We start from the raw sequence: 144,179 nt of genomic DNA, 5'->3' as shown, positions 1-144,179 counted from the left end.
ATACCTATTAACTAGACTATTTTGTCGTCTACCTTCGTTGTATAACCGGTTGATATAATAGAAACGATTTTTTATTTGCGAGAAAAATCAATTATTGTTCATTTTGTGCATACAAAATAACCTTTTTTTTAATATAAAAAATCCAATAAAATCAAATAGTCATATTACCGAAATGGACCAATAAAATATTAACAAAAGACACCATTATCGTAAATGGTCCATATGGACATCACTCACCATTGTCGTAACCGGCCCATACGAACATTATTCATGGACAGCCAAACACAATGGTTTTGAGTAATCGAAACTTTATAGAACGGGATTCTATAAATTAAGTTAGTATCCTTATTCTGGATGACTCGGGATAGTATGGGATTTCATTTCAGCATAGATTTATTTTATTTATCTTTCAAATTAATATAACGTTAATTTTTTTAAGTTTAATACTGGTATAATAGTGTTCGTTCTCAAACAAAACAAAAAAGAATTTGAGTACAATTTACATATGGCAGAAGTAAAACTGATGAAAAGTACCCCACGAGAGACTTTTTTCACCGAGAATACAAAAAAACTGTGAGTCAGCTCCGACGCGCGACCAGAGTTTACTCCTTCAGATGAATACCACATCAAACGGTAAATAATGGAATCAATGAAAATATCTCAATAATGTATATATTTTTATTTATATTTACATTATTATGATAATTACAAAAATATAAGACAAGCTGATGCTTTCGATTAAAATAAGAATCATCAAAATGATTTATAAGCAATAAACTACCAGTGCTCTTTAGTGGATAAGCCCACTGCGTTATAGTAGATCCGGCCGTGTACCATCAATTGATCGATAGTTAGAACCGAAGGAGTTTCTAATAACGCTATCTATCGGAACCCAATAGGGTTTCAATAGATGGCGGTACAACAACGACCAGCGGAAGTTGTTAGATATGGTGTACGTTCGCGCTTGGGGTCTATGCGACACCGCGCGACTACTATTGTGGTTCAAATTTAATTCGGTATATTTTTGTATTTTTTGGTTTTTGACATTTTTGGAACGAAGTTACTATTGCGGGGCTTAAAAAAAACGTAAGATTTTTGTTTAAAGTCTATATATGATGGCTACACAGTGTCTAATGTATAGTCTCCACTCTGCATGATGACTGTTATTATTATTGCAGTTTGCTATTATTTTTTATATCATTCGATAATTATTATATATTTTTATAAATCTAATATATAAAATTCTCGTGTCGCGGTGTTTGTAGTTAAACTCCTCTGAAACGGCTTGACCGATTCTCATGAAATTTTGTGTGCATATTGGGTAGGTCTGAGAATCGAACAACATTTATTTTTCATCCCCCCAAATGTTAAGGGTAGTCCACTCCTAAATTTTATTTTATTTTAATTTTTAGATAAATTATTTCTTTTTTATTTTATTATGCTTTGGCGTTAAAAATACATACAACCCTAAATTTTCACCCTTCTACCACCAACATCTATTTAAAAATAGCGTTTAGCGGTAAAAACTTAATAAACCGCGATAAAATTCGAAAAATATGTTTCACTATAATAGATACAAAAATAATTTATACGTAACAAAAATATAAAATTATAAATATTAGGGCTCAGTTCACAGAATAAGGCCGGGGCGCGGATCGAGAACACATTTCTCAAAAATTCCGTAGGTCATGATAAATAGATAAATCTCAGTAATCGTATACATTATAATAAAATACGACGTTAATCGTTGTTTTTTATACTCTTACACTCGGTTGGAGTTCCTTGAGATTTTATATTATACTTGATGTATTTTGTAATTACTTTTATGTTTGTTCTAACTTATTTGACTATCCTTAAATCATCTTTTTAGAGAGAATTCTAATTAATGTAATATTTGTTTATTTGAACTAAAATTAATCAGGCTGTAAGTGTCCCACTGCTGAGCGAAGACGTTGCCTTCTTATTAATAATAATTTTAATTATACAATAATAATTAATAAACGATTTCACACTCAACGGCCCCCAGTGGGATTTTCTCCTGTGTTGGGGGTCCGGAAACACACACAATATACCAGCACAACGCCTAGACCACGACAAACATCTATATGGCCGCGACCGCCAGCGCAACAGCCAGTGCTATGACCGCTGCGCCAAAGCGTATATCGAGTTAATTTTCAGTCTTATTTTTAATCACGAAGATCACAGCTAAATAATACTGCTTTTAAACAGTGTTCCTGTGGTGAGTAAGGTGACCAGAGCTCTTGGGGAGACTAAGGATGGTAGAAGTAGGATCGATAATGCACTTCGATGCTTCTAGTGTTGGAGGCGTCTATAGCTACGGCAATCGCTTACCATCAGGTGTCTAGTTGAACTGTACGATTTTTTGCCGGCCTAATTGTATAAAAAAAGTTATCTTCAGTCAACTTAAAATATGACATTACTAAAATAATTATTTCTCACATAATATGGAAACAGTTATTTCATAAAAATAAATATAAAAATATCTTGTAGAACAAACGCAATTATACCTTCAATTCCGCTAAGCACACATTTGAGATCGGAGTACTGATCTAATTCTGGTCAAATATTAAGATACGGGTGTACCGTAACGAATTGTTTCTTTACGTATATTTTTCTAGTAAATTGATTCTAGATTAAAGACCCGAAACTTGGGGTGAGTATCATCGTATCGAACATTAAAATAAATTGAGGATGGAGTCGTGTATGACCATGAATGACCTTGTTACGTTTCTTGAAACGCCATCTGTCGCGTAAAGTCTAAAGGCAATATACGGCATATCGTCGTTAGGTATCCTCGATAGATGGCGCTATTTGATTCGTTTATTTACCATTTATATCAAATGGTATATGGTATTTTTTTTAGACTATAATCATTTTTTGTGCATATTTAGACAGTCTATCTGAAGGAGTAAAAAACTCCAATTGTGCGTCGGAGCTGACGAACACACTTTTTTTCGATTAGAGTGACTAACACGCGTACGGTCTGCCTGCTTATTATATGTATATAGACACTTACAGCTACAGACGGATTACATGCGAAATACTAACATTACCTAAGTTATAAAAACAACGCATCCCAAGGTGCTCTGATTACTTTACTCACCACAGAAACACTTCTCAGAAGTAGTATTATTAGCTCTGCTATCTTCTTCTTCTTCTTAAAGTGCCATCTTCTCACGAAGTTCGGCGATCATTTTGGCAACTTGTATTCTTGATACCGCAGCCCTGAATAACGAACGGGTGCTTTTCCCAAACCACTGGCGTAGATTTTTTTGCCAAGATGTTCTTCTACGACCCACACTGCACTTGCCCTGGATCTTGCCCTAGATAATAAGTTGAAGCAGCTGGTACTTAGAGCTTCTCATGATGTGGCCGAAGTATTCAAGATTTCTCTTCTTAACCGCGTACACAACTTCCTCTTTCTTCTTCATACGACTTAGCACAGTTACGTTCTTTATTTTATCTCTCCAGGATATCCTTAACATTCTCCTGTATACCCACTAATCGTACTCGTAGCTCGATGTTCAGCTTCTTATTGCATAGAAGTGGTTTAAGTCGAAAGAAAGCATTACGGGCTTGTTCTATACGGCACCTTATTTCCAGACCGTGGCTCCCCGTATAGTCGACCCAGCATCCTGAATATTTGTATTTGCTGAATTTTTCTAGTGACTCTCCATTACAAAACAGAGTGGGGTTAGCAGGTGGTATTTTATAAACTGAGCTCTGCTATATTTTGTTATATAAAATTTTCTGCTTTTAACCGACTTCAAAATAAGGAGAAGGTTCTAAATTCAACCAAATATTTATGTATATTATTCCTTCTATAATTATATTCGCTATTGACAATTTTACATGTTCTCCGAGACAAAGAGGGGAGACCCACAAGTACATGCAACTCAACCAAAACAGATATTAGACCTATAACAAAAATAAAACAAGTGATCATCGGCTTTAAAAATATTGTATGACAAGTCTCCAGTTTGAATAAAAGCATTTTTTTCTTAATCTCAAACCATATAAACCTGCCTAATGTTCTTAGAAAGGGATCCTTTAAAAATAATTTATATATATTTATATATTTTTCACATAACAATGAAAGAAGACTTCAAATAAAGTCTTGGTTCAATTAATTCTATCTAAACACGAAGATACGGGCAGGATCTTGACATAAAGGATGTTCGAATAAGTTTGTTTTTTTGTAGAAAATTGCTTTCCCTAATAAAGTCCACTTGGATTAAATCTTTGATGTACCCGTTTACTAAGAGATTCTTGACGTAACTATATTATTTATGATTTATTTTTGTTCAGCTTTTGATGGTATCATTGTTAACTAAAACTGGAATGTAATGGCTATTTTATATAGATTTATTTTTTTCTAGATTTACTTTATTTAATTCAGTATATATTATTATGTTATTGGCGTTTTATGCTTTGTTTTCCTACATCTTCTTCTTATTCGTTCACTCTTGACAGAGTAGTTGATGACGATTCATTGGCTAAAGCAACCCCGAGAACTCTGGACTATGGAGGTCTGTGTCGCACCGTGTGATCAACCGCGTGACCGCTTGCCTTCTACCTGCCCTTGGACAACGAGTCGCTCCATGGATTGTTCGTTTCGAACAACGTGTCCGAAATATTTAACTACATAAACATGAAAAATAATTGGAAAACTATTGCATTTTTAATAAGCCAGCTTCGATTGGACAAAATAATTGTAATTACAGATTTTAATCGAATATAAATAATATAAATTTTAAACTTACTAATTTTTATGTATGTACCAGATCTAAATAAATTACCCATTAAATTATATCTTTTAATAACAAGACTAATTGTTATTCGCAACTTTCTGACTTGTAATCGTTTTTTGTCTTTCACAAAATCTTTGCGAATCAGTCACATCATTAAAATATTGTGTTGAAAACAGAGAAAATGTCATAACAACGTGCGTAACAGGTCGCCTCTATACGAACTACCCCGTTATTAAGTTATTAGTTTTGCCTTTTCATTGACAGAATTATTATGTTACTGCTGTAATATATTACACTAGCAGAGCTGTGCCCCGCGAAATGAAACCGCGGTTTTACCCGTGCTAATTTGAATAATGTACTAAAATATCTTTAAACTATTGTGCAACTCGGGTGACGTACAAAGGTACATGATTTTACATTATCTCCTAAATTATACGTCCAAATTACACGCTAAAAAATACAAAGTTTATCTTTATACCCTTATTGATGAAGTATTTTTCATTCGTAAGAATTCATATGTCTGGCTAATAACAATACAATAAAATAGCTTTTTCATTTTTGTGACTATTAGTTCGTTACAGAGTTATTTTAAAACTATGATATCTTCTAAGATATTCATTATCATCAAATGGTCTTATGGAAAATTTTGTTTTAAAATAATTCTTTGTGATAAGTAACGTATTTATTTGGATAAGGTTTTAAATAATGTCTATAAAGTACCTTCGCAAATAGTCCATCATTTTAGAACAAACTTGATTACCACAAAAAAGGTTATAATGAGTTAACCTTTAAAGATATATGCTGTCGCGGACTATTTTTGGAACTTTTGATGGCGATCAATTCCGTCGTATATAGCTCTTGGGTAGATTTAACCGTTTACGTAGCGTACGGAACGGGAATTCTCAAAAAAAAAATCCCGTTTATGTAACGTTCTTATAAATCCTCATAGTCCTTTAACTGAGGTAGGGCACAGCAGGAATTTCCTGCTCAAAATCTAGAGCAGCCCGACTAGGGTAGTACCTCGACCTTACAGAAGATCACAGCAAAATAATACTGTTTTCAAGCAGTATTGTGTTCCTGTTTGTGAGTAAGGTGACCAGAGCTCCTGGGGGGGGATTGGGGATTGGGTCGGTAACGCGCTTGCGATGCTTCTGGTGTTGCAGCCGTCTATCAGCTACGGTAATCTCTTACCATCAGGTGAGCCGTACGATTGTTTGACGAAAAAAATAAAAAATAAATAAATGCTCAGCTCCTATTGGTTGTACCGTGATGTTATATAGCTGATAGCTTTGCTAATAAATGGACTATCTAACACAAAAGCAATTTAAACCAGCAGCTCCCGAGATAAGCGAGTTTAAACAAATAAACAAACAAACTCTTCAACTATATAATATTAGTATAGATGTAAACTGAGTCTTAGAATTGAATATGAATATGTATGACACGTGCTTAAGGACACATAAATAACAATTATTTTCTAGCTTTGCCGTCTGAGCTTTTCTGAGTATCTTATTATCATAATTATATATTACATAGATTTTTTTTTCAATGTTCAAGGATATTTTAATTTTTTTTTCTACGTGATTATTTTCATTGCATTGATTTGTTTATATAACATTAAAAATTAAATAATAAGCTATATTTAACAGATAAATTACATTAAAATAAAAAAAAAACATAGTATATATATACATAATATAATAACTAAAAAATATTATTAAAAGGAGTCCCTTTAGGCAAGGTTCCGAAGATACTGGCAGAGTTCCCCCTTTGAATAGCTAGACTAATTCTTTGTCCGAAGTAGCTGCCAGCTCTTCGGTCTCCTGTGACGTCGACTAACCTTTTTGCTATTTCCACATACATATTTACATAGATTGGTAAATTTTGTAGTAATTTTGACTTTTTTTGAATTTTTTTTGGAGTAATTTTGACAAATTCTATAATAAAAAGGTTTTTACAGTATATTGTAACCTTTTTACAAATGTAATTTTTGGGTGTGTGATTAAAATGTGAGGAAGGTGAAGAATTTTAATAAGACAATCTCGTGGCGTACCTTTGTTCTTCGGGGAAGATGATTTTACCAAGGGTATTTCACGGGTTTTCCAAGGGTTTTCCACTCGCGATTTTTCTTGGTTTTTCACTGTTATAAGGATTTATTACACAATCAAGAGGAGCCAAGACAAGTTACTCTGAGCGTACTTAAGCGATAAAAACGCGTGGGCTTAGTGTAACAGTATTTTGTGCAGGATATTTTGTATATTATACTCACCACATCTTTAAGTGTGAGTGTCGTTTTGTGACGATTCTTCTCAGCATAATCTACATTCCTAGTCATTTGTAGCTTCACGTTAGTTAATTAATGCACTCATTAGTCAAAGTTACTTAAAGAAACACTATTTAAACTTATGAGTCACATTATTAGTTTATAAATTAATTTACTACAAATATATATTACTGAAAATGACTTTAGCCGGTTCTTCCACTCTTCTGTCGTATATATATTCGTATTTTTATATTTTTTATATATTCTGTTTATATATATTTGATATATATATTTAATATGTATATGTATGTATATTTACGTGTTATATGTATATATTATGTATGTACACCTCGATGCCGTCTAATTCTTTTGTCATGTCCTTTTCATGCTAGAGGTTGTCTGGAAGAGATCGCTCTTTTAGCGATAAGACCGCCTTTTGTACATGTCTATATTTTCTTTTTCGGTTTAAATTTTTTTCTCTGATAGTGTGCAATAAAGAGTGTTTGTATTGTATTGTATTGTATTAATAAACTGACGATAATATTTTCTATTCTTTCAAAAATGACGGTTTGTAAATGTTTAGATGCCTATAAAGAAAATAAATATTCTTGCTCTGGATGGATATTTATATTGTTACAAATATTTCTTTCTAGTTTGGATGTCTGTCCTTGTAGGTTCCCCACCGTGCCTTGGAGAACACGTTAAGCCGTCGGTCCCGGTTGTTATCATTTGTACCTGATAGCAATCTTAACTCATAGTAGGGATCATATCTGCCAACCGACAGTGCAGCAGAGTGGGCGATAAAGCTCCATCCTTCTCTTACACGGGAAATGAGGCATATGCCCAGCAGTGGCATGTTACAGGCTCAATGCGATATATTCTTGCTGATAATTGAAATTCGATAAGCTACATAGAAAGCTTATCTATTGTTTTTGAATAATATAATAATAATACATAGACATTCTTATAACTTTGAGTAAAAAATATGAAATACACTAAGTGGGTGCTTCTCGCTAAGTTTAAAAGAAAACTTTTTATAAATCATAATAAAACATTAAATGAAGAAATGAATATTAAATGAAGAAATTTTTATTTTAATAACAGATCAAATATAGAAGCTAAGAAATGCTAAAATGAACGGTTTGCTGATAGAATTGTTGTGTGGTCTAATGTATAAAAAGTGGCGGGCATGAAAAGCTCATTAACAAAATAGCTCTTCAGCCCTTTTCTCCAGATAGGTTGGCGGATATATTGCCTACGATGTATCGGTCGATCCCGGGACCGACAGTTTAAATTACTCTCCAAGGCATGATGGGGAGACCGACAAGGACTAACAACCGAACCGGAACTACAAATATCCACTCCGAGCGGGAATGGAACCCACGACCGTCGGTGTTTAGGCGCCGCTGACACGGCACACGCACACCAGAGCAGTCGTAATAAAATAGCATTTTACATTATTTTCAAAACTTTTTTACACTAAGATGGGACTGAACTGGGAATAGCAAAACGGACACGTCACTTATATAATAAAATGTTTTTGGTTTGGGCGCAGACTTTTCAAAATCACAAAACATTTAAATTTTGCACAGAAAAAAAATATATCAAATTTAACTGGTACTGGTAGAGTTGACCACACGCTTTCCGCTTCAGGATTGTAGCTTTGACATCCATTCCAAGTCTAGGTGTAATATTTATACATAATAATAATAATATAATAAATATCTACACATTACACACAGGTGTACCTAAAGTAACTTAATGTTTATATTATAGGTAACAGCCAACTAGTATCGCTACATATATTTTTTTTTCGATAAAAATACAAAAGATACATATATAAATATGTAAATAAACATTTATATTACACCCAGACTCAATACATGTGTTAAGTATTAACTGACTTAAAAATAGCCATATTCAATAATTTACCTACCTTAGAAACAGGCCATGTAAAAAAATATTATTGTTTAGACAATTAAAATTTAGTTTCCGCTACCGGTTATCAGAAAACCACAACAAATAACAGAACTAGACCATCTGTTCAACGCCTTCGATTCTCGAGATATTTTTTAAGCATTTTCCGTCGATATGAGAGCACATCGACAGCTCAATCGATTGTTGGTACAAAGAATATTGTTGCAGAATTACTTACTCCCGTATCAAAGACGTTTTATCTTCAAGCATTCAGCCTTGGCATATATTACTTTTAAGAGGGCTTTTAATTGCAGTTAAATTTTTTAACTCTATAGAAGATTTATAAAAGGAAAATATCATTTTTTTTTCTATATGAACTTCTACGTTGAAGACTTCAATTTATTTTTCTTAATTTCAGAAAGTTCAACCAACTGCAATACAATTTGTTCATTAAAAAAAAAATTCAAACATATTATCTGCTTACTGAATAAGAGCTCTCGGCTTCTATTAAAGTGTGTACAGGTATTAGATTTTCCACAAAGTTTAGATTTCCAATATACTGCTGTGGCTTTCCTTAGCATCTGATATCAAATGTATACCTATTAACTCCTTTCAAAGCTTAGAGTTTATATTTTTATAAAAACCGATTTATTATTTAAAAAATCAATTGTTTATTTATTGAAATATACTAAATTAAAAAATATATATACTCGTATATATATTATCCACATATCATCAGTATTATGTTATGATATGTAATGTTATATTATTTTATTTGTTTTTTTTTTTCTTTTTTATTGTACACCTACACACTATACTTTCTTGCAGATGGTACCAAGGTTAGCCAGTAGAAAATGCTTAAGCGTTAAGCCGGCCTTTTGTACAAACTTGTATTAGTGTATTTATTGTACAATAAAGAATTCAGATAAAAAAATAAAAATTAGTAAGCATATTTAGTATTTACTTAGTTAGCTATTCATGTTTTTTCATACTCTGTATACTGCAGAAGATAATTAATTATAGTCTGTACAACCTCTGCGTTTTTTTTGAGATTATCACACTAATTACCTATGGTTTAAATTACCCTTTTTTTACAAGGCCTATGTCCAACAGTGGACTGCGCTAACTGACTGACTGAAAAAACTGTATAGCATGTTCATTTATTCGTGTGTACAATAAAAAAAATATCCCATAACTTCGTATTTATAAAATCAGTAGTATCTCAGCAAATTACTTTGCGAAATCGTATATTTCGTTCATATTCTTTGTCCATTGAAGACGAAGTAAAAGTAGAGTCGTGGGAAGCAAGTGTCCGTGATATAAACTTTTGGTTTTACTGTTATATTTTTCTGTCTTGCTTGCGAGGCGGAAGTGTATATTTTCCGTAAATAAAAGGATATAGGTTTTCATTTTAAAATAAAAGACTGTATATTTCCAATGTATGAAGTACTTAGTTTTTATAAATTATTATTTAAAAAGTAACATCCACGGGCTCAAAATGCTCATGCTTTTTGTTAAGCATGCACGCATTACATACCACAGGAGATTTTTCATTAGAACTACAGATCGACAGTCCTGTGACTGCCTAGTAAAACTAGGACGTGGTCCGACGCTGACGGTTTTTTTTCCCTTGCTATTACTCTGTGATGGAAAAGTATACACATCATTCATTCATTCGTAATTACTGAACATATTATTATTTTAATTATATATGTCTATATTTACACTTATTTGCTAGTTATCATATATGTACACTTATGTTCTACTTACAATATACACTTAACCTAATGTATGTAAGTAAGCATATGTGTGTATGTATATATGTATGTATAATTTTATAATCTATTGTGATGTATTCTAATTTCTATAACAATTATTTGTACACTTCCTAACCGCTTTTCTATGCGCTGTCCTATACCCAAAGGTTGTCTGGAAGAAATCGCTCTTTTAGCGATAAGACCGCCTTTGTACATCTTCCTCTAATTATACTACTTTTGTTTGTATCTTTTAATGGTGTGCAATAAACAATATTATTATTATTAACGTATGTTACTGTTAGTTTTTTAAATGTATATTTATTTATATATAGTTATTATGAATATTTATTTATTAATAATTATTTATTTCCATTTCACAACATAGCACACTTACATAAATACTATATATACTACATAATACTATATAATTATATATCTATATCTACTTTTTTTGTATATCAAACGCCGCACTGTGTCACTAATTCATAGACCCGAACCCCACGCCTGCCCCCAGCATCTTGAGCCCCTGCCAGCGACATATCATGCTTGTAGAGATAAAGTAGTTTAGATAAGTAACTTGAACTAATTTGACGTAACTTTTTTATTGTTTAAGAAATAGTTCGTGAGTGTAATTAGTGAGAAGGTAATTTTGGAAGTGTCCATAGCGTATTATTTTAATGTTCTAAGTTTCCAATTTTTAATATTTAATATGCATGATAAATCGTAATCATCGACTTCTGAAATTTTGTCTTCTTGACCGCTTTTGAAAATTTTATGTTAAGGCCTTCTATTGCGCAGTCATATATTTTCCGCAATTCTATTTACTATATTTAATTAACAGCTAACTAAAATATGCTGTGTGGGTACGGCATCAAGGAATATAGCCACCCCCTCTCTTCCTGTGGGTGTCTTAAGAGGCGACTAAGGGATAATACAGTTCCACTACTATCTTTGGATAACCATCCAACTACTGGCTTTGAAATACACAGACCGAAGACGGGCAGCAGCGTCATTGGTGCGACAAAGCCAGCCCTGCGGTCACCAACCCGCCTGCCCAGCGTGGTGACTATGGGCAAAACACATGAGTTGAGGCGTGAGCTTGTGGAGGCCTATGTCCAGTAGTGGACTGGGAAAGGCTGCTGTTATGATGAAAATATATATTAATCAAGAAGTCTTATATTGGTTTTTATTCAGTAAGCGTCTTTCCACTAATTGACAAGTTCCTCTTCCTTCAGGAAACCTATATAGGAAAATATAATCATAACTCTATTATGAAATACTTTTTGATTCTGCCGTACTTGACTTTGGGGCGTTACACCTGTAAAGCTATATGTCATCCGACTATCAAACATTTTCACTTTATTACTTACCCCGACTTTGACGGCGAGGTATTTTAAAAATAGTTATTGTTCTATTCGCAGATATATATATAAACTAAAGTAAAAGTTGTCTAAGTTACTCCTCATTACATCAGCTATCTGCCTAAATCAAGCCGGAACAAACAGACAGACAGACAGACAGACAAAAATTGTAAAAAATGTTATTTTGGTATATGTACCGTGTTATAAATCCATATGCATTAAGTAAAAAACGGTTATTTTAATATTACAAACAGACGCTCCAATTTCATTTATTTGTATAGATAATCATGGCGTCTGCAACGTCGCCGAAATATCTTGTGTATCAAAATAATCACGATAAGTACCATAAAATCAGAAGTGTTCATAGCGACCGCAAAAATTTAAAACCGTACAGCTATTATTCTATTATTTTATCACATATACGCAAATTACTTTAACTACCATTAAGGGCATAAAAAAGTAAAAAGAAGAAAACAATAACGTTGTTTTTTATTTGTTCCAATCCCAAAAACAATTTGCACAAGCCAATACCGTATATTTAATTGAAATTTGTTTATTTTATTCCAGAGTAAGAAACGAGGAATAAGTGTTCCTCTTCACGCTCCCCTTTATGGAGGTTCTTTTGTAATCATATTATCTGTTTTTGTTCACAGAGTATTTCCAAACTTGTGAAAGGTCAATGAACTTAAAATATTTCAGCCATCTTGATTTTTTTCTTTTATATTTTTACTGTACTATGTTGAACTGTAACTTTTTGTATACATTTCAGTGATAGGCATAGATCTTTTTCCCTATAACGAAAACTACGACTTAGTTGACTGATAAGTCACTAGCAATTATTGTACGATTCTTGCTATCGCCCCGCTATTGTAAATTTCGGAATATTTTCGTAATAGAATTAATTTTACAGCAATTTGAAAGTTTGTTAGTTAGTCTATATCGTTTGTTTCGGATAATAAACAGCAGATAATTTGTATTGTAGACATTTTGTTTATAATTAAAATGTTTTCTTTTTTTTATAAACATATGTCAGAAAACTGCAAAATTTATTTTCGATAACTGTTTCAATGTATACGTTGTTATTCGGGCCGTTCTTTGAAGGCGCATTTGTTACGTAGGGTTGGTATTTTACAATTTTTTTGTATAATATTTTCGAAGTAAAACTTCTTTACGAACGCTTGACTTGGGAAATATGTTGGTTAATGCATGACGAGAGCGTTACGAAAAGTGTAATGGGCGAGGCAAACGGAAGTTGAGAGAGAGATATAAGTTCTAATTCAGTCGTGTGGCCTAAAACACACAGTTTTTATTTTTTATTAATATTGTATTTTCTTAAGCTATCTCATGCGATTATCATTTTAAAACTTCCAAAATTCCGATGAAGTGGTGAAAATTAAAATAGTAATAACTATAGATTAAGTAAATTTGTTGAATTAGTAATTGGATAATATAACTTAAACCTTAATATTCCAGCATTTATTATTGCAGCTGTTATTTATTTATTTTTTCATACCATAATATAATATATATATAAATATACGCCTACACCGCCATAGAATCGCAAGCTAGTTGCTAACCCTACCCCCGATCAAGGATGTCTAGCCACCTTACTCACTCTCACCACAGGAACACTCTACAGCTTGAGAACAGTAGTATTTAGCTGTGATCATCTGTAAGGTTGAACTTTTTATCCAGTATATCTCAATAAAATCATACAATAACCACGATACACAGTCAAACCACGTGCGTTACCTTTTTTATTTAAAACTTAAGGTGCCAGCCCTAAGGGAACGGTGATCGGTATTTAATATGTTATATTTAAAATGAAAATGTTTATTTTACGAAGCGGTACCTGTAAACATATCTTGTTTATACCGGCTACTGTTTTACTACCAATTAAAAACAACCATACACCATCCACATAAGGTCGAAATTCCAGCGTTGAGTATCTTAATATCTGTAAATTTTAAATTAATTTAGAGAATAACGGATTAACATAATAAGGTCTCGTTAACAGCGAGATAAACCTACGTTTAACGGTGATTTATTTTTTATCGTAAACACACATTATTGTTTGAATTTAAACATTCGATTAATAATTGTGTCGTGTAAGCAGTTTGCTCGTAAACGAAAAAATCGAGACTATCACTCTGATTTCTACTTACATTGACAACTAATACAGAGTAAGTAGTCGATAAAATAATCAATTGAATACGATTAGTTACGAAGAACTTACTCGATACAATTTCAGTCTCTATTTTTACAATAAAAAAAAAAATTTAAAAAAATGCCTCATACTCCACGGCCCTACTAAAATTTACTTCGGTGTTGGGTCTCCGATAACACACAAGTATAAACGCCTAGACCACGGCAAATAAAATACGGCTAATACAAATGTATGCCATATGCGAGCATCGAACCCGCAACCGTCACTGCAGCAGCCATAAGCCAGTGTTGCGACCGCTGCGCTAATGGTCATAAGTCTGTTATGAGATAACTAGATGAATTTTACTCGATCTACCGAGATGTGACAAAAGATACTTTATGAAAGAGGTGAATACAATGTTACTGAAAAAAAAAGTTAAATTATCTCAATGAATTCATCATTATACTCTTATTTTACTTCATTTTTTAACATAATAACATGCCTTTTTCATTAGTAACCTTTTTAAATTTTCCGCAATTCTTCATGATCAACTATTGACTACACAAAAGAAAATCCGAAAATACTCTGCTTTTTTCAAAATTATTTTCTACCTTTCTGATTGTGACCCGTATTTAAAAACGTCATCATTAAAATTTATTATGAAATATACGCAATCAAAATTGATATCAAAAACAATATTAGGAATTTTCCAACTATCGTATAAAATTAAATCTGTGTACAATATGTTATTAATATTGTCATTAATAACAGCATAAATTTGTTATCGGAAATCGCTACACAACGTTTCACACTAAACTAAAGTGAACTAAATTCACATCTATTAGTCCCCATTCAGCGATAAATTAGAGTGTCACTCAATTATCGAGCCATTGAACTCGCGACTTTAGGATAAATAAAATCAATGAAATTAATTTTATGACACATTTGAAAAAAAATCTTAAAATCTTGAGAAAATTAACACCCGGATGGACATGGAATACTTTATCCAATACGGAAATAAAAGAGTACATGAGGGCATTGCCAGTTGTCTGTGATCGTCTTTATGGGTGAGGTACTCCCCCAGTCGGGTGATCAGGTTTTGAGCAAGATGTTTCTTGATGTGCCATGTGTGTAACACGTATTATTTTCAGTATATTTGTGAGCGGTTCTATATAACGATATAATGCTTACGCTTCACCCTGTAATATCCCACTGCTGGGCATAGGCCTCTTTCCCCATGTAGGAGAAGGATCAGAGCTTAATCAACCACGCTCCACTGCGAGTTGGCGGATAAACAAAGGATGTAAATAAATTTGGTAATTTCAATGTCATCTTTTATTAAATTTTAATAGTGACTTCTTTGGTTTTTAACCGACTTCAAAAAAAGGAGGAGGTTACTCAATTCGACCGTATATATATATTTTTTTTTTTTATGTATGTTCGGGGATAACTTCTTCGTTTTTTTCCGATGTTTTCGAACCGATTTTGATAATTCTTTTTTTGTTGGAAAGGAGATATCCATAGTTTGGTACCATGATAAGGAAACCAGGATCTGATGATGGGATCCCAGAGAAATCGAGGGAAACTTTCAAAAATCGTAAGGGTGACTAGTAAATTTAATCATGTTTTCATTAAGTACTATAAAGCACTACTATTTAATAAAGGTCTGGAGTCGATCTGATGATGGAGAAGAAAGATAGTAGAGAGAACTCCTCAACATTTTATAGCAATTACCTGGTTTTTGAACTTAATTCGTTTCTATTAATGAGAACTTTGCACCTGTATGAGTTATAAGTGCCATTACAGTCTGATGATGGAGACAAAAGATAGTCGAGGGAACTCTTTAACGATTTATAGCAATTACCTTCTGTTTGAACTTAATTCGTTTCTATTGATGAGAACTTTGTATATGTATGAGTTATAAGTGCCATTTTAGTCTGATGATGGAGACGAAAGATAGTCGAGGGAACTCTTCAACGACTTATAGCAATTATCTGCTGTTTGAACTTAATTCGTTTCTATTGATGAGAACTTTGCACCTATATGAGTTACAAGTGCCATTACAGTCTGATGATGGAGACGAAAGATAGTCGAGGGAACTTTTCAACGATTTATAGCAATTACCTGCTGTGTGATCATCTGTGTCGCAGGACCAGGTTTGATGATGGAGCCCATAAACACTCGAGGGAATTTCTCAACAATTTACAGCAGTTATCTTTTGCTGTTTGACGACCGCTTTGATATAATGGTGCATGTGCCGTGTCGGCGGCGCCTAAACACCGACGGTCGCGGGTTCTATTCCCGCTCGGAGTGGATATTTATGTTTATACAAATATTTATTTTCGGTCTAGTTGTTAATCCTTGTGGTTCTCCCAACCTAGCCTCGGAGAACACGCTAGGCTGTCAGTCCCGGTTGTTATTACGTACACCTGATAGCGAACTTTACTCATAGTATGTCGACGCGTTAGCGCAGCGGTCACAGCACCGGCTGTTGCGCTGGCGTTAGTAGGTTCAATCCCCGCGCACGACAGATATTTGTATTGGCCATATAGATGTTTGTCATTGTCTGGGTTTGTGTGCTTGTGTATTGTGTATGTTTCCGGTCCCCCGACACAAGAGAAAAAGCATCCTTGTTAGGTCTACCCATCACTAAAAATTGTAAAATAAAATAATTTTTAACAAAAAAAAACCGACTTCAAACAGGAAACTAAAAAGTGAAAAATAAATTTTCTTAGTACAAAGTAATTCGTATTATGATTTAGTTAATCAGAAATGATTAAATAAATATTTTATAATTTTGAAGTTGGTGCCAAGTAAATACAATACAAATACAACCTGGCTACAATAACAAATACAAACAACACACACACAACAAACAAGTACAAAAAATATTATTATATATTTCAAAACAATAACAGAATAATAACAGTATTCAACCTAATAGTCAATGAAACAAATTATGAAAGAAAACTGAGTAAAACTTACGAGTAGCTACTAGAGTAGTTATTGTTTTACTTGGCACCGACTTCAAAATTATAAAATATTTATTTAATCATTTCTGATTAACTAAATCAAAATACGAATTACTTTGTACTAAGTAAATTTATTTTTCACTTTTTAGTTTCCTGTTTGAAGTCGGTTTTTTTTTTGTTAATTGCTGTACACGGTAACAACCAGGACCGACTCCTTGACGTGCTATCCGAGGCACGATGAGGAGACCCACAAGGACTGCACAAACACCCAGATCCAAGCAAACATCTGTATGGCCAATACAAATGATTGTCATGTGCGGGGATCGAACCCGCAATCGCCAGCACACCGCCACAAACCTGTGCTGTGACCGTTGCGCCAACGCGTCGTTCTATATAAATAGTTTCAAAATTTGACCTGATAACTTATTAAAAAAAAATTATTAAAATTTTTAACACTATTTCTTGAGAGAGATTCTAAAATTGCTTTGATATTTCCTCTGGAGTTACAGTGTATTATTTCTTATTACGTTAATGTATTTAGTGGCCACACTGTTGTAACAGTTTTTCATTCGTCTCAAAATATATTATTACGTTACTAGAAATCGAATATGGTTGTCAATTTTTGCAGTCACTGACTTTGTTGCTGAAAAAGGTTGACTCTTTCTGATATCATATTTTATGCCTAAGTTTTTAGCGACTTCAAAGAAGGAGGAGGTTACTTAATTCGACGGTATGTATATATATTTTTATGTATGTTCGTGAATATCTTTATCGCATATCAACAGATTTTGATAATTCTTTTTTGTTGGAAAGGAGATATCCCTGGTGTAGTACTGTGATAATGAAACCAGGATCTGATGATTGTATCCCAGAGAAATCGAGGGAAACCCTCGAAAACCGTAATAACAACTAGTGCGTTTGTTAATTTTTTTCGTCTACTTACGTTGTATTATTTGTCGATGTAATTGAAATCGGTTTTTTTCGTTTGCGAGCAAACAATTGTGGGTAGTACAAAAAGATTGACAGAGCTCTCTGGATCTGGTACGCTTGTTTATCCACTTAGTTGTATAAAAAAATAAAAAAGCTAATGTGAATGCTTACCATCAGGTGAAGAAAGCCATGGTTTTAACCGACTTCCAAAAAAGGTGGAGGTTCTCAATTCATCATCATCAAGCATCAGCTTTCAATTAAAATAAGAATCATCAAAATCTGTACACCCAAAGTTATGAAGTAGATATAATACAACGTAGGTCGACGAAAAAATAGTCGAGTGAATACACATTATTAGATATAACTAGAAAAGTACTTGTTAGGTAATAAAAATATGACCAAAGTTATGAAGTAGATATAATACAACGTAGATCGACGAAAAAATAGTCAAGTGAATACACATTATAAGATATAACTCGAAAAATACTTGTTAGGTCTCAATTAAATTAAAATGTGACTAAATGACACTCAACTTTCGATTAAAAAATCTTCGAAATCGATCAACATATATATTAAATTGAGAACCTCCTACTTTGTTGGAAGTCAATTAAAAAGAACGCTGTTAGGACTATTATACTATTAAATAATTTATATTTCAATGTATATTTCTCTTTTAAGCTATCAAACTTTAAAAATCAGATTGTAACATACTATAAATTGCTTTAGATAAAAGATCTCTCTCATTGCGTCTTAATTTTGTTAACGTAATGGACTTCAACTTGACATTTATAAATACGTAATTAAATCTAGTATCTGACATCGCGTGATCAAAATTAATTAAATTAATCTTAATAGATAAAACTGTAAATTGTGTTTTTTAACCGACTTCAAAAAAGGAGGATGTTACTCAATTCGACCGTATACACATATATATTATAGAGCCTTATCCACCACGCTGCTCCAATGCGGGTTGGCGGATATATTCCCTATGAGTAACGATCGCTATCAGGTGTACATGATAACAACAGGGACCGACGGCTTAACGTGCTCTCCGAGGCTCGGTGGGGAGACCCACAAGGACTGCACAAACACCCAGACCACGGCAAATACCTGTATGGCCAATACAAATGTTTGTCATGTGCGGGGATCGAACCCGCAACCGCCAGCGCAACAGGTACAATCCATGGCTGTGACCGTTGCGCCAACGCGGCGTCTAAGCAAATACTAACAAAGCAAATAAATACTGCAATGACGATAAACGCGAGGCAATTCACACGGGTGGTCTATCCAATAATATTTTCGTTATAAACAAAAGTCTTTTTCAAACGCTAGCCCATAAATTCGTTCCCTAATTAAGTCCGCAGGATACCCATCGCGATATATCGCTTCCGTTATGATAAAATGTTAATTTGTTATACACTTGTTCGGCTTACGCTGAAATCGATATACTTATTTCTTAGTTCCTGGAATGTTTTTTGTAATTTGATTAAACGTAATTAATACGCGTTTGTGAATTAGTGTTTCTTACTAACTTGATCATTTTATTTTTTTAATTTATTTATTTTATTTATTTTATTTTTATTTTATTTTTATTTTATTTTATTTTGGAAACAAACGGTATTACATCAATATACAGAAATACAAAACACAATAGTATCACTTAATCAAAAATAGTTTCCGATATTAAAAAATAACATATAACAAAGTTCAGAAGAGATGTTTTTTTTTGAACAGTTATTTTATGCAGCCAGTTTTAATTATGTTCAACACGTGTTTATTTCGCAGATAACGAGCTAGTTTTTATTCGAAAACATTGCATAATAATTAAAAATCTTAAGACAGTTCTAAAAATAACAACGTAGGTAACGTTTTTGGATAAATAGTACGCGGAAATTACAGTGTATTTAGTAATATACGTATAGTTAATACATATTAGTGTATTTTTTTTTTGTAATTAGGTTAGGATACGAGTATATACATCTCAACTATAAGCGGAAGCAACGTTAATAGAACTTTATTTTCCATAGTACGTTCCTATTAGATTGCGTTATTGGGTTACCGTGTTACTTATCATTTTGGGATTGTTTGTCAAACATCAATCCAATTTATTAAGCTAGCTTAATCACTAAATAATTTTATTGGGTATGCTGGAAGAAATTTCTTATAGGGATAAGCACACCCATTATACGTGTTTCCATGACAAATATATTATGTATATAGTGTTGTACGTATGATAAATTGTTAAATAAATAAATAAATTGTGAAACAGGCATTGCTAAAGGCGAATTGTAGATATTTGAACAGTGATGAAATTATGCGAAAGTAGCTTGGTACATAGAAAGTTCATAACCTTGTTCTCTCATTTAATTATGAATTATTAAACCGCAGACTACTCTACTCACTAGATTTCTAAGCTGAATTATAGTTTTCATATTCGCGTTTATATGTATTTGTTTAATATCGTCACGATATACACGGCACGTTGGCACAACGGTCACAGCCATGGATCGTGCATGTTGCACTGGCGGTTTCGGGTTCAATCCCCGCACATGACATTTGTATTGGCCATACAGGTGTTTCCCGTGGTCTGGGTGTTTGTGCAGTCCTGTGGGTCTCCCCACTGTGCCTCGGAGAGCAACTGATAGCTGTCGTTACTCATAGTAAGGAGTATATCCGCCAACCCGCATTGGAGCAGCGTTGTGGATTAAGCTCTGATCCTTCTCATACATGGGGAAAAAGGCCTATGCCCAGTAGTGGGATGTTACAGGCTGAAGCGTATTGTAGGCAATGTTTTATAGGTACTCCTTGGTGGTTTAGGGTTTTTCTATCAATATGGCGGAACCATTTTTGTCCGGTCAGATAGCAACAATATAATATAATTAACATTACAACATAACTAGATAGTTTGAGTGTATAACAAACACATTCATGAACAGATAAGCTATACATACAAAGTATCTACACACGTTGCTCTCGTAGGAGTTATTTGAACTTAACGATCTACTTGTAACACGTAACTCGACTTTGTTATCTCACATTCACGGTAACGACTGCGGTAATAAATTACCCAGTGACCGACACGAACTGATCTAATATTGTAAAAACATTAATAGTTGATTCTGGCCGCGGTTTCGCGGTGGTTGCGGGTCCCGGAGTGTATCCATCATGTATCAAACCGCAGGCCATATTTGACAAATAGGTCATGTGTCAGTGTCTGGGTTGCGGTAAATATGCCGAAAATGCTTGATTAGTTTGTAATTTTGTAAAGAAAAATCTTTTACGTTAACGAGTTATTCACAAAATTACATAACAAATAATTTTGTGTAATTGACAATACGACTTAATCTTTCACGCTGCTCTATTACAGATTAGCGGAAATTCCAGATAATGTCAAGGCCAAGCTGCTGAAGTTTAGGATGTTCCTGAAAAATATACCTTCATACCACAGAAATTGATTTTAAATTTCACCATTTAAAAATTTATTAAGTTACGTTTATTAAGTAAGATACTTAGAAGTCATAGATCTACTCGTTTCTAAGTATTTTATTGCTGTCCAAATTAATCAAAATAAACAACAAAATGGCGCGGTTGATATTCGAAAACGACATTTTTACGATAACGTAACACTAAAACGTAGACTTAAGAGCGATACAACATAATTCCACGATCTTAATTAATGATTGTAATTTGAAAAAGCATCCAACAATGTTTATAGTAACAATAAAAAATTCAGTCGACGATATTTATAACTTATAACTGACATTAAAAATTATTCGTAACGATTTCATTCTTGAATCTCTCTTGAATTTAAAACAATCATCAAATTTTAATGTTCTCATTAGAAATTTTAGTGTGAGGCATCAATATATTTCGAATTATGGTTGTAAGTGTCTCTTTCATTTGTAGCTACAATTTCGTTTCCTAATATTCGTATATTTATTATCTGTTTCATGTGTTGTGGACGCTATATGACGGACGACGGTATCGTACATGATACCAACAGATAAAAAATTATAATATATTATATAATATTGATACTTCTACTCACAAATGTGAATCTAACACTTTTATAGTGAAACAACTTTTTCGGATTTTATCGCTATTTATTAAGTTTTTTAAATGCCCGACCATGTCACCATAGTGGTTGTAAATTATTCGAAACGTCGGGCATCTAAAAATTAGAAGAAAAAAATTCATTATAATGAGTGAAATTCGCGTAAACATAAAAAAAACTTATACTTGTAGTTAATTAGTTGATAAGAAAAAGGCCCTTGCCTATTATAACCTCCTGTTGTTAAAGTCTATTCGAAACTTATCTGTAGGTAATCTTTATCTGCAACCGGTAATAATCAGTCTTTACACTAGTAACCCGCCAAACTGTTTGATAATCCGTCGGCGTATTTTATTGTAACGTTTTATTTAAGATTTCTCTAAATGCTGGGTTTGAAACACACAGGCCGAAGACGGGCAGCAGCGTCTTCGGTGCGACAAAGCCAGCACTGCGGTCACCAACCCGCCTGCCCAGCGTTGTGACTATGGGCAAAACACATGAGTTCACTCCACTTTCTCGCGAACTTGTGAAGGCATATGTCCAGCAGTGGACTATATTAGGCTGAAGTGATTTAAGATTTTGTCGAAGTTTTCATTAAATCTGTTACTTAATGACAAATAATTTTCATAACAACCGTAGTATAAATACGTTTTACAATATTCTTCTTGTGTGGTAGATAATAATATTACAATAAAACAAAAGTGTTTTTTTATTTTATGCTTGGTAAAAATCTTCACTGTCATTGTTTTTATATTTATATCTTTAGTAGAATTGTTTGAGGCTTTCGATACTTACAACACTAGTGATTTCGTCATAAATTCTTTGTTTTATATATCTGAAAGTCAAATACTTTATTGAGTTATACCATTAGCAAGTAAATTGCATGCTTATCATTACGTTATTACATCGTATCAGCAATAACACAAAAAAGATAGGTAAAGTTGTGTGGAAACGTAAATGTATGTATTTGTTTATGTTATTTTATTGTTCTTTCTAAATTTTGTAGTTAATCAATACAACTATCTATAGTTTTAAAAATTGAATTTTTATGTGTAAGTATTTTTGTAAGCCTACTTGAATATGGCGTAGATTGATTTTGAATAAAAATATTCCAACATTTGTTACAGGATATTTCGTATTTATATAATAACGATAGAGTTTTTATATATTCAAAAGAAGAGTCCTCAAAATATTTTAATTATATTCTATTGTTGACATTCGTACAAGCATTTGTTTGTTACGGATAAATTTATCAATTTAACGAGATCGTAAAGTTTTGTAAATAAATTCTATAGCGTCTCGTGCGTCATAAAATCAAGCCGCGAGATATCTACGGGGGGTATTATAAAATTCAATGTCAGTATTGTACGCAGAGCCATTATCAAACGAAACTCGCCTTCAAGTAGTGCATCATAGAGATTAAAGTTGCGTGTATATAAACTATATTTTCTATGATCAACACTGATCCATGACACAAAGAAAGCGACGTCGTATTTCAGTTCTTATTGCTATTGAAATACGGATTTAAAATTTTTAATTTTCGTTATGTTACATTTCACATGGATTTTGTAACGATAATTCATATTTAAATTGAAATGTTATCGTAAACATGTTTCCGTTTTGTGTTCACTTTTGTTTATTGTACTTTTTATGTTAGTATGTAGATTAGATGATCGATACAATAAAAAAAGCATAATTCTAAGCAAATATTACATAAAAAGAAATTTAAATCCGTTCCTTATAATTTTAACAAAGAAAATTTAAATTAATAAACAAATAATCTAAATTGAATCAATTAAAACTAAAAAAAAAACTTCATTAAAACTGGTTTAAATTTTAAAGCTATATGCAGGTAGTTGTGAATTATTAGTAACTATTGAATGATACCCGTTTTTAATTAAATAGTATTTTACATCTAGGAATAAATTGTGTAAAAGTTACAGACTTTAAAAATTACACTGTACTTTATTTTCAAGTATTTTACCCATGTATAGGAGAATAAGGTATTCATGTATAAAGTTTTCTAGTGATAAATATTAAACAAGGTGTTGCGCAGGGGTTCGTGCTTGGTCCGAACTCATTTCTTATTTATGATAACGGCAGCTGTAACTTATCTGTATGTTGGAATAAATTTTTCTTCACCAAGTGACACTTGCGTTATACTTGAGTTATATGACGATATTGCTTGCCATGTTTTGTATTGTGGTTGTCACTATTAAGTACTATTAAAGATATGTGTGTATTTCTATCAAGTATTTTCTATGCATCATTTTATATTAGCTAGTTCATATTTTTTTACATATTTCTACTCTAAAGAAACATTTAATAGAATTTGACAATGAAAAACACTGCTTTATTTTAGTTTTGTCTTCATTTTAGTTTTGAAAAGGAATGTACCAAAATTGATTCTTGAAATTTATTAGTTGCAGATCAAATTAAATGATTTACTTGTTTTTTCAAAAGCAATTTATAAATAATATTCATGTTTGAATTATTATTATTCTTGGGATTAATGGCTTTTAGTTGTGTCAGAGGGCACTGTCAATTTCGCCAGTGTCATGTGGGAAACATGAAAAGGGTCAATGAATTAAAAAACAAACAAACCACAAATGCTCGACATTGTATTTGGAAACATTTACAAGAAACAATTGTAATCGAATCTCTTTAACAAGTCTCCCGCACCTCGTGCAGGCTGCCGGGCAATTGGCATTATCCTATTGACCTGCCATCCATTGAGACGTAATAAAATTACCAAGAGTTTCCACTCCTTTCTATTTCTCTAACAGATTTTAACAAAGCCTTTGAGGACATTGATGACGAAGACGATCACAATGTTATTTTGTAATATCGATGAAACATTTCATTTTTCTAAACTTCTTTTTATTTACATTATATACAATAAAAATAATGTCTGGTTAATGTTGAGGAAATTAAAATGGAATATATCCATTTTTATCATAATTTGTTTAAATAAAACGAGTATAACTTTCATTTTTACTTTGAATTCGGTCAGAGTGACGCTTCATTGGATGGTAGGGGTTTGTGTTATTAATAATATACATTTCTTAGCACCGTTAGAACTAAATTAGACTAGATTTTATAATTTCAATATAGGGTTTTCTATATACAAATTTACAATTATTTACAATTTAAATGCTAATTTTGAAATAAATATATTTAATATTAGCTAAAATAAATATAAATATAAGATCAATAATTAATAATTGAAACGATTACAATTTTAATATCACTAAGAAAATTGCGAATTTAAAAAGTATTACATTTTTTTTTTACATAAGTTCTGTTTCAAATAATACAAAGGTTATTTTATTGAAATCTTTGAAGCGTATTCATACCAGTTGATCTAAATATTTTAAACAACCTTTCAAACTTTGAGCGAAATGTTTATTAAGATAGCTATTTTTATAACCAAAATTTTAGGCCACCTCCGTTATTCGAATATATTAAATTTACAATACAACTTGACCGTTAGGCCTTTGATTTAATTAAATTGTTAAATGGCTTTTAGTTGCTTTAGCGAAAATTTGATTCAAACAATTAAAAAGCTAAAAGTTAATTGACGAAGAGCACAGAACAATAAAAGTAATGTTTATTCGAATAATTAAAAGTATTGGCTTTCTTTTTAATATAATAAATTGTGTATGTCATCATTATCATCATCATTACAGCCTATACAGTCCACTGCTGGACATAGGCCTCCACAAGTTGACGCCAAAAATAACGTGAACTCATGTGTTTTGCCCATAGTCACCACGCTGGGCAGGCGGGTTGGTGACCGCAGTACTGGCTTTGTCGCACCGAAGACGCTGCTGCCCGTCTTCGGCCTGTGTATTTCAAAGCCAGCAGTTGGATGGTTATCCCGCCATCGGTCGGCTTCTTAAGTTCCAAGGTGGTTGTGGAACATTGTTATCCCTTAGTCGCCTCTTACGACACCCACGGGAAGAGAGGGGGTGGCTAAATTCTTTAGTGCCGTAGCCACACAGCACATGTGTATGTATTTATAATAAAATATAATTATTAAATGTTTTAATATATAAATTTAATTAAAACATACATATATAAAATCTCGATGCAATTCATATGTCTTAAATTTAGGAAAATTTTATATAAATGTTCATGTATTTTTATATATATTATTTGTCGTAAATATTTACTTTATCGTAATCAAATGGTACACAAAGTAAAATAATTAATTAAGTATCAATATACGTCTGATTACATTAAACATTAAAAATTTTCATTAAAATATTAATTAACGTAATAAATTTAAGCAAAATGTTATTTTAACATAACAATAACAATGAACAAAGAACAATGGCAATAACATTTCTGACGGCTTTCAAAATATTCAAAAGATGTAATTACATACTTTTATGGAACAATTTCTTATTTTATTTTTTTGCCAATTATGCTTAATAAACTAAGCTCGGAACAATAAACGTTTTTAATTAAAAATTTAATTGAAATATTGTAATCAAGTTACCGTGTAAAAATAATGTTTAAAGTCCGGTACAGCAGGAAATATCTTGCTAATAATCTGAAACAGCCCGACTGTGGAAGTACCTCGACCTTACAGAAGATCACAGCTAAATAATACTACTTTGAAGCAGTGTTAAGTTTCTGTGGTGAGTAAGGTGACCAGATCTCCTTTTTGCGAGCAGTATACGCTAGTATTGTTTGCTGACCTAGTTTATAAAAAAATGTAAATATGAAATGAGCAATTGTAGAAAAAAGTATATAGTTGATTAGATACCGTACAAGAAACACAACAAGTACAAAAAAGTTAGGTAAATATTTATTTCTTTAAGCAATAGTCCAATTTAAAACTACCTTCAAGAATTATTACATGGCGTTTATTGGATATACGTTGTCGCTTTCTTTAACGACATTTTGTAATCGGGCCATGAACTTTGCTGATTGAATATCATTTTTGTTTAATTTTCATAATTTCTGTGGGTTATATTTATAATGGTTTCGCTTGAAACGCCGTTCAGCCCGTGATATTCGCCTCTTTCTCCAAGTAGGAGCGGGCACTGCGGGTTTCGTATTTTCTACTATGAGTAACGATCACTACCTAGGTGTCTATGATAATAACCGGGACCGTCAGCTTAACGTGCTGTCTGTGGTACGGTAGAGATAATATCTATATACGCTCCACTACATCAGAGCGGTTGTTAATGGATTCAAATTATTTTAATTTATACATTGCGTACATACAGAAGCCTTAACAATAAGTCTCAATAGTAAATAGTACAATATATTTATAAATATGAACATATTATTTTCTAAGAACATCGCGCGCAATAAAGACACACAACGTTATCAAACAATGAATAGATATTGAATCACGTCATGTTGCCGAATTCAATTGAACAAATATTAATATAACACAGGCTTCTTCTGGGCGAACTCGCTCCATCTTCGACCTCGTCTGTGCTCTAGAGCTAGACTGAGGTCAAGCGTAAGCCCATAACATAATTAAAAAAAAAGATCCATCTATAGTATAAGAATAAACATATTATATTTGGCATTTTTTAAACAAATAATGTAATTATGCGTGCCGTAGGCCTAAGCTTGATATCTAGAAGGTCATGGACATGTCTCTGAGACATGTTAAGTATTTTTTACCAAGATTATGCAGTTTCGTCGATAATTGTAATTCATCGTCAATAGGGCTAAATAAATAAAAGTGTTTAATACGAAAACATATTTCAATGATACAGCAATAGTAATTATAATTAAAAAAAATGTTATACAATTTATATTAAACAATTAAATGAATTGTATAAGCGATTTGAATATTAAAATAAAAGATCATATCATATTGCTTTTGAAATCCGCTGATTTAAAAGCCATACCGTTACAAGTTCACGCGACAAATCTTCCGCCTCGTTCCCGGTATTCGTCATAAGTTCTAATGTTTGTCGAACGATATTTTACACGGGTGTGATAATTCTTCACAATGTGCTAAGCTTCTTAGAACACTTTTGTGGTCGAATGTGTCATAATCGTCGTTATACTATCTGTTAGCACCGAAGTGCGATCTGCGTTTTCCCACGGTGTTGATGTCATTTGAGATTTTTTTATGACAAATGTGGCAAAAAGTGTACGATCTACTTGATAAATGTATACCGTTGATTATGGGCGCCAGCTCCAACAGGAAAATTGCCAGCACATTGTCAATGCTATTTCCAACCCGCTACTGGAGGTCTGTCTAGCTTCCTCACCACAGGAACACAGCACTGCTTGAGAACTGTATTATTTAGCCGTTATCTTTCGTAAGGCGCTTCCCTAGATGGACTGGTCTAAATTTTAAGCAAAATTTGTATTGTTCATGATTATTGTGTTTGCTCGCAAACGGAAATAAAAAACGACTTCAATTACATCGACAAGTAATACAACGTAAGTAGACGAAAAAATAATCAAGTTAATACGCGTTATCAAAGATTACTCAAAAAGTAGTCATCAGATCTCTATGAAATTTGATTGGGACCACAATATTTTGATTAAAATAAGAATCATTAAAATCGTTACATCCAGTAAATATTTATGCATACAGCGTAGGTCAGCGACAAGTTAGATAAGTAACGCATTATTACATATAACTTGAAAAGTAATCTCGATTAAATTTATACGGAAGTAGATGACAAGCACCACCTTTCAATCAAAAAAATAATCATTGGAATCGGTAAAAAGTTCTGACAAATAAATAAAAGTACAATCGAACTGAGAAAATCCTGCTTTTTGAAGTCGGTTATAAAGAAATGTATTATTCAGTAATGACGTTGTAAGCGTTCAACGCTTAACTATATTATATTATATTAATTTTTTTTTATATATATTATATTCTAGCCAAATATCAAGATTATCAAGTTGTATTGTAAATTTATTTTTAATGTCCGAGGCTGTTTGTTATAATAATGGAAATTAAAAAGCGTTATGAGTCAAGATATTTTACACGTTTTTTTTTTTTATATTTTAGTGACAAAAAAAAAATAAACTTTTTAATGGTTTCACCATTTTACATTAAATAGTTATAGTAATTGAACTTTGGACGTATAAATTTGTAGTCGTCAATATTTATAATACTTTATTTTTTCATTTATTGTTTGCAAGATTTTATTTCAAAATGGAAGCGAGAAGTATATTTGTGGATAATTTGAAATATGAACTCAACTCAATTGTAGAGTTTTTTTTTTTTTTTTTAAATAAGTAAAATACAATAAAGAAGCATCTTAATAACATTTTAAATTTTCGTTACATCTTAATATCTGTAGACCCACACGCTCAACGCTTATACTCCAATCGAATTGACCATTAACAAGTGGACACTTATAATTATACATACACATTTGTATTAAAAACGTTATTATATAAAAGTTTAAAGTATTAAAGGAACACAGTCAGTACTAAACTTATATTAGTTTATTTACATCAAGGGTTCTAGATACAGAGATAACTATAATGTCAATAAAAAATACATGAAATAGCTAAAGTTCCAAATTGATAAAAAGATTTTAGTTTCGAAAGTAAATTTTCAATTTTTTTTTTCTTCACTCAAGAAATATCTGTAAATAAAAATTTCGATCAATTTTCTAAAGTCTAGACCCTTACGTTTCCTAAACTAGTTTATATACAACTCTCTTGTACTCGATGCGATGTGGTGACCACTTCCGGTCGTAGTCGGTGCGCTGTCAGTGATGACGTCACGCCCGTCGAGCCCGGGCTGCAGGCGTTTACGCCCTTGTTGACGCGATTTAAGCTATGATATGACTGCAAAAGAAAAGTTCATTAAGTTCTGTTTATAATTTATTTTTATTATTTTTATTATTGGAAACTTCTTTTTAGTTGAGTAATATTTTTTTTGTCATTTTATTAACTACTAGCTTTTACCCGCGGCTTTGCTCGCATTTTTTTAAATAAAAAGCATCCTCTATTATTTTTAATACCCCCAAAAATATGTGTACAAAGTATCATGATGATCGGTTTAGTAGTTTTCGAGTGAAAGCGTAGCAAACAAACTTACTTATTTATTTATTTATAATATTATAGGGATAGGGATTAGGGATTGTTATACCGTTTGTTTCCAAAATAAAATATAATAATAGGAGGCAGGTTACCCAAATTAAATTCATAAATATCTGCTGGATTATTATCTAATGTTTAAAAATGTATATGATTTTATGGAGAAAACTCGTTGAATGGGACAATTTTAAGTTTACGATATAAACTGTTTTGGCAGAAGACAATAAAGGTACACATTTATAGGTTTATCTTCATATTAAGAAAGCATAATTTATCGTTAAGACCATTGTATACTACAACGACGAAATGACACGGCCATTATCTACATACAATTTATTTATGACTAGCGACCCGTCCCGGCATCGCACGATGGCAAAAGCTATCAGTGTTCCTCTACTATATTATGCTTGTATGATACATATAAACCTACTACTGGAATCAGTCTATTTACTAAAGAAAGCCGCATCAAAATCTGTTGTCTAGTTTTAAAGATCTAAGCAAACAGCCAGCGGAAAGCGGCATTGTTTTATACTATGTAATGATAATAAATAATGTATTTATATGAAAACTAGCTGTGCCCTGCAGCTTCGCACGCGTTAATTTAAATGAAAATAGCCTATCACCTCCCTCGGTAAATGAGCTATCCAACACAATAAAAATCCTGGGTGGGGATTGGGGATTGGGTCGGCAACGCGCTTGCGATGCTTCTGGTGTTGCAGGCGTCTATAAGCTACGGTAATCTCATACCATCAGGTGAGGCGTACGATTGTTTGTCGACCTAGAGGTATAAAAAAAAAAAAAAAAAAAAATTCAATTCGTCCCAATAGTACCAAAGATTAGCGAGTTTAAACATACAAACTTTTCAGCTCCGTAATATTAATATAGATAGGTTATATAATATTTTTACCGTCACTATCAACACTTACTTATATTTAAGTTATGTTCATTTAATACTTGACGGCGAAAAAATTCGCGAGAAAACTTGCATATTATGAATAAATTCTGATACACGTTGTTACATTCGCTTGGAGTGGAGCGTTGTGGATTATGTGCAAATCCTCCCCTTAACAAAAGAAAAGGCCTTTGCTCAGCAATGAATAATTTACAGACTTTTACAGTACAGTTCAAAACAGTAAAAAAGACAAAAAAAAAAATCAAATAGAAATTTGAAGACAAAGTTTTCAGTATTTAAAGTGTTATAATACCGTTTTATTTTCTAGGAAAAATGATATTCTTTATAATATTTAGTATGAAATAGTATATAATATGGGAATAGAGTTCAATAGATTAATTTTACAAGTATTTAATTATTTATCATTAAATTAAATATTTACATTATAAGAGAAGAGAATTTCTGCTCTTAAATTATAAACTCGCAAATGTAGAGTTATTGGTTGATTTAGCCAGTAACATTCCACGGCTGGGTTGAACTCCGTGTAAGAAAAGGATTTCAACTATGCTGGTCTACTGCGGTTTGGCGACTATATTCCCTACTGCGAGTAAAAATCGCTATAAAGTATTTATAATAGTAACTGTGGGTATAGTGCATTTATAATAATCATCTACACCACCTATCCAATTTTTATAATAAGTTTCCTTTTATTTCTGGGTTTTCTGGAACAAATGGCTTATTAGCCATAAGTCCGCCCATTGCACTTCACTGTCTGTAATTATCTTTATGCTTTGTTTGTAATATATTTGTGGTGTACAATAAAGTAGAAAATAAAATAAATAATAGTAAGTGCTTTCAAAGACATGGTGTGGAGGGGCTCCCCACTCCACCGATCTACTAGAACAGATTAAATAAATATAAGCGCATTGCCTACCCAAGACCCATCCTAGTAGCTCTGGCGACCCTACTCAGTACAGAAGTACGTTACATGAGAATAGCACTACAGCACTATCTAGCTGTGACCTTGTACAAAGTTACTTCATATTTGGGCTGCACAACATTTCAAGCAAGATATTTCCTGCTGTACCCTATTTTACCTATTTTTTATCCTACTGCTAGACATTGGACACTTTCTCCATATAGAAGAAGGATTGAAGCTTAATCCACGAAGCTGCTCCACTGCAGGTTGGGGAATAAGTTCTCTACTGTAAGTAACGATGGGTATTTATGATAACAATCGGGACCGACGGCTTAACGTGCTCTCCGAGGCATGGTGGGGAGATCCACAAGGATAGACATCCAAATCGGAAAGAAATATCCATCCCGAGCGGGAATCGAACTCGCAAACCGTAGGTGCTTTAGGTGACTACTTGCACCACTATACCAGAGTTGTGGTAGATATACTGTACCGTGTTATATTAGGCTGTCAACGTCCTACTGTTGGGCACAGAAAATTTTTCTCAAACCAAGAAAACGACTGGAAAATTATTATTTTCTTTTACTATGTCCACGAGCTTTGTTTCTTTTAGAGAATTTCTTCTAGAAAATTCTACGGTATTAGATCGGATTTATACTACTAGGTCGATAAACAAGCGTGCGTCTCACGCAGCACGCAAGCACGTTTGTGAGAAATATTCAGAATTCATTTTGAAAATTATGTCATTATTACTATGCTAATTAAAAATAAAATAGGCTATAAAAATCCAGGTACAAAACGAAGTCCCAAAATAGTAGCCATAAACGTAAACAGGTAAAATCGCAAAGTTCAGTAATCGCCTAAATTTAGGAAAACATTCTCAACTATTTCCGTTTTAATTTCACGAAAATTTAAAAAGAAAACATTGCAACGTGTTTTTGGATGTAAAAGTATAAACCTTAAACCGACATCATTATTAGACGGTAGTGTCGCATCATTAAGCAAAGTTCTTTCAAAAAGTGCAGCAGAAAAAATATATATAAAAGTCATTTAAATGCTTGGCCCACATAACACTAATTGTGGCTGCTTCGGAATATAGAGTGCTGACCTACTCTCATTCTGAATAAGTGAGCATACAGAATATATATTGTATTTACGTTTCCATTGTGTTCAACACAAAGATCACTTCATTTCAGATGAAAACATGCTTCATAGCTTGCATAATTTCATTTTTTCGAATGAAAACTACTATCAGTAGCACGTTGTTTGAGGAATGAGCTGTGTTATCTTCAACGTAATTCGAGTTGGTGGGAGCGATGATGTGAATTTAATTAAACGTTTTGTTCGCGTACTTTAGCGAAACTGTAATATCATACTGTGAGCATTTTGTACTGTATCATTGTAGCAAAAACTTCTAAGAATGAGACGCTGGCTCAGTAAAATTATTATTGTAGTATATGAGAAGAAGTTTTTACCACAAGACTCTTATAGATATATTAATGTGCAACGATCGCTGCGTTAGTTACGAGTATTTGTCTAAGCTGTGTATGTTTCTAACAAATGTGCGTTTCATTTTATTTCAATGCTTTCTAAAATTGTTAGAGATAACTCATGTTTTCAGGTTAATCAAATTTCTTCATCTTTTCAGTAAATTTAAATAAGTGGAATAATGTTTTGAAGAATCAGACGTATATTTTGCAGTAATATATTATTAACGAGTTTTATTCAGATATATTTCTTTTCTAAAAGTATATTCGAAATTTAATAACAATAGCATATTAAAACATTTATAAAACGTGAGGCGAAATATATAGTGAAAGCTTTAATATGATTAGTAAATTGTTCAAATTTGTAAATAATGTCAGCGTTAAGCTTTTGCAGTTGTACACACACAGACTGCCCTCTGTACATATAGTTAGCAAATTAATGCTTGTGTTATAATAGGTAACAGCCGATTGTTATTGCTAAATAGATTTCTCTTTACAAATTTACATAGAAATACTACATGTATAAATTTATAAATACAAATATTACACCCAGATTCAGGCGGAAATCGTATCCACAACCCGCGGAAGAGAAAGCAAAGCCAACAAACTGCGCCAACGGACTAGTCAAAATATATTCTATATATGTACATATAATTTAATTAGATGCAGAAGTGAATACCTAAGTAATTTTTCTGTTAGTTAGCCAGGGTGATCTGGCTCCTCATTACCCACTTTTAACATAATCAATAAATTCGTAGAAACATTTAGTTTCACCAATTGATTTTACTGCCTACAGTTGGTCTACTGTTGACAAAAAATTAGGCTATAACTCTTCTACTCCACGGAAGAAGCAGCTTTAGCCAAATAATGGACAACTTAGAAATATAGTAACTTACACTAGTCAAAGGTATCTTATAATCCTTTTTTCTAAAATCAGCGTAGTACCCGCCTCCATCAGGTTCGGAACGGGCGTCCTCGCTTACTTCACGCATCTTGCTGTTAGACGGCGGACGCTGCAGGCTCATATACCCATTGGATACTGGCCTTCGTTCTATATAATAAAATTGTTTTAGAAAACATCCTCATCATTACACCTTATCAGCTTAATTAACTGGACAGAGTTATGGAAAAAAAAAACATGGCTACAATTATCTCACTTTTTTTTATTAATTGCTGAGAACAGAGGACAAAAATTAATTAGTGTTAGGACTTGTTACATTATTTGCTTGTTAATCAGAAACAGAAATAAAATTTAGGTTGTGTAAATATGTTCTGAAGATTGACTAGAATATTTAGAATTTTTTTGAAGGATGGTTGTCTACTGCGTTAGCATGACATCATATTATAGATGTTAATTGTATCTACCGTGTAAAATATTTAAAAATATAACATATTTTACCATATAAATTAGGTATTATATCCGGATCAGCGTCATCAGCGGGGTCAGGATCGGGAGCTGTTCGTACTTCTGCCTTGACTGGAGTGCTGCATTGTCCACTGCGCTCCGCATACATCGCTTCACTAGACAATGTACAAAAAAAAACAATTTTATTCGACATAATAGATATTTCGTATCTAAATTGTAACTTAGTACAATGTTCAAAAAGAGAAAATACAAATGTATAAAATAAAGAAGGGTAGATATGTAACAGCCTTAGAAGAAAAATATACCTACATATAGACATTATAAGCCAAATATGTGTATGTGTTGATTACAGAATTAATCATTAGTGAAACCGTGTTATAACGAGGAGATTGAAAAAAATAATGCTCAATTTTATGTTTAAATTTTAAACATCTTCATTATATTGACAATAATTATATATCGCAATATTAAAATTTCAATTCAAATTTAATTGAGAATAATAGTTATTTAAACGTTTATCCTGCAAAGGAAAATAAAAATGTTTTCGGAATTTCACGGAGGTACGGCACAGCAGAAAATATCCGGTCCAAAATTTGGAGCACCCGATTGGAAAATTATTTCGACCTTACAGAAGATCACAGCTAAATAATACTGTTTTCGAGCAGTGTTGTGTTCTCGCGGTAAGGTGATCAGAGCTCCTGGAGGAACTGGCGGTTGGTACGGCGACGGGCTTGCAATGCTTCTAGTTTTGCAAGCGTCTATAAGCTACGGTAATTGCTTACAATCAAGTGAGCCGTACGCTGGTTTGTCGTTCTAGTTGTATAAAAAAAAATATCATACCCATTTATAATTTTGGCGAATACAGATCTCTTACAAAGTCCCAAAATTAATCACAAATAATCAAATATTTTAAATAAAAACGAGTTTAATTGTGGCAAATATCCATCTTATCCATTATCTTCACTTTTATAATAATATAATACAAATAACTTGAATATTTAAGATATATAAAATATGCGTTTGATGCAGAAATAATCCATTTCGAACTAAGAGAACCGGTGAACAAATCTTTTAATCGGCTCAAGCCTATTTCGTGCAAGTTCCAATCTGTTCTGATTTCAATTTGGGCAGTGCCCATTTTAATTGAATATTCAGTTCTGAAGATGACTTTGTTTCAACATGAAACATTAATGGAATTCGTATAGCATAATAGAATACAAGATTATAAAAGGCAACGCAGAAATATTTTAAATAGTAAATACAAACTTAATACATTTAACATTTTTGACTCTGTCAATGTAAATAAAATTAGTTGATTGTCATGACAATAATTGATTTATATTTGTTTTGTTTATACAACTAGGTTTGCAATGACTCACCTGATGGTAAGCGATTACCTTAGTTAATAGACGTCTGCAACACCAGAAGCATTTCAAGCGCATTGCCGTCCTTGCAACTAGTATTTTTTGCATTATTTTATTTCATTACAAAGACGCGCTGAAACCACAGCGCTTGCGTACTCAGGTTCGATCCCCGCTCGTGACAAAGATTTGAAAAGCCCACACAAATTTTTATCATAGTCTGTACGTTTCTGCTTGTGTATTGAATGTGTTTCTGGACTGTCGAAAAAAATGCTACCGAAGGCGGTTGAGTATGGAGACATTATTTACTCTTTATTAGTTACGATAGATACAACTTTACTCACCTCAAAGGGGTGTGTTTGGCCGGCAGATTTCTATGGCGGTTAGCGTGACGTCTATATAAAACAGCAAGTACACCACAAACCGCTGTTGCCAGTAGTGCTGACATCGCTGCTATTGACGCTACCACTGGTGACATTCCCAGTGAGCCGCTTACATCTGAATAAGATGAATGTATATAAGCAATTTTAAAAAGAGGGAAATTCGTCAATTAAACCGATATCATGATTGGCAAGGTTTCTTTTGTAATTCAAGGTTAAATCATATATATACGCAAATGTTAAGAAATTTGCCTCCCATTTTAGAAAAAAAATTTAACATTTACTCAACATAAATAATATATATCATTTTATAGATAATTGCTTGCTTTAACGGCATTCTGAACTAAAAAAAATTATCATCGCTTTTATCTTTTGAGAATAAGTAATCACTGAAATTATATATATGACGGCTTTAATTTTGAAACAACGTCAACATGATCGACGATCGGAAAATTGTTTACTTATTAGGTGCGAATTATTCGCACAGGTATTGCTAGTTTTGATGAATTATTGATTACCTAAAATAGTTTGAGGCTGTGTGCTTACGGCAGCAAAGAATATAGCCACCCCCTCTCTTCCCGTTGATGCCGTAAGAGGCGACTAAGGGATAAAACAGTTCCACTACCATCCTGGAGTTTAAAAAGCCGACCGATGGCGGGATAGCCATCCAACTGCTGGCTTTGAAATACACAGGCCGAAAGACGGGCAGCAGCGTCTTCGGTGCGACAAAGTCAGTCCTGCGATCACCAAACCGCCTGCCCAGCGTGGTGACTATAGGCAAAACACATGAGTTCACGCCATTTTTGGCGCGAACCAGTGGAGGCCTATGTCCAGCAGTGGACTGCGATAGGCTGATGTGAACGTGTATGTAAAATAGTTTGTAGGTACGGGTCTATTTCAATGATATATAGCAGGGCATTTAATACTTGCTCATATTAATAGGCTATCAAAAAATCATGTAGTGGCTTACTACCTATCAATAAGACTTAAAATTATAAAGACCATGTAAGCAAATATAATTGTAAGATCTTTACATATTCTTCATGGTTAGTTTATATTGTGAGTAGCTGTGGCCTGTGATTTCACCTGCATTAATTTAAGAAAAAGAGATATTAAAATATTAAATAGCCTATTAGCCTTTCTCTGGTCATGGACTATCCAACACTAAAATATTTTTTTAATTATAAACAGAAAATTGTGAGATTAGCGCGTTTAAATAACAAACAAACAACAAAGGTACAAACTTTTCGGCTTTATAATATTAGTCTAATTTTGAGTAAAATATATTTGTCAAAATTTTTATAAAAACTGTGTTAAAAGAACAGCCCGTTACAAAATATAAAAAATGTTCAAATGAAATAAAAATCAAAATCATTCTCGAACTTTATACACGAAACAAAACTTTTTCTCTTAGCGTACGTGTAAAGGTACAAGCGTCGAACGCGGCACGCAAAAGTGGCTTTACGAAAAATAACCTCAGCTATAAATAGTGACGATGTTAAAACACAACTTCTCATTTACCGACTTCAATTCGTCAGTAACTAGTTGGGAAACACGCGAACTAAATTAACTAGTCTTGTTCTTTTTTTACCTTTTTTTTTATGAAAATATTCCGATGAACGTAGAAGCAAATGAAGTTGGATGGATTGCAGTTAAATCTAGTGTAGCGTGAAACTCTGACGGTGTTTATACTGATTTTTTTTACGCTTTAAACGTAAATTTTGTCAAAATTAATAAAAAAACCCTTTTTCCCTTTTCAAAAAAATTTAATTATTATTTAAATATAGAATTTATTAATAACTAACTATTAAAATTATTATCTATCTATTAATTGAGTGAAGTTGCCGTCATTACCATATACGCCCATTTGAGTTACCAAGACTCGGAAACTTTGGAAACTAAGAATAATGGTGTCGACGATTGACCACTTTTTTACCACTGTGACACGTTTAATAACGAATTCTAGCCTACAATCTCAGCCTGAGTATTTGAGATGACATTCAAATGACATTTTTGACAGTTTGATAGCAATATTATTTAGCTAGAATCTTCTGTAAGGTCGAGGTACTTCCCCGGTCAGGCTACACCATTTTAAGTACGATATATACTGCTGTGTTCTCAGTTAAAACCTTTGTAGAACACGACTGAAAACACTTATTTCTCACTCAAATCTATAGTTATTCATTCACAATACACACTTTTAACTACATTGAAGAATTTATCACACTAATCACTTATAGGCCACGTATCGAGTAGCAACTTGCCGCACAATAATTAATCAATAACTGTTTCTTCACTAACAAATTATCATATTTATAGGACTATAATTCCGCCAATACATGACAAAGATGGCGACTGACCAATCAGAAAATTAGTATTAACTATTCGGAAGATGGTGTCTCCATCTTTATGTTCTTCCGGTACTTCAATAAATAATAATAACAACAAGAAAACTACAATCTAGTTATGTTGGACCAAAGCATGAGAACAATAGAAGTAAATGCTTAATCAGCGGAATAGGAATAACAAATGATTTCTCACGTTGTCTCATGCTTTGGGATCATATGTCTTGAGAAAGTTTTATTAGAATTAAATCGGGGATTAATCCAGAGCATGTAATTCTGTTCGGACGTGTCCATTGTAATTTTAAATAGTTTTTAATTAAATAGTTTTAGTGTAATTATTGTAATATTTTTTAAAAAGCCTTTTAGCGCTCCCTCAAACTTGTCTAACTTATAAAATTAGTGGAGGCATAAATTTATATGATAACAGTGAGATAACAGTATTGTGTAACTACCCTGCAAATCAGATAACAGAGATAGCGACTGACTAATCGTATATAAATATTAATCTTTCAGAAGGTCATGTCGACATTTTTGTACTGCTCCGGTATCAAACAATAAACAATAAGATTAATATCGATACAAAATCCAATATTTTAATAATTTTTAGAATAACATAATTTAAACGCTAACCTAACCTAATTTTATAATAATAAATAATACCAAAATATTTTTTTTTCCAGATTAATACAAGCCTTTCACTGTTTCCCTAATAGCACGATTGATTAGCACGTGAGAATTCCACAAAATTTATGTAACGCCTACTTGTTATTAGAAGCGAGAAAATGGCAATTCCAAGCAATTTATTTTTCTTATATCTACAAAAAAATACTGAATTAAGTCATTTCATATTCCGCAATATGGCGTGACTGCTACAAGGGTTATAAGTTATATTTTAAGCTTAGGATTGACGATGAAAATAACAGGATTAAAAGTTGCTAAGTCAAAAACAAGACCTAATTTATGGCGTATTTGAGAAACTAACTATAACAGTTATTTTTATTTGGCAATCAAATCAAGCTTGTTTGTGTAATCTACTTCAAGTAGATTCACTCTAAGGTAAAAATACAAATCTTAGCCTAAGTGAAACAGTTGTTATTTATTTTATTTGGTGATCAAGTGAAGCTTGTTTGGGCAATCTCCTTACCTACTCAGTCTAATGTAATGACATAAAATTCAGCCCAAACAAAACAGTTGTAACGAAATTTTATTTGGCAATATTCAGGTCAGGTTTGTCTCGGTAATATTAATCTATTTTGTCTATGACAAAGACAAAATATATACCTAAATTTTGTTTTAGTTTATTATTAACTCAAACGTGCCTCACTTACTATCTTATCATCAAATTATTGTTATCCTAATTTGGAATATATGATGTAAATTATAAATCGGTAGTACCATCTATGAAAGATGCCATAATTACAGATAAGGCAGCTTTCAAAGGCGCAACGAATTATTTTTTAAATAATGAATTAAATAATTTCTAAATTTTTTTTGTAGCCTATTTTATCATATCTATACTAATATATTGTTTGTTTGAACTTGGCAATCCCAAACAATAATATTAGTGTATCGGATAGCAAATTTAATTAATTAATTCTTTTATCATACTTTAATAGGTTTTTTCTTCAAATTAAAGCAGGTGAAACCGAGTTTCACAGCTAGTGTTTTACATATTTAACATAAGCAGACGTGATAACAATTGGCTGATACAGATATCTATTTCTTGTAATAAATGTCCATAAAAATAATACAGGTATTTTACACCTAGACTTGGGGCATGAACTGAACTTACAACTCTAGTAACAGAGAGGTCGCTGCCAATGGTCTGCGCCAATTTATTGTCATGCCATTTTTTTTCTTCGGATTGTCTATTTCTAATGTTGTTGGCCATTGTTGTTTTCGTAACTGTAATCGCTGAGTATAAAGAATACCATTGGACTTTTTATTACACGTGTTTACCTTATTAGTAGAAATATTTTTTTTAAAATAAACATTCCAAATTTGAAATTTCCCTAACGTATAAATGTTGCCCTCAATTGGTTAGCCCCAGCATATAACTTAAAGCGAAATTGATAACGGAGAATTTTATTGACAAACATCAATTAGAGTGACAAAACATCAACGACATACAAAGATTCCTGACTTATGTTTTCACGGAAAACGTCAATGGCATAAGAAAATTGGAACTGACCAGTGTATTTCGCCTGTCCCTTCAACGTGACGGTTTCTATCGTGGACACGTCGCTTCGTCCTTTAGCGTTGACTGCGTACAAGTCGATCCTGTAAGTGACGCCCGGCGGGAGGCCCCGGATTTCGAAATAGGGTGGCGTCCTATTTGTCGAGACGTTGTAGCGAACCTGCGTTGAAACGATGGAAAATTTTTCTTGTTTGAGTTCTCGTTTAATATACTTTTTTCTTTGTAAATATTTATCATCTGATTTTAATGAGATGTAAAGATGAATTTAATGCTTGTTTTGTTGACTAATTTTAATATGAGAAAATTAATAAGGTTTTTAATATTGGACGATAAACTTTATTTAAATGGGAGATCATTAAATTAAATTATTTTGTAAAGCATTTATATTATTATATTATTTTGCTTATAATAATATTGTTAAAGTTGAATATAATTACATGTAATGAAAATTACTGAATGCAACTTATTCAAGACTAGCTGTGCCCGCGACTTCGTCCGCGTGGAATTTAACAAAAACGTTATTGTTCAATACGCAGAGTACGCAGTAAAATAAATACATTTCTAAAATGAAATTAGCCTTAGTTAATGCTTATTACACCAGCTATTTGCCAGTGAAAGTCCCGTGAAAATCGGTCCAGCCGTTTCAAAGACTAGCCGGAACAAACAAACAGACAGACAGACAGACAAAAATTGTAAAAAAAATTATTTCGGTATATGTACCGTGTATAAATCCATATGAAATAATTAAAAAGCGGTTATATTAAAATTACAAACGGACATTCCAATTTTATTTATTTCTATAAATTAAATCTTAAAACTACATGTATTTGTAATACATACATAATCGTATTCTCTCTCTCTCTCTGTTTCTCTATCATATTTTTAAACTAAAGAAAGAAAATTAATAATTAAATATAGTATTACCGTTAATGAGGGTAGTTCCAAAAGTTCCATTAAGAAGGTCTGGGGGAGACCGCCATCGAAGTTCTCGACGCATTCCACGTACAACGAATCCAGACTTTGATTCGCCACCGTACAGTTTTGTAGATGAAAAGGACGACCTGATCAAAAATAAATAACTTGTGTAGAAGAAATAGCTCCTCATATTTAATTTAAGTGTATAATTGAGATTGTACACCAAACTGAATAATTTGTAAGCGATTTAGTAAGCTGATGATTTTTTTATTTAATACATTTTATGTTGGGTATGTTAGAGTAGATGTAGTTGGTATGCCCGTTGGACCGACGATCGTCGATCGACGATCGATACGTAAGATTGCCGCAGTAGGCTGGATGAGGATTGCGGAAAACCGGGATATCTGGCGCGAACTTGGTATGTCCAGCAATGGACTGCAATAGGCTGAAGATCTTAGAGCAGAGGGGCTAGTAATTGCCGGCACTAATAATATAATACAAGTTATAAGCTATTAAAATGTTTTGTTCGATATCACCAAAAATAAAATCCAGTCGGACTAAACAACCCAAAATACACCGTAGAAATCAAAAAGAGCACGTCCTCTCTTTTGAAAAATCACTAAAAATGTGCTATAAATTTCCGTATATGTTACTTTAACTACTTACTATTTTTATTTTCCTAATTTCATTTTTGTCACGCTTCAGCCTGTAATACCCCACTACTGGGCATAGGCCTCTTTCTATTTTGGCGAACATTAAGAATAAATAAATAAATAAATACATCTTTTTAAGACGTACATATCACGCGCTGTTTGATATGTATATTGTTAGTCATAACAAACATTTAAACCAACTTCCAATAAGCCACCCAACACTCACTCACATATTTTCAGGCAAAGGAATGCGTGATAAACAACACTTTCATATGAACTAATTGTTTTGGGTTAATGAGTAGGAATGTCGAGAATTTTAATCCTCAAAGTATTTCAAGCAAGTTACACATTACAGTCATGTGCAATGTACTTTATGTTTTATGCTTCTATAATCACTCACAGTAAGATTCGTATGTGGTATGTGGCTTAACGTGCTCTCCGAGACATGGTGGGGAGAGGGGAGACCCACAAGAACTGCACAAAAACCCAGACCCCGGCAAACATCTGTATATAAATTTTTTTCATTTGCGGGGATCGAACCTGTAACCACCAGCGCAATAGCCACAAACCAGTGCTGTGACCGTTACACATAATAACTAACAATTAATCACGCTGAAATTGAAGTGGACATACCCTAACGAGCAATTTTTCACATCTTCTCAAAATAATTTTATTTCTTTCATAATTTTGAAGGATTTAGAAGTTATTAAATTACAATATTTTGAAAAATGCGTAAGTTAAACAAGCACGTGATCTAAACGTCATTATTTAACTGCATGTAATGAAATAATTTGCTTCATATCCCTCTAAATCCAAATATTACATTGTATCAAACACTGTATGCTATATCACAAAACCTTGCAGGTTTTAACAACATTTTAATAATACGAGACATAAATGTTCAATAGAATTTTAGTCTGATGTATTTCCAAATTCTCTTCCTAAATCGACTTTGTACAAAAGTGGATTATATGGGCAACATGCCTAAGACCTAAACCAAACAAGGGATTAGTCTTACCTGCAGCTACGAGTTGGAAGAGGCAAGGCACTTTCTGCTGACCAACTGAGTTTTCTCCATAACAGGCGAGTGTACCGTACTCCATGTCTGTCGTTGGGGTGTAATTAAGGGTTGATGTGTGACCATGACTAGTGTATAGTCTGAAAAAGAATTAAATATTAGTTCTGATAGTCAAAGCGACGTGTCTAGTCAGATTTTTCAAATGCCAACAATTTAATTTTACTTTTATAAATTTAACTAAGTCGATTAGCATCAAAAGTTTTTCAAATAATTTGACGATTTCTGTTACCTGGGTGGTATTTCTGTTTGTTCGCCAGAGTTATTGAACGTCCAATGAAAGGACACCAGCGCTGGATTAGCGTCGACGGAGCAGTGTAAAGATACGGTTTCATGTTTCAAAGCTCCGAAAAGCTCGTTATCCCTCCGTTCGGCGCAGACGGGCGCGTCTGTATGAGGTGAAACAGATTTATTATTATTATATATTCTTTTTTCACATTATAGATATTTAAAAAAAATACATAATTAGTTATAAAAAAAAAAACTTAACGATGGATGCACTATTGTGCATTGTGCAGGCTGTATTATCGCTTAGTATCGTTATTAGACAACCTTATAAGTTCAGAAAAAAGTCAACGTACAATATTAATGATTTATTTTATTATTAATAAATATGTCCTGATTAACGCCAAGTTCAAGCCATTTTTGGCGTGAGCTTGGGGAGGCCTATGTCCAACAGTGTACTGTATTAGGCTGAAGTGAGTGAAGTGTATTAATTCAGTGTATTTGTTAGTGTGATTTTGAATTTTTCATTCTATCATTTATTTATATAAAACAATAGTATTTTCCATACTAATATTGTAAAGCTGAGAAGTTTGTTTGTTTGTTCCTTTGTTTGATAGACCATTTATTCAGGAAGGCTATCGGCTATTTTTACTCAAATTAACTCGCGTGAAACCATTGTGCACAGCATACATGACTCGATCGATTTATAGAAGTAACAATAGTGTAATCAAATTAAATAAAGATGTACCAGAAATTTAAAATTTTCAAATAGAAAAATCGCTAATGTAGTTATTTAAATAGATAAAAGTGTAATAAGTGAAATGACCAACAGATATTCGATGAGGATTCGAGTGACACAGGGTCCATCCAGTACTAATTTAAAAAAGTACCAACAATGACTTATTACTAAACTATTAATAAAAGTATATATAATCTATAATATAAAAATGAGTCGCTGAATGTGTTGCTAAGCGCAAAACTCGAGAACGGTTGGACCGATTTCGCTAATTCTTTTTTTTAAATATTCCTTGAAGTACGAGGATGGTTCTTACGGAGAGAAAAATTCTAAAAAAAAAAAATTAAATTTCCTGAAAAAGTCTAAAAAAAACACTTTTCTATACTCCCATACAAAAGATTTGCGATAATACTTAAAAGTCAATTTGAACTTTAATACCATACGATAAAGTTTTTGTTAGGCGATACGAAGTTCGCCGGGTCAGCTAGTCTATAATATAAAAATGATTCGCTGAATGTTTTGCTAAGCGCAAAACTCGAGAACGGTTGGACCGATTTCGCTAATTCTTTTTTTTTAATATTCCTTGAAGTACGAGGATGGTTCTTACGGAGAGAAAAATTCTAAAAAAAAAATTAATAAAATTAAAGAATCGACTGTTAGGCGATACGAAGTTCGCCGGGTCAGCTAGTTAAACAATATTTATTACGTTATTCAATTAAATAAATAAATAACTCAACTTTTCACACTTAACGGTCGCCAGAATGATTTTTTCCTGTTACAATATACAAGCACAAACGCCCGAACCACGACATACATGTATGACTAACAGAAATTGATATAATTTATTGTTAATAAAGAATTAAATTATTAAATTATCAAACGATCACAAGTAATGTTCTTATTGTATCATTAATATTAAGGAAATAAGAAAAGTGAAATCTTTCAGTTTTGATAATTTGTAAACAAAATATCTTTTCCAACGCAAAATTGTAAAAAGGAAACTGGTTTAAATACGATATCAAAATGTAGTCAAACATTCTTACCGAGTATTTTTTAACAAAAACGCTATCTTTTTGTTAAGAGAACATCTGTCATACACACTCCTGGCTTTACGTTAAGGCTTTTAAGGAGACAGATGTAGGATAAAACTTTCGGTTGTAAAGTGCTTGGTAAGTTATTTTCAATGGTGATTTTATTAATAATATATTAACTAGTCTTAGCAATTATGTTTTTATTGACTTTTGATAGAGAGCCATAACAATAAATCTCGTTAAAGTGATCCATTTTTATTATAAGAATGAAAAAAAAATATACTAGCTACAAATTAATGTTATTTATGGAACAATTACCAACCGTTCTGTATTTGAAGTTTAAATAGTTTTGTTAGGAGAGGAATAAAAAGAATCTTTTTTTAAAAGAATGTATATTGCTGTAATCCATTGTGACATTTTATCGGAATGCTTTAAAAGGTCGATCTGCCAAAACAGAAACAGTAAATTAAATACGTAAAAACGCATACGTAATTTAGAAATTAATGATCATAATTTAAATAAATCAAAAAAGGTGCGGAACGAGATTTTAATTAAAAAAATATATATTTTTAACAAAGCAACACACACTTCCGCTCAAGTTAATGGAACGGCCGAATGGAAGAAATAAAGTGACTTAATCCAATTAGAGTCTCGAATCGGAGTTCGAACAACAGCTGAAGAGAATGAAAACAAAAATTCAATTACAATTCATATAATCCAATCACTGTTCAGTAGTACTAATAAAACTGTTATTTTGTCCTTTATATTTGCTTCGGCTGTAATAACGCCAAATGTGAAGGACCAGACTGAAAGGTCGGGGTTTTATGATATGGATTTCGCCGATTTTGAATTTAATACTTATTGACTTATGGTACGCTGGGTTATGGAATTGAAAAATTATTTGACTTTATATGGTTTTATGAGCGAAAAATTGCTTATTGTGCTCATGATGGGGGTTGTCAAAATGATTAAATATATATTTGGCGACGCGTTAGCGCAACGGTCATAGCACTGATTTATGGCTGTTGTGCTGATGGTTGCAATTTCGATCTCTGCTCATACCATACATTTGTATTGGCTATATAGATGTTTGTTGTGGTCTGGGCGTTTGTGCTTGTGTATTGCATTACCGGATTCAAAATGGCGTGTATTTATTTATTTATTATTTATACAAGAAGTACCTATAAATTACACTAACATGCAACAATGTTTATCAATATATAAATTCAATTCATTTAGAGCTACAAGGGTCTTAATTTAATGTCTAACGAGTGTTACATTGTAAGAAGCTGTAACGTGTTTCATATAAATTGGATGTGAACTACTATTAATAAAACTTTATACAATTGAAGTTAATTTATTAATAAATTAAACGTCGCTATTATTGTCGCTAAAATGTTTTATTAATTATAAAATTGTAAAAATTATCAAGATTAGTTGGTAGCTACACGATTTTACTTAGTACAAAGGTTGTACGTAAGAAGACCAAAGGAATTAATTAAAAGTATCAAAATATTTACGACATTTTAAGACTCACTCACTTACTCAGTGCAGCCTATCGCAGTCCACTGCTGGACATAGGCGTCCACAAGTTTGCGCCAAAAGGGCGTAAACTAATGTTTGTTGCCCATAGTCACCACGCTGGGCAGGCGCGTTGGTGACCGTGACATTTTGAGACAGTTAATGTTTATTTATTTTGGTATTTTTTCTCTTTCATTTATTTAGTCTGTTAGTAGTTACAATTTACTGAAATCGTTGGAAAATTACCTTTTGAAGGTGTTACTTGAAAAGTATAATGCTGTGTATGTTCATACATTCAGAACACAGGATTCAAGACTTAGGAACGTTAAGTGTGAGGTATACTGTTAAAGTTAAGTAGTTAAGTTATAATAGCAAATACGCAGACCATACTATTATGCCCAAAGTATAGACCTTATCTCGTCTTTACAAAGAACGATATATTTTAACATAAAAAAAGTTTAATAACTCACTTGACTCAATTTTTTCACGACCGTCAAATTTTAATCCATTATTATACTGTCAACTACGCGTAAATTTTCAATGCTGCAGTCTAGGTAGTACAAATATTCTATTTTCAAAATTAAACATTTTATACATTTTGTAATAACCGTTTGAACGTTTCATCTGGCGTTATAAAATTTTACAATGCATTCGTTTATCTGGACTGAAAGCTGATAACGTAGCGTCCAGTCGCGTTCAGGGTAGACGTCGTTTCTGAGTCTTTATCATCTGGTCTAACAGTGTCGTTAGGAATTATATCAACCGCAGTGTAGTTTCGAAGATGTTTTTGAATTATCGATTTTCTTAGCTCTGACTAAATACTTATCAATATTAGTATCGGTTTTCAAATTATATTTTTGTTATCTGTATTTTTCAAATTTTAGTTATTTCAAACATAATTTAACTAAGCGGAATAGGTATCTAAATGTCCCACTGCTAAGCAAAGGCTTATCTGTCAAAATCCACCACATTTATCCAATGGAAAGTACTTAATAATTTTCCTATGAAGAGTATAAATAATTATTTGGGTATTGTTTTTTAATGTTTACGCGAATTTAACTCATTCATAATGAAACAACTTTTTCGGATTCCGGGGGTCCACCCGTGACCATGGTTGCTGTAAAGTATTCGAAACGTCAGGCATCTAAAAAACTTAAGAAACCGAGGTAAAATCGAAAAAAAAAACCAAAATCTGAAAAACTTATTAAACCGCGATAGAATTCGAAAACGATGTTTGATTATTATTTGTGTGTTTTTGAAAATAGCCGAGACTGAAAGCTTATGTGGCTTTGGTGATATGATGGGATGACTAGCGAAATTCAACACCCAGCTTAAAAACAGATTAGACAGAGATTTCGAGCAAGAAATGAACCCAATACCATCTACAGTTATGGTACTTCATCAGTTATTTTATAGAATGGTTTTATTAACTAAATTTTGAAAAGATAATATCGAATCCCTGTATTTAAGTGATTATTAAAACTACACGCCTTTTATTGACACGCCTTTATGAAAATTATTCGCTAAACTCACCGGAGTTTCGTTCTACGTTTCTTAACTTCGAAAGATTCTCAACTTTTTAAAATGCTTTTCGCTTAGTAAGAGAGTGCTATTTTAAAGTTTTCTCGTTTGGAATTTTTGTTCGGGCTATCGACAAGATCTTTATTTCAAAATTAAAATAATGATTTCGTTTATAAAATCAGACCAATGTATTCTTAACAGACTTCAAAAAAGGAGGAGGTTTTGGGAATAACTTCGTCGTTTATGAACCGATTTTGATGTTTTTTTTTTTGTTGGAAAGGAGATATTCCAAGAGTGGTACCATGATAAGGAAACTAGGATCCGATGATGCAATGCCAGAGAAATAGAGGGGGACCCTTGAACATCGTAGTGACGACTAGTAATACGTTTGTTAATTTTGTTCGTCTACTCACGTTGTATTACTTGTCGATTTAACTGAAGTCGATTTTTTTTCGTTTGCGAGCAAAAAAAATACTTTTTAACACATACTACTCGTTTGAAAATTTGTTATTCATTTATGCAACGATATACATAAGTGACAACTACAACAAAGCCCTGACAGAATCCCTATTTTCGACCTCGGGACAGATTGATGTAAGACAATTAAGTTTCTTACAAATATTTACTATTTTTTGTAAATTGTCTCATTATATTTTTGTGTATTCAAATAAATATTCGAAAAAATAGCAAAGTTATTCAGATATTTAAGTTTCTTAATTACTCACAATCAAAAAAATTCCATACAATTCAGAGCAAAACTATAGGTTGTGACATACAACTCTAATACAATTTGTGCCCGTAAAGGCAAGTATAAAATACTAGCTCAAACTGGATGTAAGGAATTACTTATAGTATCCATGATCAAAATTATCTAGGCTTTACAGGCATACAGTATATGGTTATATAAACTTAGGATATATGGCCAAAAGACTAAACTAAAACTATATACTCTGAGTTATTTTCGAAAAGTTGTCTAAAAATGAAATATCACGGAAAATTTTAAATATATGAACGCCTCGCTTTCAATTCCAATAACATCCACAACATATTGGGGGTCAAAACATATTGGGGGTTTGGGAACTCACATAAGAGTTCGAGTCGGGGACACACACTCAGAAAAAAAAATCCCAGACTACTACAAAGATCAAAATGCCAATACACGCACTTGTCTTGCTTGAACAACGCAACTACGATCTCCACAATTGCCATAATAAGTACGTGTAGTTATCATTAAATGTATGAGTGAATCTATGCTCAAAAAATCTCTTTTATAATACTATACAAAAATACAACTTTCAATTAATATAAAGTCATACCATTAAGGGTTACTTCAATTTTAAAAAAAATCTTTAGAACGTGTAAGTTAAAATTGGAAACCCCTTTCAGATTATAATGGAATCAACAAGTTTGTTGTCTAGGGTTTCCCTTTAGAAACTTGAAAGGTTCGGCTCGATATTCTATACTCTTTTGAAAATATTTAGAATCGCCTCTTTTTTTTTTAATATTATTTATTTTTCTTTATCTCGCAAACCTTTTAAAGTAATCTGTAGATAGTAGAGGTTGTGGATTATTTGTATAACATGGCGCACTTATCTCATCAGGATAAAAAGGTTGTACATAATATATTATTGTAATAAAATCAAAGACTGTATTGACTTATTTAAAAGTAGTAATATTAGGATTTATTATAGCGTACATGGGTTGGTAATTGAGGATAAGTAGGATTTTTTTTTATGTCACTAGGTCGGCAAACAAGCGTACGGCTCACCTGATGGTAAGCGATTATCGTAGCTTATAGACGCCGGCAACACCAGAAGCATCGCAAGCGCGTTGCGAACCCAATCCCCAATCCATCCCTGCTCTGGTCTCTGGTCACCTTACTCACCAACAGGAACACAATACTCCTTGAAAACAGTATTATTTTGCTGTGATCTTCTGGTAAGGTCGAGGTACTACCCCAGTCGGGCTGCTCCATATTTTGAGCAGGAAATTCCTGCTGTGCCCTACCTCAGTTAAAGTTAGGATGGTAGATTTAACTACTAACCTATCAACTTCTTAGATAAGAGTAGTTACCTATGTCCTGCTGTGAACGCTAATGATGAACGTTATAGCATGGCCTATTAAGCCATAACATGACACCTATATTAATAACAAAGATTCCTTCATGAGAATGATGCTTATCACTGAGTTATATTGACTACATTTAAATGTGAGAAAATGGAACGGCCAAAACAGAGCAAACAGAAATGGAACGCTAGTAAATCATAAAATCGGAACAGTAAACATAAAGTTACGAATTTTGTGAGGTGAACTAGCGAGGGCCGTTTTATTGTTTATCTTTATATACAAAGGGTACAACTAAAGTAATTAACTAAAAAAATATAATTGATACAATATATATGTGACGTCATGTAGTTAGTTAATAATAATATAATTAATTTTCTTTCAGGATAACGAAGTGAACTATAAATAATAAATATTGAAATAAATATACGAATATGTATATATACAAAAACATAAAATTTATTTCTGGTATATAATTATATAAATCTTTTTTGTGACGTATATTTTAAAAATTAATCAATTATACAATTATTTTTTTTACATATGATATGAATTGATTCCTATCAAATTTTATATTTTAAATAACGTGTTTATGTATGCATTTATTCTGTAAAGTTTATAATTGGAGTTTATTATTTCAGTATAAATAATCGGAAACAGTACTTTCATATACATGATATAAGTCACATTTGTTTAGTTATGGAATATTTAGCAGAAGTGGGACTTTACCATGTTCTGCTAAAGTTTTGGGCAGCTAAGTAGCTTATGTACCAAGAGTAACGATCATATACATCCACGGACTTTTGAAACCCATGTCCTTTTTATTTCCAAAATATAAAGTTATTTAGCAACATCATTGTTTAAGTTGGACTAACTTAATGTCTCCAACGAGACGAGAGTCCACCGACCGGTTCATATTCTAACGTATGATACAATTTTTTTTTGTAACTGTTATATTATTTATTCTAGATGTTTAAATTTATCAGTGATTTTTTATCATTATTATTTTTTTTACAATTTTTTGCAGTATCAGGGCTTATTATTAATTGGGTGATACAGATACTGAATAATACCAAGTCTAGAATTAATATTTTTAACAATTGGTACATTAGCTCAGGATTAGGGTATGGTAATGAAAGTTTTATGACTACTACACCAAAATGGAAAATAAACTTACGCATTTTTTCCGTTTATTTCAATAAAAACGGATAATTTAAATATTTGATGTCTAGCATTGAAAATTAAAACATTTTACGACTAGAACTAAAAATTCAAAAACACATATTACACTCTTTTTGAAATTGTTTAGTAGTACTGTAATTATTTACGACGAGCTTCTACCCGCAACTTCGTCCGCGTGGAATGGTTACTTTGAGCTAAGGCTAACTTTAACCCGCGACTTCGTTTACGTAGATCTTGCGAAACTTTTATGCAGCGCACGCAGAAGAAGCTCACAAAAAGAAGAAAAAAACCCCCGATTTTGTAATCATTATTATTTATGTTGTAATCATTATTACTTATTATTATTAGTGTTCCGCTCCTATTGGTCTTAGCGTGATGATATATAGCCTATAGCCTTCCTTGATAAATGGGCTATATAAAACTGATTTTTTTTTTTAAATCGGACCAGTAGTTCCTGAGATTAGCGCGTTTAAGCAAACAAACTCTTCGGCTTTATAATATTAGTATAGATACATACATACACACAATTAGACCATTATGTTGATTAGTCCTTCTTTGCTACGACGTATTCGGGTAAAAAAGAATTCTCTTAATAATTTACAATGTTCATCGTATTTTTTTATTCTTATTAAGGGATTTTAGTAATGCAATGTGATTTTTATTTTATTTTCTCCATCATTCATTAGTTGTCTCGCAGAATTGCCCTCATTAGGGATTCCTCCTACTTCAAGAGCTAGCGTTAAGCTATTTTAAGCACTAATTTAAAAGATATAAGGATCAGTTTAGCTCATACTCACATCTGACTAATAATGACACCGGATTGCTTATTCCTTTGCCCTCGCTGTTCGCAGCCATGCAGGTGTAGTCGCCGGCGGCGGCTCTTGTGACACTTTGTAAAACCAAGCTTTGGGCACTCAGGATAACGCCCAACGCTTCGTTGTGAAAGATCTCCGTGTTCTAAATGAAATATTTTACAAAATTAATTTTTATTTCACAAATCATCTAATTATATATTTAAGAAGATCTAATATATAAAATTCTCGTGTCGCGGTGTTTGTAGTTAAACTCCTCCGAAACGGCTTGATGATTCTTGTGAAATTTTGTCGTGTGTTTGGTCTGAGAATTGGCCAACATCTATTTTTCACTTCCCCAAGTTATAAGGGGGGGGGATTGAGAATGTTAATAAAATGTATGGCAAAACAACGTTTGCGGGGTCAGCTAGTATTTTTATATAAATATTAAATCTGTAATGATTAATGTATTTTGCCTTTGAAAACTAAAGGTCCACGATTCATGATTCAGACTGTAATATTCCATAGGCATTGGCTTCTTTCTTCATATAGGAGAAGGGACGAAGTATAAACCATCACGCCGCTCCACTACGAGTTGGCGAATAAACAAAAGTTGATGGAAATAAATAAATTTTGTAGTTTTAATGTCATATTTTAATAAAATTTTATTATTGATTTCGTTGGTTTTACAAATGAATGAAAAAAAATCTTTTTTGTGAAGTATACAATATAATAAAGATTATTAAAGACAAGGCATTTTAATTAAGTGTTAAACTTGAAATGGATTATGTGAGATGATATTTGATGAATTTAATGATATTTCAAAAGTGTTTTCAAAGTACCACTTATGTAAAATTTTGATTTCGCTAGAATTATTTACAGGTATTTTTTTTATATATTTATTTATACTTTTCTTTTAAACGTTTAATATAATTATAAGCTAACTCACCGAGCTAATAGAGTAAGCAAAGCTAGATTATAACCGACATCAGAAATAAAAAGAATATAAACACACACTTGATAAACATATTGACCAAATCATGAACCTTTTTGTACATTTACTTTGAGATATATTTCAAAATATTTCTCATTTCAAATGACATTCAATATATTTTATATAATTCAAATCTTTTATCTTATTTACTCGCAGTATTACATCCTGTACCACTTTCATGATAAGGCCTAAATTCGCATAAATATGGTTGTGTACTCACGTCGTGAAACCAAACGAGCCTGTGTGTCCTCGGATTAGCTTTGACCGTACACTCGAAGTAAACATCATCCCCTTCCTTTATTTCATCAGGATTCAGATTGGATCCCATCTTGAGGTCAACTATTGGTACATCTGTAACAAAAATTGGATTTGATTTAAATATAGGTATATCTTGAAATATATATGACTAGCTACGTCTTGCGGGTTCACTTGGGTAAATTACGATCATCTAAACATTTCCGGATAGAAATTGACCTGTATTTCTATTTGGTGTATTATATGTATATATACCGAGTTTGTCGACAGTCGGTCATTCTGAAATGTCTTAATTAGTTAACACTCTCTCCGAATTTATAATTCATTCATTGGCCTTAATCCGTCTATTGCAGATTATTTAAATAGTGTCAGAAAGACATTGTATGGCCTAGGACACTCTTCAGGAAAACGCAGAGTTGCCTAAGCTCTGCGCCACCTTCTCGACCTCACTGGCTAGGCCCACAGGAATCGAGTCGATACATGTGGAGCCAGTTCGGCTGCAGGACTCTTTCGCATTTTAGAGCTATGCCGCGAATGCTTGACGGATACCCCATTCCGGGTTTCAAATGAAGATTTTAAGCTAGGTTTATCCCTCGGTCGCCTTGTACGACCCCCACGGGAAGAAAGGGGTGGCTATATTCTTTGGTGCCGTAGCCACACAGTAATTCTAAATTGCAACTATTGTTTTTTGATATAGTTGTATATTACAATTTCCACATTTGTATATGACTTGTGTTTGTGTGTTGTGTCTGTGTGTGGAGTAAAGCTCTGTTAACTTGTGAATGTATGAATAAATAAATATTACCTAATAAATTTTATATTATGCATAGCAGTGCTATTGTAATATAAGTAGGCGCAAATTACTTTAATTTCTTTTTCAAGGTTGAGACTAACTTTAATAAAACGAAAAATTCAGATTACACTTTTTATAATAAAATATATTAAATAAAGAATGTCTATTAAGACGGCGATTAAATAAATATGGAATTAATTATAAAGTTTTTCTTATAAATGGTTCAAGTACCGTTCACAAAGTTCTATGAAATATCTCATTAAAATGTATGGAAACGAAATATTGGATTTAAAACTATTTTAATAATTATTTTTTTTTATAAAGTAATAAGGATCCAATTATTTCTTTCTGGAAGGACATGTATTATATATCATTATTATAAGATAATATAATTAGTTAGGAGTCTGACTATTGGATGAAGTTTAAAGAATTTTCAATTATTTGAAATTCCAGACATAAACATTTCTATTAATGTCGAGATTTCAAGTTTAGCTTAAAAACGTCTTTGTCCTGCGTCTCGTTCTTGAATATTTATTAAAATCTTCTTTTTCAAATCAAAGACTTGACGGGATTTAAAGATTTTTTGGTAGATAATAAAATGTTTTATTATGTCTTGCTATTTCATTGTCACAATCAATTTTTATTTTTATAATTTTTTTATTATTATTTTAACGTTACTTAATGCAAATTTTATTTAATAATATTAAATGTCAAAGTGTATATGAACACACGTGTATGTACAAATAACCCTTAAAGGAGTGTAATTAAAACTTATTTACTAATTTAAAATTAATAAAATTAAAAAGAAGCAGAACAGTATTGACTATTTAAAAATTATTATTTCATTTAATTTTAATCTGACTATTCCAGATAAATGAAATGACGACTTAGTTTGTTATTTCATTTAGAACTATAGCAGTATGAATGATTTGTTTTATCTGATACTAGCTATGCCTGCGACTTCGTCCGCGTGGAATTTAACAAAATAGTTATTGTTCAGTTCGCAGACTTATAAAATTCAAAAAAAAAAAATCTAAAATAAAAGTAGCTTTAATTACTCCTTATTACATCAGCTATCTGTCAGTGAAAGTCCCGTCAAAATCGGTTCAGCCGTTTCAGAGATTAGCCGGAACAAACAGACAGACAGACAGACAGACAAAAATTCTAAAAAATGATTTTTTTTTCGTATATGTACCGTGTTTAAATACATATGAATTTAGTAAAATGCGGTTATTTTAATATTATAAACAGATACTCCAATTTTATTTATTTGTTATAGATACTTGTAAAGTTGTCAGATAACAGACCCTTTATTAATCCAACGTTATTAACACAACAATGGGAACTGTAATCGTTAAAATGATTTAAAAGTGTTATTATTTCAATTTATTTTCATTTTAAACTTTATTGATACAAAACATCGGTTCCATGTTTCTATATATCTCTAATTTTATAACTAACGTCAACCTGTATATAACGTCATTAAAAAATTAAAATCATAACTATCTTCAACGATATAATTAAAAAGTAATATACTCACAGTGAACGTTGAGTCGCCACTTGTCTTCTATGGCTGAATCTGGTATGTGCTTGTTCTCAGCGCGGCACGTCAAATATTTGCCGTCGTCATCAACGCCGGGCACGAGACTCAGGACGCTGAGTGTCTCGTTATTCTCAGAGAACTAGCGCACAAAACAATTTTCTTTAAAGACACTGTTACAAAAAAAATATATATATTCAAGGGCTCGTAAGAATTTGTTTAGAATAATAATAATAATAATACACTTTATCGTACATCAAAAACAGAAACAATACATAGTAAAGAAAGAAAAATCCATTAGGTACAAAAGGCGACCTTATCGCTAAAAAGCGATCTCTTCCAGGCAACCTTAGGGCAAAGGAAATGGTCTAGGGTCAGCATAGGTGTACACGTTCCAACTAATTTATAATTAATATTCAAATAATTAAACAAATACAAACATATATACATAAATACGTAAACACGTACATAAATACAGAAAGACAACTATAACTAAAAAAATAACAACAAAAAAAAAACAACATCGATAAACACTTTTCATTATACATAATTATATTACACTATACAAATAAATCAAAAAAATAGTACCGTAATTTACTATATGTTTTACTTTGTTACAACAGTCTACCTCTTTTTATATTCTAAACCTAAGGTCTAAGAAAGCGATATCGAGCGATAAGGCCGCCTTATTGTAGTTTTTATTTTCGCTTTACAATTTCCAACTAAGTTACTTTGTGTGTGGTGTACAACAAAAATCTTATAAATAAATAAAAAAGTAAAATAGTTGCCGGTGAGAATTAATTAATATTTAATTTGTATCGAAGCGGATTTTTTATATTAACGAATGAAATAACTTACTTCTTTGGTAAGGTTTTTTTTGGGAAGTACTTAAAATATTCTTAATAAAGATGAAATTGAAACGCAAATATGTTTGATAAAACTATAATATTTTTTTTCTTTCGAAATATTTTTTGAAGAGGATTATTTAATATTAAAATTTAATTACTATTGTGAGCAGAAATTTAATCTTTTTTAAATACAATTAGGTCACAATTCGGGTAGGTTAGGTTAGGTTAGGTAGGCGTCTTTGCCGTTTTCGGCTAGGGCGGCTTTTTGACCTGATGGTAAGCGATTACGTAGCCTATAGACGTCTGCAATATCAGAAGCATCACAAGCGCGTTGCCGACTCCACCCGCAATCACACCCAGGAGCTATACCTTACTCACCATAGAAACAGTATAGCCATGATCTAAGGTCGAGGTACTTCCCCAGTCGGGTTGCTCCAGATTTTGAGATGTTTCCTACTATATATATAAACTATATTTTAATAAGAAAAAAAAGGAACAGCTAAAACCGTGCTAATCACGCTGACAAAGTCACGAACGGAAAGCTAGCTACTATATATATTCGCTACATACATATTTACTAGCGTTATCTGTCTGTGTGTAAAAAACGTGAGTGGTCCGTGGACCCCCAGGCGGAACGAAGTTCTTTTCGCTTTTTGGTAGACGTTTTCTGTACAGTCAATATCATTTATATTGTAAAAAATCAAGTTAACAGAGTTGAGTGATAAAATATATTATATACTTCTATAAAATTACTTAATGTAAAAAGTAAAGGGTATATTTGTATATGTAAAAAGCACAAGGCTGCAAATGGAATAATTAAAAAAAATAAATAAAATGATTAATTAAACACTGAATGATGGAGGATAATAATTTAATAACAAATAAAAAAGTAGGAACTATAAATTTTATTTTCTTAATTATAATTTCTTAATTTTCAGAATCATACATTAATACTTATTTATTATAAAAATAAACAAAATTTTATACTACAGCAAGAAGTGTCGAGAAAAAGCGCGATAACGAATTTCGTTCCAAAAACAAAGCCATAAATTTTACGAGCAACGAAAATAATATTTGCATTTCCAAAAATTAAATCTAACAAAAAGGTGACAAAGTATCGTAATTATATCGTGATCTCGAAATTTTTACCCAAAAAAAGCATAACAGAGACAAGAATGGCATTAGCGGACCAGAAAAATTGAAAAGAATCTATTAATTAAGAGACAAAAGGACCTTCGTAATGGACAAAGGACTCACGTTTTTCGCCATCCGCTTGAGTTGTCTATTGTTCTTCCACCAAGTGACAGTCGCCTCGGGTCGTGAGCCCGTAGTCTTACATTCTACTTCGTACCTTTTATCCGCTGATACTTGCTTCTCCTTGGTCAATATGTTCACAGTTATCGGTTTCACTGTTAGATAAATGAGATTTATTTGTTCAGTTACAGTGTTTTGCTACGCTCATTGTGTGAAAGGAATATTTACCCGGCAATGTTTTCGTATAGGATTTATAGCAAGTTGGATTCGCTGTGTATTGTGGATATCTTTAATTCTACTTTATCTCTGTGACTGTATAACTGTTTGGGTTTCTTTAAATAATAGATAATTAAACAGAAAATTTCTATGCTATTGTTTGTTGGTTTATTAACCGAAAAAAAGGAGGAGGTTACTCAATTCGACCGTAATTTTTGTATGTTCGGGGATAACTTCGTCGTTTATGAACCGTTTCTGATATTTTTTTTTTGTTGAAAATGAGATATCTTTAGTGTGGTACCATGATAAGGAAACCTGGATCTGATGATAGGATCCCAGAGAAATTGAGGGAAACTCTTGAAAATCCGCATAACATTTTACTGGGTATACCGATTTTGGTGATTTTTAATTTAATCGAAAGCCGATATTTATCATGTGGTCACATTTAAATTTCATCGAGGTCTAATAACTACTTATTTGCAGTAATCTTTGACAATGCGTATTTACTTGACTATTTTTTTCGTCTACCTACGTGTACTTGTCGATGTAATTGAAGTTGGTTTTTTTTCGTTTTCTTGCAAAATCAATTATTCCTTAACAATAATTCGACAATATAAAATGATGGTTAAATTTAGTAATGTATAGTAAATATATCATGTATGTAAACTTCTTAAGCAGAAAAACATTTTACATAATGAAATACAATTGAACGATCCACCTACTCATTATTAATGGGTCGGTGGATCACCATCATTTTATATTGTCGAATTATTTTTAAGGAATAAACCAGCAAACAATAGCATGGAAATTTTCCGTTGATATAAATTAACTAAATCACTGAGTGCGCATTACTAAAAAGGATCGTTTAAAAATGTATTTGAAATGCTGTAGTAAATTGCTGTAGCAGTATCAGATATCTATTCATCAACTTTTTCTATTTACCGTTAATAATATACTTTGATAAATATTTGATTTGAAATATAAGATTTTAAATGAAAATGGTTACTTTTATTATTAAAACTATCCATAAACGGTATATTTACCATGTTTTTTATGTTCATTTTGCGGAGCTCGATATTTCGACATTAACTGCGAATGTCTTGTTCACGAGTCTCGTGAACCAAAACATAGTAAATGTCCCGTTTATCATCATCATCATCATCATCATTACAGCCTATACAGTCCACTGCTGGACATAGGCCTCCGCAAGTTTACGCCAAAAATAACGTCCCACTTCTACTAACAGTGGACACAGTGCATGATGGAACCCTTGAGGACCATTTTATAGCTAACTAAACTTAAATGAAAGCAATTACATATTTACTTACAATTAATGTCCAATATCAGTACTTTGGTTTCCGGTGGCGCCAGATTTGTGTTCGATGCTTGACACACAAGTCTTGCGTTTAGATGTTGCCTTCCAACATTAGGGAATGTTAGTGTATTTTTTGTGATCCCTTCTTGTCTTTCTTCATAAGAATCGTCTATAACAACGTTTTCTAAGTACCACGTAACTTTCGGCCTTGGAATGCCTGTTGGTGAAAGATATTCTTTTGATAATTATATGGCATTATTAATTGAATGACATATTGCTAAAGCGGTCACAACTATCAAGTTTTTGTATGAGTCATACAGGTGCTCGTATTGGTCTGAGCGTTTGTGTTATGTGTGTATCCGTAAACAATTATCATTTCCTATAAAATCATTTGTTGTAACAAAGGATTTTATCCAATTGAAGCCTTTAAATTTGATATGTTTATTTCATATAAATTAAAAAATAACAAAAAAAAATGGTTTTAATAAATTGAAGTAAATAACAAGTATATGCCAGTTGATAGTAAAATAATTATGTTACAGATTAATCCCAGATTAACAACAAAATTCTCCGTGTAAATAAAATTGTAATTTGTTGTGTAAATAAAAGTAATTTATTTAATCAGTGATGGGTCAGTTCAGTTGGTCTTAATTAAACTTTGTAGGCTCAAATCTGAACAAACCTACTGTGTTTTTACCCGACTATGGTAAAGCCAAAATAAAGTTTATAATTTTAGCAGTCTATTTATGTGTGTCTTCATGTTTATATGTTCCCTCATATCTCATAAACTACTTGCCACATTTAGACAAATGCGGTAGTTTTACGTTTCAATCTGTAATGTCCCACTGCTGACTGACTGCTAATTGCATCAGCCATATTATTAAGGTATCAATCAACCATCTAAGCAATGTTATCACAAAATTCTTATTTTCGGAATATTTCAGACATTTCCCGAAATCCGAATTACTTTCATCATATTTGTATTATTAGTTATATCGAACGATTGTCATTTGACCTTTGCGGGTTTGCGGTGGAACGCCTTGGATTATAAACATTTTCTATAATAATAATGTACTTTATACAGAAATAGTTTTGTCTAGGATAACTTAAGTTATTTATAGAGTTATCTTTAATAATTGTAAAATGAATGAATACTAACTATTCATGGCGATGATGGTTGCGATAAATAATGTGCTTCATAATAAACTACATTCATAATAAAACTGTACCAGGTTCAATTACGTGCACTGAAGGTATTTGTATTTTTTTCAGTAGATTTGTCTTATTTCTATATGTATATAAATCTACTTATAATTTAATTTAAACGAATTCGGGATGATTTGAACTTATACTGTTAACTAGGATAATAAGTAATTTTTATCCCGAAATTGCCTTGGGAAAATTCATTAACGTGTATAGTCTGATTTTACTTCTCTATTAGTTAGAAAGTTTTTTTTTTATGAGTTGGACTATTTATATTGCGAGGTATTTACTTTGTTATTTCAGAAATTACAAATATTTGATCCGTAGGTATTGGGTCCCACTAAACTGAACCGTGGAATGGACAGAAACCTCTAAATGTACGGTTCATCAGATCATGTTCATGTCCAATGGTAAACTTATATTGAGAATAGGCATAGTTACGACTAGACCTACAAGTTACCCATAATGATATTGATCGCAAACGTAATTTATAGAATACTATAAGCCTCAAATAAATTGCAGATATACATGCAAAAAAAAATTGGCTTTAGTATCTTTTTTATCATATCTATAGTATAATTTAGAGTATTGTTCTTAGAATACCATTAATTAAAAAATAAATATACAGTTTTACTTAAAGTATAGACGAATGAGTGAAATCAGAATAGCGAATAAGTAAATAGTTCATTTTGAGACCAAGTGCCATTATTGTCGAGAATAAGTAGTAAAAAAGTTTCATGCTCCATTTTTATTTAACAAATATTTGGGCGTAAAGTTGTAGTAGCTCTCAAGCGCTTGACGGCGCTCGAAAGTTTTTATAAGAGAGCTATTTGAATGAAAATATTTCGTTACAAAATATTATTTCTCCTCCGAAATGGATGGCATTTGGTCAAGGTTTTTGTTTCACTAAGATACCTAATGAAATGAACTGAGATGAGCACAAATTGTGTAGACATATCGGGTCAATTTGCTGCGTGATACATCTTTGGTTTTTTTTTATATTTCGAACACTATTTTATTAAACGTAGATATATAATGATCGACATATATAATTTGGTCTTTTTACATTCAAAATAAACAAAAAAAATAGAACTTGAAATTCCAATTTCGAAAACAAAACCATAACAATAAATAACCGACCAGTAATATTATTCAAATAACGTCACCAATTAATTTCAAACAATGCACCGTCACACAGTCGAGGTGACAAATATAGGTATCACTAATGGTGGTAAACATGGGTGGTCTTTGAGCACTCGACGATAACGATCATAATTTCCGCCCGTCAGTATCTTTACATCATATTCAGCTTTTTTTTGTTATATTACGATTTTTGGTTTGGTTATTATAAGTCCAGATTGATGTCTTATAATTCAATTTAAAAAATGTAAGCATATAATAGGAAAAAAATGGTTAGCTTCAAATCACGTCCAAGCTTTTCTAGGCAATCTTGGGACTGTTGATCTAAAGTATATTATAAAATGAACCGCATAAGGATTAATTTGACTACAACCCTTATCTCTGGGAGCAGTCAACTAACATTTCAGAACCTTTTTCATACTTTTATCGTCTCTCTTTGTCTCACTCTCTTAGAGAATAAGACCTATTTAAATCTTATCTAAACATTGTCCAATGTAATACTCATATACCAAAAGTATGTTTTACTAGTCTATGTTTCCAGCTATCCGAAAGAGGATACTTATCCTACTCGGGAACACTTGTTGATGACACATTTGTAATTTTTGGAGAAATTGATAATTGAAATAAATCTTTATTTTTTATTTAAAAATCTTCAATAGCCTAATAAATTTTCACAACAAATCAACGCCGGATAAAATAAAACAATTCTGTCTCGTTTTATCTATTTACAAATTTGTATATAGACCCACACGTAATTATCTAAATAACATATTTAATACGGTAGTAATTTCAATGCGTTAAAACACAGCGTACAACAAAATGACAACTTGTCATTAAGATTGATGATAATGTTAACACAAATGACATTAATTATGTTCCCGTAAAACCCGCCATTATTGATTCCGTTGAAATTCGAATTGACAATTTACAATTTGAAATATTGTCCAGATAATGACGGTTGTAATTTTGTTTGCTTGAGTTTTCCTTTCACGGTAATGACGTTTTGAGTTGATCAAAGCTTTGTCTTTCGTGTTGATCCATTGTAATATTTTAAGTGATGTATTATTCGATTGTATTTAACTTTGATAAATAAGTTTAATTTTTCTTTTTATGAGAGAGATTCATAATAAATGATCGGTAATCCTATTCAAAATACCCATAATGATAAAAAAATCCTTTCTGTTTGCGTTGATTTTTGAAAAACGGAAATAAAAATGTATTTTCGCATGCGACACACATTGTGATCTGTGTACAACTCTTCAATATGACAATGTCCTTACGACTTAATATTCTCGTTATGCTGAAGTGATTACTATAGCCAATAGATTAGAGAAGTGCGAATGCGTGAAATCTTCATGTGTATGTAAGCATAAAAAGTATACATACCGCCTTCTACTTCACATATGAGGTGCACGTTTGAACCCTCATTATAAGGTTCGATTAGCTTCGTTCTGTCTCTTCTATTTGCGTCATATATAATCGGTCGACTGGGAGGAACTAAAACAAAATCAATATTATAGTAATATTTCTATGCACTATTCTTTACGATTATTCATCAACCTTAAGAAGTCTCAGTCTTGATCTTTGTTATAATATGCTGTGAAATAATTAGGCAAATGGGGAGGGATGATTGATTGCTTTCTACGGATACTGGATGAGTCGATATCATCTAAAGAAATTGTTAATTAGGTGTAATAGTACTCCAGTGAAATTAATTAGAAATTAAAATTTTTTAATCTTTATGATTTGTCCAGATAATCGGAATTGCTATTCGATGGAACAATGTATTAAATATTGTAGCTACCATTTGACTCGGCCATAACTTCTAATCACCTGAATTAACTTATTTTTTGCTTTACAATTATGCAAAAAACCTTATAATTTCTAGATTTTTTTATTCTTCAAAGTTGCGGATTTTCTCCCATACTTCATTATTTTTTTATCTTGATTACAATATTTACGCTGAATCTTCAAAATATGTTACCAATAATGCATGCTATAGGCAAATATACATTTATGTTTTTCAAAAACTTACTGATGACAGTGAAATTGACTTTCAGGTTCCTCGTCGGAGAGTTCTTGAAGTCCACTCTACATCTGTACACACCAGCGTCTGCAGCTATCACGTTGTCAACCATGAGGACAGCTGGAGTTGCACCACCTCTGAAGTAAGCTCGGTTGCCGAAGACCTCCGAGGACGACCATAACTTGGGCTGGTTGGCGTTCCGACCACGGATATCGTAGCTGAAATAAAGATCCTATTGATGAACGAGACTAAAAATGACATGAAATCATTAACTTTTTCGCAACGTTTTCTTCTTATTCTGTACTAGATGTGCCCCGCGATTTAACCCGCGTTAATTTAAGAAAAAATATTACCTTTATACTACTACTTCGAACGATTACTTTCTGACATTTATTATAAATTAACAAATAAACTTCCCAGATTTATAATATTAATACAGATGTATAGATTTATGGATCAAAAATTGTCATTTTTTAATAGAAAACGTTTGGTTTTTCATATCTATATGGGAGGTACTCGCACGCGGCCAATCGTTTCCCGCCCGATCAAACAGACAGACAAAAATTTTTAAATCGTTTTTTTTTTTGTGTTAAAGTATCACTTAAATAACTGTACGTACTTGAAAGAATCCAGTTACTTTGAAATAAATCCAAATTCTCTTTAATTATAATTATAAGTTTTGCATTTTTTGTAATGACATAGCTATATATTTGAACGTAAACATAAATTCTCTCTCTCTCTCTCTCTCTCTCTCTATATATATATATATATATATATATATATATATATATATATATATCTGTAATCGAAAGTTAGCCAACCTGTACAAAGGTTCTCCATCCAACTCCTTGAACCACAACACCATGACCACCGCGTCATCTGAGTGAAGGGGCTGGATGTCGCAGGGCAGTGATGCTTTCTTCCCCAGTACACCTTGCACATCAGATGTGGGTACTGAAAAACAAGAAATATAGAATTAAGACATGCCATATTAGGGATTTTTACGCTAAATTGTTACGCTGTTAACTTAGAAAGGTATACCAAGAAATACGTTTTTAAATACATTAATAAGATTAATATACAGTATCGGTAATATTATAGTTAAAATACAAGTAGCCTATTTAAGTAAACATATATACAATTAAGCAGTTTAAACAAAATACAAATAAAACACTAATACAATTATTGTTTTTTAAATGATACAGAATTACATATCACAGCATATAGTATATAATTATTTATTGCAAACGAAAAAGAGATAAGATGTGTTATAAGATTCGTTAATAAGCAACAAAATCAACGATTCGAATAGATTCAGCCAGTAATATCCCACTGCTCGGTATAGGCTTCTTTCTCGATGTAGGACAGGGGTTCCCAAACTTATTTTGTCTACTGCCCACTAAGAGAATAAATTATTTTATAGTGCCCCCTTTAAGCAATCTTTTAATGAACATTAATTGATGTTCTCAAGTTGTAGACGAGAGTCCTTATAGATTAAATGACAAAACAGAGGGGGTGTTATCGCCCACTTTGATAAACACTGATGTAAGAGAAGAATTGGAGTTGAGTTAATCTCGTTGCTCCACTTTGTGTTAGCGGATATGTTTACCTACTGTAAGTAGCGATTGATATTAGGAATATATGATAACAATCGGGACCGATGGCTTAACGTGGTCTCCCAACACGGTGGGGAGACCCACAAGGACAAAAATCCTAACCGAAAAGAAATATTTGTATAAAAACAAATCAAACCCGAGAATCAAACCCGCAAACCGCCGTTGTTCAGGCGACTACACGTAAGTTATTGCAAAAATATACATAATGTGGTTAGAAAAACACAGAGGGCTTTATATTCAAAATAAATACTTTACATAACCACAAAACATTTGTGCCCAACTTAGTTTTATAAAATTGTGGTAGTGTCCCAATTCTCTACCAGCTTAAACCTTAAATCCGCCTTTTGACAAATATAGAAGCTGTAACAAGAATCGCAGACGCTTTAATGCGACAAGGAAGAGACACGGCGATGCAACGAATTGCAGTGCCCTTTAAATATTTGCGTTAAATCTGGTGACTTATCTAAGAAAATACTTGTCAAGATAAACAAATTACAATTTGACGCTGACTGTTCTTTTGTTTTGTGCATCACGAACGATACTTATGCCTAAAAAATTACTGCGTAGAAATTCTAAATTTAAAAGTATAAAAAAAATATGCAATTATTTTTAATTTGAAACTTCTTTTAGAACCACTGTGATTTCAAATTTGTTGTGAAAGATCTCCGTGTTCTAAATGAAATATTTCACACAATTAATTTGTATTTCACAAATCATCTAATTATATATTTAAGAAGATCTAATATATAAAATTCTCGGGTCGCGGTGTTTGTAGTTAAACTTCTTCGAAACGGCTTGACTGATTCTCGTGAAATTTTGTGTGCATATCGGGTAGGTCTGAGAATCAAACAACATCTAATTTTCATACCCCTAAGTTGTAGGGGGGGGGATTTAGGGGGTTAATAAGACAACATATACAACGTTTGCAAGGTCAGCTAGTATATATACATATATACATATATATATATATATATATATATATATATATATATATATATAGGAGGAATATATAGGAGCGACGCGTTTTGCATGGTGCTTACGACCTTTCGTGTTGTAAGCAGTAGTGGTTAACCACCAAATCGTAACGGCCTCTCTTCCTATAAATTTAAGAAGTTTTACTTACGCCGTGTGTGATTTGTACACACATACTTGTTTTTTTACAGCATAGCTAACTATGATCAGATCAGAAAAATAGAGCAGGTAACGTTCAGTATTCAATGACTCGTCTAAACATTGTTAATCTAGATGGAGACCAGAGCCGCTAAATACCTATTGGCTCAAAAGAGATAAAATGGGATGAATAAGGTGGCAAGATTGATAGATAGGTGAGTGGCTTTTAGCTATATAATTCAATAACTCAGGAGCTAGATAAAAACCGATTTGGTGGTTAACCACTACTGCTTACAACAACCTATTTTAATCAGTCAATAGGCACTATAATGTTTTTTTATAACATAATATTTCTCTGGCTCAATTATTTTAGTTTGGAGTAAATTCTATTACTAAAAGCTTTAAGTCCTATTCTAGTTTAATATTCCATTCCAGTCAGAAGACGTTTGCATTTAATCTGTCTAAATATGCAAATGAAAAAAAAATAGTTTTATTTTTCAAGAATATAATTAACTAGCTTCTGCCCGCGACTTCGTCTGCGTGGAACAGTTTCTTTGGGCTAGCTTGGGAATCTCTCAAAGGGAAAAAAACCGATTTCGAAACATTCTTCATCGGTGCTCCGCTCATATTGGTCTTAGCGTAATGATATATAGCCAAAGTATAGTAAGAATTTTTCAAATCGAACCAGTAGTTCCTGAGATTAGCGCGTTCAAACAAACAAACAAACAAACTCTTCAGCTTTATAATATTAGTAAAGATGAATAATAAATTTTCAGAAAACTATAATAAATATATCACAATTATCGGACTAAAATATGGAAAAAGCTACGGGAAGGAGTCTATTATGTGACTTTTTCGTGCGCAGTTGAAGGAATTCCAATTTAAGGTCATTATCGGAGTCCTAAGCATCAAATGTAAAGATAGAGCCATGTAATATAATGATGGTGGCAAAAATATTGTAATCGATCAGAAAATTAAGAAAAAAAAGCGGAAGTGTTAAGCAGTAGTTGTTAGAGTAGTAGTTATAAAGTGTTGTAGCATTTTTTTGTTCAGTTTTTGGCTTTGAATCTTACTGCAATGAAAACCTTCAAATACTTGTTTTCAAAAATCTTAAAGAAAATTTTCCCCGAAACTCCCACAACGACATTTAAAATTTTGCTGTTTACCTTTACTAAGCGATCCGTAATAAATATTAAATAGGGCGAGTTTACACAGGAGCTGTCAAGGCGTGTCTTTTCAACGTGAAGGAATTACTGCCGTTTTAACGGCAATCAAACGTGTTGGAACACGAAATATCTTGTTACTTTACTTTAACGAACTCAGTCACGGATAATTTTATTGGTATTCGTGTTTCAGCCGAAATGATTGTATTCTTGCACGCTATATTGTATCGATGTTAAATTGGTAGCTTGTAATCTTACTTGGCTTTAACGACCAAGTTGACACTGAAGCGAACACGTGAATCGTAACCACCAGTTAAGGGTTAGTCCAAAGTTATTTTAACTTGATTTTATACTGTAGGATGGAAAGAAAATGTTCGTATCTCAAGTAAAAAACGAGCGTTTTTTAGACCACACGACTAAAGTAAAGCTTCTTTAGCAATAGGCGTCCATTGTGATATACGAAACGTAACTGGCTTTGAAAAAAAGAGAGAAAAATAATATGTGCTCCTACCTCTCTTACTCCGTTTGCCTCGCCCGATCACACTTTTCATAATACTCTCGTCACGCATTCACTAGCTTTTTCCCTAAGTCAAGCGTGCATAAAGAAGCTTTACTTCGAAAAGGTTTTGACATGGAGGTAATATTTAGTGTGCATGATTTGTGATTGAATATTTTGTGCTTTTCCGCGAATGGCCTTCATTGGCGGGACGAATTTTTTCATATGTTCGTAATTCAACTGTATTATTTGTGTGTGGATTGATGATTAATAGATATCTTATTTGAAATTTGATACTTGTCAATTTGATTTATTTAAATGTAAGCAAGGTAACGAGTACTTTATGAGTTATAACAAATAATGCGTATATTTTTTTTATGTAAATTAAGGTCGGTTTTTTCTTGTTTTAGAAAAATTGCTTGTCTGTAAAGTTGGTTTACGGACGATAGTTTAACACGACGATGTCATAAAAAAACATCTCGGACGCATAGGCCAATCGAGTGGAGGAGAGATGGATGCGGCGCAAGCGTACAATAGGCGTAAAGGGACAATGAGTCATCCTTTTTCGTCCATGCAGCCGGCCTTCATCGAATTATTAGATGTTGTCACGTCAATAAACATATTTATAAAGTCTTTAAGATAAACAATGTAGATAACATTGTTTATCTTAAAGACGTCTTCGTTGGCGTGGTTGGGAAAAATCCTGTTTTCAACTCCGGGATCGTGGTTTTCGTTTCCAACACTCAGTTTAGTACAAATTATTAATTAATGAACTCGTTTTAGAACGTATCCTGTTACGATTAACCATTTTTTTTAATATCGCACTAAATATAAGTAAGATTCTAGGATTTTCGCATTACTCCTCACCTAACGACAATCGTGTGCAAGCCTGTTCTCCCCTACGTAACTGATCAAAGTTTTAATACAAAATCTGAACATTATGTACACAGGAAATTGGATAACACTACGTGACGTACCGTATAAAATGAAACCGCGATCAGTTTTGATCGTGGAAAGGCTCACGTCGCTCGAATGTTTGATGATGTAATTTCGATCTGCGAATATTTCTTACATGTTATTTTTTAAGTTAGACACTTGGTATTCGTGGGAACGCGTTACAGCGAATAGTGGTGGTAAAATAATATAAAAATAGTTTAGTTGGTTACATCTTGAAGAAATTTTCAAAAATCCATATATACAGCATGTCCTGTAGGTAGTGGATCAAGGATTACCATACATTTTTTTTACACCAGCTTTGTTCAAACTTCAGTTCGTAAACTTTTAAACGTGAAATTTGTACCTATTTTTTGGTCTAATTTTCTTGTTGTTGTTAATAATGCTTTAGTATCATTTTCATTAGGAAGACATGTATTTTTAGCTACCTTGAACAAAAAATAACAATATAATAAAAAACAGATATGGTCAAATTTAATATTCAGCTTACATGGATGATATTTTCACCACATGTTGAAAACAAAGCATAACTCAAGAACTACAAGGACTAGGACTATAAGTTTTAGTATTTTTGTTAGATAATAAGTTTCACTACCCCCGATAACCCGTTGTTCCACTACTTACGGGGCATCCTGTATATATAAGTGAATGTTTGTATATCCTTTATAGAATTGTAAACTATACATTTGATCATGTCATGATCTTCAAAGTGTTTTGCATGAGCCTACAAATATTTCTGAGTTTGTACGACAAAACAACAAAAAAAAAAGAGTAGCAACGCGTGTACAGCTAGAATGCACATATAAACAATTTATATATTACACTTCATTTGATGATCTACTTTACAACCCATACCAAGATAAATTTTAACATACATAAATCAACATCGAGAGTTCGATATAAACTAATTAAAATTATATAAATGTTACTGAACCCTGAACTTGGTCTGTCAAACAGTGACTGAACTGACTAATCGACCGACTGACTGGTTAATTAGTTCTTTAGAAAGTTATCGCATTCAACTTGTAATATCCCACTGTTGGACATAGACCTCTTTCTCCACGTTTTGTCCTCTGCTCCACTGTGGATTGGCGGATATGTTTCCCCACTGTGAGTAACGATCGCTATCAGGTATTTATGATATGAACCAGGCAGCGGCTTAAAATACTCTCCGAAGCACGGTAGGGAGACCCACAAGGACAGACGTCCAAATTGGAAAGAAATATTTTTACAAATACATATCCATCCCGAGTGGGAATCAAAACCGCAAACCATCCATGTTTTAGGCGATTACTCGCACCAATACACCAGAACGGTTGTTCTGGTGTTGCAGGCGTCTATAGGCTACGGTAATCGCTTACCATCACGTGAGCCGTACGTATGTTTACCGACCTAGTTATATAATAAAAAATTACATATGTCGTAATCATTGATGTAAATCAGTGTTAATGAACAGATCACTTCATTTTAAACACAGTTTAGAGTTTTTGATAAGTGAATAAAAAAAAAACGTACACACATTTCTCTGTTCGAAACTACTGTATAAAAAAAACAACATACTGTATAAAAAAAACAACATACTGTACATGTTGAAAGTTCGAAATAGTTTAAATTTTATATTTCATTTTCGTTTTTGATCAGAAATTTATCGTGAATTAAGCCTCTCCGGGCTCATTAAACCGTTTCGCCGAACGGACGTTAAAATATTCGTGTATATTTGTAACATTTTATTGGGAATCGAAATTATTTGTGGAATTAACGGTATCTATAGCGTCAGTAGTGGCGAATTTTTTTTAATGATTTTTTTTTTTTTTTTTTTTTTAAATATATAGACTAGCGCTTGACTGCGATCTCACCTGAAGTCAAGTGAAGATGCAGCCTAAGGTGCTGCACGCTTGCCTAGAAGATGCCTATTCACTCTTGATTTAAAGATACCCAAGTTATAGTTCGTTGGAAAAACGGAAGCCGGAAGGGCATTCCAAATTTTTGCGGTGCGTATTAGGAACGAGGAAGCAAATCGTTTAGTGCGAGATCGTGGGATTTCAACCACATAGCGGTGCAGATTCATGCGATGCCTTGCGGTTCGGTGGTAGAAAGGTGATGGTGGAACCAAATTGTATAGTTCTAGAGCACACTCTCCGAAATATAACCTGTAAATGAATAAATTATTTGAGTTATCATTATACATTGATAGGGCGTAATTTGTATTACTCAGATGGTGGTCAGCCAGCAGTGCTTTATAGTTTCAAGTTCTTCTCAACCTGTTTCACTACATATGTTATTTATTTTTTTCTTTGTTGTAGTCGTTCTAAAGTTAATAAATACATTTTTGCAATACACACAATTATAATTATAATCATTTTTATCACGTTTCAGCCTGTAATATTCCACGGCTGGGCATAGGCCTCTTTCCATGTAGGAGAAGGATCAAATCTTAATCCACCACGCTGCTACAATGCGGGTTGGCGGATGTATTCCGTACTATGAGTGACGATCGCTATTAGGTGTACATGATAATAACCGGGACCGACGGCTTAACGTGCTCTCCGAGGCACGGTGGGGAGACCAACAAAGACTACACAAAAACCAAGACCACGGCAAACATCTGTATGGCCACGCCAACGCGTTGTCTTTATTATTTATTAACGAATCAAAATTATTTTTCGTAACAAACTCGTAGCAATACATTATCTTCATAATATTACATATATTATATATTACGTGCTAGTATATTATAACAGATACTAGCTGACTCGCAAATGTTGTCTTGCCGCTTAACGCTATTTAAAAATAGGGGTTGGTGGTTGAAGGGTGAAAATTTAGGGTTGTGTGTATTTTTCAACGCTAAATCATAATAAAATAAAAAATAAATAATTTATCTAAAAATTAAAAAAAAATTGGGTTGGACTACCCTTAACATTTAGGGGATGAAAAATAGATGTTGTTCGATTTTCAGACCTACCTCTATGCACACAAAATTTCATGTGAATCGTTCCAGCCGTTTCGGAGGAGTTTAACTACAAACACCGCGACACGAGAATTTTATATATTAGATTATAATAGATATAGTAATAACAACAGTTATACTATGTTATGCAATATATCTAGGCTCATTATTTAAGCAGCATAAAATACATTAATTGTTAAATTAAAATACATATTAATATATAAAAAAGATAGAAAAATTATTTGAAAATTTAACGTCATCCATTGATTAAGAATTAAGTTCATGTTAAATTTATCTTGAAGATTACATACAGCTATGTCAAAAAAGCTAGATTGTAGCAATCTTGCCGAATGACGTTTTCCACGAATGTCTATTAAAAGATCGTTATTATGGTGACATTATATCTCGATCAAATATGGAAACTTCTGTTCACTATGATATATGAATAAATATTACTATTTAATTGTCACAAATAATATATATTATATACATTGGATATGAAAACTGTCTTTATATAGTGTGTATTCATTAATACATTTATTTAAATTCACGTAGCTCGCAACTTACGTTTCTAAATCGTAAATGTAATATACATAATAATATATAATATATAATAATAATATATAATTGTTAAAATATCAGCCTATATTAAAATTATGTAGGCTAAGAATTAATCGTTGTTTCATTGCAGAAGTAAAGCAAGCATATACACATATATAATTGATTTTTGTAGATATAAAAGTGACTTGAAACAGAAAAAACGATATATGAGACGGCAGATTAATTTGTATTGAAGGTCCGAACTCGCGCAAAAATACAGTTATGTAGACCACGAATATAACTTTGTTTTTAACCCTTAATTACTCGCATGGCGTCAAAGCATTTTCGGATTAAAAAATGAAGCACTTGGCTCGGCCCGATTTCCCCCGCGCCCTCGCTAGCTTCATAACGTGCGTCTAAGTTTGTATTTTACTAGCGACCAAGTCATAGGAGTGTAAGAATGCGTCGCTGCACTCTTCAGCGCTGACCCCGTGCGAGTAATTACGTTACTTTTTTGGAAGAGGTAAGTTTTTTATTTTATGTATTTTTTTTGTGTATTATGAATAATATTTGTGTTATTGTATGTTCAGTGAATAAATGTTTGTTCACTGTACTAAAATACGTTTTTTACATTTTTATAGAATGAAATTATCAAAAAATTCCGTTTTACTACGAGTTTTGTCTTTTTGTCAGAGTTAGTCATGGATAGGAGAGAACAGCGAATTGCGCAATGGTTGGTAAAGGATGAAGGAGGTTCTGATGAAGAAGAAGTTGGAGGGTCAGTTTTCTTATGTTCAAAAACCAAATAAAGCTGTTGTGTTGTTATCTTCCATGCATCATGTAGCTCATATCGACCCAGCCTCAACTGAGCACTAATGGAGGAGTGGACACCAATGATCACTTGTGTGGTAGATTCAACGTAGGGAGGTGAACCAAACGGCGACCGTTAGCCATTTCCTTCCACCTGATAAATGTTTCAGGCATAAATGCACTCATTGTACATCGAGTAAATACCGAAAAATCACGTACTCACATGAGGCGTAATTTCTTGCGGCAATTGTCTTTTGAACTTATTCATAATAACCAAAACGACGACTTGAAGTCAAAGCAACTCCTAAAAAGGTAAAAAAACGTCTGATGGAAGTGCATGAGTTGGAAAATCGCGTCCCGCTAACCACTGCAAAACGTGGACGATGCAAAAGCTGCCCGAGGAAATGCGATCGCAAAGTACCAACAAAATGCAAGAAATGTACAAGATTTGTGTGCTATCATCATTCTGACATATAATGTCAACAGTGTAACGAGAGTGATTTGGAGAGTTCCTAAAAAATACGAGTATATACTATGATTTCAGTATACCTAAGTACAAATTGTTAATTATGATAATAATTTTAGTTGAACTTGTTTTTGTATAATTAATTAGTAATTCATGTTATTACTTATAGATATTATAAAAAAAACAAAGCACTTTAATAATAAAATAGTTTCATTTACTTATATATTTCAAAATATATTAAAAACTACTCATACTATTTGGGGTCACCTGTGACCCCATGCGAGCAATAATGTAATATTCTTTGTGCGAGTAATTAAGGGTTAAAACTGACTAGTTAAGTGTCAGAAATAAGGTTATTTTGTATCCGGAAGCACAAAGAAAGTACGATAATACAGGTTTAGTAATCTGTGACCTCAAAAAATGCTGATGAACGGATATTGTTCGACTGTTAGTGCAACAACCACATGTAGTGACCCATACGCCAACGCTCTAGTAATATACAGCGTGTGTCTATAAAATCAACATTGAAGGGAATGTGCAGACCGGGAGATTTGAAAATGGAATATAAAAGGTCAAATAAATAATTGTGTTTGCTAGCAAACGAAAAAAAACGTCTTCAATTACATAGTCAAATAATACAACGTAAGTAGACGAACAAAATTAAACAAATCCGGTGTCCTTATCATGATACCATACTTGGGATATCTTATTTCCAAATAATTATCAAAATGGGTTCACAAACGACGAAGTTATCCGCAGACACATATAAAAAAACTATTTATACGGTCGAATTGAGAAACCTCCTTTTTTGAAGGGGGTTAAAAAGGTAAAAAATTTTTAAAATATAATTTTGTAAATCTTGTCATTCAAAATCCTGTAATTCCTATTAAAATGTTACTTATCGAAGATACATATTACAATTTAATTTAGAGAAAATTACAACATACCTACATACTTTACGTACTAATTTATTTTTTTGTTATCAAAAAGCGTCAAGATCTTATCAACCAACTCATTTTCTGTTATACGGCTTTTATTTGTGATAAGTCCACACAAATTATTTTTCCAATCTCAGTTAAAATTTTTAAGACATATTATTCTTGCCTACGGTTGACTTTGCTGTTTGATAGTTTGTGAAAATGATTATTTCACAAAAAACAAAGTAACATCTTTTTTTGTATGAAGTTAACTTTTATTTTATACAATCTTTGATAGTCAAAGATACATTTTCAATTTCCGTTTCACCGATGTTCTATTTTTAAATATTGACCGTTAACATAGAGACAACCTGTATGTTTATTTAGTTATGATATTTTATATATTTTAGTTACTTATAGATATAAATCAACGACTTGAGCTGTCATAATGATTTACTCATTCCATTGAATAGAAAAAAAAAATGTATAATTGAGTCATAAAACTCGTTCTATTAGCAAAAAAAAGTAACAATTGTTTGTGGTCTAAGTGATAAGAGAATATTTTAATACATGTCATTATATATAACGCAAGACCCAATTAAAATTAAGATTTATCTTGATTTTGGTGTTATAAGAAAACAAACTACAGGAAATAGATATATATTTAGTATAAACAGTATAGTAGGTTGCTTGTTTTAGGCTTACTTTCAAATATGAAAATACAGAAAACGTATACTTTTTCTAACCAGTAATATAATAAAGTAGAATAATTCACACTAGCTATAGCAATTGCTAGCGACGCACTAAGTAAATATTTTTATTAACCCACACTGATCCTTTTTTCATACAACTAGGTCGGCAAAAAAGTGTACGGCTCACCTGATGGTCAGCGATTAATGTAGCTTATAGATGCTGCAACACACATCACAAGTGCGCTAATCTACCCCCAACCTCCCCAGGAGCTCTGGTCATCTTACTCACCACAGGAACCAACAATGCTTGAAAGTAGTATTATTTATCTGTAATCTTCTGTAAGTTTGAGAACTTTACCAGTCGGACTGCTCCAGATTTTGAGCAAAATATGTATGAATGAAGGGACATTTACACTTGTATTTTATGTATTACCGGTCTCTTGTCACAGAACTTTCATCTTACCAGCAGTAGTTAGGTGTAGCATTAAGTTGAATTAAGTATGGAATATATTCTATACAAGAAATAAAATAAAAAACTATCAGTGATAAACACGTTTAGTAAAATCGCTTGTAACTTAATCCGCCATGTAAAAGTTGCGTAGGAGAGTTCTGACAATCGCCAGGTGGGTAGATTATGATTAATATACGTACATTTATTACACCACGAATTATAAAATCAATTTCGGTAGTTGTTGCCCGTGAACCTTGAAACTTGAACCTTGCGATAACCTTTTGACATTTAAATTCATATATTTGTGAACTTTATGGTATGAAATTTTTATTGAATTTAGACTCATACGGTTTTATACACATATACGGCTCCACTGTAATGTAATGTTTTAAGGCCTATATCGTATCGTATTTCTTTAATAATAGGATATCTGAAAATAAAGTATCGAAAATTCTAGTGAAATGAGCTTACAAACAAGTAAATTCTTATTTTTGAAGTGAAAGTTCTTTAGAACCGTGATTTGAAACTCAATGAAACGAAAGTGCATCACGATAAAAAAGAAACACATAAATATATAGGAGAGAATGAGATAGAAAGTATAACTGCTCAAAACGCGTAAGTGACGCGTTTCGGATGGCGCTTACGATCTTTTTCACGACACCGTGATCAACGTAACGAACAAATTGCAGCGGCCTACCTTCCCGCAGGAAGAACTTTCCAGAAGTTTCAGTTCTCCGTGTATGAATTGCGCACATTTTTTTCTGAGCCTATTTTATTAGATATAGCACATTATAACTACCTTGGAACTTAAGAAGCCGACCGATGGCGGGATAACCATCTAACCGCTGGCTTTGAAACACAGGCCGAAGACGGGCAGCAGCGTCTTAGCTGCGACAAAGCCAGCCCTGCGGTCACCAACCCGCCTGCCCAGCGTGGTGACTATAGGCAACACACATGAGTTCACGCATTTTTTACGCGAACTTGTGGAAGCCTATGTCCAGCAGTGGACTGCAATAGGCTGGAATTATGACATTATATACATTGCAATATCAGTTTTATATCGTAAACAATTTATCAGATCAGACTACCAACTCATATTAGAAACTTCTCGAACAAATACCACTTTATTGAATTTGTTCTACAAGAAACGTTTAAAGGGAGGCACTTTAAAACGTTCTTTATTTACAAGACGAAGAAACATTAGAAAAATAGATATTTCCTTCGAGGGGAAATTGAAGCAAACCGAGTAAACAAACCGAATTGAAATCCCGACTCGCCGTTAAAACAAATGTTCCGTGGAAATTCTGAATCGCAATATGATAAACTTGAGCATATGTTGGGGTAGGTATGATGTGCAGAGTGAGGAACTTGACTGTCGACATTTCTGTATTGATATCCATACATGTGTATGTGGAAAGTATTTAGTTGACTTGTCATCTTACACCCGAAACCACTGCATGTAGGTAGATGCAAAACTTTTGAGCAATGAATTTTTGCGATATTGTGGCATTGGTCACGCAAATATTGTGACAGTTACTTATAAATTTGGTTTTTCAAATTTGATACACAAATCCGTAAAAACTAAACAAATGAATCGGGGGACAAAATAATTATCATAATTGACTTGTAATCTACTACAATTTTTTTATCTTCTTTAGAGTTTTCTTCTTTTGCATTAAATTTATGATGCTCCTGGCGAATTGGAAGTATGGTTGGCAATGGCAAGTTATAGATAGTGTTATGTTGGCTATATTCGTCTTTGCTAATTGTTAATACCAAAAAAAAATGGACTGATAATCATCTAAACTTATACTATGACACGGTTTATAACAATTAACTAAAATATATTTAAAAAAAAAGTATGTTCGTATATTTTTAGAAGAAACAGTAAGGTCCGGTTGCTATAATAAAATACGGATTCGTTTTGTTTACGAATCGTTCAATTCACGAAACTTCGAGATCGAGATTTAATGGTTTAAGCCAAAGATTAAGACTAAGATGAAAGTTTTCGAGATATATAGGAGCCGAGGCTAGGAGTACATCATGGGCATGTTTACTCGCATTCATTCACAGGTTAGAAGTATCTTAATTTATACACTAAATTGTAATTAATGAACAATGACTGAAGTGTGATTTTATTATCTAATATATAAAATTCTCGTGTCACAGTTTTCGTTGCCATACTCCTCCGAAACGGCTTGACCGATTTTGATGAAATTTTTTGTGCTTATCCGGTATCTATGAGAATCGGCCAACATCTATTTTTCATCCCCCTAAATGTTAGGGGTAGTCCACCCATAAATTTTTTTTTATTTTTTAGACAAAATTTTTAATTTCTATTTTTTTATGATAAAAAATTTAAAAATACATACAACCCTAAATTTTCAACCCTCTACCATCAACCCCTATTTTTAATAGCGTTTAGCGGCAAGACAACGATTGCCGGGTCAGCTAGTTATATTATAATTGTTTCCGATAAGCATAGATTCATATCGGATTGGTCCATAGCTTTATAAAGATTTTGTTAATGCGTTTGGAAATACTGGCAGTTCTATTGTTATAAATATATCCTTTTAATCTTATAAAGTTAATAAGGTTGCGGGTTCGACCTCCGCACATGACAAACATTTGTATTGGTCATACAGATGTTTGCCGTGGTCTGGGTGTTTTTGCTGTCCTGTTTGTGCTGTCCTTGCGGGTCTCCCCACCGTGCCTCGGAGAGCACGTTAAGCCGTCGGTCCCGGTTGTTATCATATACACCTGATAGCGATCGTCACTCATAGTAGGGAATGTATTTGCCAACCCGCATTGGAGCAGCATGGTAGATTAAGCTCTGTTCCTTCTCCTACATGGAGAAAAAGGCCTATGCCCAACAGTGGGATATTACAGGCTGAAGCGTCGTAAAACCAAAAATAGTAACAAAATAAATCCAACACATTTAATGTCTCTGATCGTTAATTTGAATACAATTGTAGATACCAATCTAACAAAAAATATTATGCTGAAGCTGACCATTTTCTCATTTCTTCTTTATCTCTATCTATAGCTTTCTTAATGTCATACCATTTAATCAGTTGTGCATTTAAGGCTTCTTTAACGCTAGTAATTATTTGCATCAAAGTTTCTTACTGTCATACCATTTAATTAGTTGTGCATTTAAGCCTTTTTTAATGCTAGTAATTATTTGCATCAAAACATTAAATAACTGTGCGTAGGAAATCCATAACCTGATTCCCCCTTCCCCCTTCCATCATCGTACAACCAGACGCTCTGCGTTACGCCACCCTTATATGGTTGACATTCCCCTTATACGCACTAAGCGATTCGCTAGTACATTCTTAATCCGTACAGCCAAAGAATGGAACTCTCTACCAGTGTCTGTGTTTCCAGAAAATTATAACCTGGGGATCTTTAAGTCGCGAGTGAATAGGATACTTCTAGGTAAGCGTGCTCCATCTTAGACCGCATTTTCATTTATCATCAGGTGAAATAGTGGTCAAACGCAAGCCTATCATTGTATAAAAAAAACTCATTTGCAAATTTTTTTTTTTATAAAACTATATATTTCAAGACAGTAAGCACAACAAAACATTTATACAATTTATTTTATTATCGAATTCCAATCTCGTTGAAGTATTCTATGAACAATAAAATAATATAATACAATAAGTACATCGTACGCTGGACGATGTGTCGTAATCGTAACACAAAAAACAATTGCACGTCGTCGAAAATAAAAATAATCGTAAACGTATTATTTCATACATTTTTTTACTGACTTATATACTATATAATAAAATATTTACTTATTTATATATAAGTTTTTTATATTTATATAAGTCTATCATATCGTAGTTTATACGTCGTATTTTTAGTAGGTATTAAACATGTAAACAATTTGTTTAACGTTATTTATTATTGATTTTTCCTTCTTAATATGTGCACATTTCTAACCGCTGTTACTGTATCGTGTCCAGTACTGAATTGTTATCTGGAAGAAATCGCTACTTAGCGATTAGATCGCCTTTGTACATTTATTTTTATTTATTTATTTATTTATACTTTATTGTATACCACAACTACACTTTAAACAATAAACACATTTAAAAACATTTACAGACTGTGAAATACAATGGGCGGACTTAAGGCTATTTAGCCATTTCTTCCAGACAACCCAATTAAATTTTGGTGTACATTAAGAATAAATAAAAAAATTAAGGTGTTTAGGATTTTAATTTAAATCAGAACTGACGGCTAAACTCTTTGCTGCTTTCCGAGGCACAGTTTGGAGACCATTAAGAACAAATATTCAGAGTGGTGTGGTAAATATAATTTTCGTCATCACAACAAATTGATTACCTCTTATCACATGAACGAAAGTATTGATTGACTTTAATTAAATACTATAATTTGTATTTTACATTATACAAGCTACAAAATAGAGTTCATTCTTTCATTCGTTCATCCCTTTGGTATAATTGTCCTAATCCCTTGGCTTCCAACTGTGCCAAGATGGTACAGATGATTTCGCCGATGTCACGTAGAATGGAAAATATACAAAGGAGATTGTTCGTGTCGGATACAAAGTATCAAATCATTACTGATGATGTTACAAAAAGTGTCAAACATAAATATATCGATAATAATTAACTGTTTTCATAACATGAGCTGACGATAACTATTAACTATTCGATGGCTTATTTTGGTTAAATCACTCGACATTTATTTATTCGAAAAAAAAAATCAAGTAAATGTTACTTCTTTAGAAAAAAAATTGATGTAGCAAATAAGCAAATGGTTCGCCTGTCGCGCGGTTACCAGAACGTTGGGACGCCGGAAATACCAGGAACCTTTCCAGGCATTTAGTTATTGAGTTCTTTTGAAAAAAAGTGTGTGTCAGCTCCGATGCACGACTGGACTTTACTCCTTCAGATCGACTGTCTAAATAGGCACAAAAAAGGCTTACTAGTCTAAGAAAAAGATTAATACCATATCACATAATCGAATCAAATAACGCCATCTATTGGAACCCAATAGGGTTCGATGTTAAGTACAAGAAACGTAACGAGGTCATTCGTTCAGTTGATTTTACTTCTCATATTTTTTTCATAATGAAGGCTTCATTTGATTGTGTTGCTTAATCGTGTTTACTGGAAAACGAAAAAAAACCGACTTCATTTACAGCGACAAGTAATACAACGTAGGTAGACGAAAAAAAATTCTCTGAATTTCTTATCATTGTACTACTACCCTTGGGATATCTCCTTTCCAACAAAAAATAATTATCAAAATCGGTTCATAAACGACAAAGTTATCCGCGAGCATACATAAAATATATATTTATGTAAGATAAAATTTCCTTGTGTTTTAGACGACACAATCAATCAAAACACAATTGAGTTTCTTTGTAAGAAAGGATTTATTGCGTTAACTTTACGTAGGTACACGAAATTCAGATAAATTAAAGAATAGTAAGATAACTTTACCTGTAAAAAAGAAATGACATTTAATGTCATTAATTCCATTGTCGATACCAAAATCACAAATTATTTTCTTAAATAAGTTTATTTTAAATAGTAATCTTTAATTGATTCGTCGTGACAGCTAGACAATCTTATATATCATGTTTTTACCAGAGATTACAAACCAAATAAAAAAAGATTTCCTACGTTGTCTATGTTGCGATCAAACACGATGACACCAAATTCATGGGAAAATTTAAACTAAATTTTTTTTTTTTACATATATATAGGTATAATTCCCGCGCATTCAGTTTGTAGAGTTATAAAATAAATAAATTTCTAAAATAAAAGTAGTTACTCCTTGTTACATCAGCTATCTTGCCAGTGAAATTCCCGTCAAAATCGGTCCAGCCGTTTCAGAGATTAGCCGGAACAAACAGACAGACAGACAAAAATTGTAAAAAATGTTATCTTGATATAAGTACCGTGTATACATTCATATGGATTAAGTAAAAAGCGATTATTTTAATATTAGAAACAGACACTAATTTTATTTATTTGCATAGATACGCTCGAATTGAGTAACCTCCTCCTGTTTCAAAGTCGGCTCAAAATCGAATCTTAAGGATTAAACTCCAAAAGCCTTCTCGTATATCGAACAATTTTAATTTGTATCCAAATTTTATACTTTCCAGATCTGTTATTACGCCGTCCATAATAATAGGCAACGTTTTAAAAACTCTAAAAACGCATCCTGTAATAGATGAATGGATTGACAGTGACGTCATAGGGCACCTAAAGAGTTTCAAACGTAGCTCTATCCATTTACCGCCCTTTAGATTCGCTATCCCAATAACGCAGCAGCTAGTAAGTATGTCATCGGGATTCCCAAATCACAGCGTCGCTCATGTGTGCTACTCGCCGTAATCCCGGAGTCAACAGACAGCGTCTAATCAATTATATGCTCTGTCCATTTGTGTGTGTTGAGCTAAATTACATACACACAGCTGTATCAACATATGTCGTGATTTGCACCTATGCTATGCTTCACAGGTATGATTAGGATAATCGTATAATACAATCAAAGGACTGCAATATTAAATTACTAACTACAACAATTTAAAAATATTAAAGAAGTCTCTTTAAACTGAGTACGATGAAGTAAAAAAGAGGGTTTCGTTTGATTATAATAATTGTGTTTGCTCGCAAACGAAAAAAAAAACCGACTTCAATTACATCGACAAGTAATACAACGTAGATCGACGAAAAAATAGTCAAGCAACTACGCGTTATCAAACATTACTCAAAAAGTAGTTATCAGATCTCGATAAAATTTATATTTGACCACATGATAAACACCAGCTTTCGATTAAATTAAAAATTATCAAAATCGGTACACCCAGTAAAAAGTTATTACGGATTTTCGAGAGTTTCCCTCGATTCCTCTGGGATCCCATCATCAGATCCTGGTTTCCTTATCACGGTACCAAACTAGGAATATCCCCTTTCCAACAAAAAAAGAATTATTAAAATCGGTACATCCAGTAGAAAGTTATGCGGTATAATACAACGTAGGTCGACAAAAAAAGCGTCAAGTAAAAACGCATTATTAGATATAACTCGAAAAGTAGTTGTTAGATCTCAAATAAATTTAAATGGGACCAATTGGCACACACCACCTTTCGATTAAAACAAAATTTGTCGAAATCGGTTTACCCGGTCAAAAGTTCTGATGTAACATACATAAAAAAAAAAATACAGTCGAATTAAGAACCTCCTCCTTTTTTGGAAGTCGGTTAAAAAGAAAAGTGGTTTTCTGTTACGTATATTCTCAAATATTTTTGATAGATTAAGGTATCAAAGACCTTTACGAAAATATAATTTATATTAAAATATATATTTATATTTATATTAAACGTTTAATTTACAATAACGTATTTACAAATGGATTATATAATTTGTCAAACTTTTCAAATTTCTCAGTCTTTGAAATAATTTAATTACATGTAGATAAAAATGCAACTTATAATGAGATATATTTTTATGATGAGATACATTTTATTACTTATAATGAGATACATTTTAGGCAGGCATGCTCCACCTTCGACCGCATCGTCACTTAACATCAGGTGAGATTGTGGTCAAATGCCTGCCTATTTGACATAAAATATATATATATATATATATATATATATATATAGTGACAATAACATAAAATCTATATTATATATATATGTAATGATCTATATCAATTTTTTATTTGTTTAAACAATTTTATAACATCTGAGATCTCTGCAAAATAAACCGTAACAATTTTTCTTCTGGACATATCTAAATACGATTTACATTAAAAAAATAAAAATGATAAAATTACGTTTTAAAATACTAACTCGGATGTACAGTAAATTCAGATATACACTTCGAAGATTTTTACAGATATTATACACCATTAAAACTAAATATACCGTGTAATTTAAACGATACATCAAATTGGAATCGTGACATTTCCATGACTCCTGGCTGATTGTGGCTTAAATAATGACGTGACGTGGCAATGTGACGTGACAACGTGACGAATAGTTACAGTCTATCGAAATTCAATACAAGCGAAGGTATTAATAATACAAGGTAGCAATTTAACGGAGCTGTTGATTAAATAGCAATTAAGGCTTGGCAATAAGGATTGTCTGTACTTAAATGAAGCGAAGGCGTTAATTATATTGAATAGCGAACGAATTTTATTTCTACAGTTGAGTTTATCTATGCAAAAAAAAAAACATGAAAACTCCATTCTAATTACAACAGGAATTTCAAGGAACATCAGTATATAAAAAAACAGTGTTGGAAATAATTGCTTTACCGAGTACCTACTAACATAATGAGATAATCTTATGATAGTGTAACGTCATTAAGACACAGCAGAGCAAAATTAAGCTAGTAAGTCGTAAAACTCGTGACTACTAAGCACTTCAAAATATGTTGTCGATTCAAATCTTCACACGAAAATTCTAAAAATAACTACATCACTACATAAACGGCAGTATCGAACTAATAAGCAATAAGAATACACATTATATAATGAACCATTTAAAATTTACAATATCGTTACTAAAAAGCCAAAAAAGCATCTATAAAACTCAATGAAGCAAGAATGCTTCTGGTAGCTTCGAGAATTCTAAAAACATTTAAAAAAAAAACTTCTAAAACAAATACCGAACGAAATTCCACGGACTTAACGTTCAAAAGCCGAAAGGTTAATTAAACTACTATACCCCTTGGTATAACAGAAATTAATTGCACCGGAGAATTTATATAAAGTGATTCTTCTTCCGCAGTGACAGGCATTAGCTTCGGGGCTGGTCCAATTTATGTTATTCGAGCGTTCGTTTGTGTCAAAACTTCTAAGTGTCGACAAGAATGTTTAGGGGATTTCGAATTGTCCAGTGTTTTAATTACTTCCATTCTGCTAATGAAAGATCGAAAACAAAATGTTATATTTTTCGATTTTCAGTTGTTCGTTAAAGTACTCCAGTAAAACATCGTGATGTTGTGTAATTTATGTAAATTATAATTGTGTTTATTCTTTAACGAACTCATGAGCGTTTTGACCATGATGAGGATTGCGGAAAACGGGGCTGTCTGGCCCAAACTTGGGGAGGCCTATGTCTAGCAGTGGACTGTAATAGGCTGAAATGATTGACTGACTGAGTATAACTTATTATTTAACATTAAAAAAAAAACGATTTTAATCGACATCGACATGTTCAGTAGAATAGACATTATTAAGGCTACTTTAAAAGTTCTTATCAAATCTCATTGAAATTTAAATGTGACCATATGACAAGCACCACCTTTCCAATGTACTCAGTGTACCAGATGGACCCAGTAAAAAGTTATGGATAAAAACTCAAAATATACAGTCCAATTGAGAACCTCCTCCTTTTGAAATAATACAGTTTCTTAGGTTATCAATTGTGTTAATAATCCAAACATTATTTTTTTTCTCTGTAGTACAAGGTTCAATACCTTTTATTGAATGATTAAATTTTGATTTCGATTCCTCTAAGATCTTCCAGTAATTAAGGTATAATTAAAAAAAAATAATAATACTGTGGAACTGCTTAATGCCAAAAATAGCTTATTTTCATCAAAAAAAAAAAAAATACAACAACAACAAAATCCTTTAGAATTAAATATTCAATTATGTTAAAGTCGCTTTAGCCCATGAATTATAAGCACACCAAAGATATTGGATGCCAAAACCTTCTGTTAGCGTTACGATAAAGCTCGACGTATGAGCGAGTGGGTGGACGATGTGATACTAGATCGATAGGCATTATTGCTTCGAAAATTTCAGACTAATCGTGATTAATAAGGCGGTGCTGACGTCACGTGGGCGAAGATCCACCACACGTAATTAGTGTATTTTATAATTTTAATATGTAATCATTAGACGTGAAATTATTGCGCCTAATTTATCTTTACGTACGTGTCGTTAGCCTCAATTTATAATACGTTTTTTTTGTAATTATGTCATTGAATTTACGTTAAACTAAATATCATCTTTAAAGTTGTTTTTTTAAGTCGTATTGTAAAACTCTTTACTTCTCATTGTATGCCTTTGTAATGCTAAAAAAGTTTATTACATTACCTAGATATATTTGGTATTTTATAATTACTAGCTGTGTATTCTGCGGTTTGTCTCGTCGTAAATGCATGGATTCTGAGGGCACAGGACCGAATAGAGCATTATCCGATCGAGCATTAGGGTATGCCAAAGTTCAGCAGTCAACTTACAAGGGCTGATGGATGGATGGATGGGAAATATGCATACAAATAAACTTAACGATTTCGCTACTATTATTAATCAAGTTATAGCTCCACTTTGAGACGGTATAAATTATCAACTGTATTATAATTACACTTCTGGAATCACAACTGTAAAATCTGGATACGATTGTTTATGTGATATTAACATAAACATACAGACAAGAATTCTAAAAGTCTTAGCTCCGATTGGTCTCATAAATATCCGTTGTGCAAGTTGCTTTTGCCAAATATTTCTCATTCATAAGCATCGCTTGGTTACAATTTAATTATTAGATTATTAGAAATTAGACCCCGCTGGAGCGGTCAATTTTTGATATGATATTCAGAAATGTTTAGAATTCCTAATGTGTGGGTAACACAAGAATAAAATCGTAGATATTAAAAATAGCACGGTGTCGTCTCCTGTCAAAGATTTTCATTGTAATATGAAACTTTGAATAGTTACGGGTTTCTGTAAAGAGCTCACTATAGACGGCGCCACGGTTCGCTTAAACATGACGGAGAGACATAACGCACACGGTTTGATATTATAAAAATCATCATATCAAAAATTTCGATCTAGCGGGTACATCGTTCAATAGTTTAATTGGCTAGAGCGCCGACACGGTCAGTCGGAGACGCGGGTTCGAACCCCGCTGGAGCGGTAAATTTTCGATATGATATTCAAAAATGTACATTTTTAGTCTATTCAGAAATAATAAATAAATACTGCTGACATTTTCACCATCTAGAACACCCCCCCCCCCGGCCCCATGTCATCAAAAATAAGCAAAACATAGATCCCCCACCCCCCATCGTTGTCAACGTAATACTTGAATGACCCCTTAGACCTTAATATTCATTTTTCTTAACGTTTTTGGCCGGCTTGGATACCCCTCCGCAACGGTCCATAAGGAAATTCGTTCCAACAAATCTATTTTCCTTCTGTTATTAGCAAGATAATTATCGTCATTAAAAAACACACCAGCTTCTTTTCAAAGAACTAAACCAATCATTATTTAACTACAGTTTAAAAGACATAAATTGAGTTACAAAGGCCATAGTTTGGACAGTTCATACAAAACACTCCGTTATAAGGGTTCTAACACAATTGAAAGAATTGAGGATAAAGGTCAGAATTGTGACGTATGACCACCCGCGGAGCGAATGTTTCGATGTTGGACAATTCAATATATATCGTTAGGTTTTTTGTTACTTTCTGGTTATTCGTGCTGCTAATGTCCACTGCTACTGTTAGGTTAAATTTATAGTGACTTTGTGATATTTTTTTTACCGTGCGGATATTAAAAACAACTCCTTTGAGTGGTTTGATTTTCAATTGTGTGTAAATTAATATTTTTAAATGTACTAATATTTAAATTTACTCTTAAAATAAATCAATAATTTTATTCGTTTATTGACAAAAACTTGGTATCTTAAGTACGTTTACAACCACGCGAGTTACCTAATTATTGTTGGTCATATTTCTCGAGGTCATTGATCTGGCCTCATAGCTTAGGTTGCGGTTTTTTTAAATCTCGAACATGAAAAAAAGCTTAACCAAGCCCGAATCAAACTTTATAGCTTAACTAAAATGTACAAATAAATTAATCATCATCATTACAGCCTATACAGTCCACTGCTGGACATAGACCTCCACAAGTTTACGCCAAAAATAACGTGAACTCATGTGCTTTGCCCATAGTCACCACGCTGGGCATGCGGGTTGGTGACCGCAGTACTGACTTTGTCGCACCGAAGACGCTGCTGCCCGTCTTCGGCCTGTCTATTTCAAAGCCAGCAGTTGGATGGTTATCCCGCCATCGGTCGGCTTTATAGGTTCCAAGGTGGTAGTGGAACTGTGTTATCCCTTTGTCGCCTCTTACGACACCCACGGGAAGAGAGGGGGTGGCTATATTCTTAATACCGTAACCACACAGTATTACACAAATAAATTAATAGTATAATAATTTTTTATTTAATTATTTTTTAAATGCGTTGAAAATATTAAAATAAATTCTCCCTTTAAAACTCTTACTATCAACATAATTATAACGTCACCACATCATTAGATGGTATAAAACAAACTCACTTTCTCTGTCCCTATGTATGCTTAAATCTTTAAAACTACGCAACGGATTTTGATGCGGTTTTTTTTAATATATAGATTGATCGAAGAGGAAGGTTTATATGTATAATACATGCATAATATAGTAGAGGAATACTGGTGGTTTTGGCAAACGTGTGAAGCCGGGGCGGGTCGCTAGTGATTTATATGATATATATAGATTATAGACATACATTGAAAGTTGAACAAAAGCTTGTAAAAGAGAATGCCTTTTAAAAAGGCTTAACAGTTAAAAAAATCCACCCTCATTCCGTTCAATGATCACGGAATCAAATAAAAAAAATCAGAAAAGAAAATTCAAAAAATTTAATTAATCAATATCGTTGCAATATGCAGATACGTTCCGAGATTTTCGGAAACACAAAGAATAAAAGCGAACGTTCGAATGCAATAACATCTCATCTTCAGTTTGGAAGCGAAATTGAAAATATAACTTCAGTATATGCGACGCAGGCGGGGACCCATCGACAAGGTAATAAATGCACTGTTATTTATGACGTGAATCTATCTGAGAATGTTCAGTTTTGGTACTAAAGTTAATAACAAATTTAACAGAAACAGTATTTTTATATATATATAAATATATATATTTTATGTCACTAGGTCCGCAAACAAGCGTACGGCTCACCTGATGGTAAGCGATTACCGTAGCTTATAGACACCTGCAACACCAGAAGCATCGCAAGCGCGTTGCCGACCCAATCCCCAATCCCCCCAGGAGCTCTGGTTACCTTACTCAACAACAGGAACACAATACTGCTTGAAAACAGTATTATTTTGCTGTGATCTTCTGTAAGGTCGAGGTACTACCCCAGTCGGGCTGCTCCATATTTATTAATGAAACAATAATACAGTAAATGTATAACAATGTAAGTCATACATTTAAGTCACTGTTACATACACTTTATGAGGTTAACAATCACCTATCAAACTTTAAAAAATGTTTACTATTACCGTAAGATCAGAAAATATTAAATATGACAAAATAAATACACATATTATATTTTATTGTGACCGAAACATTGGTGCGTGAAGAAATCAATATTGATATTTTAAGATACATAATAATTATAATGATGCTCGCGTGGAATGCTGCTTAAACGTACTGGCGATTTGCTGTTGAATCGCAATATCGTTTTCTGGCCAAATCATGCATCTCCTTTCAATTCTTGTGTCTAGTTGAAGCTTGAAGACAGGCTCATTATTGGTACTTTTAAAAAATTTCAATAGAGTATAATAAAAATACATTTTTTTAAATAAATTAAACATATATATATAAAATTCTCGTGTCACAGTGTTAGTTATTATACTCCTCCGAAACGGCTGGACTGATTTTTTGAAATTTTGTGTGCATATCGGGTAGGTCTGAGAATCGGCCAACATCTATTTTTCATACCCCTAAGTTATAAGGGAAGGGGATTAAGGGGTGTATAACATATATGGCAAAACAACTGCGGGGTCAGCTAGTTAATAATAATATGGTGAACCCATGAAAACTTCATTTAATATTTCATAAAAAATTATCAGAAGTGCGATTTTTGTAACCAAGTCGTGCTTGTTGTACTTAATAAATTGTATAATAATAAGACAAAAATTCAGACACGTTTTGTTCTGAAAAAATTTTGTTTTGAAAAACTTACAATTTTAACTTAACTTAAACTTACAATTACAACCGACTAGCCCGTTGGCGCAGTTTGTAGTGACCCTGCTTTCTGCTCCGAGGGTTGTGGGTTCGATTCCCACCCCGAGTCTGGGTGTAATATAAAATATTTATTTATTTATTTATATATGTATTATTTATAAGTATGTTTATCGAAAAAAAAATATGTAGCTATATACCAGTCGGCTGTTACCTATAACACAAGCATTAAGTTGCTTACTTTAGGAACAGACGACCGTGTGTGTATTGTGTAGATATTTATTTATTTATTTTATTATTCATTTTTAATCGTAAAATAAAGCAAAATGGATTATTTAAGGAAATTACATTAAACATAAAAAAATCACATTCACGTTTACTAAGTTCACGCTGTATATGTTATTGTTAAAATTATACATTAGTTCAGAAACGTATTCAAATTCAATCATACCTATATCTATAAAAGAATTCAAAATAGTAAAAGAAAGATCATTTTCCTTATAATAAATGGGAGGAAATATCACAAAAGAGGTATAAAGACGTAAAAATAGATCAATGTAGGAGCCTTTATCTCAAAAATCGTGAATCCGCCTCAGAAATTCCAAACCGGTAACTTAAGACTGCACTTTCCCCTCTAATCAAGGAAGCTACGGAACCTCGTTATGATGTATAAGTGACTCGTGAAGCGAAACTAACTCGATTGATGCACTCTATTGGCAAATTGTTGGGGCAATGCCGGTTTTACCTCAATCTCCATATTATTATCTTCGATAAATTTACCTTCCTGTCACGATACCTTATCCTGAGATGTATTTTAAGCTACGTAAATTGACGTTTAGATTTGAATTGCTCTTTAGTATCATCCGTCGACAGATATTGGTTGCGCTACTTATTCTCATAAATAATAACATCACTAGTTCTCCTAGCATACTAACTTGCATAATTAGATTTATAAATAGGTTAGAAATTATAATAGGCTACAATTTTGTTTATCCTGCCAATAAATTTGATGAAATGTATGCGATAAAGTATTTTAATACTAAGCAAATTGCTTTAACACAGATATTATCGCAAGAAATAGTCACCTTTGCTCTTAAACAGATTGGATGAGATAACGACGCAATATATCCGAGGTAATTCTAACTAGGTTTTGCTGCAATCGTCTTTGTTAGATTTGAGATAAAATTAGAAACGCTTACGGAATAGCGAAATAAACAATATTAAGGTAGGTGTTTGAAGGTACCGCAATTGCAAAATTTTTGGATCCGGTGAGCAGCAAAAAGCTTTAATATGTAAAAAAAAAAGATTCCTATAGACCATGTAGTGTTTATATAGTAACTCTCCTTGATTGATCCAGATCTTGACCAAGATAATTTGTGAGTTCCCAGTGAAGTGGCCATCACCGTTTTAAAAACTTACTGTCTCAAAAAAATGATGATGTTCAATACACATCTGCTTTTTTCGTCGCTTAATCAAAAATAATTTAATCTCGTGTACTCAAACAATCATATAATTGCTGACAAAGTCTCAAATGTGTACCTTTAAATGGTACCGATACTGCTGTGCAGAATCGACATATCTCATTTGAAACAATTTAAACTACCTGGCATGTTTGCAACTTTATTGCTTAGTCTACTCAATGTGGCTCATGAACTGTATCTTTATAAAGTTCAGTAACTACTTCGGAACGTCACATTGCAACATTAGTTTCGTTTTTAGTATTAGCTGTTGCAGTAGTATTACTTAGTTTAGTTTCGAGACTTTGTTGTCAAGTATATGGATACATTTTTTGTTCATGGGGATATCATTTCACATACTCCAACTATCTATCACATAATAAAGATTTTACGATCTGAAATTCATGCTTTTAAACATTTTATAGTACGGTAACATGGGTATATATCGGTACGGGTATAAAGGTCTATTGCTTTTTAAGACTCAATATTTAAGATTTTTTACGTTGTCTGTTTGATTTTACGTTGGCGCAACGGTTACAGCCATGGATTATACTTGTTGCGCTGGCGGTTGCGGGTTCGATCCCCACACATGACAAACATTTGTATTGGCCATACAGGTGTTTGCCGTGGTCTGGGTGTTTGTACAGTCCTTGTGGGTCTCCCCACCGTGCCTCGGAGAGCACGTTAAGCCGTCGGTCCCGGTTGTTATCATGTACACGTGATAGCGATCGTTACTCATAGTAGGGAATATATCCGCCAACCTGCATTGGAGCAGCGTGATGGATTAAGCTCTGATCCTTCTCCTACATGAGGAAAGAGGCCTATGCCCAGTAGTGCGATTTTACAGGCTGAAGCGTACGTAATCTGTGGTCAAAATACTTTGGAATAAACTAATTTTATTTTTCAAAAAAAAGCAATTTAACCATTTAAAATATTATAGGGGAAAACGGGAAATATGAAGAAACTAAACAAGGTAATATGTATATATTGTACCTATTTTTGTTGGGGGGTTATACTTTACATACATTTTATTTTTTATTTGCATTTCAAACTTAGAATAAAAATAAATTTTCTTTACACAAAATATTCGCAAGTTTTCTGTGATAAACAACATTTTTTATAGTAGTATGTAAACAAAACTACAAAACAAATAAATTAAATATAAAATATCTATAACATACATACACGGTCATGTTCTTATGATAAGCAACTTAATGCTTGTGTTACACTAACAGCCGACTGTTTGAACAATTTTTTTGATAAATATACATAGAAATAATACATATATAAATACAAATACTACACCCAGACTCAGGTGGGAATCGAACCCGCAACCCGCGGAACAGAAAGTAGCGCCACTACAAACTGCGCCAACGGGCTAGTCAATTATATTTGACATTTGATTCATAAAAAAAAAACTAAATTTTTTTGTACAATTTTGTGCAATTTAGACCAGCTTTATTATTTTATTTATAATACCCACAAAAACAAAAGATTTGAAAACAGCAAGAAAAGGTACCAAATCATATTTAAAATCAGACATGGGTACAGAACTATTCGTATGAACAAGGTTTCAAGTTTCAGCACACAACTCACTTTATGTTACGGTAATTTTAGCGTTGCGGTTATCTGGAAACTTAGTTTTAAGTCACTGTTTAAGTTTTGTACCTGAATAACAAGATATGAAAATTATAAAGTACAGACCAAGAAATTACGAATTTCGGCCGAGCTTTCCAGAAAGTTCTACGTCTGAGGCTTTATCGCTTATACCTTTAAATTCTTTTATAATACTTTCGTTAAATAGTGCAAGTTTAAGAATCGTTTTCGAGGAAATCTTATAATAGTTTTTACAATGGAAAACTTTGTTATTGTTATAAACGTAGCGTTACTCATAAGAATTGTATAAAGTAAGAATTGTACTAGAAGGAAATTCTATTATGCAGTGATATTCTTTGTGACTATAATTGTTAAACACCATTTCCTGACAAATAAACATTTTTTTTTTGTTAGAGCTATCTTTTTTAACAAAGCTAAAAATATACTTTACTAATTATATATGTTGCAGTCAAAACTCTTAACCAGTCAAAAGCACTATTGACTAGCAAAATCAGTCAGAAGTACTTTTGACCGTTTGCTTTAGTCAATAATACTTTTGACTAAAATAACAGTTAAAAGTACTTTTGCCCAGTGGAGCTGGTTAAAAGTACTTTTGACTAAATGATTCCGTCAAAAGTGGTTTTGACTGGTTGTATCAGTCAAAACTCTTAAAAATTTAAGGTGGTCAATAAAAATAACGACAAACGCACATATAAACTTTTATATTACTCATTATTAGTGGAGAACGTGCTGATATTAGAACAAAAATGAGTGACTACGAAAAGAAAGAAGGCTTTTTGCAAAGAATTTTAGCGATGGAAGATATGAAAGATAGTCATTTCAATGTGATGACAAAAGAAAAATTTGAAAAGTTTGCAATGGATGTGGAAGACGCGAAATTTAATGAAAAGGAAACACCATTACAGTACAGGAGACTACAACGCTTTAACACATTGAAGTTTGTGGTATAAAAAAATTAGTTACAAATACAGAACCTGTCAAATATTTTTGCCGGCTGAGGAAATCTACGATATTATTGATGCTGCTCATATTTCTATAGGGCATGGTGGTCGCGATAGACTTAAGAATGAAACGGCAAAAAAGTACGCTAATGTTACAAAAGAAATGATTAATGTATATTTATCAATGTGCGAAGTATGCCAAAGGAAGAAAAACAAGAAAGGATGGGTCAGGTTTAGAAACCGACCCTGCACACTGAAATGAACAGCCGCTGCCAAGTCGATCTGATTGACATGCAGTCGCAAGAAGATCGCGGGCATAAATTTATTATGGTTTATCAGGATCATTTGACTAAATTTATTCACATTTATATTAACTCGAGTTAATAGTGCTTTTGACTGACGCTTTATTTGCAGTTAAAACTACTTTTGACGGAGAGCGTCAGTCAAAAGTATTTTTAACCGCGAATTTGCAGTCAAAAGTACTAATAACCAATAATTTTCAGTCAAAACCACTTTTGACCAACTTGTCCAGTCAAAAGTACTTTTGACTGATTTCGCTAGTCAATAGTACTTTTGACTGGTTAAGAGTTCTGACTGCAACATATATATATATATATATATATATATCAGCTAGTATATATATACTAGCTGATTCCGCAAATGTTGTTTTGCCATATATGTTATTAACACCCTCAATCCCCACTCCTTATAACTTAGAGGTATGAAAATTAATAACACACAAAATAACACACAAAATTTCATAAAAATTGGTCAAGCCGTTTCGGAAGAGTATTTTTACTAACACTATGACACGAGAATTTTATATATAAGATATATAGCCATTTTTATCATTTTTCTAATAACAGAAAGATGTTGACTCAAAATATTATGTAGATAAAGAGTCGAGTACAGGAGCTGATTGCGAGAAAATAATCATTTTGTATTTAATTGTTTGTGTTTTGTACCACACATCACAAAATACATTCAAATATTAAAACAGTAAAATTTCTACACAATAATAGTAAAATAAGTAAGCTTGTATGTGAAAACTCAAGTTGTCTCTAAATAATAATCTAAAACTTTTTAATCAATCTTTTTAGCCATTAAATGTTTTGAATTGAGCATATTTAAACAAATCTATTTAAAAATTCTGTTCAAATAGACTTAAAAAGCAGTTTTTATTAGTTATTTTACAAATTAAAATTACATCATCAACAACTAAATTAAATAAAATCAAAATCTATCTCTTTTACATTCGAGCCAAATCCAATCTGATTATAATCAAGATAAATTATTCACACGTTTAATTGGTTTGGACAGCTGTCACTGTTTGACATCTTATTAGAAAATTGATTAAATAATTTATGATTAATACAAGATAATTGTAATTATTTAAAAAAAAAAATAACAATTAACAGAACATGTAAAGTGTCATCACCACTTAATGTCACGAACGAAAATAGATATCATTGATTATGTTTCGTATATACACGCACGGACGTAACTGTCAATAATTAATTAGAAAATTAAATAGTAAATGCAACGCTGTCATTTCTGTAACAGTAATTATAAAAGTTAAAAAAATCGTTATAATATATTCAATCAAAGATGTCTTAGTAAAACAGTGAGCGTTTTTACAAAACGTGCTAGATTGGCGTCATGATGCCGAGGCAAAAAGACGTTATAAATTCAAGTTTTACTAACAAGTGCTTTGTGTGCGTGTAATTATTGCGAAACGTCTTGCAAATTGACAAAAAAAAAAGAATAGTCATACCTTGGGACTGGCGTGTCCTTGTAGGACAAAAGTCGCTAAAATCAATAAAAAAAAAAAAAAAAAAAGAAATAGTCATACCTATGACCTATATTCATACCTACTAAATGTGCATAAAAATTTGGTCGATTCGCTTCGGAGTAGTGCGATCACAAAGGTGACACAAGAGTAATGCTATATATATGTAAATTTACAATTAAATTTTATTACGTATATTGTAAAAAAAGCACATTGTTGGCGTCAAAATATCAATGCTACAAAATAATGCTTGCACATCAAAGTGACAAAACTACCCAAAACTCGCACAATAACTGACTCGTTACTGTCACACAACACACCACGACATTGACACACGACAAAACAAGTTTAGCAATCTACACAATACTGTCAAACAAAACCTTTACCAGTACCTACGCACAATTCCGACGTTCCTATCGCAACTTTTAAGAACGCATCCAGTTTGACAATGGTATAAACCACAAACTTGTTGTGGGTGTCAATTATAATTTCTTTAAGCTATTGTGGCACGGATAATATATATACATATAATTATATAGTTCTTGTGATGTTTTCATCGATCATTACTGTTAATGTGGGATGAGAATGGAGGAAATAATCAAAGATGTGTCACTAATTGTATATCATTTAAGTTCTTTTGTAAGAAGTAATTTGTTTACATTTGTTTGTCAATTCAAATGGATATTACATTATACTGCCTGATAGACGCTGTCCAGGATGGTTTTATGAATTCAAAAGCGTTTGAATTTTTTTTTACATACACACGATCATCTGTTCCTATAGTGACAGTTGACAGTTGATCTGAAGGAGTAAACTCCAGCCGTGCACCAAAATTGACACACACACTTGTTATTTCATTATCATTATCTTCATTTCAGCCTATCGCAGTCCACTGCTGGACACAGGCCTCCACAAGTTCACGCCAAAGATTCTTTTTATTTCGTATTATAGATAATTTTGTTCAGCTGTATGATATTAATTCAGTTCAACTAATCTAAGAGTATGCGTATTGCAACATTTCATAACCTAGTTAGAAAAAAAAAATCAATTAGGCTTGGGATTACTGTTGTCAGTCATTTGCAAGTGGAATTGATAGGGAGCGCTGATATCATTGTTCTATCTCAACTACTTCTATTGTAAGTATTTTAATTAACACTCTTCTGGAATATATCAGTCATTGTCTTGTATGTGATAGTTGAATGGAATTTGATTTTTATTTTATGTTTGATTTCCGCTGATTAGTTGCAATTTATATTCCTTAATTAATTTTTTGTTATTATAAATATTTTCTATTCAGATGATTTGATTTGCAATAGCTACTATATTAGTTTTAGAGTTCTGAAAATAAGTCTGTAATTACAAATAATTAAAAAGATGAGGAGTGTAGATATATGTGGTTATTATTCATAAAATAGAAAATCCTGTATATCTAATATACCTACAAAATTCTCGTGTCGCGGTGTTTGTAGTTAAACTCCTCCGAAACGGCTTGACCGATTCTCATGAAATTTTATGTGCATATTGGGTAGGTCTGAAAATTGAACAACATCTATTTTTCATACCCCTCAGTTATAAGGGGGGGGGGTCAAAGGGGTCAATAACGTATATGGCAAAACAACGTTTGCGGAGTCAGCTAGTAAGTCTATAATAATATCTTCTATTTGAATCTATAAGTTTAAATATTATATAAGACGAATTAATATAACAATCAAAAGATGGACTTAAACTTTTATGTTCTTTTACGGTTACATCTTAATTTCAATAATTTTTAAAGCGTTCATTATTTCTTAACCTATTTTATCTCGTATGAATTACAAAAATAAGCACAATACATATCGCGTTCGTATTATTTTCTCGCCTACTAAGGACTCTACATCACAATTTGATAATAAAACTATCTGATACGCCGTATTAGGCTGATAAACAAGTTATGGTATATTTTTTCCCCAATCAAATTTTACTTTTATCTACAAGATATTTTACTCACAGCATAGAAGTCAATCATTTAACAAAGTAGTGGTTAATCTAAAAGTTTTATTAGTTAAAGTGATACAGGACCTGAGGGCTTTTTACCTCCTGTTAATAAAATCTATCAGTAACTTGCGTGGAAGGTAAAATTTAATAACAATCAGTCAGTCAGTCAGTTCAGCCTATTGCAGTCTACTGCTGGACATAGGCCTCCCCAAGTTCGCGCCAGATTACCCATTTTTCCGCAATCCTTATCCAGCCTACACCGTCAATCTTACGTAGATCGTCGGTCCAACGGGCCGGAGGACGTCCCACGCTGCGTTTGACAACACGCGGTCTCTTCTCATAACAATAGGTAAACGGGATCTAAGTGTACGTATATCGTTCGTCATTATTTAATTTCATTGAAATCTTAAGAATGGAAGGCTAATCACTTTATAATTTCTTAAGAAACATTGTTTAGCTAACTCCACCGACATAACTTTGCAAATAATCCTACCGCCAGTGAAATTCTTATAAACAATTTCGCCTCAACATCTTTCTTTAACATTTTTTATTTAGACACTCAACACACAACACGCGGTGCGGTAAGTGATTAAGTTTCTTATAAAGTTATTTGTTTTTAAATGTCTGTGAGATGAATGTAGATTTGAATTTAGAATCTAATTCTCCGGGTTTAGCTCTAGAAAATTTAATATAGCTTGTTGTTTGAAAACGAGCAGTTTTTAATATATAATACTATAATCATTTTATAAATAATTATGAAAAATATTGATACAAAAATGACAAGTCCTCTTTCATCAAATTCTCAATTTCAAAACATAAGTACTATTGAGATTCCTCTCGGTTCTTATCAAGAAGTTTAACATTTCTGTTATGAAGTTAATTAATCATTAAAATTATGTACCGAAATGTCAGGCCGAAGACGGGCAACAGCGTCTTCGTTGCGATAACGCCAGCCCTGCGGTCACCAACGCGCCTGCCCAATGTGTTGACTATATGGGCAACACACATGAGTTCACGCTATTTTTGGCGCGAACTTGTGGAGGTGTATGTTTAGCAGTGGACTGCGACAGGCTGAAGTGGTGATGATGATAATGATTATGTAGCAACACTAGAATTAACTTGAAGAAACTAAAATTTAATTTTGTTTGGCTAAACGCATTGTTATAGACATGTGTTGTGTAACGCTACACATTCTTGTCTTCTTCCTATGAACATTTATAGTGCTACTTTTGACGTGACAACGTCTAATAAATCGATGAACGCCGGCGGCATGCACGAAAAAGGATGACTCATTGTAGCGTTCCACTCGATTGGCCTATACATCCGAGGAGATGTTTTGTTATGCTATCGACCGTAAACCAACTTTATAGATAACCAATTTTTTTAATATAAAGATACCAATTGTTACTTAGTTTGCTGAACTGTTCAGTTTTCAGTGTGTATGGCCCCTTACAATTCCAATTTTAAGTTCAACGTTACGTATTCTTATACATTTTCCCTGAAGCCGCAATACGTGAATGATAAATAACGTTTACGCTGTAATGGAAAACAGAAACACTTGCGTTTAAGTTTAAACTCGAGAAAATTTCCAATATCAAGTTTGGTGTGAAATTTTTCTTTGTATTTTTGAAAATCAGTTTTGGAAAAAATATAAACGCTTCAGCCTGTAATATCCCACTACTGGGCATAGGCCTCTTTCCCCATGTAGGAAAAGGGTTCCAATGCGGGTTGGCGGATGTATTCCCTACTACGAGTAACGATCGCTATCAGGTGTACTTGATTACAACCGGGACCGTGCCGTGACGGCTTCACGTGCTCTCCGAGGCACGGTGGGGAGACCCACAAGGACTGCACAAACACCCAGACCCCGGCAAACACCTGTATGGCCAATACAAATGTTTGTCATGTGCGGGGATCGAACCCACAACCGCCAGCGCAACAGATACAATCCACGGCTGTAACCGTTGCGCCAAAACGGCGTCAATGCTTTTTCCTAGTAATTGTAAATTTACAGACTATAGCAGTTAATTTGACTGTTGTGTTCATGTCGCATTTAGGAATAATAAACTCAGTTTTTATAAAATGTATTACTTCCCGATTCTTAATCGGGAAGTAATATTCTGTTTAAAACGTATGATATTGAGCGCCACGGCTATTGCTGTCAAGCAACTTTTAGCGCTGTCACCGCTAAATTTCTAAATATCTATACAAATAAATAAAATTGGAGTCTATTTGTAATATTAAAATAACCGCTTTATACTAAATGAATATGGACGAGGTACATATACCAAAATAACGTTTTTTACAATTTTTGTCTGTCTGTCTGTCTGTTTTTCCGGCTAATCTCTGAAACAGCTGGACTGACTTTGAAGGGACTTTTACTGGCAGATAGCTGATGTAATAAGGAGTAACTTAGGCCACTTTTCCATGTCCATCCATCCATCCATGGCTCTAACCGTTGCGCTAACGCGGCGTCATAACCATAACCACGTCATGTCAGGCTAATTGACAGTTCACTGTCGCATACAAAACTACCGCTAATGTATTCGTTTATTGATTTTTTATGTTACAAACCGATTCGGATTACGTAATTGAAATTGTTTCTCTCCAATCTCAAAGTAATCATCAGCATATTACATCGATTTTTTCTGTAAATATTCTCATCTAACACAGAGATAACACGAAACGACGATGGTAAAAGAAATGTCCCATTAACACTACATTCTTATTACGTAGAAAATTCAGTCAAATCAAGAATATTACCAAATTGACACTATTATCTCAACTATCTACAACATTATCAACTAAAGCGTCGGGATTCTTTCAAAGATTCCGAAACGAGATTACGTGACGTTTTAGATGTTGGGACAACTAAGCGCGGACTGCGGTTCCACTCGTGAATTTTATTTTATTTTTATTTTTAAGAAATGTGTTAATGAGCATTGCTTGATGTAATGCTTACAAATATTAATGTGGTAAATATTAGCGTACTAATGGTTTTGATGAAATCCTCTTATTAAGATTCTGTTTCAAGTTAATTAGTAGTAATTTCTAGACAATTTTAATTGAAGTAGGGTAGAGCGAGAAATGTTCTGCTTAAAATTTGAAGCAGGTCAACTTGGGAAGTTCCTCGATCTTATAGAAGATCACCGCTAAACAATACTCAACCTTCAAACAGTGTTATGTTCTGGTGATGAATAAGGTGAGGAGACCTCTGGTAATGGTCGGGGGTATGGTCAGCAACGCCCTTGCGATGCTTCTGGTGCTGCAAGCGTCTATACCTATAGGCTACGGTAATCGTTTACCATCAAGTGAGTCGAACGCTTGTTTGCTGGCCTGGTTATATAAAACAAATATATTTGACTCTGTGTTAGGTATTTTTCACAGTATGCATAAAAATTACTAGCTATTTGACTAGTCCGCTGGTGCAGTTTTTAGTGGCTCTGTTTTCTGTTCCGCTGGTGTTGGTTCGATTCCCGCGTGAGTCTGGATCTAATATATGTATTTATAAAAAAAAATAGCTATAAAAGTCGGCTGTAACCTGTAAGACAATCCTTAAGTTCCTTACTATAGGAACAGACGACCTATATATATATATATATATGGTCATGCTATTAACACTAGAGTACACGCGTGGGCTACATATGTAGCCCAGGGTATTGTTTTTGTTCATAACTTCGCGAAATCACGTGATTTAACTTTGAGTATCTAGCTAAGCTCCGATTGGTTGTTGCTCGATGCGTTCAGTGTAGCGTGAGAGCTCGACGCTTGAGCACGTGCGAAAAATAACGATTTAGAGTTGTTAGGCTACGTATGTAGCCCTTGCGTGCACTGGTGGAACTTCTTACGAGGGATATATTTTTATAAATTGAAGTTTTATATTGAAGTATTTATCTTTTTATTATTATTTTTTGTATTATATATTCTACTTGCTGTCCCGAAACACGTTGTTTTGTCTTAATTATGAACTGGAATGAATAAATAACTACACCTACATCCTACAACCTATACCTTTTTCCAATAATTCTTACCGTTTAAACCTTCCCTGAACTTCCACAATTATTTCAAGACCAAAATTAGCCAAATTAGTCCAGCCACGTTTTATTTCACGTCCCTCGGGAATGGAATAAAAAGTATCCTATGTCCGTCTCCTGGTTCTAAGCTACCTCCCTACAAATTCTCAGCCACATCAGTTTAGTCGTTCTTGAGTTATAAATAATGTAACTAACACGATTTTCTTTTATAGATATATAGAAGTTTTATATAGTGTAAACTTACTCTTCGTAGATATTTTGTTTCAGAGTGCTAAATATGGATCGCAAAATGGAGGAAAACGTGTTGAGATGGCTAAAAGAAGAGTTAGATCAGGAGGATTTGATTGAAAGTGAACAGGAAGAAAGCATAAAAACAAAAGCAAAATTATTGTTGAATGTGTCAGAAGCTCCTCAACAAGGAACTATACCAATTCGTGGGGGGGTTGCACGCTGTGCGTTTTGTAGCAGAATGCGCGATCGCAGCACAAGGAAATTTTGCTCAAAATACTACAGGCGTATATGTAGTGATCACCAAATTTTAATTTGTCCTTCGTGTGATGAAAATTAAGAAAAAAGAAATTAAAAAATATTTAAGTACTAAACCAAAAATTTATTGATCTCAAGTTAGTAAAAATTATGTGATTATTGAGAAGTCTGAAATTTTGTAATTTTTTTTAAGTTTAAGAAAGAGAAGATACTTTTTTTATTTCAGTTTTCTAAATATATGTCATTAATAATAATAAACGTGTTTTATTTAAAAATTAAACGATTATCTTTCAGAATATTTCAATTTAAAATGGGCTACAAGTGTAGCCCACGCGAGCACTTGTGAACGTTTTAGAGGCGCGTGTACCGTAGTGTTAAATATAAAAGTGCTATAGCCATAAGAACTAAAAATGAAATAAAGTCAGACATATTTGAACAAAAAAGTATTGGACTTTATTATCGGATTAAATTTTATAGTTTTTATTTCATACAAATAACCCTAACAAGATAAAGATTGTCGCTTTCGAAACAAACAAACAGACATGTCACCCTGTTATTAGTACTGATTAGCATTGTAAATACGTTGCATGTAATATGTGACAGTTCGACGCGTAAGTGTTATAAGTCGACAGCTAAAGCATCTCGTTAACATTGGTCTGGCGTTGAATGGTCGGAACTTTTTTTTGGGTATTGTTTAATATGTAAACGAATTTACATAAGAACGTTTATAAATAAGGTGTAGACTTTTTTTTTTTTTTTTATTATCTTATAACACTAACATACCGTCGTCTGCTCCTAAGGTAAGTAACTTAATGCTTGTGTTATTGGTAACAGCCGACGGCTTTAGCTATTTTTTTAATACACGTGTAAATAATACATTTATAAATACAAATATAACACACAAACTCAGGTGGGAATCGAATCCACAACCCGCGGAGCAGAAAGCAGGGTCACTATAAACTGCGCCAACGGGCTAGTCAAAACCGACTTCAAAAAAGGTTATTAATTAAACTGTATTTTTTATGTCTGTTATAATAATTTTAGTGGGATTTTGATGTTATTTTTAATTTAAAGCTTGGCTCTTAAATCGTAAGCACTATTTCGTCGTTCTACGTTGTATTATCCATCGTTGTATCATTCCAGCCTATTGCAGTCCACTGCTGGACATAAGCCTCCACAAGTTCGCGCCAAAAATGCGTGAACTCATGTGTGTTGCCCATAGTCACCACGCTGGGTAGGCGGGTTGGTGACCGCAGGACTGGCTTTGTCGCACCGAAGACGCTGCTGCCCGTCTTCGGCCTGTGTGTTTCAAAGCCAGCGGTTAGATGGTTATCCCGCCATCGGTCGGCTTCTTAAGTTCCAAGATGGTAGTGGAACCTTGTTATCCCTTAGTTGCCTCTTACGACACCCACGGGAAGAGAGGGGGTGGCTATATTCTTTGGTGCCGTAGCCACACAGCACGTTGTATTATACCTCATAACTTTTTACTGGGTGGACCGATTTAGATAATTCTTTTTTTAATCGAAAGGTGGTGCTTTTCATATAGTCGCATTTAAATTTAATTTAGATCTAAAAAGTAATTTTTGGTTGTGATGATTATTTAACACGATTATGTTACACTCTGATTTGTCTTTTTTCATACAAAGTCTATGCAGACTCATCGGTCAGAGAGATTAAGATGCTAATGTAGATAATATCAAAGTTGATCTGACGTTGAGGTGATGGATGACGTTGTTATTTCACGCAAAGACTTTTAAGCCGATCAGGCTTAAATTTGGCATGTAAAAAGCGTAATGTACAAAAATAGTACGAAGATTTGATATATATATATACTTCAACGCTAACAGGATCAGAATTTACCGTGGTAAAGCCTGAAAAGTAGTTAGTCGGTTAATATTTATTGACTAGCGTTGTCGCAGTTTGCAGTGACCCTGCTTTCTGCTCCGAGGGTTGTGGGTTCGATTCCCACCCCGAGTCTGGGCTTAATATAAATATTTATATATATATATGTATTATTTATAAGTATGTTTATCGAAAAAAAAGGTAGCTATATACCAGTCGGCTGTTACCTATAACACAAGTATTACGTTGCTTACTTTAGGAACAGACGATCGTGTGTGTAGTATTGTGTAGATATTTATTATTTATTATTTATTTATGCAGTCACCACAATTATTACACAACATTAACGTTTATTTGAGAAATATTTTACTAGGATAAATCAGTTCACAATTTTAAGTAGAAAAAATAATGCATTAAAATGCAACTAAAGATTTTACAAGTAGAGTATAGAAATATCTGGGAAATAAATGAAATTTTATCGTGATAAAGAATAAAAATAAAAAAAAAATTGCATACAATTATTAATCGAATAACTATCTTCGATTTATTATAAACTAGCTGGTACCCACGACTTCGTCTGTGCAGAATTAGTAAGTACTTCGAGTAGCTTATTATCTTCTCAATATCTTTATACCGAAATTCATCAAAATTGGTTTTGCGACATAAAAATCAATTTGTTACTACCAAATGTGCATTAGAAATATATTATCAATTTTTATTGTATTTATGGTTCACTGTTTGTGTGATAATGGCTTACTCATAAAAGATAGATATATGCTGTTGCAGACTTTTTTGTAGTACTAATTAAGATAAACATTTCTCTTATACATTATATCAGTGTAAACTCTACAGTTTTTTCAGCGTACGCCAGCATTGCTCGTAGATGGCAGATTTTTTCCGATTTACTTGACAATTATCGTTATATTTTGAAAAATTCACACACTATCTTTGAAAATTATAGCCTATTTGTTATTCTAATGTATAAACTATAATATATATAGTAAACTTTCATTAAAATCCATCATCATGAACAAACATCCATACATTCATAAATCCATACATCCATACATCCATACATCCATACATCCATGCATCCATACATCCATACATCCATACATCTATACATCCATACATTTTCCATCCATACATTTGCTATAAATTGTACTCATAACATTAGTGTTATTTAGCTGTGATCTTCTGAAGACCGACTGGAGTACTTCCTCAGTCGTCTTACTCCAGATTTTGAACATTTCCTGTTGTGCCCCACCTCAGTAAGCTACTAGTACTGCGCACATCAAAATGAAATCGGTCAAACAAAATATACAATACAATTTACAATGTTAAAAAAACATAAATCAAAACAAAATCGACATTTTTTTATGATCAGTACATTCCATTCACAGACAAATATTCCGTTTACGTTTTACAGATATAATGATCACTTTCAAAGAAACTTTATTTAACTTGTAACGAAATATAAAGAAAACATTTGGCGTGGGTGTCCGCCCACTAGCAATTCAAAAATATAAAGTGTGAACCACACGGAAAGTTTTCTATCGTCGCTGCTAACTTATAGATATAGACGGAGGATTTAATAAGTTGTAAGCACAATTATGTACAAAATTAAACGTTTAACGCAATACAGAATGAAGCGAAGTAAAATAAATTAAAAAAATTTGAACGAAGTTTATTTGATAAAACCTATAAAATAATGAGAAGTTAGTTATGTGTTAAATTATTATGACGAGGCAGATTATGATTTATTTTGTTTATTGTTAAACTCTACTAGTTGAAATAGTCATTTCTACCTGACACTACAAATGGATCTTTTGATATGATCTTGTTTTTTTCTCACTGTTGTGTAACGGCGCCGAAACGCAATCGGTGTGTTGATCAGCTAAGATACAATTTCATATAAATTGAGGAACATTGTTTGCGTAGTAAATTTGTAGCAGAAAATTATTTAAATATCAATAAATTATTGGGCACAATATTTTAGTATCTATATAGTATGGAAGTATATTATTTAATTATATTAATTTGTGTTATTTTCTGTATACAAACAATTTATGTTTACAAAAAGTTCTTTAATAATCAATCGGTCGTGACTGATCTGTATTATTTCCTAATGACTGATCTTAGTTTTGTTAGAATTGTTTTATTTAGCTTGATATTATAATATGTGACGACGCACACGGTCATAGCTCTAGTTTGTGGCTGTTATTTGGTGGTTGCGAATTCGATATACATATCTTTGCCGTGGTCTGGGTGTTTGTGCAGTTCTTGTGGGTCTCTCCACGGTACCTCGGAGACCACGTTAAGCCGTCGGTGCCGGTTGTTATCATGTACACCTGATAGCAATCGTTACTCATAGTAAGGAATATATCCGCTAACCCACATCGGAGAAGCGTGCTGGATTATATAAGCTCTGATCCTTCTCCTACATGGGGAAAGACGCTTATGCCCAGCAATGGCATATTACAGGCTGACACCAGCCTCCGTTGTTTAATAGTAAAATTGTACATAGTATATTTATATTGTTATATTAATTAGTAGTACACATAGGGCACATCAGGAAAAATATTGCTCAAATTTTGCAACAGCCTGATTTATTTATTTATTAATTACAGTTTACATTTATTGCACTTACAGTTTACAACCAAGGCGTACAATAAACAAGCATAAATTAATAACACTACAACAAATACATTAAAGAAATAACAATTTATCTTATAATACGAGTACACACATTAACATAATTCTGAATACTTAAAGCAAGATTTAACAAATTCAGACGAATTCATAGCGAATATATCAATACTACTATTGGAGGCCAACATATTATTAAGTAAGCGAAGGGCTGACTGCGTTGGGGCGCTCCGAGCCGCTTGCGTCCGCACACACTCCACCGCGAACAGCGGCCGGGAGCGCCTCATGACCGTACAGCGCAGTGCGCATATACCACATGCCCCCAATGTCGTAGGGTTATCTATTTTATTATTTAGTAAATGGTAGTAGTGGAGCACAAGGGCGCACTTTCGCCTTAGCTCTCTATTAGCTGATCTACTTTACAGAAGTACACAAATACCTAAAACTGCTTTTAAGTAACAAGTAGTTGCAAATTTGTGCAACTGTGATGAGTAAGGTAACCAGAGATCCTGGGGAGGGTTAGGGTTAGAGGAGGCAACGTGCTGGAAGTGCTACTGGTGTTGCAGGCGTCCATGAGTTAGGATATCTGCTTACTGTCATGCGGACTACACGCTTGTAGCACAATGGAGCAACACACTAGTGATAAAAAGTTAAAAAATAAAAAATTACAACATCATTAAAACGATATATAATAAGTTTGGAAAGAATTGTCGTTAGAGAAATTAAATTATTTCTTAATAATGACGATAATTACGCGAGCTAAATCTCCAACAAATTAATGAAATTACAATCGTTGACGGCCTATTTATTCTAGACTTAGTAATTTAGGTATTACATAATTTAATTGATGTGAATTTATTTTCCTTGGATTTTGGTTTGAGACATTTGATATTTCTATTACGTATTACTCGTATTTTATACTAGCGTCCCGCCCCAACTTCCCATGGTTGCAAAAACTATCAGTGATCCTCTACTTTATTATGCATTTATTATACATAATAAACCTTTCTCTGGAATCACTCTATTTACTGAAGAAAACCGCATGAAAATCCGTTGCGTAGTTTTAAAGATCTAAGCATACAGACAGCGGGAAGCGACTTTGTTTGTTATGTGATGATATATGTACGACGTGGCGACGACCGTTCATGTCCAGGCCCAGAGAGACAGGGAGATGTAATATCACCGAAACTGTTTACCACTGCGCTGGAGAATGTCTTTAACTTCGAGAAGGAGGCCTATAGGAGGATTCGGTTGGGCTGGGCGGCGTTTAGCAAGCTTCGTCAACTCTTCACTTCGAAGATTCCGCAATGCTTGATGACAAAAGTCTTCGAGCAATGCGTCCTGCCTGTGTTAAAATACGGAGTTGAATCGTGGATACTGACGAATGGAAAAGTCGAAGTCCACAAGTTTAAAGTCGCTCCACGTGCAATGCTTAGGGCTATGTTCAGGGTTTCTCTCAAAGATAGGATTAGAAATGGGACTATTCGGGAAAGAAGGAAAGTAACCCACATAGCCCACAAAAGTAGCAAGTTGAAGTGACAGTGTGCTGGTCATCTGTGTCGCAGTACCGATGGCCGTTGGAGCAGACGGATCCGGGAGTGGAGACCGCGTCTTGGCAAACGCAGTGTGAGACGTCCTCCGGCCCGTTGGACCGACGATCTATCTATGATTAGGACCACTATATCCGGTGCGAATTTGGAGAGGCTGAACTGACTAACTGACTGACTGATGATGTACAAATATTTTTTAGAATTTTATATCTATATGATTGTTGGTCAGTCACTATGATTATTGCGGTAATTAGAACAGTCTGCTCTACGAAATAGGTTACAGTATTCACGATGAGGTTCAGATAAAATATGATATACGTTAATTTATTCTATAAATTATAATTGCGATGAAAGAAAATAAAATTCGTATTGTACACAATAAAAAAGTGATATGTTTGCGGTAGAGAAAAAGTTTTTAATTTTAAAGTTGAAATGGCCGATGAATATCAGTAAAGTATCGAGTTGATTTCACTAATACTTCTTCATCACCACTGGAGATTCCTTTACCTGTATGGTACGCTTACGCTGTCATAATGTAGCATAGTTTAAATTTCTTCTCTGCAAAAATACTTCGGCACACGAAAAACGGAAGCAGCTGTGTATATATAGCAAAGTGAAATGAACTACTATTACCGAAGCGCGAAAACAAACTTCGTCAATGAACCATTGAAAAGTGCTCATTTCATTGTAAAAAAGAACAAAATCCGAATTCGATGAAGCTCAACACTGAGAGCGATCGTCAAAGTTTCAAAAAAAGAGAAACACGGTACAGCCAATCGGGAAAGTTTCGAATACACTCGTTTCTAAGCACCACTGAGAGACAAACGATTCAAAAGGTTGTAAAATTTACGTCAGTTTCTATTTTAAGAGTACGATTTTATCTCCTGTACGAAAAAAAAACAAAAGAAATTTTTTTAACCGACTTCCAAAAAAGGAGGAGGTTCTCAATTCGACTGTATTTTTTTTTTTTTTTTTTTTTTTTTTTTTTTTTTTTTTTTTTTTTTATGTATGTTACATCAGAACTTTTGACTGGGTAGACCGATTTCGACAAATTTTGTTTTAATCGAAAGGTGGTGTGTGCCAATTGGTCCCATTTAAATTTATTTGAGATCTAACAACTACTTTTCGAGTTATATCTAATAATGCGTTTTTACTTGACGCTTTTTTCGTCGACCTACGTTGTATTATACCGCATAACTTTCTACTGGATGTACCGATTTTGATAATTCTTTTTTTGTTGGAAAGGGGATATCCCTAGTTTGGTACCGTGATAAGGAAACCAGGATCTGATGATGGGATCCCAGAGAAATCGAGGGAAACTCTCGAAAATCCGTAATAACTTTTTACTGGGTGTACCGATTTTGATAATTTTTAATTTAATCGAAAGCTGATGTTTATCATGTGGTCACATTTAAATTTTATCGAGATCTGATACCTGCTTTTTGAGTAATCTTTGATAACGCATAGTTGCTTGACTATTTTTTCGTCGATCTACGTTGTATTACTTGTCGATGTAATTGAAGTCGGTTTTTTTTTTCGTTTGCGAGCAAACACAATTATTAATTAATTAATATGCTCTCCAAAGTCTACACATAAGAGCTGTTAAATTAAAAGTAAAGACATAGCTGCGCTTGTAATTTCTATTACGAGTTCAGGTTATTACAATGTGTACAAATTTAAATGTGATCTATTCATTACATTATATTATAAAATATAATTTATCAAAATACATTACACACACATTTCCTTCAAAATCTCCGAGTTAGGCATGTTATTACTCTTAATTAAGGCTTCCACCATTGCCAAGACAGACGATTTTAACAATGTCACTTGAATCAATGTTACTTTAGTAAGTAAAGGTTAAACAGCTTGTTCAGTTTCCGTTAAAATTCTCAGACGTCGACAATGGAGAACGATCCTTGGATCGGAGTTCTCAAAATGGCGGCCAGGTGTCGCAGCCGGCACACGAAGTTTTACGGAATTAGCGCCAGTCGAAAAGCGGTTTTATGAAGAATAATGTGATTTTGTCACCACGAAATAAAAAAGTTAAGGGAGTTATCTGCAATGGCACTTTTTGGAACTTTTATGGGAGGTAAAATTGAATGTATTAATATAAATCGAAAAACTTCTTGTACAGATGTCCGTTATTTGAATATCGGTACCGGTGAAGTTAAGCCTTCAAATATTCCACTGTAGGTGCCAGATCTTTTAGAAAAGATCTTAACAGGTAAAGTATCCTATTAATATTTTAAAGGTAAAAGGTTTTTGAAGGACAAAGTTTGGATAGACATTTGTTAACTCTTCAGACAAAGCTATTGGGCATATTGTTATTAATCTTGATGTATAGATATTTAAAGTAAGATGAACTTTTACTGTACAATATTATGATTGTTTTTACATTTTCTAATTGCTTTTAGTTTGTCTGGTCCTATATTCAAAAATTGTCTGTTCGAGATCATTCTTTTAGCGATAAGACCTCCTTCGTAAATCTTCCTCTAATGGTATTGCTTTTGTTTTTGTATCTCTAATGAAATACAATAAAGAGTATTATTATAATGCACATAAATTTTTAAATATGGAAAGTCCTCTAGTAAAAAACGGTTTGGTCTCGCGGGAAACCAGAAAGAAATGAAGTTCCTTATTATAAAATATTAGTTTCAAGTTCTATTCGAGGTGTAAAGAAAATAATTATTCGGGTATATATTTTTTATTATGATTTTTTATCGCAAAAAAAATAAAAAAAAAATAAAAATATTTATTAACAATGATTTATAAAAATGTATAATTATGATAATAATAGCAAACTGCAATAATAATAACATTCATCACGTAGACTATACATTAGACACTGTATAGCCATATACATAGACTATATATTATGAAAATCTTACGCTTTTTTGATGTTACGGACGTGTTTTGTCGGCTAGGGTACCCCTGCGTGCCCCATAAGGAACTTTATTCCAAAACCGCAAAGCACAAAAAATCAAACATAAATTATTTATAATATAATCTGTCGGTAAAATACTGATTGGTTCTTCTCTATCAAAAGATATTAGACGACAATATCGTATTTGCAGAGAAAATCTGTCCAAGCAGGCTCCACTATAATATCCCAGAAATAACTAAAACCCGATATCTATTTATAGCCCTTAAAGTCCTCCCTGGTTTTACAAGAATATAAAATGTAGTCTGAAAAGATATTTCATCTTCGATCCTAACAGAACCGTGTCAACGAATATTCTACAAAGCTGTTTTATGCACAAGATGTAGTACACGAGTTCTAACGCGTCCTAGTTTTTTTTTCCCTCGTCTATCGTAATACCTTCACGCTACTACTATTCCCAATACGGTTATTCAAATATTTCATCAACTCCCAATCGTTGTCATGGTAACGGATGATCGTGGATATATTTTTATGTATCGGTTTTTTTGATTTAGAAATTTCAAAGATTGTTGGTTGTACTAACGAATTATTTGTTAATTATTATTTCAGAATTATCAGCCACAATTACACACAATACAATACAATATACATCTTCTTTTAATTTACTAATTACCAAAAATTAATAAGCTGATCTAAGCTTTAGGATTAAAATACCTATACAGTAGGTATCCTAGCTCGTAGAACGAATTTAGTGTCACTGCCAACGTATTTGTCTAAAAACACAGACATACTGACAAAATAGCAAATGAAATCTGTTTAGAATTCATCGTCTTACATCTATACAGATAAATAAAATTGGAGTGTCTGTTTGTAATATTAAAATAACCGCTTTTTACTAAATGCATATGGATGTATACACGGTACATATACCAAAATAACATTTTTTATAATTTTTGGCTGTCTGTCTGTCTGTATGTTCCGGGTAATCTCTGAAATGGCTGGACCGAGTTTGAAGGGAATTTCACTGGCAGTTAGCTGATGTAATAAGGAGTAACTATGGCTACTTTTATTTTAGAAATTTATTTATTTTATAACTTTGCGAACTGAAAAATAAGTAATTTGTTAAATTCCACGCGGACGAAATCACGGGCACAGCTAGTAATATAATAATTTGGTATTATAAAAATATAAAGCACCTCTCGAAAAAAATATAAAGATATTGAACCAATATTTTCAAACATATTTTATTTTCACCGACGTAAAATATTCCAATATAAATAGATACAATGTATGAACCCCTATACTCTCAATCCGTCTCGTCAAGTTGAAGCCTTAGACGGATTTATAGCTGGATCGTAAATTACATTGATGGTGATTGCGGGATGAAATTGGCAGGTGGTCGCTATAAACCCGCAGTGGATGCTGAAGTTTTAAACTAATCACCTTCTGGTTAATTGATTATTCATTTGATACGGAAGAGTTGACGTGATAAATTATGTGTTTCGTTTTAAAAGATAACTCTTTTTAAGTGTTACTGTTTTTTATTTAAATTTTTGGTGGACTATTATAAATAGGTAGGATCGAATTTTTTTTTGCTTCTCTGTTTGTTTGTACAGACATACGTAGTCCGGTCAAGTTAGACATTAAAATAGTGATCAAATAACAAAAACAATTTAGAACACCTTCAATTTTTTAAATCGCGATATCTTAGGAATGGTGATTCTTAGGAAAAAAGTAATAAGACCATTTTTGTAGCTAATTTTATGATTTACAATTTTGTTGAGACGTTCGTTTTCGAAAATAATCCCAAAAAAACCAAAGCTTTTGATCTTTGCACTTGAATAACTTTTTAGCACACCTGGGATCGATGGGGAGTTTTGGCGTTTTATTTCTACTGGTATAATTGAGGTCTGTAGCAAAATTCAGCGCTGTCGGATTCTTTTTGAACTTAAAATGTCAATTACCGGACGGACATATTTAAGAAAATTACTTTTATGTCACACAGTTTCTGTTGAATACGTATAATAATAAAATAATTTTTAACAAAAAAAAACCGACTTCAAAAAGGAAACTAAAAAGTGAAAAATAAATTTACTTAGTACAAAGTAATTCGTATTTTGATTTAGTTAATCAGAAATGATTAAATAAATATTTTATAATTTTGAAGTCGGTGCCAAGTAAAACAATAACTACTCTAGTAACTTGTATTCAGTTTTCTTTCATAATTTGTTTCATTGACTATTAGGTTGAATACTGTTATTATTCTGTTATTGTTTTGACATATCTAATAATATTTTTTGTACTTGTTTGTTGTGTGTGTGTGTGTTGTTTGTAGTTGTTATTGTAGCCAGGTAGTTGTAGTATTTACTTGGCACCAACTTCAAAATTATAAAATATTTATTTAATCATTTCTGATTAACTAAATCAAAATACGAATTACTTTGTACTAAGTAAATTTATTTTTCACTTTTTAGTTTCCTTTTTGAAGTCGGTTTTTTTTTGTTAAAAATTATTTTATTTTGCAATTTTTAGTGATGGGTAGACCTAACAAGGATGCTTTTTCTCTTATGTCGGGGGTTCGGAAACATACACAATACACAAGCACAAACACCCAGATCATGACAAACATCTATATGGCCAATACAAATGTCTGTCGTGCGCAGGGATTGAACCCACTAACGCCAGCGCAACAGCCGGTGCTGTGACCGCTGCGCTAACGCGTCGACATACTATGAGTAAAGTTCGCTATCAGGTGTAGTTCTCATCAATAGAAACGAATTAAGTTTAAACAGCAGGTAATTGCTATAAATCGTTAAAGAGTTCCCTCGACTATCTTTTGTCTCCATCATCAGACTGTAATGGCACTTATAACTCATACAGGTGCAAAATTCTCATCAATAGAAACGAATTAAGTTCAAAAACCAGGTAATTGCTATAAATTGTTGAAGAGTTCCCTCGACTATCTTCTTCTCCAGCATCAGATCGACTCCAGACCTTTACTAAATAGTAGTGCTTTATAGTACTTAATGAAAACATGATTAAATTTACTAGTCACCCTTACGATTTTTGAAAGTTTCCCTCGATTTCTCTGGGATCCCATCATCAGATCCTGGTTTCCTTATCATGGTACCAAACTATGAATATCTCCTTTCCAACAAAAAAAAAGAATTATCAAAATCGGTTCATAAACGAAGAAGTTATCTCCGAACATACATAAAAAAAATATATATATATATATATATATACGGTCGAATTGAGTAACCTCCTCCTTTTTTTGAAGTCGGTCAAAAAATAGAATAACAATATACCTGAAGTGATATTTTTATGTAACTTAGGACCAGGTGCTACCAAAAAATTTAGTACCAAAAAAATATGAATGGTAATTAAGATAAATTCATGTAAAGGAGAGCAGTGCATCTAGCATTAATAAATCTTAACAATTATCTCACGGTGTTCATTACACTTATCGCTTACAAGCAAAAACCATTCGGCTATCGAGAGCAGACAAACAAACAGTCAGTAATAAATTACTACATCGTAAACACGATATCCTTCAACCCTAGCAAGGTATATCTTCCACTTAAATCTAGAAGATATAATATTTCGTGCTATATTCTATTATGTATATTATGCAAAATCAAGTTCCAGCTGTCATTAAAAATATGTTAAAGCTTTATTATATAGGAGTGGAACTAATTGTTATCATTAAACATTTTTTTTAATGTCACTAGGTCGGCAAACAAGTGTACGGCTCACCTAATGGTAAGAGATACCGTAGCTTATAGACGCTTGCAACACCAGAAGCTCGCAAGCGCGTTGCTGACCAAATCCCCCCCCCCCCCCCAGGAGCAATATTAAACCAATAATGTAGAATTGTAGACTTTTGAGACAGTGACAGTTTTATTTAGGTGGGTACGTCAACATTACAGAATATCGACGACAAATAATACTGGTATCTAGTAATATTATATTCTTATGTTGAGTTAGGGTGTCTCCAGAGGGGAGAGCGTAGGGTCGGCAACACGCTTGTGATGCTTTTATGTTATAAGCGTTCACAGGATACAGTAACTGTTATCTATCTACGAACTATCAACGAATTTGTACGTTTTTTTGATATCATATTGGTATAAAAGAGCATAAGTTAGAATTCCGCTTGTGTCAAATAGTTATACAGCCATGAAGATGTTTCTCGAAGTGTAGGTTTTATGTTTGAGTTTTGTATTTTCAAGTAACATCGTTCGGATTCATTAGATTTCATCCTGCTGGGGGCGTTTACTGAGAGGCGTTTTATTTGTTACTTAGGCTATATTTAAAAATATTATAATCTCAAGAAAATTAAGCCTACCTATACCTACTTACTCGACAAAATTCTAGAAAAAGCGAATTTAAAAAATTGATATTTCGAAGGATATATTTAAAAAGATATATTAAGAATGATTACGTAATAACACCTTGATAGAGAAAAATAAAATAAAAATATCTCGTATTTCATGCTTGTTGTTAAAAAATATATCCAAAGACTTTTATACATCTTTTGATCGTCTTTTATTTTCAAATAATCTAATAATAAAAAAATATATGTGTTATTTATATATACTTATAGCCCTGCGGTCACCAACCAGCCTGCCCAGTGTGATGACTATGGGCAACACACATGAATTCACGCAATTTTTGGCGCGATCTTGTGGCGGCCTATGTCCAGCAGTGGACTGCGATAGGCTGAATTGATGATGATGATGGTGATGATGTGTTATTTTATTCAACATAGAAATAAAATAATGTACATCCATCATCCGCAGATAATTAAATAAAATATAATATAATATAGATAAATAGGTAATAAAAAAGATAATAAAACATTTTTTTTTATTTCTAAAACTTATACAATACATTGTGGCTGAGTGTTCCTAGTTAGTTGTCGTAGATATTAGTTTGGGGAATGGCTCGCTTTAATTATTACCGATAAAACGCTATCAAGAGCTATTAATTTAGTGAATGATCGACTTAACTTTATTATTAAACAACCGGCACGTTGAGAATTAAAAAAATTTCGTTTATTTGTAGTCGTTTAACAGACAATGAAAGAATTTTACAGATATGAAAGAAAGAATATTACAATATGACCTCATAAAGACATTCACAGATTCAAATAAATTGTATAAATACATTAAAATCTACTCATACACGCAATAATTCAACATAAAATAGTGAAAACTCCACCACAAATGAGATTGAACCAAGGGAGACTCAACATTGGTATTGTATAAGATTTAGAAGTAATTAAACTTTTTTTATCATTGTTTATTAACCACAATGTACGTGTTATTACCAAGTTATACCAAGCCTCGCTTTCGTAGCCTTTAGCATCACACTGTTGTTCAAAGGCTTCTTAATCCACCACGCTGCTCCACTGCGGGTTGGCAGATATGTTCCCAACTATGAGTAGCGATTGCCTTCACGTTTTTATGAGAACAACCTGGACCGACGGCTTAACGTGCTCTCCGAGGCACGATTGGGAGACCCATGAGGATAGACATCTGAACCGGAAAGAAATATTGGTACTAATACAAATATCCATCCCGTACGGGAATCAAACCCGCAAACCGTCGGTGTTTTAGGCGATTATTCGCACCACTACACCAGAGCGGTTATGCAACCAAGCCTATTATTTAAATAATGCCGTATTTAATAACATACAATCATATTGTATGAAAATAATCTGACAGAAAATAACATCAAATAAATGAACGGGCTCGATCAAACGGTCAGAAAAAAACTAAATCAATAGTCAAGTCATAAAAGGTTAAAGAGATTCCTATTACCCCAGTTCCGATGTAAAGTGATTTTTAAACAACGAAAATTTAAAAAAAAATGTTAACAATCTCATAACTTTAAAGAAACATGAACGCCATAAAGTGTTCTTAACATAACATAACCGACCTCATTTAACATCAAAAAAGAATTCTTTCACCGCGGGACGCTTTGAATCCGGAATTAGGTAAAAAAAAAAAAACAAATTTTAAAATTCGATCTCCGCTTGCATACAATGATCTGTTTATTTTAATGTAACATATGTTGCGTTGGTTAAAATCCACTTGGGTTTTGTTTTCATTTAAAACAAGCTTCTGAACGCGACTTCAAACGCAGTGATAATGGAATTAGTTATTATTATCTATATTAATACTATAAAGCTAGTAAAACCCTGTTTGTTTGTTTGGTAATCTCGAGAGCTACTGTTTGGAATTGATTTTTTTTTTTCATGCTGGATAGCCAAAAAAGGCTATTATTCATCTAATTAAAGAGTGTATGTATACCGTAACTATGTGTAAATATTTAGTTCTTAAGTTGTAAAATATCTATAATATTGTAAATATCCAAAATTAATGCTACGTTATATAAAATGTATTAATATAAGTTATGGCTCAAATTTATTAATGGATATTAACTTGTCCACAATAATATTCACCATTACAGCCTATACAGTCCACTGCTGGACATAGGCCTCCACAAGTTCACGCCAAAAACAACGTGAACTCATGTGTTTTGCACAATAATATTGCTTTAAGAAAAAAAAAATTAAAAGCACTTTTGACTAACCCTTTGGCGCAGTTTGTAGTGGCCTTGCTTTTTGTTCTGCGGGTTGCAGGTTCGATTCCCGCCTGAATCTGGGTGTAATATAATATTTGTATATGTATTTATATATTTATATATGTATTATTTCTATGTATGTGTATAAAAAAACAATAGTTATAACAGTCGGCTGTTACCTGTAACACAAGCATTAAGTTGATTACCATAGGAACAGAAGACCGTATGTGTATGTTATATGATATTTACAACAAAAAAAAAAAACAACAGTAATCTGGTCTTATTTTAAAACAAATGAGAATTTGTCACTGTATGAAAACCATGTAGAGGCCTCTACTGTCCCTAATAAACTCTTGTGACACTAACTAACAAATAATTGCCAATTTCAATAAATCTTATATTAAATTGATTGCGAGCAATTATTTTCACTAAATCACGATAATTATCAGATCTCACATAATAATTAGAAACACAATTAATATAATGAGGAGTGACATAATAATTTGAAGAACACTGTAATGTTAATATGCTCATAGGCAATTATTTATAAGTGCATTTGATTTTAACGGAATTATTTTTAAGTTTTAGTATAACAACTTCTAACTCCCTTATCTAACGTTACGTAGCACTAGCTTTTGATTTTTAAGCTGGAGGTTGCAGGTTCGATCCCCGATCGTGGCATACGTTTTCATTGTGATACAAAAATCTGTTCTAAGCGAAAATCGAACCCATTTATAACAATGTAATTTCGACAGACGAGTAACTAGTATTTTTTTTCGTTTTGAAGTAAATATTTTGAAATTCGTTAGATATATACGAGTAGAACGATTGGTTTGAAAACGTTACGTTCGAAAAATTATTTTTCGATGGACTTTAAAAAGTTACGCGAAACTGACAGTTGTTAGAATTTATGAAATAACGAATCGAGACAATATACCGTATCGGTCAATTTTTTTGATTTAAATTGTATAACTCGTTATTTCTATATTTTTCGAACAATTTTTTCTGACAAAATGCTTTTCTCTCAAAATGATTTTAAAATATATTAAAGAAAAAAAAAATAACGATTGATAATTCGATTTCTTAATGGTTTTTTTTTTTTACTATTATATAATACTAAACTATCGTCCTGTACCTTTGTTCGCATTGATTACGTTTTTCCTGTTGCCGTTGAAATACAGCCTACGTCACTCAATGACAACTTAGCATACTCGTAGTGAAAGGATTTTGGAAATCAGTCGATAGTTTTTGACTTTTTTTTGTTTCCGGAATAACTACACAGGGCCAACAGTCCCTTTCTAAGTCTGGTCATTGAATATGAAGCCTCCATTTTTTATAATTTAGTTCAGTAAATTCCGATTGGAGAAGTTCCTCAATCTTACAGAAGATCACAGCTTAGTGAAGTGGTGTGTCCCGGTGGTACGTAAGGCGACCGGAGCTCCTGGGGGAATTGCGAGATACAACCGACAACACGCTTGCGACGCTTCTGGTGTAGCAGGCGTCTATAAGCTACGGTAATCGCTTACTATCAGGTGAGCCGTATGTTTGTTTGCTGACCTAGTTATATATTTAAAAAAAATTGATTCTGTGTTAGGTATTTTTCACTGTATGCAACATTAAAAGCTACGTACCTACTTGATGTTTTTTTTTAAATAAATTAATATGACCATTATTTGAACTGATAAACATATCTAATATTACATAAAGTATTAACACTATTGACGATAAGTAACCATATTAAGTTCATACAAAACATTCCCACGTAAGTACAGTGTTATACATAAAACAAATCATAATGTATCTGTAAACTGCTGGTTAATTTTTGTATTTTTACCCACATATGTTGATAATTTGTGATGTAAGTGACTGTAATTCTTTAAAACTAATACAACCAATAACCATCAAGCAATCACAAAATTTAAAACCGAACGCATCACCAATAAATCACGAGAGTTCAACTAACGATGAGTTACAAGCAACAGCGTTCAAAAAAACCCAACGCCACACGTAAGATTTACAACTTGATATACGGTGGAATCGAAACGTTCCTGGGAACGTATGGACAAAACTGTAACAAACGTATGCAGCTGGCGACTGTCAGTTCAATGTATACAAACTGCTTCTAAGGAATATCTAGTGGGTTCAGTGAGAGTTAAATTAGTTGAAATGATATCTGTAAGAGATGTTAAAATGCTGTACAGAGAGACACTCAATTGATTTTTTTAAATAATAATTCCTATTGACAATACATAATTTTGTTTATTATTATTACCTCTACCTCACGAGGAGGTATAAAGAAAATTAAGGTATTAATAAATAAATAAAAAAACTATAAATTCATCTTTTTAAAAATATATTCTAATTTTTAAAACAACTAAAATTAAATATAAACTTTTACAATTCATTAATAAAAATCTGTTTTAAGTCTTTTGAGATATTAACATTTTTTAAAACCATATTATTATCGTTACATATGAATATTATGTGTTTGGACATACGATAATATTAATATATTCCAAAAAATGATTCATGATTTTCTTACATTTAGTTTTGTTGAGTCAATACAACAACTAAATAATTAAAATTTCATTATCCTTGAGACTAAAACGCACATAGATGTAACTTCCAATATATCAAATTCTGTGTACGCTGATTGCTGTCTGTCGATTCGAGGGATTTGTTCGGATATTTCCGATTGCGATCTTACACCCTCCTTATCCGTTACGGATTTATTTATACAGTTTTGTGTTTGAATAAAAAAACTCGGATTCTACGTAATCTGTTACAGCGTTGTGTAAATAAACACGTGGTGTTAACACATGTTCCCAGTGCTACTGAGCTACGGTAATATGGTTTCCGATTATACGGCTAATTAACGTTGCTATTTGAAATTGAATATTAGTTCAAAGCTTGAGTTTTTAAACGTTTTTTGTGAAAAGAGGTTTTATTACTTTGTGAAAAGAGGTTTTATTGTGGTTTATTTTCGTCGATTGGGAAATAATTTTAAATATTATTTCCTATTTAGAATTTGTTGAAGTATTGTTTTGTGTAATTGATAGAAATTGCCTGATTATTGTTATTTAATGAACTATATTATCGCATAATTTTTTTGTTAATCTTTTTCTCGATATGGCACGAATTATAATTGTGCCATCACTATCAATGATTTTTCTTTATAGTTAAAGTAAATTATATATATATATATATATATATATATATATATATATATATATATATATATGTATGTATGTATGTATGTATTTATTGTATGTACGAATTTGGAACCAGAGGTAATAATAATAAGAAATTATTATTTAAAAAAAATGTGTGTCTGTGCGCAGCATTTTAACATCTCTTGCAGATATCATTTCAACTAATTTAACTCTAATTGAACCCACGATATACTTTTTAGAAGCAGTTTGTATATATTGTAATAATACTTCTCCAGCTAAGCGAGTGATACCTAACTACTCTAGTGAGGAAGTAAGTTAGGCAGATTTAAAGTAATTATGTCTGCTCACAAACAAAAAAAAACCCGACTTCATTTCAAATTCGATAAGTAATACAACGTAGATCGATGAAAAAATAGTCAAGCAAAAACGCATTGTTAAATCTCTAATAAATTTAAGTGGCACATGACACGCACCATTTTTCGATTAAAAGAAAAATTCATCGAATTCGGTCCAGTCCACCCAGTCAAAGGTTCTGAGGATTAATGGATTAATGGAGTTCTGAGGATACATAAAAAATTGTGGATTAAGACCCTTTCCTACACGGAATAAGTCATATACCCAGCGGTGGGATATTACAGGCTGAATCATAAAAAGTGTTAATGCAAATAAGCAATGACTTCCTTATTTTTTTCAGCTTTGCAACTTCTTCATTTCGTAGTTGGTTTCGCAGTGCTGTTCCTACACTATAAAGCGCAGGCTATAAATAACTTAACTCTATTTTTGTATCATTTTATCTTGAAATGAAAATTTTGATTGCTGTATGAAATGGCAGCGGTACAAATGGAGATGGATTTGCCGTGTTTTGGTTACGTGCCTCCAAGGCAAACTGTTGTGTAAATATATATTTTTGTCGCACCTAAAAAGTATTCGCTGTCACGAATATGTTCGGTTTTTTTATTCTTTGTTTCATGATTTCCTGGAAGCTTATGGCGATATATTTTGATGTGTTTTTGTGTCATAGAGAATAACAGTAAAAAAAATATCATAATCATCATCACTTCAGCCTATCGCAGTCCACTGCGTGACATAGGCCTCCACAAGTTCGTGCCAAAGAGGCGTGAAATAGTGTTTTTTGCCCATAGTCACCACGCTAGGTAGGCGGGTGGGTGACCGCAGAGCTGGCTTTGTCGCACCGAAGACGCTGTTGCCCGTCTTCGGCCTGTGTATTTCAAAGCCAGCAGTTGAATGATTATCCCGCCATCGGTCGGCTTTAAAATTTCCAAGGTGATAGTGGAACTGTGTTATCCCTTAGTCGCCTCTTAATCACCCACGGGAAGAGAGGGGTTGGCGATATTCTTTACTACCGTAGCCACACAGGGTTCCCGCTCACGACAGACATTTGTATCCACCATATAGATGTTATTCGTGGTCTGGGTGTTGTTATTGTGTATTGCATGTGTTTCCGGACCCCCAACACAAGAGAAAATCCTACTGGGGGATCCGTTGAGTGTTAAGCGTTTATTAATTCTTGTATATGTATATGTAACCTTATATGTTATACCGTACGATTACTAGGGACACATCGACGACGAACATCGGATTTTAATATTTAAAACATACAAATATACATAATTGTGTTTGCTCGCAAACGAAAAAAAAACCGACTTCAATTACATCGACGAGTAATACAACGTAGATCGACGAAAAAATAGTCAAGTAACAACGCATTATCAAAGATTACTCAAAAAGTAGTTATCAGATCTCGATAAAATTTAAATGTGACCACATGATAAACATCGGCTTTCGATTAAATTAAAAATCATTAAAATCGGTACACCTAATAAAAAGTTATTGCGGATTTTCAAGAAGTTCCCTCGATTTCTCTGGGATCCCATCATCAGATCCTGGTTTCCTTATCATGGTACTAAACTAGGGATATCTTCTTTCCAACAAAAAAAGAATTATCAAAATCGTTATATCCAGTAGGAAGTTATGCGGTATAATACAACGTAGGTCGACGAAAAAAGCGTCGCTATAACTCGCAATATATAATTAGATATAACTCGCAAAGTAGTTGTTAGATCTCAAATAAATTTAAATGGGACCAATTGGCACACACCACCTTTCGATTAAAACAAAATTTGTCGAAATCGGTCTATCCGGTCAAAAGTTCTGATGTAACATACATAAAAAAAAAAAAAAAAATACAGTCGAATTGAGAACCTCCTCCTTTTTTGGAAGTCGGTTAAAAACTAATAATTATAATATAATAATGACTAACAAGTTAACACAATGGTGGCGAACAGCGAACTACTTTTTTATAATTAAAGGAAAGAGCTACAAAAACAAATCATTCAATCAATTCAACAGATTACAATCAATATTGAATTACTCTATAACATCCCCAATAGATGGCACCATTACTTTCATTTGGTGTATTATTTTAACAAAAACACTTTCCTGTCTCGCATATATTAATAAAGTAAATATGTTGTATTGATATACAACATATTTACTTTATTAATATATGCGAGAATAAGAATAGCGATAGAAGCGATAATAAAAAATTAAATATATATGAAATGTAACCAATTTACAGTTTTTTCGAAATTTTAAAATATTATCAGTTTTTCTAATTTAAGTTTTCAATTCACGAAACAAAATATAGAATTTTTAAAATTCATATTCATTTCTATTGGGAAATTTAAAATTTTATTATTTTTTTATTGTTTTGAAATATAACGCTTCGTTGCGACGATTATCAATTCTATTTATTTATTTAGATTTTATTTTAATTATAAATCAATTCGTTGGCAAATGATGAAAATGAAATTATTAAAAATGCCGCATGTGATTAACTTTAAAAAGAATATAGAAATACTAACTAATTATTATTTTTATTATAATAATAATTATTATTCTTTAACCACTTTATGTTCATTTCTTTTCAATTCTATTCAAATGTATAACCTATTATAATTAATTAACGGCATATTTTTATAATAATTTATAACATATTTTATACCTTAGTATTATAACTTTAGAAACACTGCACTGTTAAACTGCTAATTGTTTTTGCTGCACATTTATCATATCAATTGTATTTTTTTTTCTGTAAATAAATAAAAAAATAACGTTTCTACAAACATATGTGTTCAATAAATTCCTTTATATATTATATTTATTTACATTATATAAATACTGAAATTTGATACGGCTTTATATATTATATTTATTTAGATTATATAAATACTGAACCAAACTGATACTGTCTATAATGTCCCACTAATAGACAAAGGCCCATTAGTGGGAATCCACTAACTCAATATAGAAGAAGTGTTAGAGCTTAATCAACCATAGTGTTCTACTACAAATTACTGGAACTTTTTTCTAATTATGAGATACAATCGATATGAACATAGCAATGAAATTAAATTAACACTGTTATTTAGGTTACGTTGGTTCGCCCACTGTATTTAAATTTAGACAAATTGTTATTGTCTTATCTGTTAATTGGTTGAGAGATTGATAAAATGATTCAGACCTATCAATCTTCGAGATCTTTCAATTGATTTATTGCGTACCCTTTATCTGTATAATGGATTATTTTGTATTGTTCTTGTTCATTATTTAACTGGTTATGTTGGTCTAATAGTTTTTGTTGTTTTATTTCGATAAAAAGTTAATAATACTATTTGTATTTAGGTGAGGCACGCTTGACTTGGTGAGTAAGCTGGTGAATGCGCGACAATAGCGTTACTAAAAATGTGATCGGGCGAGGCGAAGACATTTTCTTTCTCTCTTTCGCTCATAGCCAGTTACGTTTCGTATATCTAAGACACAGTGCAGGCCTATTGTGCAGAAATTTTACTTCAGTCGTGTAGTCTAATGCACACTTGTTTTATTTAAGGTTTGGTTTTTTGTACTAGTAGTTTTGTTCCAGGCTCTGAAATAACGTTTAATCGTAGGTACTTACTAATAGTAATCGTATTAGCGATTTTTCAGACCCCAGTATAAGCTTTAATTGTAATAATAACATTCCAGTTCACAGACACAGGCTTTAGTCTTCCTAAAGGCCTTCCAGAACCTTAATATAACCTTTAGTCTCAGGGTCCAGATCCAAGACATAGGCTTTAATTGTAGGCACTCGCGACCTTCCAGACCCTTGACACGGGCTTTTCTCATACTAGTGACCTCCTAGAACCCTAATTTAGAATATTATGGAGGACCATTGAATGTGAAACGAGGAAGTACAAGTAATACCACGAATCGAACTACTCAACGTAGTACAGAATAGGAATTTAGTTTCCATTTAAATTCCCAACCATCACATCTCATCGAGATTCATCGCTCATCACTAACGTTTCTATATCCACAATGGACTGTCGCCATATCTATTCTTTACAAGACCTGCCTTTTGTCAGTTGGCGGTATGAAAAATGTACGAAAAAATTGGTTCATATTTTCCATGTTCCGTTATTAAATACTAGTCATTTATTGTGGTTTTGTCTTGGGTTTGGATATTTAGATCGAGTTCCTTTTGTCATAATTGTTTCGCACTAACATGGACAGACATATGGAAATTTTTTTCTTTAAGGTTATCTACGTTTCTTTAATATAAATAAATAAATATCTTATAACATTCACACATGATCGTCTGTTCCTATGATAAGCAATTTAATGCTTGTGTTACAGGTAATATCCCACTGTTATGACTATTTTTTAAACATGCATAGAAATAATACATATACAAATATATAAATACAAATACTACACCCAGACTCAAACGGGAATCGAACTCGTGACACGCGGAACAGAAAGCAGGGCTACAAACAGCGCCAACGGACTATGTCAAACTATAAAATATGTTACGACCTTCTTTTCGTATAATATTAAAAAAAAAGTTGTTCTAATGCCGATTATTTCGGAATGTTTCGTTGGAGATGGAAAGATACAATCTACGTTTGACAGAGACGTAAAGAAACAAAGAGGGCGCTGTCCTGTCTGTTTATCTACAGATAAAAAAGATGTCTTTCAAGAGTGAATATAATTTTTAATCTTAATAATCACTATCAAGCCAGTACTGCGGTCACCAACCCGCCTGCCCAGCGTGGTGACTATGGCAAAACACATGAGTTCACGTTATTTTTGGCGTAAACTTGTGGAGGCCTATGTCCAGCAGTGGACTGTATAGGCTGTAATGTATGTAATGTAATCACTATCAACAGACATATACGAGTAGAGCAAAGGATACAAGTAGGTGAACACACTTTTATTCATTTTCAACTTTCTTTAAATTGATATTAACGAGTATAAGAATCATGAGGTAACACATAAAAAATAAAGTGGAATTGGGAACATCCAAGAAAAAAAAATCTCGAAAAACTGTTACAGAATACGATATATTATTATTATTATTATTATTACTCCACTGAATGTCTCTCCGCCCGCCCAATACATAATAGATACATATATTACAATAACTACTTATATAGATAATATAGTAAATTTATTTATACTTACATATATAAATATAAGCGGGTGGAGGAATACGCCCCGGCAGGGAGATCAAACGGCCGGGGGTTAGGGCTGTAGGCTGAGAAACCGGCGGACAATCCTAGCCGAGTCAAGTAACACCGCCTTCTGCATCCTGGCTGCGAGTGAACCGTCCCGGATCCCCAGTTGCCTCAGATGGTGAGCGAGGCTAACCGGGATCAAACCGCTGGCAGATATTACGATAGGGATTATTTCAGCGGACCCCACACCCCACATGTCGACAATCTCGTGCGCCAGATCCAGATATTTACGTTTTTTCTCAGTCTCGGCTTTCACGAGGTTCTCGTTATGCGGGACGGTGATGTCCACTAAAAATACCCTCGACCGTGCCCTGTCCATCACCACGATATCAGGCTTGTTCGCCAATATCGTCCTGTCTGTGGCGATAGGCAGGTCCCAGTAGAGCCGGACTCCGTCGCGTTCGAGTACTGGCACCGGTGAGTATTGGTAATACGGCATCCTCTGTTCCAGGAGACCGTACATAAGAGCAAGCTCTTGGTGGAGAATCTTGGCCACTTGGTTGTGTCTGTGCAAGTACTCAGTATTAGCAAGCGCGGAACAACCCGAAAGCACATGCCTGAGTGACTCACCGGGATGACGACAGGCTCGACAGAAGTCGGGAGTGCCATCCTTCAGGACGTGCTTTCGGTAGTTGTTCGTCTTGACCACCTGATCTTGTATTGCACAGACAAAACCTTCGGTTTCCCCAAAGAGGTCGCCGAATCGCAGCCACTGCACGGAGGCCTTACTGTCCACGTGAGGCGCGTGAAGCGCCTTGTAGAACCGTCCATGCAGTTCCTTCTCCATCCATACGGTCTCCCGGTCAGAGGTGCTCAGTACGACCGGTTTCTGCCAGTTCTCTTTGGCCAAGGCTAGGGGGGTTAGTCCTTTGTCACACATTGAAACGTCACCATGCAAAGGGCTGTCCCGTCTCGTTTCAAAGTAGGCCCTGAGGCTGCACACCTCGCGGTTATGCATGGTCTTAGCGCTTAACATGCCTCGACCACCACACTTCCGCGGGATGTACAGTCTCATGACCGACGACTTAGGGTGATGCATGCGATGGTGCGTCATAGTTGTGCGGACTCTTCTGTCCAGGGCGTCAAGTTCGGTCTGAGTCCATCTGAGTATGCCAAAGGTGTACAAGAGAGTGGGCATGACCCAGGCGTTATAGGCTCGGACCTTGTTGGCTCCTGACAAATAGCTCCGAAGAACTTTTGTTAGCCGTCCAAAAAAGATTTCGCAAACTGCCTGTTTCATGTCCACTTCCCTCACCCCTATGCATTGTGACATACCCAGATACCGGTAAGATTCAGCTTCGGAAAGGGTCTTGAATGATGTTAATTCGAGACTAAGCTGCGACGATTGAGTCACCCGACCCCTGTCCACATGCACGACCGCACACTTATCCACTCCAAGCTGCATCCTGATGGAACTGCTGAACTCCGTAGTGATTTTCAGCAGTTCCTGCAGGCGTGCAGCGTTAGGTGCCAGCAATTTGAGGTCGTCCATGTAGAGAAGGTGGGAGACTTTAGTACCTCCTCTCCGAAACTGAAAGCCTGTCCCCGAACGCTCCAGCAGGGTGCTTAGAGGATTCAAGGACAAGCAGAACCATAGTGGGCTCAGGCAATCACCCTGGAAAATACCCCTCCGTATCCTGATTGGGTCATCCGCATCCGTCAGTCGCTCGCCCTGGAGACATAGGATCGTGCTCCATTGCCCCATACATACTCCGAGGAAGTCTCGAACTGCCTGGTCAATCTTGTACAGCTCGAGGACCCTCAGGAGCCATGAATGAGGCACCGAGTCGAAAGCCTTTTTGTAGTCGATCCAGGCGGCCGAAAAGTTCCGACGGTTGCGTCTGACAAGCTGGCCCGCCACAGAGTCGATGAGAAGGAGCTCCTTTGTACCGCGACCGCCTCCACGACATCCGTTCTGAGCTGCAGACAGGATATTAAACTCACCAATATGTCGTGAGATCTTACAGCTCAGAACGGACGTCAGTGTCTTGTAGATGGAGGTCAGACACGTTATGGGGCGGTAGTTGGTGGGATCTGCGGTGTTGGTGGACTTAGGAGCTAAGTGAGTGATCCCGGTAGTGAAAAGGTTCGGGAGTGTCTTCCGATCTATTGCCTCTTGGTATTGTCGAGCCAAGGTCGCATGGCAGACCGAGAGCCCTTTCAGCCAGTAGTGATGCAGACCGTCGGCCCCCGGACTTTTCCAGTTCGGAGCCCGCCGGACCGCACCATTGACGTCCTCCGTAGAGATGGCGATTGGGTTCATCGGTTCGATTTTAGCACATGCGTCCTGAACCGCCGCAATCCAAGGGCCCTCCTCGTGCTCCACCTCCCCTGACCATATGTTGCGCCAGAAGGCGACGAGGTCAACCGTACTCGGTTTTAGGGAAGCAGAGCCCGATATCGGGTTCTCCAGCTTTCTATAGAACCTTTTCTGATCACTCACGAAGAGGCGATTTTGTCGAAAGCGCTCAACTCTCTCAGAGTACCTGCGAATGCGCTTTCCCCATGCCGCGATTCTCTGCTTCAGGCCGTCGATGCGCTCCGTTAGTTTATCGGCTATGTCAGGCTGATCGAGGCTGATGCCTAGCCCGTTGAAGGCCATTCTAACAGAGCGCACAATCCTTGGCCTTGTGTTGCCCGACCTGAAAGCTAGCAGCCTACCAATGAGGGCCCTGGCCAGGTTGATACGGCGTTCTATTCTCCTCTTCCAGGCTGGTACGTCGCTATTCTTATGAGTAGCGCGTCCAGACTCCTGGGTCTTGGCTCCGACAAGGCGGTGCACCGCTAGAGCGGCGCCGAAGAGAATAGAACCCGTATCCTCCAAGCTGAGGCTGCCCTCCAAATAGGAAGGCAACAGTCTGTTGGCTGCCTCAATGGCATTCCGCGTCGCGGCATTGAGGGGGAGGCGAGAGAGTCGCGGTCTCATTTCCAGAGGAGCGCCTCGAGTCTCGGAAATCGCCTCTTGCAAGATCCCTCTCATCTGTTCTACTTTTTGGGCGACTGCTTCCTCAGTGATCACCTCCACAGGCGCTTCGCTACGAACGCCTTCTTGTTGCGCTGACACTTCGTTGCGCACCGTGGACACGGGTTCGACTTCAGGAGCAGCCTCACGTCGAAATCGTTCGAGCTCGGCGGCGTCAAATATGCCCTTTCGTTGGATGTACCGAGCTCGATCTGCCAGGTTCTGTTCCGTAACAGTTAGCGTAGGCTTATTATTACTATTATTATTATTATTATTTATTTATATTTAATTAGTTTTGTCGAATTCAAAAAAGGAAGTCTTTTTTAATTGCATTGTAACTTTTTAAGTGTCAGTGTAAAATAAAAGTGAATTATTTTTCTTTATATTATTATTGGTAATTCTTAAGCAGCATGACCTCATTTTTTGTTAGCAAGTAATTAATAATTTAATAACTTAATATCATTTATTTTAGTAGTATTTTAGCCATTTTTAGCAAGCTGTTGGAACTCTAAACTCTGAATTTTTATTTCAAAAAGGATATGACTCGCAGTTGAAACACCATTGTCGAGACCGACGCTCGTAAAAACGCAGTTAAAATCGTAAAAACACAAATACCACCGCCCGTTCGTCTGCAAGTAGACATTCCCGAGAACGTTATACTTGTGTTTGTCGAGTTGCGTTTTTAGATATAATTGTGTTTTAACCGTCTTTAAAATATCAGGAAATATTCTGAGTATTTTTTTGTACATCTCATTACTAAGTAGTACAGTTTATATATGCTGTGTGGTTACTGCAGTAAAGAATATAGCTACCCCCTCTCTTCCCGTGGGTGTTGTAAGAGGCGACTAAGGGATAACACAGTTCCACTAGCATCTCGAAACTTAAAAAGTCGACTGATGGCGGGATAACCATCCAACTGCTGGCTTTGAAATACCCAGGCCGAAGACGGGCAGCAGCGTCTTCAGCCTGGGTATTTAAAAAGTGAACCGTATATAACTGAAACTATATAATACTGAAATGTATATATTTTGTGTTTTATACCTACTTCCTACTTCGATGGAGTAGTTCTGAATATTGAAATAATTTTTATAATACTATAACTCATAGTATATACGTAAATCGTATACCAAGCTGCATTTATATCTTAATACACACTATGTCAGTTTTATGTATACAACGCAAAATGTAATATATATATAGGCTTCTGGATATTCACGTAACTTTGTACGTGTCTGTCTTAGTTATACTTGTATTACAAATAATACGAGTATACTCGTACTTACACAAGTTAGTTCTACTGTTTAGGTGTAAAATCGTTACAGGTAGAGAAGCATAGTTACTATTTCATTTGAAATATTTGTTGGGAAGTAGGAGTTAAAATTCGCTGCAATATGCTTTTTAATGATAACATGAAGATCGATCTACAAGTTAAACAAATTCGATCAATAACAGGGCCCTTATTAGTAATATCCTTGTGGGATTATTTTATCTCTAGTCTACTTAATATTATAAATTACTTAGTATTTGTTTTGAATATTTTATTAAACATTATACATATTTACAATTAACAACTTAAGAACTAAATATTTACAGATAGTTTTGGTGTAAGTCATGTCCGCGCGCAAAAAATGCACCAGCCCTCTTGTCGCCAGTGGAGGCAATAAGGCGAGGAGTTATCTCATTTAAAAATTTTAATTTGGAATATAGTTAACACTGATTGTCAAAGAGTGGAGGATCGTAACAAGTAAATAAACTTATATAATGATTCAAAAGCCACACTAAATTGGAAGGAAAACTTAGGACAAAGTTAATATATTTTGTTTGATCGTCAGCTGCAAATTAACAACTGAAAATCGATTCGTCGGTATCAAGATTCCGATCTCTTCGACTATCGTTCTCACTCCTAACTTGAAAATGTCTTCGAGTTAGTAAAATGAGGAAATTTTGTGTTCTGAAAGTATTTTAACAGACTAAGAGATATATACTATGTAAACCTCAATTATGACGGTGTATTTTCATTGCATCGATTTTACATACACTTATTTTGATTACATATTAAAGTTTGCTTATCATCTTGATATAGTAGGAGGTTCCATAGACAGTCATTGAATTAGAATGAAAAAGAAAGTTCGGCGTGGCGTCCTGAGGATGGCAATACTGTCGGTAGGCTGGCAGCACTGTCACGCAATTCGGTCAAGACGATTATCCCACTATTCGCCCACATGATATCCGACGATTGTTAGAATAAAGCTATCATTGATAAATATATTTCGATGTAGATGGATGTAGCGGTCTCAGCCTCTGTTTTTGGATCGAGTACTCACTCGACCACGCGACGTTGTACCACGCGTTAGTTTAAGTTTCTGTACACCAGATCTTTCATCCTTCTAAGCGGCGTTGGTTGGTAAAATTTTGCTTATTAGTAGTTATAAATAATAGGCTTGTTATAAGTTACAGCTTACCTTTCCAATGATACAAAAATGAAATTCATACCAGGTCAAGCCTTTCTTTTTATGAAAATAATTACTACAGAGTTTTATAAATTCAGATCGATCATCATTCATCATTTCAGCCTATTACAGTCCACTGCTGGACATAGGCCTCCACAAGTTCGCGCCAAAAATAACGTCCCACTTTTTTTTTATGTCACTATACTACATACTATACTTTATACTATTAACCGGTATGAAACAAGTAATCCAGGTAAAATGAAGACAAAACTAGCGGGTCTGCAATTCAAAGCTGTTAAGTCAAGTTGAACTGTAATTGTAGACTATTATTTAAACATAATCGACTTGGCCATAGTTAACAATTGCTGTAAATCATTTGCCTAACAAGTTACGGTTGAGTGCAATCAGGAATTTGCCATTCACTTGAATAAATTGATCGTACTAATACTAGTTATTACTTTGACATATGAAGCAAAATTGTATGTAATTTGAGAACCTGTTTTACATGAAGCTTATAGGAGATGATATGTATATCACATAACGATGTTTGGAAGTGAAGGAATTACTATAAATGTCGATGCAGTCTAGAGAAAGCTTTGAATGTTTAAATTATATGGAATAAAACAATTTCGTACAAAATGACGTCACCAATATTCTCACGTTCGATTTTTAATTGTCTCGTAAATAACTGTTTTATTAAAGTGAAATGAGTAACAAGAGCGTTATGAACACATTTTCTTTCTCCCTTTCTCTCATAGCCAGTATCGTTTCGTATATCTAAAATACAGAGCAGACCTATTGCTAACGAAGTTTTACTTTAGACGTATGGTCTAAAGTACACTCGTTTTGACCGACTACAAAAAAGGAGGAGGTTAGTCAATTCGACCGTATATTTTTTTATGTATGTTCGAGGATAACTTCTTAATTTATGAATCGATTTTGATCATTCTTTTTTTGCTGGAAAGAAGATATCTCAAGAATGGTACACGTACGTATATGACAAGGAAACCAGGATCTAATGATGAAATCCCAAAGAAATCGAGGAGAACCCTCGAAAATCGTAGTGACGACTAGTGCGTTTGTTAATTTTTTTCGTCTACTTGTCGTTGTATTACTACTGGTTGATGTAATTGAAGTCGGTTTTATTCGTTTGCTAGCAAACACAATTATGTACAATATCTATCAATATAAATTAAACTCAAAACAGAAATTAAATTAACGTAGGTACTATTATAAAATTTACACATTACATTTTTTACATTACAATATGTAACTTAAAAAAAATGTTGTACTTTTCATAAATATATTTAAAAATAATTATAGAAAGGTACGATTTTTTTTATTATAATGGCTAGTTACAACTTAAAAAATATGCTTTTGTTGTATTTATTTTTATTCACTAAGAAAGAAGCAGTGCAACAACACGAAATTGATAAGTACTTGCAAAATGTCAAACAACATTATTATATCAATAACTTTAACAGAATCGACAGTACAATGAACAGTTTCTCATTGTTCAAATATTTGTACGTATATTTAATTACCATAATAAAAATTCCATCGGTAATAAAACTGAAAATAACAACAGTAAACTTATTATACCAACAATAAAATGTTTCGACGCTATATCAGAATATACAAGATGAGGATACCAAATGAGGTGCAGTTAAATATCCGATATCCGACGATAGTTAGAATAAAGCTATCATTGATAAATATTTTTCGATGTAGATGGATGTAGCGGTCTCAGCCTCTAGTTTTGGATCGAGTACCCACTCGATCACGCGACGTCGCACCACACGTTAGTTTAAGTTTCTGTACACCAGATCTTTCATCCTTCTAAGCGGCGTTGGTTGGTAAAATTTTGCTAATTAGTAGTTGTAAAAAATAGGCCTATTATAAGTTACAGCTTACCTTTCCAATGATACAAAAATAAAATTCATACCAGATTAGGCCTTTCTTTTTATGAAAATAATTACTACAGAGTTTTATAAATTCAGATCGATCATCATTCATCATTTCAGCCTATTACAGTCCACTGCTGGACATAGGCCTTCACAAGTTCGCGCCAAAAATGGCGTGAACTAGTCAGTTTTACCCATAGTCACCACGCTTGGCAGGCGGGTCGGTGACCGCAGAGCTTTGTCGCACCGAAGACGCTGCTGCCCGTCTTCGACCTGCGTATTTCAAAGCCAGCAGTTGTATGGTTATCCCGCCATCGGTCGGCTTTTTAGGTTCCAAGGCAGTAGTGGAACTGTGTTATCCCTTACGCATGATGATCCCTTTTACATGAAGCTTAAATTCAGATAAATAATGTTAAATAATTTAAACATTCCCCAACTGTCTTTTACTACCCAAAAACATTACGCAAACCTTTAATCTGGTAACTTGAATACACAAAATTATACTATTAACCGGTATGAAACAAGTAATTCAGGTAAAATTAAGACAAAACTAGCGGGTCTGCAATTCAAAGCTGTTAAGTCAAGTTGAACTGTAATTGTAGACTATTATTTAAACATAATCGACTTGGCCATAGTTAACAATTGCTGTAAATCATTTGCCTAACAAGTTACGGTTGAGTGCAATCAGGAATTTGCCATTCACTTGAATAAATTGATCGTACTAATACTAGTTATTACTTTGACATATGAAGCAAAATTGTATGTAATTTGAGAACCTGTTTTACATGAAGCCTATAGGTGATGATATGTATATCACATAACGATGTTTGGAAGTGAAGGAATTACTATAAATGTCGATGCAGTCTAGAGAAAGCTTTGAATGTTTAAGTTATATGGAATAAAACAATTTCGTACAGAATGACGTCACCAATATTCTCACGTTCGATTTTTAATTGTCTCGTAAATAACTGATTTATTAAAGTTATACGTCTTAACGGACGCTTGACTTGGGAAATAAAGCTGGTGAATGAGTGCCAAGAGCGTTATGAACACATTTTCTTTCTCCCTTTCTCTCATAACCAGTATCGTTTCGTATATCTAAAATACAGAGCAGACCTATTGCTAAATAAGTTTTACTATAGTCGTGTGGTCTAAAGCACACTCGTTTTGACCGACTACAAAAAAGGAGGAGGTTAGTCAATTCGACCGTATATATTTTTTATGTGTGTTCAGGGATAACTTCGTCGTTTATGAACCGATTTTGATCATTCTTTTTTTTGTTGGAAAGAAGATATCTCAAGGGTAGTATCATGATAAGGAAACCAGGATCTAATGATGAAATCTCAAAGAAATCGAGGGGAACCGTCGAAAATCGTAGTGACGACTAGTGCGTTTGCTAATTTTTTTCGTCTACTTGTCATTGTATTACTTGTCGATGTAATCGAAGTCGGTTTTATTCGTTTGCTAGCAAACACAATTATGTACAATATCTATCGATATTAATTAAACTCAAAACAGAAATGAAATCAACGTAGGTAGTATTTTAAAATTTACATATTACATTTTTTACATTACAATATGAAACTTAAAAAATGTTGTACTTTTCATAAATATATTTTAAAATATTTATAGAAAGGTACAATTTTTTTATTATTATAATGGCTAGTTACAGCTTAAAAAAATATGCTTTTGTTGTATTTATTTTTATTCACTAAGAAAGAAGAAGTGCAACAACACGAAATTCATAAGTACTTGCAAAATGTCAAACGACATTATTATATCAATAACTTTAACAGAATCGACAGTACAATGAACAGTTTCTCATTGTTCAAATATTTGCACGTATATTTAATTACCATAATAAAAATTCCATCGGTAATAAAACTGAAAATAACAACAGTAAACTTATTATACCAACAATAAAATGTTTCGACGCTATATCAGAATATACGAGATGAGGATACCAAATGAGGTGCAGTTAAATGAATCACTAAAGTCGTAAACTGTAATCACATATGCCACCCGACTTCACACCTTGTCGGAAATCTCACGATCAGCTGTCATTTTCATCCTGTTTTATATATTATATTGGTGCAATTTAGAAGCTGCTAGTAGATTTTTTTTAATGGCGTGATATTAATTAATAGTTTTATTTTTATTGTTTTTCAAAAGCATTCGTTTTTATAAGCTACCTATAAAGGTGGCATAAGGCAATTTTAAAAAAGTTAGTCTTCGGTACGACAAAGCCAGCCCCGCGGTTACCAACCCGCCTGCCCAGCGTGGTGACTATGGGCAAAACACATGAGTTCACGCCGCTTTTGGCATGAACTTGTGGAGGTCTTCGTCCAGTAGTGGACTGCGATAGGCTGAAGTGATGATGAAAAATTAGAATTATTAATCGAACTTATCGTCGTCTTCCATGATTTGTATCCACGTCAAATTTTAGTTTCCCCAACTGAATACTCCGTCAGCTAGAGCTCGTAAAGATAATGCAGGAGGCGATCTCTCATAACGAAACGCTATGATCTCTGAAGGAAATTCGAACGATGATAAAATTGAAGTATGAATTATCACTCAAGCGTCTCGAGATTCGGTTTAATACGTTTATTGTTTCTGAGACTTTCATCATCGTCGTGGGAATATTTAGACTGATTTAGGATGTATTATTGATTTAGTATTCAGTATTGCTAAAATAAAATAAAGAAAGATATAACAATTGAAAATTTGGTTGTTGATTAATTAACGTGATGTCAATTCTCGTCTTATAGTTCTTTTTTTTATGCCACTAGGTCGGCAAACAAGCGTACGGCTCACCTGATGGTAAGCGATTACCGTAGCTTATAGACGCCTGCAACACCAGAAGCATCGCAAGCGCGTTACCGACAATACCGACCTCAACTGCTAACAGGCCATAGCCTACTTTAAGTAGGTATGGCCCTGACCCATCGGGTCAAAACACAGATCCCGAGGGCGTAGTCCCTCGGTGATGACAGCCCGGGTGGAGAGGCTTATGCCTAAAAGCCCGTACCCGGACAGGCCCGCAGGCCTGTCAGGAAGAGCCATCGTTCGTTCGTTCGCAAGCGCGTTGCCGACCCAATCCCCAATCCCCCCAGGAGCTCTGGTCACTTGACTCACCAGTTCTTAGCAAAAGAAATTGTGGCTCAACGAGATTGATTTCTGTTTGTAGTTACATGTCAACTATGACTGAAACCTTGTGAGTTAAATCCTTTCATTGGTTTCGAAGTGCGAGTAAGTAAATATGTCATTTACAATTAACCATATTGCTTTTTTTTATTAAATAAGGATAGAATATTGGAAGTAAGAAAATCCATACCATCAACTATTCAAGAAGGTTATTTTAAGAAACATTACTCTTATTTATGAAGTGGTTTTGGTGACATAGTATGTTTCCATAAATATAAATGAACCATCCAACATATTTTGGGGAATGAAAAACACGAAAATATCATACGTTGGTCAAACACACGACAGCTTTTTGTGGTTTGACATTGACGACGACATTGGCGAAATCACTTGTGCGTCTTGACAGTATATTTTTTTATACAACTAGGTCGGCAAACAAGCGTACGGCTCACATGATGGTAAGCGATTACCGTAACCTATATATAGATATAAACGCCTGCAACAGTACAAGCATGACAACGTGTTGCCGACCCTACCCCTAATCCCCCTCAAGAGCCATTTTGGTAGCCATTATTCCAAAAACGAAGAAGACATAATTTTATTTTAGTAATTAGTGAATATAAATTTTCGTATTTCATACAAGTGTAAAATGATTGAAATATGTAAATTTTACCTTAACGCAAAATCCCTCGCCCCAATGTTTATTTACCTGAAACATAAAAAGGATAATTAGTAAATATGAAAATAATAGTCTAAATTTATAAAAATAAGCATGTTTTTTTTCTAAATTTATATTAGAAAAAAAAGCGATTTAGTGAACATTGCTAAACATGTTACTTAAATTATGAATGTAAGGATTAGTTTGTACTCAGAGAGCCGACCGGTAAGTAGGGACTTAAAACAAGATAAGAGATCACAACCAGCCCTGCATCGCTGATGTATTAGATTAATCACTATCCACGGCCTACGAAACACAGAGAAATAAGATAACCCGGTCAACAGATCAAGTGAAACTAAATCTGCAATATTTGCGAACCAAAACGATCTTCAATTCCAGAAAAATCAATAAAAATTTTAGGTTTCAAGTTTAGCTTCATCTTGTTCTCAGTTGTGAAGACAGGTACAGCTAGAAAATTTTTCAGTTTCGAAAAAAAGGGATTCCTTAAATCTTTTTTATTTATTTATTTTATCTACTAGCACTATAGAAAAGAGGCTTATTATCAACGGTATAGTACAAAGAAGGAGTAATAAATCAATTAGAAAGTCTACAAAATTGTATATGTAATAATATAGTGTAAATAAATAAATGTACTTGAAAAAACAAAGGTACATTTAAATCACAGACAGATACCTCAATCCTATTTATATGTGTATAGATTACTGACTTGATATTACATATTTCGGTAAGTGTTACGTAAATTAAAAGTCCAAAACTCTCTGTAGATACTCTTCCAATACTGATCAACACTAAAATTTCATACATTTTTATAATTATAATGTTCATGAAAAGAAATTTCACACATTCATCTATTTTTGTGCTTACCCTACGCTCTTGACCTTAACTTACTTTTTCAATTATCTCCGTGTTTTCATTTGTTAAATTTTGCTCTTTAAATTTACCGCTTATTATATATTACGTAAATAAAAGGTTCTCGGACAGCGAATTGTATTTCAATAACTGTTTTATTTTAAACCAAAAATTAACAACTTCATTATAGTACTTCCATTTTACGCAGAATATTTCGAAATTAACCCCAACGAAAGCGGACTGAATTAATTTTGTCGAACAAAAGAGTAACGAATATTTAAAAATGGTAACATTTTAATGGCCTGAAACAAAATTCTAAATTTAATTAAAAAGATTTGAGAAGAGTTTGTTTGTTTGGAGGCTTTAATCAGAAACTATAGACATGATTTGAAAATAATATGACGTCAGTAATCAGTTGCTGACAATAAAACTTCACACTGTAACAATTGTAATATGATAGTGTCTTCAATTTATTATGAAATTATTATCTTTTCGGATACTTCTACTTATTTTTCGGATACTACTCAGACGTGCAAGCATAGAACTTGACCAAGGTAACCAACGAAAAGGCCCACCAGAATGTGACCAATGCTCTATTACTTTTAATAAGATACAATAGCTGCTTGACATTTCTGCGTCACGTTGTTTCATCGCATTCGTTGCTCGTGTAGTAATTAATCGTCCGGTATGTAGTATGTGGGTCTCCCCACCGTGTCTCGGAGAGCACGTTAAGTCGTCGGTCCCAGTTGATATCATGTACACCTGATAGCGATTGTTACTTATAGTAGTGAATATATCCGCCAACCCGCATCGGAGCAGCGTGGTTGATTAAGCTCTGATCCTTCTCCTACATGGGGAAAGAGGCCTATGCCCAACAGTGGGATATTACAGGCTGGAGATTTGGTTAATATGAATATTTTTCAATTGCTTCACTAAATTAAACTATGTTTTATTAAATCACACAGTACCAAAGTTCTATCAAAATACTTTATGCAAATAGGCATCAAAACTTTGTTGTTTACGACTTTCGAACGTTATTTTACTAATTAAAATTTAAAGTGATTATTATTTTTAAAAGTAAAGCTACCACTGATTCGGAATGTAAATTCTGCAGAAAAAAATCGGCAACAAACACAGCAGTTACTTTTTTTTTAAATAATATATAAACTGTGTTTTAGACAAAATTTGTAAAATCTTGCATGAAATACACCGTCACTAATTACACACATCTTTATCATCTATCTAATCCTGCACTGAATAATGCGCGAATAATCAAATAAATATGCACGTGAAACCGCGAGGCATGTTCAGTTTAGAATGTTTTTGAATACTCCGTTTTAAATGAATACCCGCATATGGAAACCACAGGGGCAATAAATTAGGGTCAGTCATCTGATGTGTTTATCCCGTGGAGAGTTTTTACGGTTCTTGTAAAAGGGCCCTTGATAACTCTGGTGTTTACCATCTATTGATACCGGGATGTTCGGCTATAGATTTATTTGAGTTGAGGAAAATTTAACAGAGCGGAAATTTTTTCTTATTCGTTCAGCTCACGCGTTGAAACATTTGCAAATTGTTATCATATGGAGGATTAAGTTAGGTGAAAAACCAGGGTTAGATTAACGTAGGCTTTTTAGACTTTCAGATATTTTTATTTGTATAATGTAAGAATTTTTTAAAATGTTAAATTATATTTAATATAATTAAAATTAAAAATAAAATTACAATGTAATTTAATTAATGCGTTGTAAATTAAAATGTTTATACATTAAAAAAAATCAAAAGTGATTTTAAATTAACATGTCCTAATGTGTTACTAAACTTGTTGTAAAATTGTTACTAAAATTATCCTAAAACGGGATATTTATCATTTTTTACATTTTCATTTTGCGGAGCTCGATATTTCGACATTATCTACGAAAATAGACTTATTTATTAACACGACACCTCGTTGTATGTAGAAAACACTATTAATATTCTCTACCTAATATTTGAGATACATTACTAACAATATTTCAGTAAATTTTACTAACCCCTGTCTGTCCCTTTAAGGTTGTAGGTCAAAGATAATACCAATTATAATTACTGTTGAATATTTATACACCTGGATTTTGTATTACATCTTCATTTAATTATATTACTAACCGACTTCAAAAAGGGAGGAGGTTCTCAATTTGATTATGTTTTTTTATTTATCGTACCTCATAACATATTACTGAATGGAACGATTTTGATAATTCCATTTTTATTTTTAAGCTAGTTCTTTGCCCGTGGTTTTATTTTAATTTGGTCGATATCTGATGAGTGGTAGTTAAGTTCTTCCTAATACTGCGTATTGATTTGATCCTTCTTCTCCTATTTCAGTTCACCTACCTACGTCAATGAAAATCGACGACGGTTTTTTTTTTGTTTGCGAGCAAACAAAATTATTTTATTTAATGTTACTAGCTGCTGCCCGAACGTCGTCTGCGTGAACGCTATACAGCACCAAAAATACCCACGATTATACCTTTTAAAATAACATCCATTTACCCGTTTCTTCTTTACATTTCATATCTACAGAAAAATCTTATAGATGACGCTGCTTTAAAATTGTCTTGTCTACTTATATTCATTTAATTATGTTTATCGGCTTAGTTACTTATATTGCGTGATTTTAATAGTGTGAAGCTAGCTTATATAGCATGGTTATTAACACAATAACAACAACATTCAAATATGCGTCGTTAGATGACACGTTGTTACAGAATGCGTTGAGGGAATAAAGGTTCACTGCTCGTTCCCGGTAGGTGATAGCGTGATAATATGTAGCCTATATGTTGACCCGACTTCTTAATAATATTCGTGCCAAATTTGAAGTAAATCCATGCGGTACTTTTTGAGTTTATCCCGGACATACATACAGACAAACAGACGAAAATTCTAAAAACTATATTTTTGGCTTCGTTATCGATAGTAGATCACACCCCAAGTATTCTCTTAAAAAAATATTCAATGTACAGTTTTGACTTTCCTACCATTTTATTATATGTATAGATAATAATATAAAGAATAACGCAATAAGCAGCGTAACCAATTTTCTTTCATTTCCCGAGCGTCTGTCCGTATAATTTTTAGGGTGCGCTTTCTCACGGGTTAATAAATATACTTCATTCAAGTTAAAATAAGATAAAACGGACCGACTGAACGAAGACCTTTTCAGAGAATTAAATGGCAGAATGATATCAAGCAAAATGAACAAAAATTAACTACACAACTTAGCTGTCTGTTATGTGAGAACAAAAGAAAATAAAGTAGAATTTTATGAAACAGGACGAATACGTGGCTAAATAAGAGGAGTTAAGAATTCAAAAAAAAAAAAAAAAATACCTTACAATTGTTATAATGATGTCAGATTATGTATATATATATATATATATATATATATATTTTTTTTTTTTTTTTTTTTTTTGATGACACGTTACCGCACTGACTGTTGCGCTGTTGGTCGCTTCTTCAATCCTCGCACATGGCATACTCATACATTTGGCCATATAGATAATATCCCCCGACACAGAAGTAAGCCATAGTGGCGGCTGTTAAGTGTGAGGCATTTATTTATTTACTTAATTTTTTACTTTATTGAGTAACTAATTCAGTTAACTCTACAGCTTATTAAATTACAAGAAGGAAATTACGCTCACTCTTCAACTTGTAATATCCTACTGCTGGGCATAGGCCTCTTTCCTCATGTTGGAGAAGGAGCTTAATCCACCACGCTACTCCAATGCGGGTTGGCGGATATATTCCCTACTATGAGTAACAATCGCTATCAGGTGTACATGATAACAACCGGGACCGACGGTTTAACGTGCTCTCCGAAGCACGAAAAGGAAATTAAGATAAATAAATTATATTTACCCAAGCGGAAGTAAAATGAACGAAATATATTTGTAATATAGAAAAATAAATATATGTTTGGTATGACGCATGTTTGCCAACTTTAAGAATTTACAAAAGCATTGGTAAATACCCTTCAATTCTTCCCATTAAAAAGAACGAGTCTTCCAGTATGCGGGAGTTTTTATTGATCTGACACAGTTAAGCCCTGACCGTACCTGTAATATAACTTTATGTGTATTAATATTTGATACACGTGTCTGAATTCGACAAGACATCGGTATTCAGAACACAACAGTATATATACGTTTCAAATATACCACTAGACCAGATAGTGATATGACAGGGAAAACTTTGAGTTTCAACTTGTCTGTGGTCCAAGTTAAGTTTCTGATAGTTAGCTTAACATTATACGCATGTGAGCAAACCGCATTTATGCGATTAATTTTTAGTCGTGAGTTCGGGATGTTAGGTTCTTAAAATATGAGGCAGATCCCACTGCGGCATCTATCCCGGTTTTACCCTATACGTCACATCGTTTATCTATAATTTTGATATTTCGTTCTTTGACTATTTTATTACATACTAAGCATCCAGAATGACACGGCAAGTTCCGATATTCTATCTAGCTTGCCTTCGAATTTTCTCACGAGTGATAGAATTTTGACGTGAGCGCTACACGAATTGTGTCTAAAATCTATCGCTAGTTGGCAAAACCAGAGATAAATAAATTAATTGAAACTTGCCGTTAAAGCACAAATCCTAGTAACTTGTATATATTTTCTAGTAATTTACATTTGTAATCCAAAAATAATTTTAATACCGAATTGACAAGTAAGTAATTTTAAAAGACAATAAAAGTGTACATGTCAACTATGACGCACGACTGGAGTTTACTCCTTTTTAACTGCCTAAATAGTCACAAAAAGGCTTACTAGTCTAAGAAAAAGATGAGTACCGTATCAAATGGTAAATCAACAAATCAAATAACGCCATCTCATCCAGGGCATATAAAAATCGATTCTTAAGAAGTAAAATCCAAAAAATTAAAACTAATATTAATTAACTATGCACAGCAGGAATTTCCTGCTCAAA

General features: G+C 33.2%; 1 protein-coding gene across 1 annotated transcript; it reads right to left on the bottom strand.

Moving 5' to 3' along the window:
• Positions 1-29,398: 29,398 nt before the first annotated feature.
• Positions 29,399-71,013, bottom strand: LOC123662242 (hemicentin-1-like; the record flags this gene model as incomplete). The annotated part of the gene is made up of 17 exons (XM_045597113.1): positions 29,399-29,963; positions 34,407-34,561; positions 34,910-35,031; positions 36,582-36,735; positions 41,154-41,319; positions 42,084-42,220; positions 43,746-43,885; positions 44,035-44,191; positions 52,880-53,039; positions 54,088-54,218; positions 56,456-56,597; positions 58,561-58,712; positions 60,102-60,305; positions 63,818-63,928; positions 64,467-64,675; positions 65,279-65,411; positions 70,992-71,013. Coding segments are annotated over 17 exons (2,439 nt in total), but the record flags the coding sequence as incomplete, so codon positions are not given.
• Between the last annotated feature and the right edge of the window lie 73,166 nt (positions 71,014-144,179).

This window comes from Melitaea cinxia, chromosome 18, assembly GCF_905220565.1.
Source record: "Melitaea cinxia chromosome 18, ilMelCinx1.1, whole genome shotgun sequence".
Lineage (NCBI taxonomy): Eukaryota > Metazoa > Arthropoda > Insecta > Lepidoptera > Nymphalidae > Melitaea > Melitaea cinxia.
Note: the sequence above shows the minus strand (reverse complement) of the source record. Positions and strands in the feature narration are given on the sequence as shown.